This window comes from Bos taurus, unplaced genomic scaffold (assembly GCF_002263795.3).
Source record: "Bos taurus isolate L1 Dominette 01449 registration number 42190680 breed Hereford unplaced genomic scaffold, ARS-UCD2.0 Super-Scaffold_1723_ScbfJmS_2085, whole genome shotgun sequence".
In the NCBI taxonomy this organism is placed as follows: Eukaryota; Metazoa; Chordata; class Mammalia; order Artiodactyla; family Bovidae; genus Bos; species Bos taurus.
In genome coordinates, this window is record NW_020192292.1 from 4,715,274 (window position 1) to 4,859,452 (window position 144,179).

At 40.0% G+C, this 144,179-nt stretch overlaps 1 pseudogene; it reads right to left on the reverse strand.

Annotated features, from left to right (window-relative positions):
- Positions 1-65,196: 65,196 nt before the first annotated feature.
- Positions 65,197-66,611, reverse strand: LOC507017 (chromosome 25 open reading frame, human C16orf72 pseudogene; annotated as a pseudogene).
- Positions 66,612-144,179: the final 77,568 nt, after the last annotated feature.

Below are 144,179 nucleotides of genomic sequence, written 5' to 3' on the forward strand. Positions count from 1 at the left end.
ATATTCCATCTCCAAATTGTCTGGAATGATTGCTTGTATAATTAGGATGTATAATTGGATGTTCATGCCCATCACATGGAATCAACATTGGGAAAGAGTTTCAAATACCCAACATGTTCAATTTTGCTGGTGCTCATTTGTAGTGATAAATCCACTGTCACAAGCTGAGTAGAAGAGAAAATCCCCAAGCCTAGGAGAGATCTCTTTCGCCACAGCATGGATCCTATTTTTTCTAGCAAACTGCTATCAGTACAACACCATTGAAATGGTGGCATCCCAGTAGCCCAGTGCATTTCAAAATCAAACTGTGGTAGTTGACAACTTCTTATGTGTCCAAGCACTGCATAGGAAGAAATAAAACAATGTCCTGCTCTTACAGAACTCAGTCATGCCGAGGAGCCCAGAGTCACATCCGGAAAGCACTCAAAGTAATCAGTACTAGGAGGATGATGACTTAGTGCCATAATTAATGGTATAGTTCTGGACAGCAAATGCCTCAGGATGCCAGGAAGGAGAGAAGATGACAACAGTGACTTATATTGATGTTCGACACAACTTAATTGAGGTCTTCCTCTGACCCAGACCCAAGTTAAGCATGGTGGTGGTGGTGGTGGTTTAGTCGATAAGTTATGTCTGACTCTAGTGACCCCAAAGCCTGCCAGGGTCCTCTGTCCATGGAATTCTCCAGGCAAGAATACTCGAGTGGGTAGCCATTCCATTCTCCAGGGGATCTTCCTGACCCAGGGATCAAACCTGGGTCTCTTGCATTGCAGGTGGATTCTTCACCATCTGAGCCACCAGGGAAGCCCCAAGTTAGGTGCTGGGGATATAAAGATAAGTAAAAGACATAGTTGTTCTCAAGGAGCTGGCAATGCTTTGGTGGAGACAGACCTGGAAAACCGCTCATTTCAACAGACAAATAAGGGTTAAACAGAGGGCTGTACAAAATAACAGGAGGACCTGAGGAGGAAGTCAGAAGAATTCTCACAGAGAAGTGTGCATCATGCAGGGCTCTGAAATGCAATTAAGAGTTCTTCAGGGTAATAACGGGAGGCAGTAACTAGAAGAGGAGCTCAGCAGTGTGAAGCCTACTTAGGCTTCTTAGTAAAGTGAGAGACTTTGAGTTACTGAAAGTAAATGATGTTCAAAGAGATTAACTCTTAAGGTCCCACCACTGGGAAATGATAAAAAGAGGCCTCAGGTTCACATCCACCTGACTCTGCTGTGATGAGCCCTGCCTTCACAAAGATTTGGAAACAAATACAGGTCAACTCAGGACATTCATATCATCTTTGAGCAGTATAAATTGGTAATAAATTCACTTCCATGTAAGATATAAACAACCTGCAAATCCCAGAGAGAGGGAATCTACTTAAGATTTTGCATATTTAGTTGCAAGAATGCTAACTTTCAACGTTGAGGGTTTTTTGGCCACACCACGTGGCATGTGGGATCTTAGTTTCCCAACCAGGTACTGAACCACTACCCCCTCCAGTGGAAGCATGCAGTCTTAACCACTGGGACCACCAGAGAAGTCCCACTTTCAACATTTGTAAGATTACTTTAGATACCTTTGGATATGGCTAAAGGAAAAGATATATATATATATATATATAAAAGTGTTAGTCACTTAGCCATGTCCAACTCTTGTGACCCCATGGACTGTAGCCCCCCAGGCTCCTCTGTTCATGGACTTCTCCAGGCAAGAATACTGGAGTGGGTTGCCATTTCCTTCTCCTGGGGGTCTTCCTGACCCCAGGGATTGAACCTGGGTCTCCTGCATTGCTATTATACACCCACTATTCCCTGGCGGCTCAGATGGTAAAGCATCTGCCTACAATGAGGGGGACCGGGGTTCAATCCTTGAATCAGGAAGATCGTCTGGAGAAGAAATGGCAACCCACTCCAGTACTCTTGCCTGGAAAATCCCATGGACAGAGGAGCATGATAGGCTACAGTCCATGGGGTCGCAAAGAGTCAGACATGACTGAGCGACTTCACTTTCACTTTCATATCTGTATCTATATCTATATGTGACTCACTTTGCTGTACAGCAGAAACTTACACAAAATTGTAAATAAACTATACTCCAATGAACTTTTTTTTAAGTGGAGGGACTGGTCAAGATTCTCCCTGGGTTCCACTACATTCTGGCTCTCTAGTCTTCTACAGCTTTAAATAGATTTGGTTCTCATGGGGACTGTGGCCCCCAGGGGGAATTTTACCAAAAAAAAAATTGAAGAGTTGTTACAGGGACTGGGTGAGTCACTATTGGCATTTAGCAATTGGAGACCAAGAAGGTAGACATAACCTCATATGACAAAGAGCTGTCCTGCATCATATATGACATTTTCACCCCAGATTTACTGAGGTATAATTCACAATAAAGCTTCATATATTTAAAGTGTATAGTGTAGTGATTTGATATACATATATACTGTGAAATGATTAACGCAATCAAGTTAATTGATTATCCATCAGTTCACAGAGTTACTTTCTTTTTCTTTCTTTTTTTGGAAGATGGGAGTAAGAACACTTAAGATCTACTCTCTTAGCAAATTTCAATATACAATTCAATATTGTTAACTACAGTTTGCACATTGTCCATCAGATCCCCAGAACTTCATCTTATAACTGGAAGTTTGTACCCTTTAATCAAACTCTCCCCATTTCCCCCATCCCCAGCTTATAGTAACCACCACCCTAATCTCTGTTTCTAGGAATCATATATTTTAGATTTCACATATAAGTGAGATCATACAGTATTTGTTTTTCTCTGTCTGTCTTCTTTCATTTAGCAAAATGTCCTCCAGGGTCATCCATGTTCTCACAAATGATAGGATGTTCTTTTAATGGCTGAATAATATTCCATTATTTATACAGATATGAGAGATATAGAAAATCAATCATCTTCTTTATCCATTTATCCACTGACAAACACTGAGGTCCAGAGAGTTTAATGTCACTTGTGCAGCTCAGAACTGGCCACGCAGAGACTGAAAGCAGATCATTCTGTTTCCAGAGAACATGTTCCTGGCTGCCACACTCAACCCACACAGCCTGGAACTTAGGGCAGAAAGAGAAGCTAGAACCCGATTTTGAAACAAAACTTCTATTTCCAAAACCCAACCTGTTTCTCCTTTGCTGACTCTCGAAAGGGGCTGGATGACAATTTTGCAATGTGTCTATCTGAACAACCTCTTAAGGGGTTAAAGAAAAGTAGTTCCATGATATGTTTTCTATAAAATCAAACACCTGAAGTAATTTGGGGTTCTTTTTTTTATTCCCATAGAATTAGCTGATGGGCTGTTGGCACCATTTAAACTGACCCATGACTCTTGTGATTCCATGCCCATGATTCAAAATCAAAAGGAACATAAAAGAGAAGCAATTTTGAGAAAAGGTATTTCTGAGTTCAGTTAAATTAGCCATCTCTGAGTTTTGAGAAAGGACAAGAAGTAGAGTGGAAGTGAGCCATCCACTGCAGAACTCCAAGGGGCACCAGAAGTGTTGTATTGTGCTGTAGGGGTGCCAGTCATGTACAGTACATGGAAATGATGCCCACTGGAGTTAGCTGTGACATGTGACAGCCTTACATAAGCTTTAAAAATCCTGGCTCCAATGATGACCCTATTTGTGAGACAGCAAAAGAGACACAGATGTAAAGAACAGACTGTTGGACTCTGTGGGAGAAGGCGAGGGTGGGATGATTTGAGAGAATAGTATTGAAACATGTATATTACCATATGTGAAATAGATCGCCAGTCCAGTGTCGATGCATGAGACAGGGTGCTCAGGGCTGGTGCACTGGGATGACCCCGAGGGATGGGATGGGGATGGAGGTGGACGGGGTTTCAGGATAGGGAACACAAGTACACCCATGGCTGATTCATGTCAATGTATGGCAAAAACCACCACAATATTGTAAAGTAATTAGCCTCCAATTAAAACCCCCCAAAATTTTTTAATTAAAAAAAAGAAAAGGCAGAGGAACCAGAGATAAGTTAAAAAAAAAAAAAAAAAAAAGCCTGGCTCCTGGGCAGGATTGAATCCATGTATTGTGAAGCCTAGGGCCTAATCAATTGAGGGTGGCCTTCTTATAAGGGATGATATTTATAAATAAAAAACAAGGTACAGGCATGCATTCACCAAAAGATGTACTACAACATTCCTAGTATATATTTCTGATAGCCTCAAGCTAGTATCTCCTCAAATTGATCAAGGATAGTATAGTCTCAAATTGGAATACTATACAGCAGTGAAAAAATGACAAGTTACTGATATATGTGAACAATAAGGATGAACCTCGCGACTGGCGCATTAAGCGGCAGGCGGCTGCGACTGGCGCACTAAGCACGGCCGAAAGGAGATACCCCACGTCCGAGGTCAGGGGCAGAAGCCAGGAGGACCCCATGCCCGAAGGGCGGCAGCCAAGAGGAGTTACCACACGTTCGAGGTCAGGGGCAGCAGCCGAGAGTGCCAGGCTGCGACGGTGCAGGAACGGCTGAGGAGAGCTACCCCTGCGTCCGAGGTCAGGGGCGACGACGAGAGGAGTTACCCCGCATCCGAGGCCAGCGGGTGGCGGCCTGGAGGAGCAACTTCACTCACGAGGCCAGGGGCCGCGGCCAGGAGGACCAACGCGCATGCACAAGGAGTCCTGGCTGTGCGGGCATAGGAGGGCCTGGAGGAGCTATCCCACAGAAGGGCGGCGGTGAGGAGATACCCCTCGTCCAAGGTAAGGAGGCAGCGGCTGTGCTTTGGGTGCAGCAGCCGTGAAGAGATACCCACGCCCAAGGTAAGAGAAAACCCAAGTAAGACGGTAGGTGTTGCAAGAGGGCATCAGAGGGCAGACACACTGAAAACCATACTGACAGAAAACTAGTCAACCTAATCACACTAGGACCACAGCCTTGTCTAACTCAGTGAAACTAAGCCATGCCCGTCGGGCAACTCAGGATGGGCAGGTCATAGTGGAGAGATCTGACAGAATGTGGTCCACTGGAGAAGGGAACGGCAAACCACTTCAGTATTCTTGCCTTGGGAACCTCAATGAACAGTATGAAAAGGCAAAATGATAGGATACTGAAAGAGGAACTCCCCAGGTCAGTAGGTGCCCAATATGCTACTGGAGATCAGTGGAGAAATAACTCCAGAAAGAATGAAGGGATGGAGCCAAAGCAAAAACAACACCCAGTTGTAGATGGGACTGGTGATAGAAGCAAGGTTCGATGCTGTAAAGAGCAATATGGCATAGGAACGTGGAATGTTAGGTCCATGAATCAAGGCAAATTGGAAGTGGTCAAACAAGAGATGGCAAGAGTGAATGTCGACATGCTAGGAATCAGTGAACTCAAATGGACTGAAATGGGTGAATTTAACTCAGATGACTGTTATGTCTACTACTGCGGACAGGAATCCCTCATAAGAAATGGAGTAGCCATCATGGTCAACAAAAGAGTCCGAAATGCAGTACTTGGATGCAGTCTCAAAAATGACAGAGTGAGCTCTGTTCATTTCCAAGGCAAACCATTCAATATCACAGTAATCCAAGTCTATGCCCAACCAGTAACTCTGAAGAAGCTGAAGTTGAACGGTTCTATGAAGACCTACAAGACCTTTTAGAACAAACACCCAAAAAGATGTCATTTTCATTATAGGGGACTGGAATGCAAAAGTAGGAAGTCAAGAAACACCTGGAGTAACAGGCAAATTTGGCCTTGGAACACAGAATGAAGCAGGGCAAAGACTAATAGAGTTTTGCCAAGAAAATGCACTGGTCATAGCAAACACCCTCCTCCAACAACACAAGAGAAGACTCTACACATGGACATCACCAGATGGTCAACGCCAAAATCAGATTGATTATATTCTTTGCAGCCAAAGATGGAGAAGCTCTATACAGTCAACAAAAACAAGACTGGGAGCTGACTGTGGCTCAGATCATGAACTCCTTATTGCCAAATCCAGACTTAAATTGAAGAAAGTAGGGAGAACCACTAGACCATTCAGGTATGACCTAAATCAAATCCCTTATGATTATACAGTGGAAGTGAGAAATAGATTTAAGGGCCTAGATCTGATAGAGTGCCTGATGAACTATGGAATGAGGTTCATGACATTGTACAGGAGACAGGGATCAAGACCATCCCCATGGAAAAGAAATGCAAAAAAGCAAAATGGCTGTCTGGGGAGGCCTTACAAATAGCTGTGAAAAGAAGAGAAGCAAAAAGCAAAGGAGAAAAGGAAAGACATAAGCATCTGAATGCAGAGTTCCAAAGAATAGCAAGAAGAGATAAGAAAGCCTTCTTCAACGATCAATGCAAAGAAATAGAGGAAAACAACAGAATGGGAAAGACTAGAGATCTCTTCAAGAAAATTAGAGATATCAAGGGAACATTTCATGCAAAGATGGGCTCGATAAAGGACAGAAATGGTATGGACCTAATAGAAACAGAAGATATTAAGAAGAGATGGCAAGAATACACAGAACTGTACAAAAAAGATCTTCACGACCCAGATAATCACGATGGTGTGATCACTGACCTAGAGCCAGACATCCTAGAATGTGAAGTCAAGTGGGCCTTAGAAAGCATCACTACGAACAAAGCTAGTGGAGGTGATGGAATTCCAGTTGAGCTATTCCAAATCCTGAAAGATGATGCTGTGAAAGTGCTGCACTCAATATGCCAGCAAATTTGGAAAACTCAGCAGTGGCCACAGGACTGGAAAAGGTCAGTTTTCATTCCAATCCCAAAGAAAGGCAATGCCAAAGAATGCTCAAACTACTGCACAATGGCTCTCATCTCACACACTAGTAAAGTAATGCTCAAAATTCTCCAAGCCAGGCTTCAGGAATATGTGAACTGTGAACTTCCTGATGTTCAAGCTGGTTTTAGAAAAGGCAGAGGAACCAGAGATCAAATTGCCAACACCCACGGGATCATGGAAAAAGCAAGAGAGTTCCAGAAAAACATCTATTTCTGCTTTATTGACTATGCCAAAGCCTTTGACTGTGTGGATCACAATAAACTGGGGAAAATTCTGAAAGAGATGGGAATACCAAACCACCTGACCTGCCTCTTGAGAAATTTGTATGCAGGTCAGGAAGCAACATTTAGAACTGGACATGGAACAACAGACTGGTTCCAAATAGGAAAAGGAGTATGTCAAGGCTGTATATTGTCCACCCTGCTTATTGAACTTATATGCAGAGTACATCATGAGAATCCCTGGACTGGAAGAAGCACAATCTGGAATCAAGATTGCCGGGAGAAATCTCAATAACCTCAGATATGCAGATGACACCACCCTTAGGGCAGAAAGTGAAGAGGAAGTAAAAGACTCTTGATGAAGGTGAAAGAGGAGAGTGAAAAAGTTGGCTTAAAGCTCAACATTCAGAAACGAAGATCATGGCATCCGGTCCCATCACTTCATGGGAAATAGATGGGGGAAACAGTGGAACAGTGGAAACAGTGTCAGACTTCATTTTTTGGGGCTCCAAAATCACTGCAGATGGTGACTGTAGCCATGAAATTAAAAGACGCTTACTGCTTGGAAGGAAAGTTATGACCAACCTAGACAGCATATTGAAAAGCAGAGACATTACTTTTCCAACAAAAGTCCATCTAGTCAAGGCTATGGTTTTTCTGTGGTCATGTATGGATGTGAGAGTTGGACTGTGAAGAAGGCTGAGCGCAGAATTGATGCCTTTGAACTGTGGTGTTGGAGAAGACTCTTGAAAGTCCCTTGGACTACAAGGAGATCCAACCAGTCCATTCTGAAGGAGATCAGCCCTGGGATTTCTTTGGTAGGAATGATGCTAAAGCTGAAACTCCAGTACTTTGGCCACCCCATGCGAAGAGTTGACTCGTTGGAAAAGACTCTGATGCTGGGAGGGATTGGGGGCAGGAGGAGAAGGGGACGACAAAGGATGAGATGGCTTAATGGCATCACTGACTCAATGGACATGAGTCTGGGTGAACTCCAGGAGTTGGTGATGGACAGGGAGGCCTGGCGTGCTGCTATTCATGGGGTCTCAAGAGTCTGACATGACTGAGTGACTGAACTGACTGAAGGATGAACCTCACACATTTGAGTAAAAGAAGCCAGAGATGAAAGAGGACAAATTGGATGATTTCATCTGAAAACATGGGAAAACCGTCTGTGCTGTTAGAAACCAGGCTAGTGGCTATCACTGGTGCACAGTGATGGGATCAGAGCCACTGCAGGATTTCTGGGTGCTGGTTTATGATTTTTAATCTAATGCTGATTAGCCAGATAATGTTGTTGTTGTTGTTTAGTCACTCAATCATGTCCAACTCTGTGACCCCATAGACTGCACCACACCAGGCTTTCCTGCCCTCCACTATCTCCTGGAATTTGCTCAAACTCATATCCATTGAGTCCGTGATATCATCCAAGCATCTCATTCTCTGTCGCCCCGTTCTCCTGCCTTCACTCTTTCCAAGCTTCGGGGTCTTTTCTAATAAGTCAGCTCTTATCCAGACATATTAGTTTATAAAATACTTTGAGTTTATGACATGTGTACTTTTCTTCAATTTTTTCAATCTTTTTTTTTTTTTTTTTTTAAAGATAGAAGACCTTGGTTGAGGCCTATGTTCCAATTCACCACAGTCCCGGGACTATGAGTAAGATGGGGACACATCTCTTTCAGTGCCCACCATCTATATCAATCCCAGGAACAGACTCTGCTAGGTGCACACAGGCTGACCTTTGGACAAGGGCTCTGGTGAACCCTACCTGTGTCTTAGGCTCCCTGTTTCCCAAGGCTTCTAGCTGAAGCATCTCTCTTAGGCCTGCCCCTACCCAGAAAGTCCCCTTCATTCTGAGTTTTCTGAGCCTTGTCTTCATACCATCCCCCACTTGCTGAAATCAATGTTCATGTGTTCCATGGTCCCTCCCCTCAGACCTCTCCTTTCTGTCCTCGGGGATCTCTGAAGATAAAGCCAGAAGTAACAGGTAGAGCCAGTGGTGGGGACTGAGGATGCCTGGCTGACCGGGAGGAGTTTTCAATGCAAACACCAAGACCAACAAGAGCTGGCACTAACAGCTACCTATATGTCACACATTGTAATAAGTGTTTTATAAGCATTAACTCAACACTCACAATAACCCTCTGAGGCAGTTGTTATTATTATCACCATTTTCCAAATGAGGAAACTGAGTCTCAGATAAATAAAATGGTTTACTCAAGTTGACACCGTTATTGAGTACACCGGATGAATGAATACATCTGTGTGGATCTGTTTGCATCTGCGTATTTGCAGATGTTTGGAATTGGCATGTAAGTCTCTCTGTATGTGCTTGCATGTGTGTATATATCTGTGTCAGCCCAGTTAGTCAATGTGGCAGGGTTGACATTGGAATAATCATAGCCAGTATTTACTGAGTGTTTTTAATGTGCCTAGCACTATGCTAAGCACCTTGCACACAGTGCCTCATTCAATCCTACCCGTGAAGCAGATGGAGTTTCCTGTTTAAGAATACTCTCTGGAACCAGGCTGCCTGCATTAGAATCCCAGCTCTTCTGCTTACTAGCTGTGTGATGCTGGGCAAGCCACTTACCCTCTCTGAAACTTACTTTTCTCTGTAAAATGAGTGTAGCCATACCTCCTACTTCAGAAGGCTACTGGGAGGATGAAATGAGAAAGTACATAGAAAACATTATTAATAAAACAGTGCCTGGCACACCAGTAAACACCATATGAATGTTTGCTAATACTCCCAATTTAAAGATTAGTACACTGAAACTCTGAAAGGTTGAGTCTGACTTTGTAACAATAATAAAAACATAACAGCTTCCATTTATGAAGTGTTTAGTGTGTGCTAAGTAGGCCCTTTTCATACATTATAATATAGACATGCATATACATACATATTTTACATATGCTTGTACATATGTTATATAAACATACATTTTAAATTACAAAATTAAAAGGTTTAAAGGACTTGAAAAAAAGGGAATTATAACTATGAGGGGAGGGGTGATGGACATGTTAAGTAGCTTGATCGTGCTGAATAGTTCACAATGCATACATGTGTTCACAAGTTGTACACCTGAGTATATACAACTTTCAATTCTTAGCTCTACCTCCATAAATCTAACCTGCCCAGGGCTACACAGCTCTAAGTGGGCAATGGCAGGCCTGGTCTGCGTGAGGCCTGAGCTGGTAACTCAACCACCTTGCACTAATATGGGGCTGTGTTATGTCAGCACATGCTTGTGCCTGTCTTTGTCTGTGATCTACATGCAAGGAACTATAAATGCGCATAGCTCTCAGCTTCTGTAGTGTAGGTGTCTGTATGTCCCTGTGAAACATTATTCTGGTCCTTTCCTCACATGTTCTTCTCCAGTACAACCAGCAGAGGGGGCTCAGAAATTTTTTTCTCATGTTGAAGAAGTTAAGAGTATATACAATATTAAAAACAGATTCCTTTGAAAAATGCCAGTTCTTGAAGGGGATACCTATGGTCTATGACCAGCTCTTCATACTCTGAAGACAGAACATAGGCAGACACTCAGACGTGGCATCTTTCATGGTCAGGGCCATTTCTGTCTAAGAAGCAGTCACCTAGCTCCCAGAGAAGGCTAAACCACTGGAGCTGCTGAGCATCCACTTCTGTCTGTCTTGTGACACTCTCTGTGGCCACTCACTGCCTTCTGGCTACCAAGACCTACCACAGCTACTTCATGACCCACCAGGAACCCCAAGTTCTCCTTCCTTCCTCCCCACGCTCCTGTCTTCCTTTGGCTGGCTGTTCAGATGTAATGAGACTGACAGTGACAACACCCACAAGGCCAGGTTTCATCTCATTTAGACCTCCCAGCCCACCTAGGAGGCCAGAAGCATTATTTTACCCTCCTCATTTAGAAAAAGAGAAATTGAGACTCAGAGTGGAGAATGCTTTGCCTAATGTCACACTGTCAAAAGGAGCAGAAAAAGAAATCAATTTGAAATCAGTAAGAAATCAGTTTCCTGTGAATCCAAAACCTACTCTCCCTTCCACTATGCCAATCATTGGGGCTACAATTGGAACTCACATTATAACAGGCTCCTTATCTTGACTAACTCCTACACCTGAAATTCTCCAATATGAATATGCATCAAAATTACCTGAGCATATTATTTCAGAAAAAAAAACAAACAAAACCCACAAAAGTCACAGGGCCATCTGTTTCTATAGCAGGCCAGGAACTTGTCTGTGTAATAAAGACTTCATGTAACTTCTTACACAGGTGGTCCCTGGCCACACTAAAAGAAAACCAGTCCTCTTAACAAGGCCCACCACAAGTTCTTGACCAGCCAACTCAACAAAGCTTCAGAATGGTTACAAAACCGTAGTGACCATTGATGGAGTACCTGCCACATGCCAGGCACATTAGGTCTGCGATCTATTCTGAGTTCATTTTTGTGAAAGTTATAAGGTCTGTGTCCAGGTTCTTTTTTTTTTTTAAATGGATATCCAGTTATCCCAGCACCATTTGTTGAAAAGACTGCCCTTTCTCCATTGAATTGCCTTTGCTCCTTTGTCAAAGAATAGTTGACTGTCTTCAGGTGGATCTATTTCTGAGCTCTGTATTCTGTTCCATTGATCTATTTGTCTATTCTTTCATCAGTACTATACTGTCTTCATTACTGCAGCTTTATAGTAAGTCTTGAAGTCATTAATAGAAGCCTAAGTCCAACTTTGTTCTTCCTCAGTATTTAGTTGGCTATTTTAGGCCTTTTGCCTTTTCATATAAACTCTGGAATGAGTTTGTCGATATCTACAAATAACTTGCTGGAATTTTCACTGGGACTGCACTGAATCTATAGATCAAGTTGAGGAGAATTGACATCTTAATAATACTGAGTCTTTCAATCCATGAACATCAAATATCCTTCCGTTTATTTAGATCTTTTTTTTTTTATCAGAGTTTTGCAGTTTTCTACATATAGATCCTGCAAGCATTTTGTTGGATTTATATTGAAGTATCTGAATTTTTGTGCTACTGTACAATAAGTGGTATTGAATTTGAATTTTTAATTCCAATTGTTCATTACTAATATACAGGAAAGACATGACTTTTATGTATTAATGTTGCATCCTGTGACTACCTTTTAGTTTCAGAGGGTTTTTTTTTTTTTTTTGGCTGTGTTGAGTCTTTGTTGCTACACAGGGTTTTCTCTAGTTGCAGCCAGCAGGGGCTATTCTCTACTTGCAGTGTGTGCGCCTCTCATTATGGTGGCTTCTCTTGTTGCAGAACATGGGCTCTAGGGCACATGGGCTTCAGTAATCGTAGCACATGGGCTCAGTAGCTGCAATTCCTGGGCTCTAGAGCGCAGGCTCAGTAGTTAGGGCACATGGGCTTGGTTGCCCTGCAGCATATGGGATCGTCCCAGATCAGGGATTGAACCTGTGTCTCCTGCACTGGCAGGAAGCCACGAGGGAAGCCCTTCGAGAGCTTTTTTTTTGTCAATCCTTTGGGATATTCTACACAGATGATTACTCATCTACAAAGACCCAGGCACTTTCAGTTCAGTTCAGTCCCTCAGTTGTGTCCGACTCTTTGCAACCCCATGAATCGCAGCACACCAGGCCTCCCTGTCCATCACCAACTCCCAGAGTTCACTCAGACTCACGTCCATCGAGTCAGTGATGCCATCCAGCCATCTCATCCTCTGTCCTCCCCTTCTCCTCCTGACCCCAATCCCTCCCAGCATCAGAGTCTTTTCCAATGAGTCAACTCTTCGCATGAGGTGGCCAAAGAGTTTCAGCTTCAGCATCATTCCCTCCAAAGAAATCCCAGGGCTGATCTCCTTCAGAATGGACTGGTTGGACCTCCTTGCAGTCCAAGGGACTCTCAAGAGTCTTCTCCAACACCACAGTTCAGAAGCATCAATTCTTTGGCGCTCAGCTTTCTTCACATTCCAACTCTCACATCCATACATGACTACTGGAAAAACCATAGCCTTGACTAGACGGACCTTTGTTGGCAAAGTAATGTCTCTGCTTTTCAATATGCTATCTAGGTTGGTCATAACTTTCCTTCCAAGGAGTAAGCGTCTTTTAATTACTCCATAAACTTGTGCAAATTAAACATCATATTTCTAAATAATCAACAGGTCAAAGAAGAAATTCAAGGGAAACTAGAAAATACGAGATGAATGAAAATGAAAAATACAACATATCAAAACTTATGGGATGCAACAAAAGCAGGGAGATTAATCTTCCAAATGCCTACAGTACACACAAAAAAGAAAGATCTCAAATCATTAACCTAACCTGCCACACCTTAGAAAAGTAAGCTTAAAGCAAAAGAACAAAGAAAATAAAGAGAAATTTAAAAGAAAATAAACAAAATTTTAAAATAGAAAACAATAGGTAGAGAAAAATCAACAAAACCAAAAGTCGTTTTTTTAAAAAGATTAACAAAATTGACAAAACTTCAGCTAGACTGATCATGACAAAAAGAGAAAAAACTCAAATTACAAAAATCAGGAATGAAAGTGAGGATGTTGCTACTGCTCTTACAGAAATAAAAAATAATAATAAAATACTATGAACAATTGTATGTGAACAATTAGATAACCTAGATGAAATGGAAAAATCCCTAGAAACACAGAAACTATCAAAACCGACTAAAGGGCCACTCTCACCTTCTGAGATGACCCACACTCAGTCTGTGGGGAGTGTTTCTCTGTAAATAAACCCACCTCTTAACTTACAAAAATAAAATGACTCACTTAAGAAGACATAGAAAATCTGAATACACTTCAAGATAAGCAATCTCTCAAAAAATGTAAGTGTGCTCAGTTGTGTCTGACTCTTTTAACTCCGTGAACTGTAGCCTCCTCTGTCCATGGAATTTTCCAGGCAAGAATACAGGAGTGGGTTGCCATTTCCTCCCCCAGGGGATCATCCTAATAACACAAGTAACAGATTCAGTCAGTAGTCAAAAACTTCCAATAAGGAAAAGCCTAGACTAGATAAATTCACTGGTAAAATCCATTAAACATTTAAAGAATAATTAACACTAATCTTTCTTAATTTCCTTCTAAAATAGAAGAGTAGGAAACACTAACATGAAAATAATATCACCCTGGTACAGCACTAAGCAAAGAAGTCACAGGAAAACTACAGATGCAAAGTCTTCAACAAAATACTTGAACATCAAACCCAGAAGCATATAAAAAAGATTATACACCACATGATGTTGACCAATGTTGGGTCAACATATGAAAATCAATCAATGTAATACATCATATTAAAACACATATGATAAAACACATATGATAATCTCAATAGATACAAGAAAAAAAAACTTGATAAAAATCTAAAACCCTTTCATGATAAAAAACTGTTAACTGTCAACAAACTAGGAATAGAAGAAAACTTCCTCAAATTGATAAGGAGCATCTATGAAAAACCCAGAGCTAACATCATACTTAAGGGTGAATGATTGAATGTTTTCCCCCTAAGATTGGGAACAAGACAAGAATCTTTGCTCTTGTCAAACTGCACTGAAAATTCAGGGCACTTAAACAAGAAAAGGAAGGAATAAAACTATCTCTACTCACACATGACATGATGTTATATATAGTATACCCTGAAGAATCCATACCAAAGACAAAACAACTTCTGAATGCTGGCAGAAGGCATCAGGCACCCAGAAAGGCAGCCCATTGTCTTCAAAAGGAGATGGAGAAGTCTTGAGGCTACTGTAAGAATAAGACTGAAAACCAGAGGCAGGAGGCTTAAGTGCAAATCCTGAGAACACCATAGAACTCCTGACTCCAGGAAACTTTAATCAATAGGTGCTCATCAAACGCCTCCATACCTACACTGAAACCAAGCACCACCCAAGGGCCCACAAGTTCCAGAGAAAGACATACCACACAAATTCTTCAGCAACACAGAAACATAGCCTTGAGCTTAAATATACAGGCTGCCCAAAGTCACACCAAATCCATAGACATCTCACAACTCATTACTGGCCACTTCAGTGCACTCCAGAGAGAAGAAATCCAGCTCCACACACCAGAAAACCAACACAAGCTTCCCTAACCAAGAAACCTTGACAAGCCACATGTCCAACCCCACCCACAAGGAGGAAACACCACAATAAACAGGAACCACAAACTGCCAGAATACAGAAAGGCCACCCCAAACACAGCAATCTAAACAAGATGAAAAGGCAGAGAAATACCCAGCAGGTAAAGGAACAGGATAAATGCCCAGCAAATCAAACAAAAGAGGAAGAAATAGGGAATCTACCTGATAAAGAATTCCAAATAATGAGAGTGAAAATGATCCAAAATCTTGAAAACAAAATGGAGTAACAGATAAATAGCCTGGAGACAAAGAACGAGAAGATGCAAGAAATGTTTAACAAGGACCTAGAAGAAATAAAAAAGAGTCAATATATAATGAATAATGAAATAGTTGATATCAAAAGCACTCTGGAGGGAACCAACAGTAGAATAACGGAGGAAGAAGACAGGATTAGTGAGGTAGAAGATAGAATGGTAGAAATAAATGAATCAGAGAGGATAAAAGAAAAACGAATTAAAAGAAAGGAGGACAACCTCAGAGACTTCTGGGACAATGTTAAACGCCCCAACATTCGAATCATAGGAGTCCCAGAAGAAGAAGACAAAAAGAAAGGCCATGAGAAAATACTTGAGGAGATAATAGTTGAAAACTTCCCTAAAATGGGGAAGGAAATAGTCACCCAAGTCCAAGAAACCCAGAGAGTCCCAAACAAGATAAACCGAAGGCAAAACACCCCAAGACACATATTAATCAAATTAACAAAGATCAAAAACAAAGAACAAATACTAAAAGCAGCAAGGGAAAAACAACAAATAACACACAAGGGGATTCCCATAAGGATAACAGCTGATCTTTCAATAGAAACTCTTCATGCCAGAAGGGAATAGCAGGACATACTTAAAGTGATAAAAGAAAATAAGCTACAGCCCAGATTACTGTACCCAGCAAGGATCTCATTCAAATATGAAGGAGAAATCAAAAGCTTTACAGACAAGCAAAAGCTGAGAAAATTTAGCACCACCAACCAGCTCTCCAAAAAATGCTAAAGGATCTTCTCTAGACAGGAAACACAGAAAGGGTGTATAAACTCTAACCCAAAACAATAAAGTAAATGGCAATGGGATCATACTTATCAATAATTACCTTAAATGTGAAGATATTTTTTTTGTACAGTTCTTCTGTGTATTCTTGCCACCTCTTCTTAATATCTTCTGCTTCTGTTAGGTCCATATCATTTCTGTCCTTTATCGAGCCCATCTTTGCATGAAATGTTCCCTTGATATCTCTAATTTTCCTGAAGAGATCTCTAGTCTTTCCCATTCTGTTGTTTTCCTCTATTTCTTTGCATTAATTGCTGAGGAAGGCTTTCTTATCTCTTCTTGCTATTCTTTGGAACTCTGCATTCAGATGCTTATGTCTTTCCTTTTCTCCTTTGCTTTTTGCTTCTCCTCTTTTCACAGCTATTTGTAAGGCCTCCCCAGACAGCCATTTTGCTTTTTTGCATTTCTTTTCCATGGGGATGGTCTTGATCCCTGTCTCCTGTACAATGTCATGAACCTCATTCCATAGTTCATCAGGCACTCTATCAGATCTAGGCCCTTAAATCTATTTCTCACTTTCACTGTATAATCATAAGGGATTTGATTCAGGTCATCCTGGAATGTGAAGTCAAGTGGGCCTTAGAAAGCATCACTACAAACAAAGCTAGTGGAGGTGATGAAATTCCAGTTGAGCTATTTCAAATCCTGAAAGATGATGCTGTGAAAGTGCTGCACTCAATATGCCAGCAAATTTGGAAAACTCAGAAGTGGCCATAGGACTAGAAATGGTCATTTTTCATTCCAATCCCAAAGAAAGGCAATGCCAAAGAATGTTCAAACTACTGCACAATTGCACTCATCTCACATCCTAGTAAAGTAATGCTCAAAATTCTCCAAGCCAGGCTTCAGCAATACGTGAACCATGAACTTCCTGCTGTTCAAGCTGGTTTTAGAAAAGGCAGAGGAACCAGAGATCAAATTGCCAACATCCACTGGATCATGGAAAAAGCAAGAGAGTTCCAGAAAAACATCTATTTCTGCTTTATTGACTATGCCAAAGCCTTTGACTGTGTGGATTACAATAAACTGTGGAAAATTCTGAAAGAGATGGGAATACCAGACCACCTGACCTGCCTCTTGAGAAATCCGTATGCAGGTCAGGAAGCAACATTTAGAACTGGACATGGAACAACAGACTGGTTCCAAATAGGAAAAGAAGTACGTCAAGGCTGTATATTATCATCCTGCCTATTTAACTTATATGCAGAGTACATCATGAGAAACGCTGGGCTGGAAGAAGCACAAGCTGGAATCAAGATTGCCGGGAGAAATCTCAATAACCTCAGATATGCAGATGACACCACCCTTATGGCAGAAAGTGAAGAGGAACTCAAAAGCCTCTTGATGAAAGTGAAAGTGGAGAGTGAAAAAGTTGGCTTAAAGCTCAACATTCAGAAAACGAAGATCATGGTATCTGGTCCCACCCTTCATGGGAAATAGATGGGGAAACAGTGGAAACAGTGTCAGACTTTATTTTTCTGGGCTCCAAAATCACTACAGATGGTGACTGAAGCCATAAAATTAAAAGACACTTACTCCTTGGAAGGAAAGTTATGACCAACCTAGATAGCATATTCAAAAGCAGAGACATTATTTTGCCAACAAACGTTCATCTAGTCAAAGCTATGGTTTTCCCTGTGGTCATGTATGGATGTGAGAGTTGGACTGTGAAGAAGGCTGAGAGCCGAAGAATTGATGCTTTTGAACTGTGGTGTTGGAAAAGACTCTTGAGAGTCCCTTGGACTGCAAGGAGATCCAACCAGTCCATTCTGAAGGAGATCCGCCCTGGGATTTCTTTGGAAGGAATGATGGTAAAGCTGAAACTCCAGTACTTTGGCCAACTCATGTGAAGAGTTGACTCATTGGAAAAGACTCTGATGCTGGGAGGGATTGGGGGCAGGAGGAGAAGGAGACGACAGAGGATGAGATGGCTGGATGGCATCACTGACTCGATGGATGTGAGTCTCAGTGAACTCTGGGAGTTGGTGATGGACAGGGAGGCCTGGCGTGCTGCGATTCACAGGGTCGCAAAGAGTCGGACACGACTGAGCGACTGAACTGAACTGAACTGAACCTTAAATGGAAATGGGTTGAATGCCCCGACCAAAAGACAAAGACTGGCTGAATGAATACAAAAACAAGACCCTTATATATGTTGTCTACAAGAGACCCACCTCGAAACAAGGGACACATACAGACTGAAAGTGAAGGGCTAGAAAAGGATATTCCACGCAAATGGAGACCAAAAGAAAGCAGCAATAGCAATATTCATTTCAGATAAAATAGACTTTAAAACAAAGGCTGTGAAAAGAAACAAAGAAGGACACTACATAATGATCAAAGGATCAATCCAAGAAGAGGAAATAACAGTTATAAACATATATGCACCCAACATAGGAGCACCGGAATATGTAAGACAAATGCTAACAAGTATGAAAGAGGAAATTAACAATAACACAATAATAGTGGGAGACTTTAATAGCCCAATCACACCTATGGATAGATCAACTAAACAGAAAATTAACAAGGAAACACAAGCTTTAAATGATACAATAGACCAGTTAGACCTAATTGATATCTATAGGACATTTCACCCCAAAACAATGAATTTCACCTTTTTCTCAAGTGCACGCGGAACCTTCTCCAGGATAGATCATATCCTGGGCCATAAATCTAGTCTTGACATATTAAAAAAAAAAAAAAAACGGAAATCATTCCAAGCATCTTTTGTGACCACAATGCAGTAAGATTAGATGTCAATTACAGGAGAAAAACTATTAAAAATTCCAACATATGGAGGCTAAACAACATGCGGCTGAATAACCAACAAATCACAGAAGAAATAAAAAAATAAAAATATGCATAGAAATGAATGAAAATGAAAACACAACAACTCCAAAACTATGGGACACTGTAAAAGCAGTGCTAAGGGGAAGGTTCACAGTAATACAGGCTTACCTCAAGATACAAGAAAAAAGTCAAATAAATAACCAACTCTACACCTAAAGCAACTAGAAAAGGAAGAAATGAAGAACCCCAGGGTTAGTAGAAGGAAAGAAATCTTAAAAATTAGGGCAGAAATAAATGCAAAAGAAACAAAAGAGACCATAGCAAAAATCAACAAAGCCAAAAGCTGGTTCTTTGAGAGGATAAATAAAATTGACAAACCATTAGCCAGACTCATCAAGAAACAAAGGGATAAAAATCAAATCAACAAAATTATGAATGAAACTGGAGAGATCACAACAGACAACACAGAAATACAAAGGATCACAAGAGACTATTATCAGCAACTATATGCCAATAAAATGGACAACTTGGAAGAAATGGAAGAGTTCTTAGAAAAGTATAACCATCCAAAACTGAACCAGGAAGAAAGAGAAAATCTTAACAGACCCATCACAAGCATGGAAATCAAAACTGTAATCAGAAATCTTCCAGCAAACAAAAGCCCAGGACCAGACAGCTTAACAGCTGAATTCTACCAAAAATTTAGAGAAGAGCTAACACCTATCCTACTCAAACTCTTCCAGAAAATTGCAGAGGAAGGTCAACTTCCAAACTTATTCTATGAGGCCACTATCACCCTAATACCAAAACCTAACAAAGATGCCACAAAAAAAGTAAACTACAGGCCAATATCACTGATGAACATAGATGCAAAAATCCTTAACAAAATTCTAGCAAACAGAATCCAACAACATATTAAAAAGATATACATCATGTCCAAGTGGGCTTTATCCCAGGGATGCAAGGATTCTTCAATATCTGCAAATCAATCAGTGTAATATACCACTTTAACAAATTGAACAATAAAAACCATATGATTATCTCAATAGATGCAAAGAAAGCCTTTGACCAAATTCAACATCCATTTATGATAAAAAACCTTCCAAAAAGCAGGAATAGAAGGAACATACCTTAACATAATAAAAGCTATATATGACAAACCCACAGCAAACATTATCCTCAATGGTGAAATATTGAAATTATTTCCCCTAAATTCAGGAACAAGGCAAGGGTGCCCGCTCTCAGCACTAGTATTCAACATAGTTTTGGAAGTTTGGGCCACAGCAATCAGAGCAGAAAAAGAAATAAAAGGAATCCAGATTGGAAAAGAAGAAGTAAATCTCTCACTGTTTGCAAATGAAATGATCCTTTACATAGAAAACCCTAAAGACTTCACCAGAAAATTACTAGAGCTAATTAATCTATATAGGAAAGTTGCAGGATATAAAATCAACACACAGAAATCCCTTGCATTCCTATACACTAACAATGAGAAACCAGAAAGAGAAATTAAGGAAACAATTCCATTTACCATTGCAACAAAAAGAATAAAATACTTAGGAATATGTCTACCTAAAGAAACAGAAGACCTATATATAGAAAACTATAAAACACTGGTGAAAGAAATCAAAAAGGACACAAATAGATGGAGTGTTCATGGATTGTAAGAATCAATATAGTGAAAATGAACAATCTATAGATTCAATACAATCCCTATCAAGCTACCAACAGTATTTTCAGAGAACTAGAACAAATAATTTCACAATTTGTATGGAAATACAAAAAACCTCGAATAGCCAAAGTAATCTTGAGAAAGAAGAATGGAACTGGAGGAATCAACCTGCCTGACTTCAGGCTCTACTACAAAGCCACAGTCATCAAGACAGTATGGTACTGGCACAAAGACAGAAATATAGATCAATGGAACAAAATAGAAAGCCCAGAGATAAATCCATGCACCTATCATCACCTTACCTTTGACAAAAGAGGCAAGAATATACAATGGAGAGAAGACAATCTCTCTAACAAGTGGTGCTGGGAAAACTGGCCAACCACTTGTAAAATAATGAAACTAGAACACTTTCTAACACAATACACAAAAATAAACTCAAAATGGATTAAAGATCTAAACGTAAGACCAGACACTATTAAACTCCTAGTGGAAAACATAGGCAAAACACTCTCTGACATAAATCACAGCAGGATCCTCTAGGACCCACCTCCCAGAATATTGGAAATAAAAGCAAAAATAAACAAATGGGACCTAATTAAAATTAAAAGTTTCTGCACAACAAAGGAAACCACAAGCAAGGTGAAAAGACAGCCTTCAGAATGGGAGAAAATAATAGCAAATGAAGCAACTGGCAAAGAATTAATCTCAAAAATATACAAGCAACTCCTACAGCTCAATTCCAGAAAAATAAACGACCCAATCAAAAAATGGGCCAAAGAACTAAATAGACATTTCTCCAAAGAAGACATACAGATGGCTAACAAACACATGAAAAGATGCTCAACATCACTCATTATCAGAGAAATGCAAATCAAAACCACAATGAGGTACCACTTCACACCAGTCAGAATGGCTGTGATCCAAAAGTCTACAAGCAATAAATGCTGGAGAGGGTGTGGAGAAAAGGGAACCCTCTTGCACTGTTGGTGGGAATGCAAACTAGTACAGCCACTATGGAGAACAGTGTGGAGATTCCTTAAAAAACTGGAAATAGAACTGCCATACGACCCAGCAATCCCACTGCTGGGCATATACACCGAGGAAACCAGAATTAAAAGAGACACGTGTACCCCAATGTTCATCACAGCACTCTTTATAATAGCCAGGACAAGGAAGCAACCTAGATGTCCATTAGCAGATGAATAGATAAGAAAGCTGTAGTACATATACACAATGGAGTATTACTCAGCCATTAAAAAGAATACATTTGAATCAGTTCTAATGAGGTGGATGAAACTGGAGCCTATTATACAGAGTGAAGTAAGCCAGAAAGAAAAACACCAATACAGTATACTAATGCATATATATGGAATTCAGAAAGATGGTAACGATAACCCTGTATGCAAGACAGCAAAAGAGACACAGATGTATAGAACAGTCTTTTGGACTCTGTGGGAAAGGGCGAGGGTGGGATGATATGGGAGAATAACATTGAAACATGTATATTATCATATGTGAAACAGATCACCAGTCCAGGTTCAATGCATGAGACAGGGTGCTCAGGGCTGGTGCACTGGGATGACCCAGAGGGATGGGATGGGGAGGGAGGTGGGAGGGGGGTTCAGGATGGAGAACACATGTACACCCGTAGTGGATTCATGTCAATGTATGACAAAACCAATACAATATTGGAAAGTAATTAGCCTCCAAAAAATTAATTAATTAATAATTTAAAAAATACTATATCAAACACACACACACACACACACACACACAAGTATCTGTACCAAGAAAAAAAATCTAATAAATGAGTTCAGGAAAGTTACAAATACAAAACCAACATCCAAAAATGATTTGTAGGACTTCCCTGGTAGTCCAGAGGTTGGGAATGCAGGGGACATGGGTTCAGTCCCTGGTCTGGGAAGATCACACATGCTGCAGAGCCACTAGTCCTGTGTGCCACAACTACTGAAGCCCATGTGCTCTAGAGTCCATGTTCTTCAACAAGAGAAGCCACTGCAAGGAGAAGCCTGCACACCACAATGAAGAGTAGCCTCCTTCTTGCTATAACTAGAGAAAGCCCACACAAAGACCAAATTTGGCTGTACTTCTATATACTAGCAATGAATGGTCCAAAAATGAAATTAAGAAAACAATTCCATTTATAATAGCATCAAAAAACATTTAGGAATAAATTTAATGAAAGAAGTGTAAGACTTATACACTGAAAACTACAAAACCTGTTGAAAGAAATTAAAAGAGAACTAAATAAATGAAAACACAGCCCATGTCCATGGATTGGAAGACTTATTATTGTCATGATGGTAATACTCCCTAAAATGATGTATAAAGTCAACAAAATTCCTGTCAAAATCTCAGGTGCCTCTTTTAAAGAAATGAACAGCTATTCATAATATTCTTATGGAAATAAGGAATCCCAAATGGCCAAAACTATACTGAAAAAAAAAAGAACAAAGTTGAAAGACTCACATTTCCTGATCTCCAAATTTATTACAAAGCTACAGTAATAAAGATTGTGTGGTATTGGCATGAGGATAAACATAGAGATTGATGGAATTGACTGGAGAATCTAGAAATAAAGTCATATGTCTATTATCTCTTGTCAATTGATTTTTGACAGTGGTGCCAAGTAAATTCAATGAGGAAAGAATAAATGGCATTTCCAACAAAAGGCACTGGGACAACTGGATATCCACATGCGGAAAAATGAATTTAGACCCCTAATGCACACCATATATAAAAATTAACCCCTTAGTCTTTAAAGATTTAAATTTAAGAATAAAATATATAAAACTCTTAGAAGGAAACATAGGTATAAATCTTCATGACTCTGGCTTAGGTAATAGTTTTTTATATGGTATTGAAAGCACAAGCAACAAAAGAAAAACAAAGAGGACTTTATCAAAACTAAAAACTTTTGTAGGTCAAAGGATAGTATGAAGAGAGTGAAAAGACAACCCCCAGAATGGGATAAAATATCTGCATATCACATGCCTGATTTTTAAACTTGCATATAGACTATATAAACAACACAGCTCAATAATAAAAAAGAGATTAAAAACCTAACTTAAAATGGGCAATGGATTTGAATAGACATTAGTCATTTATGGATGTGAGACTATAAAGAAAGCTGAGCACCGAAGAATTGATGCTTTTGAAATGTGGAGTTGTAGAAGACTCTTGAGAGTCCCTTGGACTGCAAGGAGATCCAACCAGTCCATCCTAAAGGAAATCAGTCCTGAATATTCATTGGAAGGACTGATGCTGAAGCTGAAACTCCAACACTTTGGCCACCCGATGTGAAGAACTGACTCATTTTAAAAGACCCTGATGCTGGGAAAGTTTGAAAGTGGGAGAAGAAGGGGATGACAGTGGATGAGATGGTTGGATGGCATCACCAACTCGATGGACATGAGTCTGAGCGAGCTCTGGGAGTTTGTGAAGGACAGGGAAGCCTGGCATGCTGCAGTCCATGGGGTCGTAAAGAGTCAGACACGACTGAGTGACTTAACTGATCTAACTGAACTTCTCTAAAGAAGATCTACAAAATAGCAAATAAGCATATGAAAAGATGCTCAAGCTCATTAGTCATTAGGGAAGTGCCAATCAAGAGCACAATGAGATTCCATTTCATATCTGCCACAATGGCTATAATTAAAGAAAAAGAAAACTGAAAAACAAGTGTTGGCAAGGATATAGAGAAATTAGAACTCTCATACATTGCTAGTGGAATGTAATGTGTTACAGCTGCTTTGGAAAAAAAATTTGACAGTTTCTCAAAATGTTACACATAAAGTTATCATACAAGCTAACCATTCTATTCCTACATATGTACCGAATAGAATTGAAAATGTATGTTCACAGAAAAACTTGTATTCAAATGATCACAGCAGCACAATCCATAATAGCCATAAGTAGAAACAACTCAATATCTATCAACTTATGAACAGATAAACAAAATGTGATACATCCATAGATGTCAGTTCCAATTTACCATAATGTAATGAAGTAGTGATATATGTTACCACATGTGTGACCCTTGAAAGCATCATTGCTAAGTGAAAGAAGCCAAATATATAAGGCTGCTGCTGCTGCTGCTAAGTCACTTCAGTCATGTCCGACTTTGTGTGACCCCATAGATGCAGCCTACCAGGCTCCCCCGTCCCTGGGATTCTCCAGGCAAGAACACTGGAGTGGGTTGCCATTTCCTTCTCCAATGCATGAAAGCGAAAAGTGAAAGTGAAGTCGCTCAGTCGTGTCCGACGCTCAGCGACCTCATGGACTGCAGCCTTCCAGGCTCCTCCATCCATAGGATTTTCCAGGCAAGAGTACTGGAGTGGGGTGCCATTGCCTTCTCCGAATATATAAGGCACATATCATGCAATTCCACTTACATGAAATGTCCAGGGTAGCAAATTCACAGGGACAGAAAGTAGGTTAGGAAAGAGAGGAAGAAAAAGATAAAGATAATTTACTTGTCCAAGGTCACCAGGCTACTAAAGCAGCAAAATCAGGATTTGAAATCACATCCTTCTGACTAAGCGGCTCCTAACAACTCTACTGTCTTCATACATTCATCATTCACTCATCATTGATTATGCACCTAATATATGCTAGGCACCAAGAATAAAATCTTGACAAACCTACCTTCCAGGAACTCACAATAGAGAATGGAAGGCTGATATGAAAACAACAGAAGAAGTGGCCACTCAAGACCAAAACAAGGGCAATTGGAGAAGTACCTAAGAGTAGTTAAGTTAAGTTAAGTTAAGTCTTCTGAAAACCTGAGGCCAAGACAGGATTAAAGGAGAAGCATTTTATTAGAGGAAATGCCTATGAGAGAGAAATTAGGAAGGGAGCCAGGAAAACATTGGGAGAGTCATCAGACCGTGATGCCAGTGTGACATGAATGAAATAAAGAGGGAGACAAGGTTGGGTGGTAGCACCCTAGACAGCCATGCAGCCTAAAGGCAGTCTGACAGAGCTGTTGACAGAAACACTGCAAACCAAAGTCAAAATCAAAGAGGATCTGTATCTTTCAGGAACAGGTTTGCCTTAGCAACCCTTTGGTCTTTGGGCATTGACTAGAAGTACCCCATGAGACACATGGCTTTGATGCAAACCTGGAGGTGGATTTCCCACAATCACATAGCTGGGATCCTTGGTCAATTATATTCCCTGTAGTTGGAGCTCCTCAAGGTGCAGTCCTTGTGGTCACCACAAGGGTAAAATGTCAGGAAAGGCTTTCTGGTGACTTTTGACCTGGCTTCTAAGATTATAATCTCCCGATGGATTGGGACAGAATAAGAAAGAAAATCAAACAACATGGAGAAAAGGTGACTGGGTGAGCAATTGTGATACATGAAAGCCTGCTTATGGGTCTTAGTCCTTGGAGCTTTCAACAGAGTTCTTCTTGTTCTAGCTGTGTCCCCAGTGTCTCACACTTACAATCTAGTTCTTATTAAATGTTACAAAACACAATATAATTAGATTATCATTGAACGTCACACTGCTCAGTGTAATTCAGCTTGTCATTTAACACATGGAAAATTTTGCACATTAATATTCAATCACTCCAGAGTACTTCTGAAAGATTTGTGAGTTCATTTACATGTTTATCTGCTCTCTTCTTGAGAGTAGCACTGTTCTTCCGCCTGATGATTAAAATGAATTGGTAATTTTGAACTCATCCATCAGATCTGGAAATGATCTCTTAATTGACAAAGGTGTTTAACAGTTAATTGAACATTTCTACTGTGAACTTCCATTTTTTTAAGTACAGAAATAGCACAGCTGGGCCATGGACAAGTACACAATGTCACAAAAATATCTTTATGTGTCTCTCATGTTCTCTGAAATATCCCTACCTCCTTGCAAACTGCTACGTACACAGGGTACTCAATGAATATTTCATAATTTCACTTTCCATGAATTTCTGAAAATTTAAATATGAGAGTAAGTGTATTTTTGTTAAGTGTAGCTATTGAGAAATTTTAAAAAGGTAGAGGAACCAGAGATCAAATTGCCAACATCCATTGGATCATCAAAAAAGCAAGAGAATTCCAGAAAAACATCTACTTCTGCTTCATTGACTACACTAAAGCCTTTGACTGTGTGGATCACAAAAAGCTGTGGAAAATTCTTCAAGAGATAAGAATACCAGACCACCTTGCCTGCCTCCTGAGAAACCTGCATGCAGGTCAAGAAGCAACAGTTAGAACTGGACATGAACAACAGACTGGTTCAAAATTGGGAAAGGAGTACATCAGGGCTGTATATTGTCACCCCGCTTATTTAACTTCTATGCAGAGTACATCAAGCAAAATGCCAGGCTGAATGAAGCACAAGCTGAAATCAAGATTGCTGGCAGAAATATCAATAACCTCAAATATGTGGATGATACCCTCCACCCTTAAGGCAGAAAGTGAGGAGGAACTGAAAGAGCCTCTTGATGAAAGTGAAAGAGGAGAGTGAAAAAGCTGGCTTAAAACTCAACATTCAGAAAACTAAGATTATAGCCTCTGGTCCCATCACTTCATGGCAAATAGATGGGGAAATAATGGAAACAGTAACAGATTTTATTTTCTTGGGCTCCAAAATCACTGCAGATGGTGACTGCAGCCATGAAATTAAAAGACCCTTGCTCCTTGGAAGAAAAGTTATGACCAACCTAGACAGTGCATTAAAAGCAGAGACATTACTTTGATGACAAATATCCATCTAGCTAAAGCTATGTTTTTTTCCAATAGTGATGTATGGGTGTAAGAGTTGGACCATAAAGAAGGCTGAGCACCAAAGACTTGATGATTTTGAGCTGTGGTGTTGGAAGATTCTTGAGAGTCCCTTGGACTGCAAGGAGATCAAACCAGTCAATCCTAAAGGAAATCAACCCTGAATATTCATTGGAAGGACTAATGCTGAAGCTGAAGTTCCAATACTTTGGCTACCTGATGTGAAGAGCCAACTTACTGGAAAAGACCCTGATGCTGGGAAAGATTGAAGACAGGAGGAGAAGGGGACGACAGAGAATGAGATGGTTGGATGGCATCACCGACACAATGGAAATGAGTTTGAGCAAGTTCTGGAAGACAGTGATACACAAGGGAAGCCCAGCATGCTGCAGTCCATGTGGTCACAGAGACATGACTGAGCGACTAAACAACAATAGAGAAATTTAAGCTGATCTGCAATAAGCTTTGAAAATCTGAATGTTACCAATTCATGTAAATAGAATACTTGGTGTCTGGGTCCTATTCAAGTGCCTCATCAGACATTTACACCTTCCTTCCCTTCCCCATCTTCATCCTAACAAACCCTCACCTTACAGCTGCCTAAAAGTTATAACAATGTATAGAATCCAGTCTTAAAGTCTAAAACACAGTTACTTTCCCTAAGCCAGATTAGAGAAAACAATCTCTTTTTTTGTGTGTGGAATACCTTCAAACATGAAAAAAAGACTTCTTACATCTTTACTTAGAAAGTTATGACCTTTGCTTATTTTTATTATGTCCAGAATTGGGGCTAACCAAGAGGCTTCATGTTTCTTCCAATTTTTGCTAACAAGAGGCACTGTATTTCTTCTAATTTTCAAATAAGTGTTTTAAATGAAACTATTTGTCATGACTTGCTAATATGCATACAAAGTGCATCCTAAGTTGCTTCAGTCATGTCTGACTCTGTGACCCTATGGACTGTGGCCTCACCAGGCTCCCCTGTCCATGGGACTCTCCAGGCAAGAATACTGGATTGGGTTGCCATGCCCTCCTCCAGGGGATCTTCTGGACCCAGGTATCAGACCCACATCTTATGTCTCCTGCATTGACAAGTGAGTTCTTTACCACTAGTGCTACCTGGGAAGTCCATACTAAGTTAGTACCCGTCAGTTCAGTTCAGTTCAGTCGCTCAGTCGTGTCTGACTCTTTGCAACCCCATGAATTGCAGCACACCAGGCCTCCCTGTCCATCACCAACTCCCGGAGTTCACTCAGACTCATGTCCATCGAGTCAGTGATGCCATCCAGCCATCTCATCCTCTGTCCTCCCCTTCTCCTACTGCCCACAATCCCTCTCAGCATCAGAGTCTTTTCCAATGAGTCAACTCTTTGCATGAGGTGGCCAAAGTACTGGAGTTTCAGCTTCAGCATCATTTCTTCCAAAGAAATCCCAGGGCTGATCTCTGTCAGAATGGACTGGTTGGATCTCCTTGCAGCCCAAGGGACTCTCAAGAATCTTCTCGAATACCACAGTTCAAAAGCATCAGTTATTCGGCGCTCAGCTTTCTTCACAGTCCAACTCTCACATCCATACATGACCACTGGAAAAACCATAGCCTAGACTAAATGGACCTTTGTTGGCAAAGTAACGTCTCTGCTTTTGAATATGCTATCTAGGTTGGTCATAACTTTCCTTCCAAGCAGTCAGCGTCTTTTAATTTCATGGCTGCAGTCACCATTTGCAGTGATTTTAGAGCCGAAAAAAATAAAGTCTGACACTGTTTTCACTGTTTCACCATCTATTTCCCATGAAGTGATGAGACCAGATGCCATGATCTTCGTTTTCTGAATGTTGAGCTTTAAGCCAACTTTTTCACTCTCCTCTTTCACCTTCATCAAGAGGCTTTTTAGTTCCTCTTCACTTTCTGCCATAAGGGTGGTGTCATCTGCATATCTGAGGTTATTGAGATTTCTCCCGGCAATCTTGATTCCAGCTTGTGCTCCTTCCAGCCCAGCGTATCTCATGATGTACTCTGCATATAAGTTAAATAAGCACGGTGACAATATACAGCCTTGACATACTCCTTTTCTTATTTGGAAACAGTCTGTTGTTCCATGTCCAGTTCTAACTGTTGCTTCCTGACCTGCATACAAATTTCTCAAGAGGCAGGTCAGAGGGTGTGGTACTCCATCTCCTTGAGAATTTTCCACAGTTTATTGTGATCCACATAGTCAAAGGCTTTGGCATAATCAATAAAGCAGAAATAGATGTTTTTCGGGAACTCTCTTGCTTTTTCCATGATCCAGCAGATGTTGGCAATTTGATCTCTGGTTCCTCTGCCTTTTCTAAAACCAGCTTGAACATCTGGAAGTTCATGGTTCCTCTATTTCTGAAGCCTGGCTTGGAGAATTTTGAGCATCACTTTACTAGCGTGTAAGATGAGTGCAATTGTGCGGTAGTTTGAGCATTCTTTGGCATTGTCTTTCTTTGGGATTGCAATGAAAACTGACTTTTTCCAGTCCTGTGGCCACTGCTGAGTTTTCCAAATTGGCTGGCATATTGAGTCCAGCACTTTCACAGCATCATCTTTCAGGATTTGAAATAGCTCAACTGGAATGCCATCACCTCCACTAGCTTTGTTCGTAGTGATGCTTTCTAAGGCCCACTTGACTTCACATCCCAGGATATCTGGCTCTAGGTGAGTGATCACACCATCGTGATTATCTGGGATGTGAAGAACTTTTTTGTACAGTTCTTCTATGTATTATTGCCACCTCTTCTTAATATCCTCTGCTTCTGTTAGGTCCATAACATTTCTGTCCTTTATCGAGCCCATCTTTGCATGAATCTTGGTATCTCTAATTTTCTTGAAGAGATCTCTAGTCTTTCCCATTCTGTTGTTTTCCTCTATTTCTTTGCATTGATCGCTGAGGAAGGCTTTCTTATCTCTCCTTGCTATTCTTTGGAACTCTGCATTCAGATGCTTATATCTTTCCTTTTCTCCTTTGCTTTTTGCTTCTCTTCTTTTCACAGCTATTTGTAAGGCCTCCCCAGACAGCCATTTTGCTTTTTTGCATTTCTTTTCCATGGGGATGGTCTTGATCCCTGTCTCCTGTACAGTGTCATGAACCTCAGTCCATAGTTCATCAGGCACTCTATCTATCAGATCTAGTCCCTTAAATCTATTTCTCACTTCCACTGTATAATCATAAGGGATTTGATTTAGGTCATACCTGAATGGTCTAGTGGTTTTCCCTACTTTCTTCAATTTAAGTCTGAATTTGGCAATAAGGAGTTCATGATCTGAGCCACAGTCAGCTCCTGGTCTTGTTTTCGTTGACTGTATAGAGCTTCTCCATCTTTGGCTGCAAAGAATATAATCAATCTGATTTCGCTGTTGACCATCTGGTGATGTCCATGTGTAGAGTCTTCTCTTGTGTTGTTGGTAGAGGGGGTATTTGCTATGACCAGTGCATTTTCTTGGCAAAACTCTATTAGCCTTTGCCCTGCTTCATTCCGTATTCCAAGGCCAAATCTGCCTGTTACTCCAGGTGTTTCTTGACTTCCTACTTTTGCGTTCCAGTCCCCTATAATGAAAAGGACATCTTTTTTGGGTGTTTGTTCTAAAAGGTCTTGTAGGTCTTCATAGAACCGTTCAACTTCAGCTTCTTCAGTGTTACTGGTTGGGGCGTAGACTTGGACTACTGTGATATTGAATGGTTTGCCTTGGAAATGAACAGAGATCATTCCGTCATTTTTGAGATTGCATCCAAGTACTGCATTTCGAACTCTTTTGTTGACCATGATGGCCACTCCATTTCTTCTGAGGGATTCCTGCCCGCAGTAGTAGATATAATGGTCATCTGAGTTAAATTCACCCATTCCAGTCCATTTCAGTTCGCTGATTTCTAGAATGTCGATGTTCACTATTACCATCTCTTGTTTGACCACTTCCAATTTGCCTTGATTCATGGACCTGACATTCCAGGTTCCTATGTAATATTGTTCTTTACAGCATCGGACCTTCCTTCTATCACCAGTCACCCACAGCTGGGTATTGTTTTTGCTTTGGCTCCATCCCTTCATTCTTTCTGGAGTTATTTCTCCACTGATCTCCAGTAGCATACTGGGCACCTACTGACCTGGGGAGTTCCTCTTTCAGTATCCTATCATTTTGCCTTTTCATACTGTTCATGGGGTTCCCAAGGCAAGAATACTGAAGTGGTTTGCCATTCCCTTCTCCAGTGGACCACATTCTGTCAGACCTGTCCACCATGACCTGCCCATCTTGGGTGGCCCCATGGGCATAGCTTAGTTTCATTGAGTTAGACAAGGCTGTGGTCCTAGTGTGATTAGACTGACTAGTTTTCTGTGAGTATGGTTTCAGTGTGTCTGGTCTCTGATGCCCTCTTGCAATACCTACCGTCTTACTTGGGTTTCTCTTACCTTGGACGTGGGGTATCTCTTCATGGCTGCTCCAGCAAAGCGCAGCCACTGCTCCTTACCTTGGATGAGGGGTATCTCATTAGTACCCATAACCAATTATAATTGCACCATCATCTGGAAAAAAAAGCTATTTGAAGCATACAATAAACTTGCCATTGGCTTTTTTTGACAGTTCCATTCTGGTAGTCTCTGAATTTTCCATTAATCTGGTTTGTCTTTTCATCTTATAGATCAGAAATTATTTACCTGGGGAAGTATCCAGGAAATAGGTAATTGTTAGTCTGGGTCCTCCAAGAAGGAGAAGATACAAAGATGGAGAAAATACCTGTGAAGGAAAAGACACTATGTCTTATGGCTCAAGAGCTGTCAGACAGTAATACAGGCCTGACTCTGTGGAGGAGAGAGGGAAGGAAGGAAGGTTGGTTGTGAAGTCTTACACTGCAATGCAATTCTAAAAAAATGGCAACAAGACCGACAGGGGATCCTTGAGCCAAAGTCTGTAACTCCCAGGAGTGGGTCTCCTTTAATATTTTTGATGGACTCAGTCACTGGTTGGGCAGAATCTATGGAGAAATTGGTCTCAGGCAAATGCAGTGGAGGATTTAGAGCTCAGTAACTGAGATCATTGTTCAATCAGGTTCCTTGAAGTCAGAGATCTGAGAGGTGCCTTTCATGGCCACCATAGTGGTGGTGGTGGTTTGATCACTAAGTTGTGTCCGACTCTTGTGACCCCTTGACTGTAGCCCACCAGGCTCCTCTGTCCATGGGATTTCCCAAGCAAGAATACTGGAGTGGAGTGGGTTGCCATGTATCTCAAATTTCACACTCCTTTCTAAAAGCACACAAATTGAAAGTAAAGTATCATTTAGGGTAGAGGTGACTTGCCTTAGGCCAGAAATTCACTGATTCATTCAAATCATACTTGAGGAATGTAATTAAGCACGTGGCCTTTGGCTTACACAGTAAAATAAAGTAAATGTCGCTCAGTTGTGTCCGACTCTTTGCGACCCCATGGACTGTAGCCTACCAGGTTCCTCCATCCATGGGATTTTCCAGGCAAGAATACTGGAGTGGGTTGCCATTTCCTTCTCCAGGAGATCTTCCCAACCCAGGGATCAAACGCAGGTCTCCTGCGTTGTAGGCAGACACTTTACCGTCTAAGCCACCGGGGAAGTCTTACACAGAGCTGGGTTCAAATCCTATCTCCCCCATCTAGTCGTTGTTCAGTCGCTCAGTCATGTCAGATTCTTTGTGACCCCATGGATTGCAGCACAGCAGGCTTCCCTGTTCTTCACTATCTCCCAGAATTTGCTAAAACTCATGTCCATTGAGTCTGTGATGCCATCCAGCTATCTCATCCTCTGTCGCCCCCTTCTCCTCCTGCCCTCAATATTTCCCAGCATCAGTGTCTTTTTCAATGAGTCGTCTCTTCGCATTAGGTGGCCAAAGAATTAGAGCTTCAGCTTCAGTATCTTCAACCTCTATGGAGGCTTCATTATATAGGCATGGTTGATTAAATGGTTGATTAAATCACTAGCCACTGGTGATTGAGCCAACATTCAGCCACTCTCCTTTCTAATCATTTGGTTGGTTCCACTGATAACTAGCCTCCATCCTTAGGTGTTCTCCAAAAGTTATCTTATTAACATAAGAAAAGACATCTTTATATTCTCTTCACTTGGGAAATTCCAAGGATTTTAGGAGCTCTGTGCCAGAAATGGTGAAAAGACCAAATATATATTTGGTGTGTGTGTATATATATATAGATAGATAGATAGATGGGGAAACAGTGGAAACAGTGTCAGACTTTATTTTTCTGGGCTCCAAAATCACTGCAGATGGTGACTGCAGCCATGAAATTAAAAGACACTTACTCCTTGAAAGGAAAGTTATGTCCAACCTAGATAGCATATTCAAAAGCAGAGACATTACTTTTGCCAACAAAGGTCCATTTAGTCAAGGCTATGGTTTTTCCAGTGGTCATGTATGGATGTGAGAGTTGGACTGTGAAGAAGGCTGAGCACTGAAGAATTGATGCTTTTGAACTGTGGTATTGGAGAAGACTCTTGAGAGTCCCTTGGACTGCAAGGAGATCCAACCAGTCCATTCTGAAGGAGATCAGCCCTGAGATTTCTTTGGAAGGAATGATGCTAAAGCTGAAACTCCAGTACTTTGGTCACCTCATGCAAAGAGTTGACTCATTGGAAAAGACTCTGATGCTGGGAGGGATTGGGGTCAGGAGGAGAAGGGGATGACAGAGGATGAGATGGCTGGATGGCATCACTGACTCGATGGACATGAGTCTGAGTGAACTCCGGGAGTTGGTGATGGACAGGGAGGCCTGGCCTGCTGCGATTCATGGGGTTGCAAAGAGTCGGACACGACTGAAGGACTGAACTGAACTGATATATATATATAGATAGATAGATAGATAGATAAGGCAATGGCACCCCACTCCAGTACTCTTACCTGGCAAATCTCATGGACGGAGTAGCCTGGTGGGCTGCAGTCCATGGGGTCGCAAAGAGTCAGACATGACTGAGTGACTTCACTTTCACTTTTCACTTTCACGCATTGGAGAAGGAAATGGCAACCCACTCCAGTGTTCTTGCCTGGAGAATCCCAGGGACTGTAGAGCCTGGTGGGCTGCCGTCTATGGAGTCACACAGAGTTGGACACGACTGAAGCGACTTAGCAGCAGCAGCAGCAGCAACATACACATATATATATCTCACATTTCGGGGAGAGGGGGGAGGTGGAGAGATAGCATGTCTGTCCTAGAATAGAAGAGATTTAAGAGCAACATTCACCAAATGGCACTCGATTGGAATCTGGTTTGAATAAATCAGCTATAAAGACATTTTTGGTATTAACATAATCAGGGAAATTTAAATGAAGATTGGATATTAAAGAATACTAGAGAATTACTGTAAATTATGTTAGATATAATAATGGTACTGTGGTTATGTAGGAAAATGTCCTTTTTGTTAGTGATGAGTATAAAAGTTATGTAGGGGTGAAATATGATGTGTATAATTTATTTTAAAATATTTCAAAAATATATTAATATAGCAAAATTATTATAGTCATTAAATCCAGATGATGATATATGGCTGCTCAGTGAACTGTCCTACTTCTCTATATGGCAGACATTTTTCAAAAAAAATGTTTTAAGTTTTTTTCATACATACAAAAGCTGAGGGAATTCATTACCAACAGAACGGCAATACAGGAAATGTTAACAGAAGTCTTTTAGGCAGAAAGAAAATGTTACCAGATGGAAATCTGGATATACACAAAGGAATAAAGGATACCTGAAATAAAAAGTACATGAATAAATACAGAACTTTGAACTTATTTTCAAATCACTTTAAAAGACAACTGAGTCTTTTCTACTTGGACCCAGACTAGAGATTAAACATGGTCTCCAGCAGATTGGAAAATTAAAATGTGTCAACAATTATAAATAAAAATAGTTATTCTCACTTCTCTTAGAAATTTGGAGGTTCCAGAAAGTCTGGTCCTTGCATTTTCTCACAACAATAATTGTCCTGAGTTGAATGATGGCTGGCCTTGAACTCTTTTTATAAAGGGGAAAGCTGCAGAATAATGAAACTCGTATTCACCTTCTTACACAAAGAGAATGACAATTTTATAGTTAAGGAAAAATCAGATGAAGGAAGATAGGTTTTAGAAGTATAAGAAAATAAGACCAGAGGGAGGCAGCAGGGGCTGTTTCACCTACAAGCTCATAGCTAATCTGCTAGGACATCAGGCTTGAGAAGCAACATGGCTTCTGATGGTGCAAGCCCTTTCAGGAAAATGAAAGTTTTTTTATTTTATCTGGGAGCTGTTTGCCTGCACTAAATGTTCAGTATGATGTATTGGAAAGTGTAAGACTTAGCAGTTTAATTTTTTTTTAAATAGATTTCTCCTGGATTGGGATAGCTGGTACAGGTTCACCAGCTAAAGGTTTGCTATTTTTGTGAAGGTCAGCGTTGCATGCTAAGTTGGTTCAGTAGTATCCGACTGTGATGCCATGGACTGTAGCCTGCCAGGCTCCTCCATCCATGGAATTCTCCAGGCAAGAATACTAGAGTGGGTTGCCATGCCCTTCTCCAGGAGATCTTCCCAACCCAGGGATCAAACCTGGGTCTCCTGCATTGCAGGCAGATTCTTTACCATCTGAACCACCAGGAAAGGTCAGTGTTAGCACTTTCAAAAGAGGGTGGTGATTTTTCAAAAAAAAAGCCATTTTGGAAGACTGTACAGAGATGAAGAAAGCATGTAAGACAATTATTTTCCTCCCTATCTTTCTCAAATTTGGAAATTCTTTCCTTTGTGACATGGCCACAAAAATTGCGACACTCCTTAATGCCAAAGTTAAGGGAAAAATCAAACCTTGCAGAGTTCAGAAAACCTACTTTCTGGCCTCATTATATACACAAGTGAGTGATATAGACCAGGGGTCCCCAACCTCCAGGATCTAATGCCTGATTATCTGAGGTGGAGCTTATGTAATAAGAAAAATAAAGTACACAATAAATGTAATGTAATGATAATAATAATAAATGTAATCATTCCAAAACCATCCCCCCCACCCCATCTGTGGAAAAACTGTCTTTCCCAAAACCAGTCCCTGGTGATGAAAAGACTGGGGACCGCTGGTCTAGAGAAAGCATCACACGGTTGGCTGGCATCTCCAGAGTCTTGTGCTTTGTCCTTCACTGCACTGCTTGCAATCTTATCATGAAAGTGCAAGCAGTCACACAGTTGAAAGTGTTTCCCACACTTAGTGGTCTGTACCTGCATATGCAAAGTAGAGAAAAAGAGAATTTTTCATACTTTACTCAAGATAAATTTTTAAATGAAGGGAAAATACCCACAGTTAACATCATACTTAATGGTGAAGGACTGAATACTTTCCCCCTAAGATCTGACACAAGATAAGGTGGTCTGTTCTCATCAATCTATTCAGCATTGTACTGGAATTCTAGATGAGGCAATTAGACAAGAAAAAGACACAAAAGGCATCAAAGATGGAAAAGAATAGGTAAACTATCTCTATTAGCAGATGACACAATGTTAAATAATCCACAAAAAATAAACTACTTAAACTAATAAATGAATTTAGAAATCTCACAAAATACAGATCAATATACTTACTGAATTTCTATATATTTGCAATAAACAGTCCAAAAATGAAATTAACAACTCCAATGACAATAAAATCAAAAGGAATAAAATAGGAATACACATAACAAAAGAAGTTCAACACCTGCACACTGAAAACTACGAAACATTATTATGAAAAAAGGAGACCAAAATAGGGGGAGTGACCAAGATGGCAGAGTAGGAAGGTCCTGAGCTCACCTCTTACTACAGGAATACCAAAATTACAACTCACAGAGCAACTACTGATGACAAAAACCTGAAGATTAGCAAAAAAAGCTCTTCTACAACTAAAGATATAAAGAACAAACCATGCAACATCTCTGGTGGCTCAGGGGTAAAGAATCCACCTGCCAATGCAAGAGACATGAATTCAATCCCTAACCCAGGAAGATCCCACATGCCATGGAGCAACTCAGCCCATGCGCCACAACTACTGAGCCTGTGCTCTGGAGCCCAGGAGCCACAACTACTGAGCACAACTGCTGCAACTACTGAAGCCCGTGCCCTACAGCCCATGCTCTGCAACAAGAGAAGCCACCGCAATGAGAGAAGACCGTGAAACGCAATCAAGAGTAGCCTCTGCTCACCGCAACTAGAGAAAGCCCGCACACAGCATGGAAGACAGCAGAACTAAAAACAAATAAACAAATAAAAGAAATCTACCTGAGAAAGTGTTCAAGGCAATGATTACAAAGATTCAAAGTACTTGGGAGAAGAGTCAATGAATAGAGAGAGTTAGAAGCTGGAAGTTTTTTATGAAGATTAGAAAATACAGATAAGAATCAAATAGAAGTAGAGGAACACCCAAGTAATTTGATATAAAAAGGTTAGTCATAAAAATATGGGCAATGATATACTAGGGAAATTCAAATAAAATGAAAACAGGAAGGCCATGTTAATCTCAAAGTTGACTATAAAGCCAAAAGCATTAAATTAGATGCAAAGGGATATTTTATAATAACTAAAAGTAAAATTACAAAGAAGATAATACTATCATTAACCTTTATGGAACTACATAGTACCATAATTTATTCTTTTAAGAAAACTTAGAAATACCTAGATAATTCATAAACCTATAGTTATATAGGAAATTTTAACACACCTCTCTCTGAATTTTATAAGACCAAGTAAATCTGTAAGAAGGGTTTAAATAATGATAAGCTTTTAAAAATCTATAATATAGGAAGAATTTATATCCTGAATACAACATGTTTTCTTGAATGTTCTAAGAACACCTCTGAAAATTGATTGGCCTCCAAGAAAGTCTAAAATCTTTTAAAATCTTATGTGCTATATTTGTTGTTGTTTAGTTGCTAAGCTGTGTCCAACTCTTCTGTGACCCCATGAACTATAGCCCTCCAGGCTCCTCTGCCCATGGATTTTCCAGGCAAGAATACTGAAATGGGTTGCCATTTCCTTTTCCAGGGGATCTTCTTGACCCAGGGATTGAACCTAGGTCTCCTGCATTAGAAGGCAGATTCTTCACCACTGAGCCACCAGGGACTGCCAATTACAATTTTTAAAGTAACACAAGAAATTAACAATTAAAAGGTAGGTGTGAATTTTAATCATCCAGAGGAAATCAAAAACTGTATTACAGACAATCTGAAGGCTATAGAACCTATAAGATGATCAAAACCTATAAGATGCAATGAAAATCATACTCAAGGGAATCCCCTGGTGATCCAGTGGTTAGGGCTCTGATGTCCACTGCAGGGAGCACAGGTTTAATCCCTGGTTGTGGAACTAAGATCCTGTCAATTAATTAATTAATAAGAATCACACTCAAACTATCTTATTATTAAAGAAGAAAGACTGAGACTTTCTGGATGTCCAGTGGTGAGGAGTCCACCTGCCAATGCAGGGGATGGGACATGTGCTCAGTCCCTGGTTCAGGAAGATTCCATATGCCTCAGGGCAATTAGGCCCATGCACTACAACTACTGAGCTTACATGTCCTAAAATCCATGCTCTGCAACAAGAGAAGCCACCGAACTCAGAAGCTTATGCACCACAACTAGAGAGTAGCCCAGGAAGACCCAGCACAGCCAAAAAAAGAGAAAGTCAGAAAGTACGTAAGCAAGAAATTCAACTAAAAATGAACTAGAAAAAAAAGTGGAAGCCAAAAGAAATTATGATGAAGAAATCAATTTAAATGAAAGAGAAATTGATATATTAACTAGATATTATGTAGATATGATTAGTAAAATCACTGGCTTCCTTTTTTAAAAAAGCAACTATATAAAAACCTTGCAAAACTGACAAAAAACAAACAAAACAAAACCATGCAACATAAGTAATGATAAAGTGGATGCAAAAGAGACTTTACAAGGTATAAGAAAGTAGTATGCACATTCTTGTTTCCTAGGTGGCACAGTGGCAAAGAATCTGCTTGTCAATGCAGAAGACACAAGAGATGTGGGTTTGATCCCTAGGTCAGGAAGATCCCCTGGAGTAGGAAAACAAACAAACAAACATATATACACACACTCTGGAAATATATATGTATATACATGGTAAAATCATATAGAAAGGACATGATGAATGTAAAATTCAGAGTTAGAGGAGGAGCCTCAGGCTTCAGAAGTTTTAATGATATTTATTACTTAAGCTGCAAGGTATACATTCAAGTGGGGCTTCCCAGGTGGTGCTAGTGCTAAAGAACCCACCTGCAAATGCAGGAGACATAAGAGATGCAAGTTCGATCCCTGGGTCAAGAAGATCCCCTAGAGAAGGGAATGGCAACCCACTCCAGTATTCTTGCCTGGAGAATCCCAATAGACAGAGAAGCCTGGCAGACTATAGCCCATAGGGTTGAAAAGAGTTGGACATGACTAAAGCAACTTATCATGTATTTACACATACACTCAAGTGTGGGCTTCCCAGATGGCTCAATAGTAAAGAATCTGCCTGTAATGCATCAACTGTAGGTTCAATCCCTGGGTCAGGAAGATCCCTAGAAAAGGAAATGGCAACCCACTCCAGTATTCTTGCTTGGAAAATTCCATGGACAGAGGAGCCCAGCACACTACAGTACATGGGGTCTCAAAGAGTTGGACATGACTGAGCGACTGGGCATGCAGGCATGCACAATTTTTATGCCATTGAAGATTAGATTAAATGAACCATTTTCTGGGAGACTATAAATATGAAAACTTGACTCAAAGAGCAACAAAGACTATAAATAAAACAATAGTCATAGAAGAATTTAAAAAGTGTACAAAAAGATCAATCACCAAAAAATTTTGTTAAAGCTTGCAACCTCTCAAATGTTGAGGAAATGTGTAACTACTGTGCTATTTAAATTATTCTGGACTACAGGCAAAAACAATTTATCAGAAAAATTTGGAAGACTTTGGTAACACTTGTACAAAAACCTGATGAAGATAATTCAAATTCAATCTCAGTTATGAATTTAGAAACAGATATTCTAATTATTAGCAAACCAAAGCCAGTGTTACAGAAGTTCAATATATTAACTGGTTACATAAGATTTTTTAAAAATAATTAAAATGTCATCCCATTAGGTGCCAAAAAGGCATTTGATAAACTTCAACAGTAATCCTTGATTGTAAACCCTGGCAAACTTAAGAATAGGAACATCTTTATCAATAAAAAAGCCAGTATCAGAAACCAATGCAATATCATGATAGAGATCACGCCCTATAAACATTCAAGTCAAAACCAAGACAAGACTGTCACTGCCTCTGTATTGTTCTCAACATTTTGCCTGATACAATGAAACAATAAAAAGAAATGAATAATACATGTTAAAAAGAGAACAGATGATATAACAGTCTCCAAGAAAATAAACTATTAGAATTAATAGAGGGTTCAGTGAGGTGGCTCCTTACAAACTATGCATAAAACCAATTCATCACTTTCCTTTATATAAACAATAACCTATTAGTAAATGTAATGAAAAATCTCATTCACCATAACATTAAAAATTACTCTCATTCTCAATAGCAATAAGAGTTATAAAGTACTCAGGAATAAATAAGAAATAACAAGAAAAGTGTTAAGACTCATACTAAGAAAATTCCAATGAAGGACATTTAAAAAGACCTAAATCTTACATGTGAGATTCAATTTGGTAGAGATGTTAGTCTCCAGAGAACCTGTATAAACAATGTAATTTCACTCAGAAGTCTATTTTTTCCAAGTTATAGGCAAAATAAATTATAAATTTATCACAGATTTAAATAAGAAGAATGGCTATAATTTGTTGTGAACTTACTATGTGCCAAGCATTGGGCTACATTCCTTAAAATCATTCACCTTAATTTGTTTAATCCTTGGAATGACTCTATACCTATTTTACAGATGGGGAAATCAAGGCACTGAGAGGAAAAGTGGTTTGCCCAAGGTCACACGGCTAGTTAGTTGAGCAATGACTCAAACATAAGCTTGCCTACTTCAATGTCCATGCTATTGAGCCTTTTTCTTTTTTTTGGCTGCACCGGGTATCATGTGGGATCTTAGTTCCCCAATTGGAGATCGAACCCACACCCTCGGTGGAAGTGAGGATTCTTAACCACTGGACTATTAGGGAAGTCCCTAAATTGGCTTTTGAGAAATAAATATTATATATATTTAAGGTATACAACATGACATTTTGATATGTGTATACACTGTAAAATGATTACCACAATCAAATAATTAACATATCCATCACCTCCACAGTTACTTTGGTGTGTGTGTGTACATGAGCAGACCCATGTATGGGCAAGGAGAACACTCGATCTACCAGTAGTCACTATATGCTTTGCCTATCTAAGTGTGTAAAAAATTAAAACCATAAAAGTATCAGAAAAAATATATACATAAGGGAATTCCCTGGGGGTCCAATGGTTAGGACTCAGCACTCTCACTGCCCAGGCCCAGGGTTCAACTCCTGATTAGGGAGTTAAGATCCCACAAGCCTTGAAGCATGGCCAAAAATATACATATATGTATATACATATATTGGGCTTCCCTGGTGGCTCAGATGGTAAAGAAACAGCCTGTCAATGCAGTAGACATGGATTGGATCACTGGGTTGGGTAGATCCCCTGGAGGAGGGCATGGCAACCCACTCCAGTTTTCTTGCCTGGGAAATCTCATGGACAGAGGAGCCTGGCAGGCTAGAGTGCATAGGGTCACAAAGAGTCTGACACGACCGAGCAACTAAGCACATACATACATATATATAGAGAGAGAGACACACACATATAGAGATAAGAGGGATTTTGTATTTTGTTTTAATCATGGGGTAGAAAGCCTTTCTTTGCTTGACATTAGGACCAGGAAATAACAAGAAAACCTAGTATCTCTGCTTGCAGAAAAATCTAAAACTTTTATATAAGAATTAAAAAGATGCCAGAAACAAAGGTGAAAAAAAATGACAAACAAGAGGAAATATTTGCAATATTTATGACAAATAGTTATTGCCCATACAATGCAGAAAGTTTCTACATATCAACTTTTAAATAACCAAAAAAAAAAAAGAAAAACACACAGGGACTTCGTAGAAGAAATTTACAAAAATATCAAGAAACAAAAAGATATTCAATTTTATCAAAGTCAATACAATTCAATTTTATGGACCCTTTAAAAAAGTTTGGGGTAGATTTATTTGTACTCACATAAAAAATGTTTACAAGATGGATATTGAGTAAAAACAATAAAGTTACAGATTACTATGCAAAGTATGATCCCAATCTATAATAAATAAAAAATGTGTCCATGCTATGTTTAGAAAGAGTTTGCTAGTGGGAATTTAGGGGTGTAGAATTATAAGGTAGGAGAAAGTAGACGGAGTTTCAAAACCCTGCATGTGATTTTGCAGGGTCTTTTGTTTTTTGTTTTTGCAATGTGGACATACTTTGATAATTCATCTGTATTAATTTTTATAAGAATATTGCTTAAAAGTAGTTTGCATTGTAAAAAGTACAGAATTACATGGAGCAGATTATATGTTATACACATTAGGTATTATATGTGTGTACATATATATAAAACAAGCAAGAAAATGTGAAAAATACAAGGTAAAAATAATAATGCTTATTTTTATATTGAGGGTAGGGGATCTTAAAAGAAACACTCTTAGTTAGCCATGAACAGTTATCTCTGGGGTTTGGGGTTGCAGAGGCCTTTAATTTTTATTTAATATGTTCTATTTCAGCATCATTTGACACTAAGCAGAGGAAAACTGAACCTATTAGTCCTATGGGAATCAATGAGAAGTTCACTGGCCCTGGGAATAAGAACTGGGTTCTGATACCAAGTCTGGCCCCTTGAGCTTCCAGTTTTTGTATCTGTAAGACTGTTAACTCTAGCCAATTTCTAAAATTCTCCCAGTTCTAACAAGCTATCATTTTATGATGCCACATAACTCAATTTCATTCATTACAAAATAACATTATCAGCATTTGAAAATTGTCTGAAAATGATAACACTTCATAGGGAAAACTTAGAAGCATTTGCTATTGCCATCCTCAGTTCCTACTGCACACCAATTTAAAGTCTTTCTCTGAACAATTATCTATATTCTGACAGAAACAGCCAGCAAATAGACACGGCGGTCTGGCACAATAGCATTGACCTCTGGTGGTGTCATATCTAAAAAAGCACAGGTCAAATGAGAAGGTTGTTTTTTGTTATTTTGTTGGTTTGTTTTGTAAATACACAGAAGCTAGATATTCAATTTTCACTCTGACATGGTTCTCTGTGTTTAGCACCCCCAAATGCCCCACCTCCACCCCATTCCAACCTCCTGCCTCATAGGTTCCCTTGTTAGCAGCATTCACTTTCAGAGAGATTGTAACGTTACTGAAAGAACACCAAAATACTATTCTACTCGCCATTAATCCTTGTCTTCTGCAGTCCTCCACAGTACAATCGCCTCTCTCTTTCATTCATGGCTCCCCCATCTACAACCTGCACATATTTGCAGTTGATCCGAGAAGTAATTACTTTTGTACTGGTAACACCACAAGCCAACTCTTATTTCCACTGGGCACAAATATCAAGTAAGCATAATGTTCAGTTAAAGACTGAAGTGCTGCAGAACCTCCCACCAAAAAAAGGAAAAAAGCTTGTCTTATTCTTTTACAAGATTTCAGGTTTCATTTGTTAAAGAGAGGGGGAAAGCAGGAATTCCTTCAAACAGTTTAAATTGTCCAATTTTTTAGTTGTCCAGTTGATCATTTTTGGAGCCATTTTCTTGGTTTAAAATCAGATATACATCTGCAAAAATATATGTAGGAAATATAGAAAATAATGTTGCACATTTTTCAGTAGCCCAACAGATATTCTGTTTAAATCAGATTAAAATTACCATTTGAAGACTATTGCTTGGATAATAATGGCAGAAACATATTCAAAGTAAATAATGGTTGGTAAGAATTAAATCTGTAAAAATAAACTTTGTTCTTGAGAGTGAATTTACTGGGGCCTGCAATCATTTGAAATGTATATGCTAATAGAAATCAAATATTGCAAAAAAAGTGAGCATCATATTTCATTACATAAATAATCAAATAATTTATCCTATATTATTATTGTGTTTCAACTACTTAAAATTTAACAAATGCCCCTATTATGGCAAATACGAGAGAAGTCTCCTAAACTAATACTGCATGAGGATATTCTGTCTTGGGAAATGGTCCTCCCCTAACTGTTCCAACTTGTATTATTCTCTTAATGACTTGTGTTTCATTTGAAGTTAGGTGTGTGTGTGTGTTGTGTGTGTGTGTGTGTGTGCGTACATCCACCCATACAAAGACAAATGCCCACATACCTGATACAAACAAGAGGGCTGGTCCTTGACTAGTCTGTCTTCCTTCTCTTATTAATATAATTTCTAATCACACACCAGAGCCTATAATCTTGAACTCTGAAAAACAAAATACATTCATCAATGTTTGAAAAGTAACCCCCAAGAAATGCATTCCTAAATCCTTTAAAATAAACAAATTAAAAGTCGAAGAATAGAAATTCAAGGAGATTTAAATTTGAATTAGCTTAACTACTTTTGACAAGTTTACACATGAAAGACATCAAGATTGTATGTACTACTTGCTGCTTTAAGAAGTTTCATTCTGTCTGTCTATATAAAAAGTTTCAGCCAAAGTTAAATCAATCTCCTCTACTGATTTTCAACATTAGACAAATACCCAGCCTTTTTTTTTTTTTTTTTGAACCCTGCTTTCAGCCTGACTTTTTCCTCAATTGAAATTCAGGCCCTCAATGGTTGGTTTTTCTTGGTTCAAAATGTTGATAAAAAAGGGTTTTCTCCACTCCCTCAATTTGATGTGACAGGCTTCTGACATGAATAATGGAAGCATTTCTTTCTCAGGCAAATCAACTTAATTTAGCAAGCCTTTATACTCTCAGTGGGCAAGCCACAATCCCCGAGATTCCATGAGAGCCTTTAAGTTAGACGAAATCTTTAGAATTTGCAGAAAATGTATAAAGTAAACAACACTTATTTTGTCACAATACTTGAATAACTTTTATGCAGGAGTTACAGATGAATATATTACTTCCTAATCAGATCTTGATTTACAAGCAATTTACAAGCTCAAGTGAAACTAGCCCTCAGTAAGAAAAATAAGAGAAGCCTTTACACAAATAAATTTTAAAGCCTGAAGACTGAAAACAAAACACAACAAAAGCTGAGAAAACAAAAAACCAACATCCTCTCTTCCCGAAAACACAGATACATAAAAATCAAGGTCCATATATACCTTGTAAGGCTGAGTACAGTTTATAACAGCATTAGAAAAGAATTATTCTGAACAATCCTTTTAAGCCGAATCTGGGAGAACTGAAAGGGTAGCAGCACTTCCTTGCCATCAGATTAAAAGGAATAGATCCTTACAGTCATTTCCACTTCCAAATTCAGGACACAGTTTATTCCCCTGAGAACATTTCAGAACAGAAAGAAGACATGTTAATAATGCATTAGTGAAAGAGGAACGAGGCTCATAAGAATAAAACTAAGACATATGCTTTCTGAGTTGGCCATTGAAGAATGATCAAAAAATGAAGGCAATCAGACTTGGAGTGCAACAGATTTTTGCATTGAAACAGTCTCTAACAGAATATGGCAGTTGGCATTTGCCCCCTGGCCTTTGGTATCATTTATATAAGGGGAAGTTGGGAAGAAAGGAAAGAACACAGGACTGGCAATCTGGAGACCTGCTCCCAGCTCAGCCAGAAAATTTCCTGTGACTTTAGACAAGTCCTTTCTCCTTTCTGGGTTTCTGATTCCTCTTTGGTTCAATGAGAAGGTAGAACTAAGTGATCTCCAAGTTTCCTTCGAAATCTAAAATGTTCTATTTCATAGCCTGGTGACAAAAGTCTAGATGAGTGGTGATGAAAGTACTGAAGTACTACATGTACTAAATAAACCTTAGAGGATGCTTTACAACTCTGGGAGCTTAACCAGGTTTGCAGATCCACCTTGTGTTCCTCTGACAGTTTTCCATCACTTACTGTTACCAAATATATTTTTCTAAACACATGCATGCATCTACAAAGGAGAACTCCAGCAACTGAGTTTCTTGGAGCAAACACCATTCTTTTTACTCTAAACTTCTTCTTATTATCAACATCTGAGAGTATTTATAAAATGGTAAATCATAATTGAGAAGAAAATTTCACCTACAGGCACACTTTTTCCAGTCCTCAATGTATTATAATTTTCAGCATACAAATAAAAATATAATTCTGTCCCAATAATAGATTCTTTTAATAAGGAGAGCTTCTGTTTTACTGTGGCTTAAAATTTTTATGAAGCTATGTTCAAGTAAAAAAATAACTGGCTTCCTTAATTGTCAGACTTTTCACATTATATTTCAATCTCAATTTATCAATATGTTTAAGGTTGTGGGATTCATAAATTAGGAGGTAACTATTCCAGTAAAAAAAAAAAAAAAAAAAAGATGCTCTAAATTTCAAATAGAAATACACCCTTAACTGCAGTGAACTATTTTCACATAAATATTGTTTCAGAGAATAAAAAACTTAAAAAAAATACATACTACACATCTTTAAGCCTCTCCTCCTCCCTCTCTCAATTAGCTTATCAACCAATTAGAGGTTCCAACAATTACAAATGTCAGGGACGGGAGAAAGAAAAGAAAAACGGGAACCTAGTCAAGGTAGAAGAAAATCCTTTATGTTAAAGGGTGTCCACCATTAACCTCTGAAGCATTTTACTCCACCTTGATGGATTGTTATTCCCAGTCTCGACCCCTCCCACCTTCTTTCCCTATTATAATTGTTAGGTCAGTTAATTGGCTGATTAAGGATACCCTGGATTTTTATTAACTGGCAATTAGATTCAGACCTGAGGCATATAGGATCCTTTCTTCTTGGGAGTGTCCCTTGAGTTACAAAGATTAATAAAGTCAAATGGGTTTTAAAGTTTGGTTTAGTTGATTTAGCCTTCTTGTATGGAGATTTTAGCATCATCCACAGCTTTAATATCATCTCAGTTGCTTTCAAAGCAAACTGCATACACTGGAGAGCGGCAGTCTAGGAATACGGTCAAATCACAAGCCCTAGAGGTGTTTCCATGTGCTGTAATAACAATTCTTATATTTTATTCACAACACTCTTATTTTCTTCTGTCCAGGTCCATTCTAATAGCAAACCCAATTTCTCCATTCAAAAAGCCCACAGGAGTATGATATATGACATCCTTAATCCCCTTGGCCTAGTTAAATCCTCTCAGAGTCTCTTTCTATAACTTCTCTAAGACAAGGTAGCACTTGTGAAGATCCATTACACTAGATGCCCTGTTATGGACAAGGCAAATGTTCCCTTACAATCCAAAAACGATTTGTGTTATCATAAGAAAATGGTGCACTTGTATTAAAATTATGGCCCAGTGATGCAGAATTTGGCATATCAAATAAACAAGGGCAAGCCGCTGCAGAATGTATTGGGTGGGTTGTCCAGGAAAATGCTGAAAGCAAGATAAAGAAATAACTAAACCCAAGACCTTTGGATCATATATGGCTCAAGTAAAATTATGGCTCTACCAGGTACTTAAAAGTGTGACCTTGGGGGACTTCCCTGGAGATCCAGTGGTTAAAACTCTGAGCTTCCAATGCCATGCAGGGAGCGTGGGTTCGATCCCTGGTAGGGAACTAAAATCCCACATGCACAAAAAAAAAAAGTGTGACCTTGGGTTTGTAACTGAGCATTGCTTTTTCCCTCGGTAACATATACATAATAACAGATGCCATCTCACAGGTGTGATGGGAGGATTACGAGATAATGCCCACAAAGACTTTGTCTCAGTGCATGGCATGTAGTATGAGTTCAATAAACAACAGCTCATCTTTCCTCATTTGATTTACTGGCTGGTTGAGTAAACCAAATGTTTAAGGGAATGTTTGGTATTCTGTAGATACAGTCACAGAACTTGGGAAACCTATAGGACAGAGGTCAGAGAGCACACAATCACGGTGTGTGGAGGGTAGAAAGAGTTTGCCCAGGATAGACCCAGGATTGGGGAAATGTAACATTCCTGGGATCTGTTTCTGTCAGGCCAACAGAAGCGGGGAGCCATGGGACCTGTCCAACTGCTGAAGCCTGACACTTATTCACAGAAACTGCCGCACCTTTGGGGTAAGAGATATACAGAATTATACCAGGCAACTCAGAATCCCGAGCACATAAAGGTTAAAAACATGGACTGTGGGGGACTTCCCTGGTGGTCCAGTGGCTAAGACTCACGCTACCAATGCAAGGAGCCCAGGTTCAATCACTGGTCAGGGAACTAGATCTCACTTGCCACAAGTAAGAGTTAACATGTCACAACTAAAGATCCTGAGTGCCACAACTAAGACCCCATGCAGCCAAATAAATAATTAAAAAAGAAAAAAAAAAAAAAAAAAACTCATGGACTGTGGAACTAGACTTTTGGGGTTTTAATCTCTGTGGTTACTAAGCTGTTTCACTTTAGACAATGTAGTTAACCTCTCTGTGGCCTCAATTTCTTCCTCTGTAATAGGGGACAGTAACAGGTCCAATTTATAATCCATGTTATAAAATTAAATGAGTTAATATTTGTAAAATTTTTAGAAGAGTCCCTGGAAAATTTCTGTTTTACATAAGCTTTTACAGGCTTCCCTGTTGGCTCAGCAGTAAAGAATTGGCCTGCAATGCAGGAGATGCAGGTTTGATCCCTGAGTTGGGAAGACCCCTGGAGGAGGGCATGGCAACTCACTCCAGTATTCTTGCCTGGGAGAATTCCATGGACAGAGGAGCCCGGTGGGCTACAGTCCATGGGGTCACAAAGAGTTGGACTCGACAGTGACTAAAGGGGCTTCCGTGATAGCTCAATTGGTAAAGATTCTGCCTGCAATGCAAGAGACCCTGGTTCAATTCCTGGGTCAGGAAGATCCCCCAGAGAAGGGATAGGCTACCCACTCCAGTATTCTTGGGCTTCCCTTGCGGCTCAGCTAGTAAAGAATCAGCCTACAATGCAGTAGACTGGGTTTGATCCCTGGGCTGGGAAGATCCCCTGGAGAAGGGAAAGGCTACCCATTCCAGTATTCTGGCCTGGAGAATTCCATGGACTGTATAGCCCATGGGGTCACAGAGAGTTGGACACAACTGAGCGACTTTCACTAGCAACTAAACAGCAAGTTTTTTTTTTTTTTTATCAAATTTAATAAATAAAATCTGTAGCAGTATTCACTTCACCCTCATGTCACTGGCATCCTGCCCTCCAAACAGAAAGTGCCTAGGAGACACGATGATGTATTTGATTCTTGTACCAGTTTTGCAAGATGGCACTGAGGTGACCAGAGGCCAGAAAGGGAAGAGAGTGATGGAGTGAGGAATTGAAAAGCCAGTACAAGTTTCCCCATGTTGGAAAGCAGAACATTCCTATGAAACCATCTATAAGCCAAAATGGCATAAAGTGAAGAAGCAATTACCTTAGGATACATCTTGCTAAGAGAGGCACAAGATAAATGGGAAGAAAGCACAGATGCTCACAGACATAGCTCAAAGCTACAGCGGCTGGGTGCTGCAATGCTGACTGTAGAAGGGAAAGGAGCTTGGCCATGACACTCTCATGGCTCTAGGTGCACTGCATGCTGCTGCCATAACTGCTTGTTGCAAAATAAACACTATTTTTGTTTTTCATCTTATTTTGTAAAAGCAGAAATCCTCTTCAGATTTCTTTGGGTTAGCAAAAACAGGTACCAATGTAAGTTGAAAAAGCAAAGTGGCAAAAAGCAAACTTTTGAAAAGCAGGGATACTCATACTCCTTTTTCTCATTTACTGGCTTAATACCCCTCTGACATAAAGTGACATACAGTATCCACCACCTTCATCAGTCCTTTAACCTGAGAGAAAAAGGACATGGAGCAGGTCTAGCACTGGACAAAACTGTAAAGGCAGTGAAGTCTATGTTTGAACCTTAATTCTCTCAAAGCTCCTCCTCATCTTAGAAGTTGCTTTCTCCTTTCCCTTCAACATGCAAATGTTAAATCCAGTTCTTTAAAGAAAAATCCAAATGGAAACACAGACTGTCAAGAGTTGGACAAGTTGGACAAAACTATGCCCAAGTTTTATGCTCTCATTTTATAGATGTCACTGGTGCCCACAGAAAGGAAGTGACTTTAAATGATCAAATTCATATTTTTTCCAATCTCCTCAGATTTGTATCAAGTTGCATTTAGAGAAGAACAATGGCCCGCTGTCATTCCAACATTGCCGTTTGGATTCTTTGTAGACTGGCAAGCCCTCCAAGAGTTCAAGCCAAATGCCACTTGGAGAGTTCTGATGTACTGTTCCCATGAGGCATTCCAATGCAAATCGAGTGTCTTGGTCATAACATCTTGGTCTTGTTCTTCTTCCAGATTTGCATCACTAATATATTCAAGTGCTGCATAGTCCAAGGGCATCTGGGGGGTAAAACTACATAGGAAATGTTGCCCTTTCACGGTTCTGTTTTCTCAAAGGAAATTTAGTTACTATGGCAAGTTTCTCTAAAGTAGCATTTTACTCCAATTGTGAACCTGAAGGACTGTTAATCACGTGACCAATGAATAAGTGATGTGGATTATGTGTAGCAGTATGGAAGCAAAGAAGAGGAAGAATTTAGAGATTTTAAAATGAGATTATACATGCTGACTATGGTTGATAACATCATATTGTGTAATTGAGACTTGCTAAGAAAATAAACAATTGTTCACACACACAGGTAAATATGTCAAGTGATAGACATGTTAATTAACTCAGTGGGGAGGGGGAATCCTTTCACAGTGTGTACATATATCAAATCATCGGGTTGTACACTTTAAATATTTTACAATTATGCCAGTTATACTTCAATAAAGCTGGTGGAGGGGAGTGGAGAAAGATATTGCTGTCTAATCTTCCCCTCATTTTATCTATGAGGAAACTAAAAGAGTTAGTTAGGGCCAAAACAAAGTTGAGAACCCAGTCTCCTAAATCCTGGTCCAGGTTCTTCTCCTACATGATTCTGTACAAAGTTTCAGTTTATGTGGAATTCCTTCAACAATAAGTAAAAGACTTGACACAGATATGAACCTTGTTATCACAGGGCAGGTTATTAGGACTTAGTCTAACAAAGTCACAGTCCCTTCTGTGTTAAACATTGCTTTCTTTTTGCAGGCAGAAAAAATATTATAATTTCAGTTACAATTTTTCCAGAAGCTCTGAGTCTTAGAGATGAATGTTGCTAGGGAATACTAATAATAGGTCAAAATAGCACTCAAAGCTTCTCTGTGTCAGAACAGAAACCCCCGCGAAATATTTACTCAGCACTGTATCTTTCATCATTTGAAAACGCTTGATTGTACTCAATTAAGGGGAGGGCTTTTTTTTTTTTTTTTTAGATAACCACACTGCATTTAGAGAAATCCAATCATATAGCATTTTAATAGCACATTTCTTCCCCTAATTTTCTTAGTCATCTGCTGATCTTTATTTGCCAATGGAAACCATACATTAATGCTGCAGTTTGGATGAAAATGAATAACATTTCTTATAGGTCAACAGTTAACACAGCAGAAGTTTCATTTCTCTCCCATTAAAATTGTTTATTTGCCTCATCTTGATGTATATCAAATGAGATTCCGTGGTAGCTCAGTTGGTAAACAATCCACCTGCAATGCAGGAGACCCTGGTTAGATCCTGGGTTGGGAAGATCCCCTAGAGAAGGGAAAGGCTACCCACTCCAGTATTATGGCCTGGAAAATTCCATGGACTGTATAGTCCATGCGGTCACAAAGAGTTGGACACAACTGAGTGACTTTCAATTTCATTTTCAATAAGAAATGAAATATACAAGGTTGTGACCTATGCCAGTAGATTTTGGTGTTTCTAGGGTTTTATTGTTAATTGGCTGCATTGTATGTCAGATCTGATTCTTCCACGCCACTGTTAAGGTTGATGATTCTTCAGAACACCACTGAAAAGAGAAATAGAAGGAATTTCACCAAAACAAGAAACTAGCTCCTATCTATAAAAGATAGTGATTCAGGAGCCTATCAGCATCATTTCATAGAAACACACTTAACTTGGTACGCAAGAGCCACAGCCAGCTTCTCTGGGAACCTCCAATTAAAAAGCTGAGACCTATTGAAAAAACAAGGAACCAGGCACAAAAGTTCCTAAGGACAGACCCATGGTTTTTACTTTTATGGTTAGGAAAATAAAATGTATTCCATCCTGAGAAACTCCGTGAGTATGAAAAATGGTTTTTACCGGGAAGAAAGAAAAAAAAAAAACTACTCAATTTGAAATTCTGCACTGATTTCAGAGGTTTCAGGTTAGAATACATTTCTGGAAATAGAAAACTGATTAATATGAAGAAATTATTCTTGCCAACATCAAGTAAGGACCTGTCCCATGGAGTTGTGTATTTTACTTTGCCTAATAAATGCCCTCTTTAGTGGTTGGGTGTAAGATTATTTTTTGGTAAAATTATATGCTAATCTCTCCAGTGGAGCTCACTGTTTGAACTAATGGAATATTGTTTTACAATCTGAAAACTCCCTCTCTAATGTATCTATTGTTAGTCTGGGGATTTATGTTCATTAAATTGCTAAACAGAGAGCTAGCCTGCATATCCTTATCTCTGAGAACTTGAAGGACAGGACTTGGGGGAAGCAGACAAGCAGGGCAGGAGCATGGTAAGGACACTGGCCAGGAAGTCAAAAGGTCTTGCTTGAATCCAGTTTCACCAGTTACTAGCCAAAGGTCTGGAGCTAAGTCAGCATATCTTTCTGAGCCTCAATTTCCTTACCTGTAATAATGTCACATAAAGAAACTACACGCATCAAAATGTAATCATCCATGCAAAAACACCTGGTAAACTGTTACATGCTAGACAAAGTTGATAATAATCAGTCAGCTCAGTTGCTCAGTCATGTCCGACTCTTTGCGACCCTATGGACTGTAGCAAGCCAGGCTTCCCTGTCCATCACCAACTCCCAGAGCCTACTCAAGCTCATGTCTGTCATGTTGGTGATGACATCGAAGTATCTCATCCTCTGTCATCCCCTTCTCCTCCTGCCTTCGATCTTTCCCAGCATCAGGGTCTTTTCCAATGAATCAGTTCTTTGCATCAGGTGGCCAAAGCATTGGAGTTTCAGCTTTATATTCCAATGAATATTCAGGACTGATTTCCTTTAGGATGGACTGGTTGGATCTCCTTGCAGTCCAAAGGACTCTCAAGAGTCTTCTCTAACACCATAGTTCAAAAGCATCAGTTCTTCAACGCTCAGCTTTCTTTACAGTCCAACTCTCACATCCATACATGATTACTGGAAAAACCATAGCTTTGATTAGATGGACCTTTGTTGGTAATAATAACTATATGTAAAACAGATAGCCAGTGGGAGTCTGATGTATGATGCAGGGCACCCAAAGTTGGTGCTCTGTGACAACCTGGAGGGGTTGGGTGGGGAGGAGTGGTGGGATGGGGGTTCAGGAGGGAGGGGACACATGTATGCTGCTGCTGCTGCTGCTAAGTCGCTTCAGTCGTGTCCAACTCTGTGCGACCCCATAGACAGCAGCCCACAAGGCTCCCCCATCCCTGGAATTCTCCAGGCAAGAACACTGGAATGGGTTGCCATTGCCTTCTCCAATGCAAGAAAGTGAAAAGTGAAAGTGAAGTCGCTGAGTCTTCTCCGACTCTTAGCAATCCCATGGACTGCGGCCCACCAGGCTCCTACATCCATGGGATTTTCCAGGCAAGAGTACTGGAGTGGGGTGCCATTGCCTTCTCCAGGACACATGTATATGTATGGTCAATTTATACTGATGTATGGCAAAAGCCATCACAATACTGTAAAGTAATTATCCTCTAAATAAAATAAACTTTTAAATGATACAAGAAACAATACCAATTAATTAAATACCCTCTACTCCTGCTTCCGAAGCCAACAATGGACATGATATAATCAGTAGCTAACGGGAAAATACCACATCAAAAAACATAACTTTTTAGATTTGGGAGAATGACATTGAAACACATAAAATATCATGTAAGAAACGAGATGCCAGTCCAGGTTTGATGCACGATACTGGATGCTTGGGGCTAGTGCACTGGGACGACCCAGAGGGATGGTATGGGGAGGGAGGAGGGAGGAGGGTCCAGGATGGGGAACACATGTATACCTGTGGCGGATTCATTTTGATATTTGGCAAAACTAATACAATTATATAAAGTTTAAAAATAAAATAAAATTTAAAAAAAAAAACCTAACTTTTTATTGAAGTATGGTTGATTTACAATATTGTTCTAGTTTCAAAGTGATTCTGTTGTTCATATTTTTCAGATTATTTTCCATTACAGATTATGAGATACTGAATATAGTTCCTGTGCTATATAGTAAGTCCTTCTTGCTTATCTGTTTTATGTATAGTAGCTCATATCTGTTAATCCCAAACTCCTAATTTATTCTTCCCCTCACCTTTCCCCTTTGGTAACCATAAATTTGTTTTCTATGTCTGTGAGTCTGTTTCTGTTTTGTAAATAAGTTCATTTGTATTATTTTTTTCAATTCCACATATGAGTAATATCATATAGGATTGGTCTTTCTCCAACTTACTTCACTTAGTATGATCATCTCTAGGTCCATCAAAGAACATAATTTTAATCAAATAGCCTATGTTTGGAGCCCTGGCTTGAAAAGGAAAAGCCTGCAGTCACAGCAAACATCAGAAAAGGCATGCCAGGTTGGAGCTAACTTGGCCTCTGTGGAGTCTCTGGCACCAAGGATACATTATGGGAATAAAACAAAGCTTCACCCCAGAATGACTCTGTTCAGAAAATGCATGCAGAAAGCCTCAGGGAGTCAGCGAACTTCACCCTGTTAGGATCTATCTCAAATTTGATCCTGTAGAACATGTTGAGAGTAACTCATTAAATTAACTGACCTGAAAATACTGATCCTTTAAGGCCCAGTTTCATTACGTCTTCAATAACCAGCCTCTGAATTTCTTCAAATGGAATTAATCTCTCCCCTAGTCTGTGCCCCAAATAAAAGCGGTACCCCTCTAGTAATGGCACTCAGGCACATTGTGTTTACCTTAGAATTTGTGTGTGTATGTGTATTTCTGTACACACATGTGTGCCTACATACTTGTGTACTGCATCACTTCTAAGAATCTGCTTGCAATGCAGGACACCCAGGTTCAATCCCTGGGTTGGGAAGATCCCCTGGAGAAGGAAATGGCAACCCACTCCAGTATTCTTCCCTGGAGAATCCCATGGACAGAGGAGCCTGGCGGGCTACAGTCCATGGGGTCGCAAAGAGTCGGACACAGATGAGCGACTAACACTTTCACTTCACTGTCTCACTCACAAGAGTATAATCTAAGCTCATGTCAGGAATCATATAATCCTTCATAGCATCAAGCACACTGCCTTACACATAGTAGTTGCTCAACAAGCACTGCTGACTGTTAAAGGGAATAAAAATTATGCATTTACTATTAAGTATTTTCTTTTTTTCTGTGCCCTATCTACTTCAGGCTTTAAGGTCTTCCCCTCCTTATTGAATCCTGTGATTAAGGGAAAAAGTCCATAGAATTACAGCTGACTATAGGCATATTTTTAGAAAAATAGAAAAATCAGTATATATCATAAGAATCATAATCACTGTTCCTGAATAAAAATGGTCAATGATCTCGGATCTGAGAGCAGGGATTCTCATTCTGGATGGAGCTGAGTATAGCCGTACTATTAAACCCCTCAAGGGAGGTCAGTGTCCTTGAATTATCGTAAGTCCCCATCCCAACTGGAGCTTAAGTCCATCTAGGATGGCACTGTCCACTACTGGAGCCACTAGCCACATGTGCCTATCCCACGTGATGTATGGAGACTGAATTGAGGTATACTGTAGATATAAAACACACAACGGATTTCAAAGACTTAGCACAAGATTCTAAAAATAAGATATCTCATTAGTAATTTTTATATTGATTACATGTTGAAATGAAAATATTTTCAATATATTAGGTTAAATAAAATATATCATTAATTTACCTTTTTAAATGTGGCTACTAGAAAATTGAGAATTACGTATGTGGCTTGCATTATATTTCCATTGAACAGCACTAAAATTGGACCCCCTCAAAAAGAATCTATCCTTGAAACAATCCAAATGCTAATAACTAGCATTTCCACCATCTCCTCTTGAAACTAACATGACCCTCCAAACCAAAGGACTATGACACAAAGGCTACATTTAATACAAGACTACATTTTCATCTTCAAAGTATCTGAGTCTGTATCCAAGCTAGTAGTAGTAGTTCCAGATAAATGCCTTCCAAGCAGAGAAGAGACTTATACAATTTTTCAAGAGTTACAAGTAATAAGAAAAGGCATTCTTGAACTTCCTAAACAATGAAACCTCAATATTTACCAACTCATGCTGACATGATGCGACAGCAAAGCAGAAAGGTAAGATAAAATCCAAAAGCTTTGCAGGAGGTAGCACGGGGCTTGTATCCTACCAATTGTTTGTTGAATTGAACTGAATTTGGAAGAGGCTGTCTAATTGGATTTGATCTTTTTTTAAACTGAATTCAATGAACCAGGGTATGTCCATACACAACCCTAAAGCTCTCCAGTGAGTCTATTAACATATATTCAGGGTGGATACTGTGCTTTCTTGGCCCTTTATATAGCAACTACTGGATGCCTTCTAGAGCACTAGCTGCTTTAGGGCAGAATTAGGCATAAGCGTAACCTTCATTGGAATAAGTACCTTCTTATCCTCATGTTTCACCTAAGGTAGGCGAGCACCTGTGGCATGGGCCCTGGGGACAGCATCATAAATGAGCCTCCAACTACTGCACACACCTGTGGTAGTTAAATTTTATCATCCATAAAGATTTGGGCTCCGTGTATCAGGCACAGATAGCACCTGGAATTGGAGTATTAAAAAGAGACTTTAAGAACTAGGAAGAACTCATTAACTAGGTGGGAGGAACCCTTTCACAATGTACGCATACCTCAAATCATCACACTGTACATTTTAAATTATCTTACAATTTTATTTGTCAATTATACCTCAATAAAAAGGAGAGAAATGGGAAAAACCGATTTTCAAGCAAAGGGAATGTAAATACTGACAGAATAACCCTGTTAAATTGCACATAATTCCACTTAAAACATGAAAAGCCCAAAGCAATATCAACAGGTCTATTCAGTTAATTCAGTGAAATACAAAGAGAAAAACATTCAACCCAGGCATTTGGCACTGTGAAAACAGACTATATGTAGTTGATGGGTCAATCTGTTTTCAATAGGTTGTGTTCACCCTGTGGGCACAGACTTAGTCTGTGACTATTGCCTTTGAAAAGGCAACAGTCTGATCAGATATAGTAAAGTGAAGATGGTCACAGTGGTCCAGGAACCCCTGGTCAAACTTTACCCATATTAGGGCACTCTCACACTAGGCTGTTTTGAATGAAACCCAAATCTATTTATGTATTTTCCTAGCCTTCTTGATCATCTCCTTGTGTACCATTGAGCAGTTTTTGAGGAGACAAGCCACTATTACAATGTTGTCAAGGCCCTTCTTGTTTTCTAGTTCAAATCCTTGTTCATGCTGTTTGCTAAGTACTTGTTCCCTGTGACAGCTTTCAGCCAAACAGAACACACTGAATGCTGCATTCCAAACCACTCTGTCCTGCTGGGCTCTGAGTGAAACAAGCTCTTCAAACTTCATCATGTGAACTTTTCACAAGGAACAATCTCCCTCAGACAATTCCATTCAGAGATACTATCCGTGAAACTGGGACTCGGAGAAGGGGTGACATCACAGGCTTCCCTCTCCGACCAGGGTCATGACCACCAAGGTTGTATTCGAGAGGCTCCCACGTGGTGTGGCACATGACTTTCTTAATCATCTAACATTTCTCCCAACTTTCCCAGAAGCTTCCAATTTAAAATAGCTACACTTAAACACAAAATTGGGTACTGATGTCAAGAAAGCCTGGGATTTCAAGAAGGGAAGAATAAGAAATTTGCAGCCAGGGTCTCTACTAGGGATACGAGAGGAAATGCAAGACACACTATATAATATGTGCCATATGTAGGGGTTTGGGGCAGTGTACTAGGAATCCTAGAAACACAAAGGATTCTATCCAACAAAGAGGCTGGGGAAAAAAAAAACAAAAACAAAACAAGAAAAAGGTGAGAAAATGGTAGTTGAAATGTCCAAAGCCCAGGTTTAGAGATGAAAGCTTTGACCATGGCAGAAGGCTTATTGCACTGATGTGGTGAGCCAGCTTGCCAGCAGTTAGACAGGAGGGCAACACACGGCTGTAGTCAGTGGAATGTGGGGTTGTTTTCAGAAAGGCCTGCCTGGCAGCTCCTGAAGATGAGGAGAGCAGCTCATGCATTCAGGATGGTTTCTATTTCTGTTCTTGCCAGAGTTGGGCCATGTGGACTCAATGGACTTCCAGGTGCCCCTTTATTAATAGTCCAATGAGTCTATGAACTCATCTCTCTTTGAAACATCCTCCTGCTTGACCTGCTATTTTTGAGAAAGGAAACTGCCCAACTAAGGGGGCATTTGACTCTAATATACCCCTTAAACATTCAATATTGTTTTAACTTCTTGACCTTCTAAGGAAGATGGAACAAAAAGAGAGAGAGGTAAGCTGCTACATTCCCATCTTACAAGTAGCCAGGCCATTGTAAGTGAGTGAAGCTTGGAATTGTGTCAACATGGCAGTCCTGATTTTAAGGAACTCACAGAGCTCAGCTGTTCAGACACGAGATCATTGAAATGAGACTATCACAGAAAGAAGGTCATCACTACCACTGCCAATTAAATCAGAGACCAGAAAGTGCCAGAGTTTGCGTAAACCTTAAAGATTATCTAATAAAACCAACTTCTTTATTTCATATCAAGCAAAAAAAAAGGGCTGACTTGTTCAAGGTCAGTTATTAGGAAGGTCAAGACCTAAGCCAGGATCTTGTGTGCTTGCCACTGAAGCCTGAGACAGTACAATCATATTTACAAGCAAGAAAGAACACTGGTAACTTTTTATATGCTACACTTCTTCGGGAAAGCACATTTAATACCTGATTAAAACCACTCCTCCAAAGTTTTGCTTTGAGCTGTTCTTCCCACAATGTAATTCTATGACAAAAGTAATTCGTTTGTTTAAAAAAGAAAAGTTTGGTGTAATGCTGAATATGCCTTTTCAGTGTACATGTGCAGTAATGCAGATTCTTACCCACCTCCTATAAGAGACCCTCTTGCGGTGAACATTTTAAATTCTTTTTAACTTTCTGCATATTAAAAAGCAGAGATATAACTTTGCTGAGAAAGGTCCATCTAGTTAAAGCTACGGTTTTTCCAGTAGTCACATATGGCTGTGAGAGTTGAACCATAAAGAAAGCTGAGTGCCAAAGAATTGATGCTTTTGAACTGTGGTGTTGAAGAAGACTCCTAAGAGTCCCTTGGACTGCAAGGAGATCAAACCAGCCAATCCTGAAGGAAATTAACCCTGAATATTCATTGGAAGGACTGATGCTGAAGCTGAAACTCCAATACTTTGGCCACCTGATGTGAAGAACTGACTCATTAGAAAAGACCCTGATGCTGGGAAAGACTGAAGGCAGGAGGAGAAGGGGATGACAGAGGATGAGATGGTTGGATGGCATCACCAACTCAATGGACATGAGTTTGAGCAAGCTCCAGGAATTGGTGATGGACAGGGAAGCCTGGTGTGCTGCAGTCCATGGAGTCACAGAGTCAGACACGACTGTGCAACTGAACTGGGAATGAACTTGGTGTTTTATAGTCTCCTGGGGCAAAGGCAAACTAACAAACACAGTGTTAAGTCCTAAGTGGGAACTCTGGGATGAGGCATTTAATCATAACTTGGAAGGGCAAGGAAGATATCCGAAAAAGTAAAAAGGTAAATCATGAGGTGAGCTTTGAAGACTGAGCTGGAGTGAAGTAGACAAAAAGGAATTTAGGGCAGAGCATCAGAGGCCAAAGAAGCAATAAGGTAAAATGGCCCAGAGTCCAAAGATTATAAAAAGTTTAGGAAACTTTAAGTGGTCCAGGTTGGCTGGTGGCTAGAGTGCAGTGGTAGTGGCAAGGGGTGACTTATATTCCCTGAATGCATAACTCCAACAGCTTCCCCTAAACAAACACAACAGAGAAAAGAAAGTATGCTTGCCAGGCCAGAGAGGCTTCACAACAGCGCAAGTTTCCTAGTGCCACCTGATCATCAACATATTAATTAAAAGGCCAAACACAATATAACTGAGGAAGGTCCAGTGAAGCGAGCAACGGACTGGAACCAGCTAGGGGGTAGCAGTCTTACCAGTAAGTCACTGGGCCCTCCCTGGTGAGGTCAGTTGTCCCATTTGTAAACTGAATTGTTAACCCTGCCCGAGATGATCTTTAAGGTCCCTCTTGATCTAAATTTGGGGAGAATTCCAGAGTCCAGAGATGATAAAAAGTTTAGGAAACTTTAAGTGCTCCAGGTTGGCTGGTGGCTAGAGTGCAGTGGTGGTGGCAAGGGATGACTTATATTCCCTGAATGCATAACTCCAACAGCTGCCCCCAAACAAACACAACAGAGAAAAGAACGTATGCATATACTATTGGAAGAGGTTGGTAAACCTCCTGATTAACTAACAACAAATCCTCCCCTGACCTCTACTCCATCATCAGTTCACAAAAGGCAAAGTGATCTAAGTGCAATGTTCCCTGTTTTAATTTTGATTAGAAAGCAGTGGTCTAATGAATAATATCTCTGCTAGAGGTTAGGAAATCAGAGCCTTCTCTCAGTCTCCTATGAAAGGACCAAATGAGGAAACATCAGTTAATAACGTTTTTCCTCCGTCTTCTCAACTGTGCTCCTAGAAGAAAAATGTGTGCAATATGCAAAGTCATGATGAAGATAATACATACAAATGGGGAGATTCACTTTAAGCTGGCACACAGGTTCACCAGCAATGATAATTTAAAACGAGCCCCTTGAATCAATCACAAATCTCACAATGGGGTCACTGGAGTTTCAGACTTCACTGTGCACCATGACCACTGACACCTCCTCCTGAAAGGAGGTCACTTCCGGGACCCTCCCACTGAGACTGTAATTCACCTGGAGGGGGCTTCTGAAGCGGCCAGCTTCAGAAGCAACTCAGTGGATTCTCAAGGGAGGTGGTCATGGAACTGACCACACTTTGCAAAATGCTGAATCAAATAGTCAGGAAAAGGCTGCAGGGGAGAATCATCTAGAAATTAGAGAATGAGCTTCAGGTGCCTTTCCTGGGCAGTAGCTACACAGAGAAAGAGAGCAGAATAGCTACAACTGGGCCTGGATGAGGGCTTACTCATCCACCAATTAAATGAATATTTATTGTGTGCCCATGGATCAGGCAGTTAGGCTCTGGGGGTTACAGAAGGAAACAAGACAAATGAGGTCCCCGCCCTTGTACTGACATGCCCTCTTGCAACTCTCTAAACCTACCTGTTAAAACTGCTGTGGTGGCTCAGCCAGCCTTGTGGCCCCAAATGCCCCAGCGATTTCCTGCAGGAGGGCTCTCCAACACAAAAAGCAGAAGAATGATAAAAGGCAGGGTTGTTTTGTTTCTTTAAGACTAGCCCATCAAGAGATTCTGCAGCTGGAACTGAACCTTTCTCAGCCTAGAAGCAGTGCAGAACACACAGGAAGGTGCCTCCTACCTGCTATGGTCTGAAGTGTGGGAGGTTCTAAGTGAGCAAAGGTTTCCCAGAGAAAGCCCTGTCAAGTCAAACATCTCCACAATCCTGGTTAACCAAATGGTAATTTCCGCAGGAAAAAGCATCCCACGGGAATAGCCTGGTTACCACCAGCTCCAGTGTCTCACTGCTGGACCAATCTTCCTAAAGCACAGATTGAGTGGTATCACCCTGCCTCAGGACAGAACCTAAAGCACTGGGCCAGGCATTTGAGACCCTCTGTACTTTGGCCCCTACCTCCCCCTGCCTCTACATACCCAGCACCTATGATCCCCTGAACACAGTTTACTGTTTTTCTCTTTCCCAAACTTTGTTATATTCTTCACCTGCTAGGATTGCCTGGGCCCTCCCTTCCTACCTGTTCTGGGAACCTGTTCAAAGGCCACCTCCTCCACAAGCTGTGACCCTCTGGGCAAGGAAGGCCTCTGTTTTTATGCACAGCCCTTTGGTGCTTTGCATACAATTAGAAATGCTTTCTGGACTGTATTTTGGCTTCCCAGATGGCACTAGTGATAAAGAACCCACCTGCCAATGCAGGAGATGTAAGAGACGTGGGTTCAAACCCTGGGTCAGGAAGAATCCCATGGATAGAGGAGCCTGGCAGGCTACAGTCCATAGGGTTGCACAGGGTCAGACACGACTGAAGTGACTTAGCACGCTGGACTATATTATCTTTCAAGCCAGGATGTGCTTTTTGAGGATTAGGATATTTTTTATGTTTTTTAAACATCCCTTCTCAGGGCCTAGCATGGTGCCTCAGTCTGTATTTGCAAAGTGCCTCAATAGCAAGTTTTTAATTCTACTAGGGAATTCATTTTATTTTGTTGTATTATTTCAATGCACTAGTCAATAACAAATCTATTTCAAAGGCCACACTAATGAAACAAAAAATTTGATATCAACCTAAAGGCAAGGATGGAGAAGGCTATGGCACCCCACTCCAGCACTCTTGCCTGGAAAATCCCATGGATGCAGGAGCCTGGTGGGCTGCAGTCCATGGGGTCGCTAGGAGTCGGACACGACTGAGCGACTTCCTTTCACTTTTCACTTTCATGCGTTGGAGAAGGCAATGGCAACCCACTCCAGTGTTCTTGCCTGGAGAATCCCAGGGACGGGGGAGACTGGTGGACTGCCGTCTATGGGGTCACACAGAGTTGGACACGACTGAAGTGACTTAGTAGTAGTAGTAGTAGTAGTAGTAGTAAAGGCAAGGTATTACACATCTATATATACTGTTTTGTGCACTGGTTTGGGGAGAGCCTGGGGAAGATTTGGATATTTTATCTTTCCCCCACCCCTTCATAACCTCACTCCCAACTCCTCCACCCCCATCCCACCCAGTCTACCCTTTCATCACCTCTACTCCACCTCACCCTCATTCAGAACTACTTTGGCCTTTTATGTATCACTAGGACTTTCACTTTCAAATCCTTTCCATCTTTACCCACCTTCTCATAGTCTTCCAGGCCAGAGGAAGTAGATCTTTGACTACTGTACCAGTTGCAAGGTGCATCTCTCAGGCAATTTTAGGAACTATAAGCCAGCCCTAACCTCCAGAGTGATGACCCTGAGTACTCACAAGTTAAACACACTTATAATTAATACAAGATCAGGGATATTTAGGTACATTTTAACTATGAAACAGTAGTTTCCATCTCAAACACAGAGATTCTGTTTTTTCCTGATTTCTAAACCAATCTATTTTTTTGCCTTTTGCAAAATATAGTGGATTTTGACGTTTTACTGATTTGTATTTATGGAGAAGGGAGAACATTAATGATTTAGGTACCAAGAACTGTGCTAGATACTTGAAATATGGGCTTTATCTTACCATCACAGTGACTTTAGGAGACACATAGTTCCATTTTACAGATGAAAAACTGAGGCCAAAAGACATTAAGTGATTTGCCCAAAATCACACAGTGTATCTGTGGGACTACCATTCTACTGTTGATAGTTTTGACACAAAGTGCATGCTCTTTTAATTAGATCACGCTATACCCTTAAATGGGGCTTCCCTGGTGGCTCAGTGGAGAAGAATCTACCTGCCATACAGGAGGCCTGGGTTCAATCCTTGGGTCAAACAGATCTCCTGGAAAAGGAAATGGCTACCCACTCCAGTATTCCTCCCTGGGAAATCCCATGGACAGGCTCCCAGAGGAGTCCGGCAGGCCATGGAGTCACAAAGAGTCAGACATGACTTAGCGACAAAACAACAACAATATAACCTTAAATGGTGCTTTCCCGGTGGCTTAGCAGTAAAGAATCTGCCTGCAATGCAGGAGATGCAGGTTCTATCCCTGGGTCAGGAAGATGCCCTGGAGGAAAGCATGGCAACTCACTCCAGTATTCTTGCCTGGAGAATCCCATGGACAGAGAAGCCTGGTGGGTTATAGTCCATAGTGTGGCACAGAGTTGGACACCACTGAAGAAACTTAGTACACACACACATACCCTTAAATAAAACCCAGAAACTCATTCTACTTTGTCTTCCACTTCAAAACAGAGATCACCAAAAAGATTTAACTTCAGAACAAGGGACATTTTATATCCCTAAGAAAAAGGAATACCACCAAGCCACCAGGAATGCCATCTTTGACCTCAGGCTCTCAATTGTTGGCTTAACTTTCCTAAAAAGGGCATTAAATTGACTCAATAGCAACTTATTACCTGTCCAACCATCATAGCACTTTACCTCATCACATAATCACCAAAATGACTATTTTAAGAAAGAAAACTCACAGCCTCATAGATACACCTTGCACAGTTTCTATCTAGAAATCAGGTTCATGGTAGGTGGAGCCAAAACGGAATGTTCCAGATTTCACAAAGATGTCAAGTTTTGCATTCTGATAAAAGGTAACTGAACTAGAAGGAAAAAAACAAAAATGGTTAAAGCAAACAATCAACCAAACAGTAAAGGATAAGACTATCCCATACCCAAGCAAACACCTGTTAGTCCTTCTAAGACTTTTAAATAAAGTCACATTTATTCATTCAACAAACATTTATTAAGCACCAGCAATTGCGCTAGATGCTACGGAATATTACTGTGAACAAGATAAACCAGGCTCCCGTTTGACCGGATACTTCTGCATTAAATGGTCTTGCTAACTACTACATGGTACTTGTACTCTGCTAGTATTATAATTCTGGGAAAGTCAGAGTCATAGGAAGCCTCTTCTGGAATACTTTTAAAGTTTTTGTTGTTGTTGTTTGTTTTTGTTTTTTGGTTTTTTTTTTTTTTTTTTTTTTGTGGCAAACTGATAGAAATCTTTGTTTAACTTAGAGAAGAGATCATATGAGGACCCTTTTGACGAGCAAATTGATGGCCCGGCAAAATGGCAGCTGGCGACCCACCAGGCAGTTCAGACCAGTTTAGGCCATTCGGTTGCGCTTGTGGGTTGGGGAGTCCGTGTCGCCATCACCGCACTCGGCCGAGGTGCGCTTGCGGGACCCCCCACTGTCCAGGCAGAGCGCCAGTTCTTCACAGTCGATCGGGCTCAAGTCATCCTCGAGGAAGCTACTTCTTCGGCGGCCAGCGCCGGCGACCTCGCTGGCTTGAGGCGGGGAGCCAGGCGCGCCGGACTGCACGCTAATGCTGGCCATGGCGCCACTGAGGCCGTGAAGGGCGATGGCCTCGTGGAACGGCTGCAGGTCGACGTCCACCGACGAGCCCGATCCGGTGGCAGCGGCCTGGTTGGGGGCCTCAGAGGCCGGTTTCGCGGGCATCCTCGAGATGCGAGACGGCGGCGGGGGCGCCGGGGGCACCTTGCCACACAGGAAACTGATCAGATCTTCGCGAAGGATGATGCTCCGGCCCTTCTTCACCCATTCCAGCACATCTTTGATGCGACGCTGGTGGCCCACCTGGATGCCCAGGTCAAAACTTCGTTGGTGGGCATGCCCGCTCTCTTTGTAGAGGCTGGTCACGGCCATGGCTGCATTCTGGAAGGGGTCCCACATGGAGAGTCCTGGCTGTTGGCACCCGGCATCCTTGTAGAGCTGGGCCACGGCGGTGGCTGAGGTCTGGAAGAGGTGCCACAGCTTCTGCTGCTCGCTCTTGAGCCCCGCCGTCTCGGGGGCTGCCTCCTCCTGCAGATCCGGGGGCAGCTCCTCTTCCTGCTCCACCTCGGCCAGGCACTGGCGTTCCCACTTAGAGAACCAATGCTCCGCGACCTCGGCCTCGCCCTCCTTCGGCTGCTCCTCCATCCTCCTCCTTCTGGCCGCTCCTCTCCTCCACCTCCACCTCCTCCTCCGCCTCCTCTGGCTTCTCCACCTCACCTCCGGCTCCGAGCTCCCCTCCTCCTTCTGCGACCACCGCCGCCGCCACCGCCTCCGCCGCCGCCGCTGCTGCTGCCGCCGCCGCCGCCGCCGCCTCAGCCACCGGGAACACCGCCGCCGCCTCCTCCGCGTGCGCCGGCGGGCGGGAGCGCGGGCGGCGGGGCCCTGAGGCCAACGGTTCCGGCGCGCCGCCCGCGGCCCCGGTGCACGCCCCGCCCCGCCCCGCCCGGCCGAGTCCTCCCTACAGCATGGAGATAACTCCGCAGCCGCCGGCGCCGCCTCGCTGCCCCCTTCCGGCCCCGCGGTGCGCTCCTGCGCCCCCCCCCCACCCCCGCCCAGGGCGCCGCGGCCTCCCCGCCGCCGCCGCCGCGGCCCCGCAGCCCGGTCCCAACCCCCGCTCCGCCGCGGCAGCCGCACCGGGAACTCGGAGGGGGGCCGGCTGGAGCGCTACCTCAACGCGGCGCTTGCCTACTGCTTGGCCCCCTTTTCACACATTTTTGAGACTTGTCGGCTTCATCCAATGAGCTGATCAAATTTTACATCCTATGTTGCCAGAGAGGATTATGGGGCAACTTCATGGTGTCGATCACATCCAGGGCGCCGATCCGGGAAGGCCGGGGGTTAGAGTGGAAAGAGCACGGCCCTCATGAAGTCGGCATCTCGGCAGTGCCCTCCACACAGGAGGTGCCCAGGAGAAGTGTTTTCCATGGATCGAAGCAGTCATTTTATGAAGGGGAAAAAAAAAATCAGTTCAGGCATTTGCCGTCCCGCCCCTCCCGGCTTTTCCAGCCTCAGTTTCCCCAAGTGCCCAACCAAGCTGTTGGATTTGGTCTCTGGAAAGCACCTGCAGTCGTGATTTAGAACTTTATTGCTGGCCCTGTAAAGCACCTCTTCCAGGCTGGTTGGGTACTTATCAAATTATAAGAGTTACAGTCAGAAATGGCATTGATTCACCCCCCCCCCCATATTCTTTCAAGGTTTTTGTTTGTTTGTTTGTTTTGACATTTAAAAAAATCGGTTGGGGCGTTTTCTGTGTGGTCTACATTCAACTACTGACAATTCCAGGATGAAGAAGTGAGAGGAAAGAAAATAGGCAAATTAAATCCCAAACGCGGGATTTTATGCTCTAGTGTAAAATTTAGTACCTTTAAGGAGGTGGGGTGGGGGGAGTTTATCTAATTTGCAACGCTCCAAAAATTCTAGCTAGTTAAAACACCATAATAATACCCAAATTGAGCTAAAATGGTATGCGATACTGAAGTTTTTTCCTTGGGTTCGGTAACAACCTCTTATAGTGATGCAGTTCTTTTTTCAGTGCAGACAATTCCAGATCAAACTGCGTTTTAAAAAAAAATTATCATGAGCTAAGAATAACGTCAAAAATGGAAGGAACTAATGTAATACTTTTTTTTTAATTTAAGGAAAAAAGAGTTTTGCAATTGTTCTTGTAGAATATCTGCTGTCTCCAGAAAGCCTTCCAAAGATAATTCTAGCAAAATATACTTAATAATTCCCAAGTATGAAGATTAGTATATAAAATAAAATGATATAATCATTAAGCTTTATCATCTTCTTTAAAAGAAATACATGTTTCTAAGTTTAATATAAAAGAGAAGAAGACGAGAGGATTGTGCCCTTTCTCTGCAAACCGGGCTTTTTCACGATTCATTAAACCCTTTTTCCATATGTGTAATTGGACTCTTCTCATTTACATAAACGAGGGATGAGGCAAAAGACCTAAGATCAGCCCAAAAGGAGAAATACATTTCTCATTCTCCTATGTTAAGAAAATATTGTAAAAGAAAACTCCAAGAAGGCAGAGCCTCCTCTCCCCTCCACACCCACATATACTAGCCCTGAAATAGTTCATGGCCAAGGAGATAGCCCTTTGCCAGAGCTTTAGGACTACCCTGAATATGGTGCCTCAGAGTTATTATCAGAGGCACATGTTTTTATTTTCTCTAAGTAAAAAAACTTGGACCGAAATGACCGACAGTAGGTCAGCATATCCTATTTTCTCCCCTCATTTTTGATTGGGTTAAAAAGCAAGAAGAAAGACTGCAGTGTCTTTGAAAGAGCACAACCCTCTGCTTGGGCTTGAGTTGTCTGGCTGGTATCCTCCATTCAGTTGGTTTCAGCACCTGATTAATTAGTTAATTAGTACTTAGAGCTGACTAGCCCCGGTCGGCAATTTTCCTGCCCTGCATGGTGAAATGTTGAATCCAGCATTGAAATTTCTGTGTCGCACGCCCTAATTATTATCACCCCACTACTTTTTAAACCATTGCACCAAATTATTATAGACAGAGCCAGACGACTGTGTGGGAATATGTTCTTTCTGAGAAATAATGGTAGACTTAATCAATATTTTTCACTGTTGCCCTTAACACATATAAATAAAACAATTGAACGGGAAAAATTCTAATTCAATTAGCCTTCCATAGTGAAAATGACTTTATATGAGAGACAATTCAGAAAAATCACACCAAAAATTTTTTTAATGTTTTATCAGTTCCTCATATTGCAAAGAGTATGTTTACAAGAATCCTATCTGAGGTTAGTTTTGTCCCTATATAAGCCTAAAATGCCAGAATATTTACGAAAAGAATAGAAAAATGGAAAGCAAACCAAAAAACCCAAGATCATTTAAACTAGCTGTAAGGAAGTGATGTTATCTGTGTGTGCTTGGGGTGGAGGTACTTTTGATGTTTAAAATACTGACATGGTTTAGGAGTGAGTTTTCTATAGGAAAAATATTCCTTGGCTGCTGCCCCTTTCTTCCATAATTTTAATGTCGTGGCTAAGGTTAAATATCAACTAGGGAAAATTAGTTTTAGGAAATGTTAGGACACAAACCTAACAGTCTAATTTTTGGCAGTTCTCAATGTACCATTACTAAAAAGGGACCCAGTGTGTCAATGACTTTCAATATTACTCATAGCTATTTTCACCTGAAACAATCCTTATATATCAGTAGTGGGTTGCCTGTAATTGTAAGAGCTAAATGGTACACAAAACTGGATACACAACCACACAGATCAGTAAATGGGTCAGACTGAAAGCAAAAGTAAACACCAACCTTAGGAAATGAAAGAAGTTAAAAGATAAGTGTTAAGGACCTTATTCTTTTTGGAGAATAAAACAAGATTTAGTAGCTTTCCACTTAATTTAAATGAAAAGAATCACTACCTTACATATTGCAGTGATAATGTAATGGGGAAAGAAAACAAAAAAGTCTTTGTACAAATGACACCTCCTATAGTTGTTGTGAAGAAACTTTTCCCCTTGGTATCTGCTAACAAATTCTAATTAATGCTGCACATTCCTTTACTGAAATCATTTAATGCGTAACAAGGGGGGTAAAAAGAAATGCTGAATGCTCGTGATTGCCCTGTTAGAATTATGGGAGTGAAAGCCTGGGGCCCCAAACTTACTGTCTATTAAAGCCAAGCTTTGAAAAAGAAATGCAACCTACAAAAGCTGTCAATCTCCCTTGCCCCTAAAGCCTGGGTTCACATGGATTCAAGTGACAGCCCTCCTCCCCCATGCACAATACATCAATCTGTCTCTCCCACAAGCACCCACAGCCCATTGTGCTGGCCGCAGGTGCCTATTATGGCACCCATGGCTGCCTCCCACAGCTCCGCCCCTGAGAAACAGGAACTGCAGACAATGGAGCCCTGTGGGAAGACAGAGGTGGGTGTTGGGAAGGATAACAGACAGATGGTAAAGGGTATAGGGTAGTAAGGTAGTTTCAAAACAAATGTCAAACATTCAAAATTATTGCTTTTGCGTGTCTCCCCTTTTGAATTGCCTTTGCTTCAATCACCATCTGCCATAATTATAAAAACACTTACCTGTTATAATGAATATTTGTTCCCCTTTTTGGGTATCTGTGGAGGGGGTGACCTTCAGTGCTCTACTTCTGTTTAGCCCTCTAGGTTTCTGAAGGTCACAGACGGAGGAGTTATAGTTAAGTGACACCACTGGACCACAGAGGGGAAAGAAAGGATATTTCCAATTTTTTGGCAGGTTTGTCATTTCCCTTCGAGCTCAGTTTTAGGCTCCTTAAGGGGTAAGGGTTATAAAAACTTATTACTTGGGGTAATATATTTGTGAAATGAAAGTACTGTAAGACTTCTTACAAATGTCAAATCAGGCAGGTGGCAATTCTTAGGCCATTTCTTTTCTGGTAAGAAGTCACATAAAAGGAGATGAGGTGGATTTAACAATGAAAGTACGGAAGGTTTCTGATTCAATCTCTTTTCCTATTTCCAAGCATGTTAACAAAGATAAATAAAATTATTTTTAAAATTACTGAATACTATTCACATTGAGCAGCACTATCAAAAAAAGCGCATTTGAAAGATTTCATTTCATAAAATGTCACCTGTCTTTGGTGTTTTTAACCTTCTGAGTTATGGACTAATTAAGAAGCAATAAATGGAAGAATTAAAATATATTCCCTAAACACATATAGTCATTCAAGTAATCTGATTTAGTTGCTTTTACCCTTAATTTATCATCCTAATATACCACCTTATTCCTGCTTCCAAAATAATTTGTCAGAAATCAAAACCAAGCTAACAGTAACTTTATCATTACTACTACTATCTGTCTCATACAAAAAGCAACCAAGAAAAATCTGGCACAGTTGTAAATCATGGTCAAGCGGATTGGTGACTTGTTGGAATGAGGGTACCACCAAAATAATACCAGGAACTAAAACCAGCCAGTTTTCCTGAAGCAAACAAGAGGGTCTTAGTTTGCTGTCAAAAACTACAAACTAGGCTTTAACTAGGGACTGTCAGGGATCCAAATGAGCTCCTGGCCAGGGAGAGCTTAATTAGAAGAGTTGGTTTGGGTTTTTAAATCACACAAGAAAAACAACCAATGCAGTATGAAAGCATGCAGCAGTCTAATGTAGCACAAAATTCACTATTCCATTATATGTGTGTGTAGTGATTGTGCACATTTCATTAACAATTTAGAGTTAGATTTTAAACATTATTTTTGTGCCCATTACTAGGACATGTTTCTTTTGTTTTCTTCTTATGCGTCCTTTTAGAGATTTTAATGTATTTATTGCCAAATTTGCATGCCCTCTCTTTTTATGCAAGTAGCAATATACTACATGTTTTTTTTTTTTAAACCTGAGGTATCTTGGGGATCAGTCCATATCAGAACATCAAGAGCTTCTAGGGCATACTTCTTAAATGGGAATAGTTCTGAGTCATCTTTGGTATTTGTAAAAGTTAAGACTCTAGTTCAACGATGGCATGGTATGTCATTCCAAATATTTAACCACTAAAGTGAACAAGTCATTTAGAGGCTACTTTTAAGTTTCCTAACTACAACTGAATTAAGCATATCATTTCAAAAGCTCAGAAATTAGTACAGCTCACTCCAATTATCCATCAAAATGGAAGCCAGAGAAAATATGGAGCAGGCAGTTACAGATAGCCATAGATACCACCTTTCTTTGAGATGCTTCCATGGAAAAACTTTTAAGATATTTACTGGTAGGATTTGTGAATAATTTTTATTGTGTCCAAAATATTCAGAGTTCAAAAGTAATTGTGAAGGTTTCCCACTTGACCCACAGTCCATTAGTCATACTTCTGGTATCTCACAAAAATAACCTTGCTTAGTTGATTTAACTGATTAAAAGATGCCAGGTTTTAGCTGTAAAACTAGTTGATAGTACACAGTCCTTTTATCTGTGATCCAACACCAAGTTCTTTTACTTCTCGAGATTTTCCGTGAGGCCCTTGGGTCTATCCATGTAAAAATTAACAGTTTGTTGGTTAAATCCTAGATTTGTTGTCAGACAAAACTCAGTTCTGATCTTGTTTCTGGATCTTGAAAGTGGTGTGATTGAACTTTTCTGAACTAAATTTTCTGTAAATAGGGATAATAATAGTATCTACCTCACAGGTTTGTTGTAAAGGTTAAATGAGACCATGCATTCACTATTAAAACAATGCCTGGAAACATAATGAATCCCCAAACAACAGTACTTATTATTACTCTTAATAATAATAACATCAGTTATAGGACTCTAAGGATAAGCTACATGGGTTCTCAAATATGACTGATGAGCAAAAATTCACCTGGGAGAAACAACAAGGTCCTACAGGTATAGCACAGAGAGCTATATTCAAAATCCTGTGATAAACCATAGTGGAAAAGAATATGAAAAATAATATATACATATATACACAAATATGTACACTGTATTGGAGAAGGCAATGGCAACCCACTCCGGTGCTCTTGCCTGGAAAATCCCATGGACGGAGGAGCCTGGTAGGTTGCAGTCCACGGGGTTGCTAAGAGTCGGACACTACTGAGCGACTTCACTTTCACTTTTCACTTTCATGCATTGGAGAAGGAAATGGCAACCCACTCCAGTGTTCTCACCTGGAGAATCCCAGGGACGGGGTAGCCTGGTGGACTGCCGTCTATGGGGTTGCACAGAGTCGGACACGACTGAAGCGACTTAGCAGCAGCAGCAGTACACTATATATATGTACAAATATAATATATGTACATATATATGTACAAGTGATTCACTTTGCTGTATAGCAGAAATTAATACAACATTGTAAATCAACTATACTTCAATAATTTTTTTTAAATCACCTGGGGGAGTTTTTAAAAAATGCATATACCCCAGCCACACCTACTCCAAGAAACTCCAACTGAACAGGTCTGTGGGAATGCCTAAAAATCTGTATTTTAAAGTACTCCAGGGACTTCCCTGGTGGTCCAGTGGTTAAGATTCAGCTCCCAATGTAGGGGCCGGGGTTCGGTTGCTGGTCAGGGAACTAGATCCCATATGCTGTAACTGAAAATTCCATATGCTGCAACGAAAATCAAAGATCCTGCATGCTGCAAGACCCAGAACAGCCAAATAAATAAATATTTTTGAAAAAGTACTCCAGAGGTGTGCAATTGAAGAAATCCCAAGATGAGAACTGCTAAGCTGACCAAGAAAGCAATAGGTAATAATTAGAATAGGAAGTCAAAGGGCTTGGTAAAGAATATCCCTAAGATGGGCACAAATTCCATAATCAACTTATATAAGAAACCAGAAGCTATTTATATGTGCTTTTGGTTGACAATAAAAATGATATACAATCAGGAACTCTGAGGAAAACAGAAAGCTGTATGATGATTCTAGTTCTAATAGGAAGCATACTAAGTGTGGCATTGTTGTGAGCCATTGAAGGAGTGTAAGAAAAGATAATCCATTTGGTTTTGACATTTGAAACATTCTCCCATTAGCATCATTTTTTTTGTTGTTTTACTGCCACATGATTACGTCTTTTTTATCTGTAAGTACAACCACACTGTTTGGTCTTGGTTATTTGTTGTTGTTGTTCAGTCACACAGTCATGTCAGACTCTTTGCAAACCCATGGACTGCAGCCAGAGAGGCTTCCCTGTCCTTCACTGTTTCCCGGAGTTTGCTCAAACTCAAATCCATAGAGTCAGTGATGCCATCCAACCATCTCATCCTCTATCTCCCCCTTCTCCTCCCGCATTCAATCTTTCCCAGCACCAGGGTCTTTTCCTGATGCTCTTCCCATCAGGTGGCCAAAGTATTGGAGCTTCTGCTTCAGCATCAGTCCTTCTGATGAATATTCAGGGTTGATTTCCTTTAGGATTGACTGGTTTGATCTTGTTGTCCAAGGAACTCTATAAAGAGTCTTCTCCAACACCACAATTCAAAAGCATCAATTATTTGGTGTTCAGCCTTCTCTATAGTCCAACTCTCATATCTGAACACAACTGCTGGAAAAAGCATAGCTTTTACTATATGGGCCTTTGTCAGCATAGTGATATCTCTATCTCTGCTTTTTAATACACTGTCTAGGTTTGTGATAGCTTTCTTTCCAAGGAGCAAGCATCTTCTAATCTCATGGCTGCATTCACCGTTCCACTGGGAGAATGATGTTTATTTGTTAAATTCTTTAATTGAGCTTCTTATTATGGGGTAATTATATGCAGTTGTAAGAAATACTATGGAGAAATCCAGTGTATCCTATATTCAGTTTCCCCCAACAGCAACATCTTGCAAAGGTAGAAAACAATAGCAAAACCAAAATATTGGCGCTGATAGAGCTGAGATGCAGAACAATTCTATCAGCACAAGGACCCCTCACATTTCCTCTTCACAGCCATACCTTCTTCCCTTCCACCCCTCTCCTCCCTAATGCATGGTAAACAGTAAACTGCTCTCCATTTCTATAATTTTATTCCAAGAATGTATATAAATAATATAAATACAATAAGACAGCATGTGACCTTTGGGGATTGACTTTTTCCACTCAGCACAGTTCTTTGGAGATTCATCCAGATAGTTACCTGTATCAATAGTTCCTTCCTTTTTATTGCTGAGCAATAGATTTACCTATAGATTTACCACAGTTTTTTTAACCATTCACCAGTTGAAAGACAACAGGGCTATTTCCAGTTTGTGAATAAAGCTATTACTAATAAAGCTGCTCTGAACATTTGTGTACAGGTTTTTATGTGAACAGAAATCTTCATTTCTCTGGGATAAGTGCCCAGGAGTACAATGGCTAGGTGGTATAGTGCTTGCACATTTAGCTTTCAATAGAAATTGCCAAACTCCTTCCAGAGTGTCTGTCCCATTTTATATTTCCACCAGCAATGTGTGAATGATCCACTTTCATTACATCTTCCTCATATGTGTTATTCTCATTAATTTTAGATCCCCTGATAGATGCATGGTGATAGGTCACCATGGTTTTAATTTGTGTATCCCTAATAACTAATAATATTGAACATATTTTATGTGCCTATTTGCCATCTATAAATCCTCCTTGGTGAAATGTCTCTTCACATCTTTTGCATTTTTTTTCCTTTTTAAAATTAAGCTATAGATAAAGCACACTGAGGATTTAATTAGAGTTTGTAAAACACATTTCATTTTACTTTTAATTTTGCTATTTTATTTTTTAGGTTGACACTTGAGAAGCACTTACTATGTATCAAATTCACAAAGGCTAACCTAACTTGAACAAGGAGTTCTGCCAGCAGTTGGCCTTCAGACTTGAATGACAACACTGGCTTTTCCCTGGATCTCCATGCTATTGCCCCAACCAGCCTCCATAATCATATGAACCCACTCCTTAAAATAAATCTCTCTATTTTTTATTTTTATTTTTCGACTGCACCTTGCAGCTTGCACAATCTTAGTTCCTTGAACAGGGATTGAACCTGGACTCTAGCACCAAGTCCTAACCAAAGGACCACCAGGAAATTCCCTCTGTTTATATATACACATTCTATTGGTTTGTTTCTCTGGAGTACCCTGATTAATACACACACACACACACACACATGCTCATTCAGAACCAGTCAAATTCACCTTCATCCTTAACCTATTTTCTGCAAAATATTGTAAACTATTGACTATCCAATCATAGGGGACTGTTTCAATAAATAATACATTTAGTGGTCATATAATGGAGTATTATGCAGACATCCAATAGATAGAGATAATATAAAAAGATATATATATATGTATGTATGTATATATTAAATGCTTGTATGTATCTCTGAATCTATTCTACTGAAATAAAAGCAGATGTAAAACTTTTTGTACAAGGGTGGTCACTATGGTATTACTTGTAAAGATAAATATAAAAATATAGTAATAAATGGGAGACTAGTTAAATAAACATAGTATACCTATACAAGAGGATATCATACTGTTTTATAAAAGAATAAAGTAGATCTATATGTGAAGTTTGGAACAATCGCCAAAAAATATTAATATGTGGAAAAAAGAAGTAGTAAGGAGCAAGATAACATGAAGGGTATATTACCAGTTGTATGTATGTATATATATATGTGTGTGTGTATATCATCTGAATGGAAACATCCAGAATAATGCTTGACCAGCATTATTTGGCACCATGATCCAGCCAAGTTGATACACATAAAATTAACCATCACAATGTGTGTGCATATACAGAGAAGCATATTTAAGGTCAATGATTACTTAAGAATTTAGAAATTAGACTAATATACACTGGATAATACCCAAAGTATTTGAAAATGTACCAAATTCACCATCACTTTTCAACACCAAACTCTAGTCCTTTTTTCCAAATCACAAATAGACATTATACTCCCTTAGAAAAATTAAAGCACCAAAAAAATATCTTTTATCTGTTCCCTCAGAGAAACTTAAATTCCAAATTATGCATAAAGCTTTTTTCTGTTCTGCTCCATCCAGCTACAGGGGCTTCACTCAAGTATGGGCTTGGAGTCTGGGACTTTGTTCCCTGGAACTGACATTGCTATGGCTAAGTCACTTCAGTCGTGTCCGACTCTGTGCGACCCCATAGACGGCAGCCCACCACGCTCCCCCATCCCTGGGATTCTCCAGGCAAGAACACTAGAGTGGGTTGCCATTTCCTTCTCCAATGCATGAAAGTGAAAAGTGAAAGGGAAGTCGCTCAGTCGTGTCCGACCCTCAGCGACCCCATGGACTGCAGCCTTCCAGGCTCCTCCATCCATGGGATTTTCCAGGCAAGAGTACTGGAGTGGGGTGCCATTACCTTCTCCATGTAACTGACATAGATTCTTCAAATTTTTCCGATTTCTATTACTTTAACCCCAGATTTTTCCATCTTTCCAAAGTTCCAAGGAGCTAACAAACCACAGAGAATGCGGTGCCATAAGTTCTGCATCCACAAAGCTCTGACCAAATGCCATGGTTGAATATGCTTGCTGATATTCCTTACAATTAGGCAACGTTTCTCAACAGCAGCAGTATTTCCACTTCCAATCTGGGTCCACAGAGTTGTTAACAGATGAAGATGGCAGAACTTCACCTCAGTAAAGTACAAGTGTAGACAGAAAACAGAAGAATTACAAACAAACAAAAAGAAAGAAGACAGTTATTGAAAGAAATGATGCTGAACAACTCAATAGCCACAGGAGAAAATTTTGAGACTTTGCAGTAGACAAAGATTTCTGAATATGCAAAAAGCATAAACCATAAAAGAAAAAAATGATAAATTAGACTTCATCAAAATTTAAAACATCTGCTATTAAAAAATTATGATTGGGACTTCCCTGGTGGTCCAGTGGCTAAGACTCCATGGTCCCTATGCAGGCGGCCCAGGATCAATCCTTGGTTGGGGAACTAGATCTCATATGCCATACCTAAGAAGTCAAACACAAAAGAATACACTGGAAGAAAGCAAATCAATGGATGCTTGAGGCCAGGGGTCTTGGAAGAGTATAAAAGGATATCTTTTAGGATCATGGAACTGTCCTGTAACTAGATTATGGTGATGTTTGAATGACTTTATACAATTACTAAAATTCATCCAATTATACATTTAAAATGGGTGAATCTTATTGTAAGTAAATTGCACCTCAACAAGTTGGAAATTTTCTTAAAAAGGAAGATTGTATTATTTCCTCTTCACCAAAGGGCCAATCAATCCATGCTAGTGGTCCAGAGTCCACCTGGGAGAAATCTGTCAAGTAGGCAATCACACTAGAAGGCCACTGTGTTTGGGGTGCTGTGAATTCACAACCCATGAAGACTACTTCCTTCGGAGAGGATGGTATGTGGGACTTTCTTTTCTTCTAAACCTTAGCCATCTGAGATGGTGCTGCCTCCAGTCTCTAGGTCTTTTCTGGAGCTTCCTTCCCTTTCAGAATCTGAGCTATGTATTTTTAAGCTCCCAATATCTCTTTCCCTTTTCTCTTGCATCTCTGTGTTTCTCACATCTCAGTCACAAACCTTTTATAGGCTCTACCCAGGGATGTAGCTTCCATTTTCACTTGTTAACATGGTCCTCTACACTTACAACATTTATATATATCCCTCCAACCTCATGCTTTCTAATACCTTTGTCCTCTCCTATTCCTATCACTGTTCAAATATTTCTCTCTACCACCTCTTTGAGGAGGTGGAAGGAGAGAGACAAAAGGAGGATAGCATATGCTTAACCCCCATACAAGTTGTTCTCCCAGATAACCTAACAAGCTTAAACATTAAACAGTCCTATGAGGCCACCATTACCCTGATACGAAAGCCAGATGAAAATACCACAAAAAAGAAAATTACAAGCTAATACAACTAATGAACATAGATACAAAAATCTTCCACAAAATACTAGCAAACCTAATGCAACAATTCTTTAAAAGGGTCATACACCATGTTCCGGAGAAGGCAATGGCACCCCACTCCAGTACTCTTGCCTGGAAAATCCCATGGATGGAGGAGCCTGGTAGGCTGTAGTCCATGGGGTCGCTGAGGGTTGGACATGACTGAGCGACTTCCCTTTCACTTTTCACTTTCATGCATTGGAGAAGGAAATGGCAACCCACTCCAGTGTTCTTGCCTGGAGAATCCCAGGGACGGTGGAGCCTGGTGGGCTTCCGTCAATGGGGTCGCACAGAGTCGGACACGACTGAAGCAACTTAGCAGCAGCAGCACACCATGTTCAAGTGGCATTAATCCAAAGGATACCAGGATTTTCAATATCTACAAATCAACGTGATATACCACATCAACAAACTGAAGAATAAAAACCCCATGTGGTGATCTCAATAGACGCAGAAAAAAGCTTTTGATAAAATTCAACATCCATTTATGATAAAACTCTCCAGAAAATGGGTATAGAGAGAACATACCACAACATAATAAAGGTCATATATGACAAACCCACAGATAATATATTCAATGGTGAAAAGCTGAAATCATTTCCTCTAAGATTAGGAACAAGATATGAATGTCCATTCTCACTACTTTTATTCAACATAGTTTTGGAAGTCCTAGCCACAGCCATCAGAGAAGAAAATAAACAAATAAAAGGAATTCAAACTGGAAAGGAAGGGGTAAAACTGTCACTGTTTGCAGATAACACATTATACATAGAAAATCCTAAAAATGCTACCAGAAAACTACTAGAGCTCATCAATGAATTTGGTAAAATTTCAGGATACAAAATTAATATACAGAAATATGCTGCATTTCTATACACTAACAAATATCAATAGAGAAATTAAGGAAACAATCCTATTTACCATTGCATCAAAAAGAATAAAATACCTAGGAATAAACTTATCTAAGGAAGCAAAAGACCTGTACCCCCAAAACGGTAAGACACTGATGAAAGAAACTTAAGATGACATAAACAGATAGATACGTAGTGTTCCTAGATTGGAAGAGTTAATACTGTTAAAATGACCATACAACCCAAGGCAATCTACAGTTTCAATGAAACTCCATATCAAATATACCAAAAACATTTTTCACAGAATGAGAAGAAATATTTTTTAAAATTTGTGGTGGTTTAGCTGCTAAGTTGTGCCTGACTCTTGTGACCCCATGGACTGTAGCCTGCCAGGCTCCTCAGTCCACGGGATTCTCCAGGCAAGAATACTGGAGTGGGTTGCCATTTCCTTCTCCAGGGGATCTTCCCATCCTAGGAATCAAATCTGGGTCTCCTGCATTGCAGGCAGGTTCTTAACAACTGAGCTAAAATTCGGTATAGAAGCACAAAAGACTCTGAATACCCAAAACAATCTTGAGAAAGAAGAACTAGCTGGAGGAATAATCATGTTCCCCTGACATACAGATTATACTACAAAACTATAGCATCAACACAGTATGGTACTGGCACAAAAATAAACACATAGGGACTTCCCAGGTGATCCAGGGGCTAAGACTCCAATGCTCCTACTGCTGGGGGCCTGGGTTCAATCCCTGGTCAGGGAACTAGATCCCACATGTCATAACTAAAGATCCCCAAGGTGTACAACTAAGACCCAGCATAGTCAAATAAATAAACATTTTAATAAACAGACACACAGATCAATGGAATAGGATAGACAGCCAAGACATAAACCTATACACTTATGGTCAATTAATCTATGACAAAGGAGGTAAGAATATACAATGTAGAAGAGACAGTCTCCTCAATAAGTGGTGCTGAGAAAATTGGACAGCTACATGTAAAAGAACAAGAACATTCTCTAACAACATATACAAAATAAACTCAAAATGGATTAAAGACCCAAAAGTATTACTAGATACTATAAAACTCCTAGAGGAAAACATAGGCAGAACACACTTTGATGAAAATTGCAGGAATATTATTTTGGACCCATTTCCTAGAGTAATGGAAACAAAAACAAAAATAAACAAAAGGAACCTAATTAATCATAAAAGCTTTTGCACAGCAAAGGAAATCATAAACAAAATAAAAAGACAACCTATGGAATGGGAGAAAATACTTGCAAACAATGTGACTGACAAGGGCTTAATATCCAAAATATGCAACTAGCTCATATAACTAAATAGCAAAAAAACAAACAACTCAGTCAAATAGGCAGAAGATCTAAACAGACATTTCTCCAAAGAAGACATACAGATGTCCAACAGGCACATGAAAAGATGTTCAACATAGCTAATTATTAAATAAATGCAAATAAAAAATCTACAGTGAGGTATCACCTCACATCCATCAGAATGATCATCATCAAAAAATCTACAAACAATAAATGCTGGAGAGAGGAGGGGGAAGTAAACCCCCATACAATCTTGGTAGCAATGTAGATTGTTGCAGCCATTATGGAGAATAGTGTGGAGGTTCCTTAAAAACTGAAAATACAATTACCTCATGATCCAGCCACCCCACTCCTGGGCATGTAACTGGAAAAGATGAAAACACATCTGATCATTATGAAATTTGAAAAGATACATGCACCCCAATGTTCATAGTAGCACTATTTACAATAGCCAAGACATAGAAGCAATCCAAGTGCCCATCAACAGATGACTGGCTTAAGAAGATGTTGTATGGAACATAGATATATAGATGTAGACATAAATATAGATAAAGCTATAGATATTCAATGAAATATTACTTGGCCATAAAAAGAATGAAATATCATTTGTAACAACATGGATGGACCCAGAGATTATCATACTTAGTGAAGTAAGTCAGACACAGGGAGACAAATGCTGTATGCTATCACATATGTGGAATTGAAAAAAATAATGTAAATGAATTTATTTACAAAATAGAAACAGGCTTACAGACATAGAAAACAAACTTACAGTTACCAAAGGGGAAAGGAAGGGAGGGATAAATTTTGAGAATTAGGGGTTAATAGATATACACTACTATATATAAAATAAACAAGAAGGATCTACCGTATAGCACAGGGAACTATATTCAATATCTTTTAATATCTTTAAAAATCTGAAATATATATATATATATGTATGTATGTATAACTGAATCACTTTGCTGTACACCTGAATCATTGTAAATCAACTATACTTCAACTGAAAAAAAAGAAAACAGTCTGGCACCAAGAGTGTGATTGCAACTTGGAGGAAGGAGATGTCATTGGAGGTTTAGAGAAGTCCAGCAAACTTCAGAGTGACCTCTCCAATTCTGGTGTCCATTTGGGACCAGTTAAATGGGACATTCATCCTAACAAGGCTTTAATAACATACGTATCCTTGATGGTGCCTCTAGAAGCGTCTGAATAGCATTGGGACTTTACTTCAATGAAGTTCACATTAAATCAAGAGAGATCCATTCAATTTTCTGTCTCAAATTACACTCAACTCTGCAGTGCAACAGAGCACACTAAACAGGTCAGATGATGTGCACCTGAAGATATAAGGACTGTTTATCAGATTGGCAAAGATTAGACAGATTCATAAGGCCCTTTTGCTGGTTTTATGGGTAGAACAAATACAGTTGGTCCTCTCTACCCATGAATTCAAACAATGGTGGATCTAAAATATTCATAAAAAAGAATCCAAAAATTCCAGAAAATCAAACTTGAATTTTCTGCATGTCAGCAACTCTTTCCATAGTGTTTGCCTTGTATATATAACTATTTACACAGTATTTACATCAAACTAGATATTAGCAGTTAGAGATGCTTTGAAGTATATGCGAGGACATGCATAGGTTATATGCAAATACTGTGCAAGTTACACACAGGACCACAGGGAACCAATACCTTTGCAAATATGTATAACTATATATGACTGTATCTCTATATATTGTTGTCATATTCATATATTTATTATTGTGTATATATATTTAACATACTGGAATATATGTATATATGTATTTATGTATACTGATATATATATATATATATTTTATACACTGTTGCACATATATTTATTGTTGTAATATATATACTGTTATATAGATGTATATATGTATTTATATATACTGTTATAATGTATATTTATTTATACATATATTTTACATATATTGCCATATGTACACTTATTTTTGTCATATATATATATATTTATATATGTAATATACACTAATAGTGTATAAAAATATATGTTATGCCTCTGGGACAAGAATTCAGCAATAGACTTAGAAAGTTTTCACATTCATGCTCTTTGACTAGCAATTCTGCTTCCAGGAATTTGTTAAGAGCATAGAATCTGGAGTGAAACGGACCCAGATGTGAATCCTGACACTGCCACCTTCTTCCTGACTGTATAACCTCTCTCTGTTGTTTCTCCATCTGTAAAATCAGGACAAATCATTGCACCCTGGTACCACTGGAAAAAACATGGGCTTGTGTTGTCCTTGACGCTGTCTGGGACTAAGTGGGTTTCCAGGAAGTGGTACTTTCAGTGCTAAATCCAGGGAGGTCCTGGACAAACTGGAACAAATCCAGGTCCATACTGGCTCCTTCAGTTCAGTTCAGTTCAGTCACTCAATCATGTCAGACTCTTTGAGACCCCATGAATCGCAGCATGCCAGGCCTCCCTGTCCATCACCAACTCCCTGAGTTCACTGAAACTCACGTCCATCAAGTCAGTGATGCCATCCAGCCATCTCATCCTCTGTCATCCCCTTCTCCTCCTGCCCCCAATCCCTCTCGGCATCAGAGTCTTTTCCAATGAGTCAACTCTTCACATGAGGTGGCCAAAGTACTGGAGTTTCAGCTTTAGCATCAGTCCTTCCAAAGAAATCCCAGGACTGATCTCCTTCAGAATGGACTGGTTGGATCTCCTTGCAGTCCAAGGGACTCTCAAGAGTCTTCTCCAGCACCACAGTTCAAAAGCATCAATTCTTTGGTGCTCAGCTTTCTTCACAGTCCAATCTCATATCCATACATGACCACTGGAAACCATAGCCTTGACTAGACGGACCTTGTTTGGCAAAGTAATGTCTCTGCTTTTCAATATGTGTCTAGATTGGTCATAACTTTTCCTCCAAGGAGTAAGTGTCTTTTAATTTCATGGCTGCAATATCACCATCTGCAGTGATTTTGGAGCCCCCAAAAAATAAAGTCTGGCCCTGTTTCCACTGTTTCCCATTCTTTTGCCATGAAGTGATGGGACCAGATGGCATGATCTTAGTTTTCTGAATGTTGAGCTTTAAGCCAACTTTTTCACTCTCCTTTTCACGTTCATCAAGAGGCTCTTTAGTTCCTCTTCACTTTCTGCCATAAGGGTGGTGTCATCTGCATATCTGAGGTTAATGATAGTTTCTCCCAGCAATCTTGATTCCAGCTTGTGCTTCTTCCAGCCTCCTTCAAGAGGCTCTTCTCCTCTCAGTCAATTTCTTGACTCCTCAGTTCTCCAAAGTATCAGAACCATTCCAAATAACCACCTTGGCCATTTATGAAGCACCAGTTACATCCCAAGTCTTTGATATAAATCAGTGGTTGTCAAACTTGAGGGTGCATCAGAATGCCTTGGAGCACTTGTTAAACACACCACCACCACCGCCACACCAAGAGTGATTCAGTAGGTTGTAGAAACACATACAAGGCATGGTGAGGACTGCAACCAGAGGCAAGAAGATGGGAATAAGTGGGACTCACAAGATGGAAACAGCAGGTACAAACCATGAAGTTCACAACAGTTACAGCCTCCCCCACAACACTGCTTCCCAAAACATGGGATCTTATCTCATCTATCCTTGATATGTACCCCCAAGCACATCCAGTCCAGTACTTAGTACTCAGTAGATGCTCTACAGACATCAACAATTTTTTCCTTAATGTCTTCTTTGAGAAGATGGGTCTTTTAAGTACAAGCTAGGGGCATGCCCATTACCCCACTTGACTAGTTTGCTACTTCGTTTCAGGACACTTAGGTTGGAGTCTTCTTTGCACTTCTGAGTGAATTTCATTCATTCCTCACATATTTACTGAACACCTATCTGGGATCTAGACAGATTCCTGAAAGTGATCATGGGCTGTTGCATCATATGCATGCGTGCAAGCTCATATGCATTCCACAATAAACTGTGGAAAATTCTGAAAGAGATTGGAATATCAGATCACCTGACGTGCCTCCTGAGAAACCTGTATGCAGGTCAGGAAGCAACAGTTAGAACTGGACGTGGAACAACAGACTGGTTCCAAATAGGAAAAGGAGAATGTCAAGGTTGTATATTGCCACCCTGCTTATTTAACTTACATGCAGAGTACATCATGAGAAAGGCTGGGCTGGAGGAAGCACAAGCTGAAATCAAGATTGCCGGGAGAAATATCAATAACCTCAGATATGCAGATATGCAGTCATGTCTGACTCTTTGAGACCCAATGGACTATAGCCTGCCAGGCTCCTCTGTCCATGGGGATTCTCCAGGAAAGAATACTGGAGTGGGTTGCCTTTCCCTTCTCCAGGGGATCTTCCCAGCCCAGGGATCAAAGCCACATCTGCTGCATTGGCAGGAGGATTCTTTACTACTGATCCCCCTGGGAAGCCGATGCATCAGCTAGACCTGGGTTCAAACACCTGCTCTCCACAGACGAGCTCTTTGTACATGGGCAACTTTACTTTGACCTCTTTATCAGGAAAAAGGGGATAGAAATCCTATCAATTTCACAGGATGCTGGTGGAGATGAGAGGAGAAGAGCGGCAGTCTAATGTGACTGAGCACAGTGTCTGGCACCTAGTAAATGCTCCATGGATGTCAGCCATCGTTACCCAAGATACCTGCTCTCCAGCACTGCTGTGTGAAGGAGGAAGTCCAGGCTTTCTTCAGAGTCACACTTGGCCACTTCTTGACTGGCCAGCAATCAGGGCCATAGGTGGGAGAAGCTTGAGGGGAGGGGATACTCAAAACCCCATCCTCAGGACCTCTCACTGCTCTAGAAAGAACTAGGTATCAGCCAAGGACCTGGTGGGCAAGCAGAACACCTATTAGGCCAGGGTTGAAACACCTGGGCACCAGAAAGCCTGGTTTTTGAAGGTAAGTAATGGGTTTGCCATGAGGATTCAGTAAATTAATTTATGTAAGGCACTTACCACAAGGCCTGGCCACTGGGAAATGTTCAATGGACATTAGCTACTGTTAGAAGACACATGGTTCTCATCCCTTTAGGAGCCAGCTGGTATACAAGCCTGCTCACAAATGGGTCCCTGCCTGGACTTACAGGGAGTGGCCTACAGTGGTGGGATTTGTTGCCAAAGCCTTTGACTGTGTGGATCACAATAAACTGTGGAAAAATCTGAAAGAGATGGGAATATCAGATCACCTGACCTGCCTCTTGAGAAACCTGTATGCAGGTCAGAAAGCAACAGTTAGAACTGGACATGGAACAACAGACTGGTTCCAAATAGGAAAAGGAGAATGTCAAGGTTGTATATTGCCACCCTGCTTATTTAACTTACATGCAGAGTACATCATGAGAAAGGCTGGGCTGGAGGAAGCACAAGCTGGAATCAAGATTGCCAGGAGAAATAGCAATAACCTCAGATATGCAGATGACACCACCCTTATGGCAGAAAGTGAAGAGGAACGAAAGAGCCTCTTGATGAAAGTGAAAGAGGAGAGTGAAAAAGTTAGCTCAAAGCTGAACATTCAGAAAACTAAGATCATGGCATCTGGTCCCATCACTTCATGGCAAAGAGATGGGGAAACAGTGGCCCTGGATGTCACAATGCCACGCCATCATTGAATAGATGGCAAACATGTAGCACTTGTTCTGAGGACTCCTCCTCCTGCATGTAGGACAGACATCACTGATGAGGCACTCTGTTCCACCAGCCCACACAAGCATTCTCTACATCATACACAGGGCAGATATTGCCAAAACACCTAAGGTGGCCTGGGAATCCTACCACTTGCCTCTCTGACTTAGAGGTTCTCTCCCATTTGCCTTTTTTAAAAAAATTTTTTTCAGATTTTGTTTTATAATTATCTGTTAATAATATATTTTATTGAAATCTTTATTGAGTAATTGTAGATTTACATGCAAATGTGAGAAATTATTCAAATCAATTTTATGTATCTGATACCCAGACTCCCCCAAGGGTAAGATCTTGGTAACTATAGTACAACCAACATGTTGACATTAGTACAATCTATTTCTCTTAAGACTCTAAGGCCTATGGTGCCCCCAGTCAGTCCCTCCCCCGTGTGTCTCAGAAAGGTCCATCACCAGCTCAGGTGATCACAGGGATAGCTGTCTTCCCAATGTGTCTCCTCCTTTCCTTTACTTCTGACCTGTGAGTTTGGGTCAAGAAGCTCATTTTAGAGTCAGGCTCCCAAGCTGAGGATCTTCACATTTCTTTGTTTTTGATGCACATATTTTGAGTACTTTGCACAAAGAGCTAGCCTACTTCTATGACATTGAATCTCACATCTTTCTCTTCTTCAAAAGCTTATCTATTCTGAACACCATGGCCCAAATCTCTTTTTACGATTTTTTCTTAAAACCTATTTGTCTCATTTATTCATATATTTGAATTTTTATCTTGAGACCCTATTTTTTGCTAAGTACCACACTAGGCCCTGGGGAATAAAGCATAGAATAAGACAGACACAGATCCTGATGTCCTAATGCTTGCATTCTATCTGGAAGAAATTAATAATTAAAGTAATTCTTAAAGAAATCATTATCCAGCTCCAGTTTTGTACCCCTGGAATTTTTCTCCTACTTCCATACTCAAACCTGATGCTTTAATGAAACTGAATTCAATCACCTTTTCCTAAACAGGCATTGGGCTTTCCCTCCTCCCAGCCTTTTTCCATGCTTATCACTCTGGCAATAATTTGCGACCCCATTTCTAGTAATCCTCACCCAGTACAATGTTTATACTGTCCTCAAGGCCCAAGTGAAATCTCACATGGGTTTCTCCACAATTCCTGCTATGTGTCTTCCTCCTCTGTATTTGGAAAGCCACTGGGCACCACTCGTGACACTACGTATACACACACAGCTTTATGTTCTAGCTATTTTCATATCTATATTGCCTCACATGAAAGACAGTAAGAAGCTGAGGGTAGGGGTTGACTTCTAACATGTCTTCATGCTCTTTGTACATGTGACCATGCCCTTGAACACAACAGGCATGAAGTGTTTGCTCAATGGAGGAATGGCTTACTCAGAGCTGTTTGTTTAACAAACACCAGGGTAGCAGTTACTACACACCAGGAATTGCTCACTTAAGTGGTATTTACCAAGTGTCAGACACTACTTCAACATTTTGACAGACATCAATGCCCCTGGATGCTGACAAGAACCCTAGGAGGTAAGTACCATTTAGCGCCACTTTGACAGATAAGCAAAGTGAGAATCAGGGCAGGTCAACATCTTGCCCCAAGGCCAAGGTATCCCACCTGGTATGTGTCAGAGTCAGAGCTCCAGCCTGACCTTCTAATAAGGCCCTGGCATGCTTTGCCCAGTGTGAACTATAGCTGCAGGCCAGCAAATATGGAATTTGTTTTTGGAACTCAAGGTGACTCCATGGGACCCAGCCTGTGATTCACAGACATGAGGGAGCACAGTTAGAGGCAGTAGTCATCCATTAGGTCATTCCATTTAGTTGAGTATATATCTAGCATCCCATAAGTTGTGCTGTCCGTAACACTGTCCTGGCTTCTTTATGGTCTTTGGCCCTCACCTGTCTCAAGTCCCACAATATGACCTTCTTATGAAAAACTTCAGTCCTCTATTTCATGCCACTTTTCTGCCAACCATGATGCTGGTACCTCTGCCAAATCTTACCTCATGTAACAGTCTGAAGTCAAGAGTCCTAAGCCAACCCCTAGTTTCTTTTTTTTTTTTTTCTTTTTGTGATTTATTTATTTGGCTGTGCCAGGTCTTAGCTGCCACATGTGGGATCTTCCCTGACCAGGGATGAAACTTGGTCCCCTGCATTGGGAGCATAGAGCCATAGGCACTGGACCACCAGGGAAGTCCCAACCCCCAGTTTCTGATGAAGTGTTTTCAGATAGGAAAGGGGCAGCAGCACTTCCTCATCTCCACTGTGGTTGTGCCATAGATCTGGGACCAACATGGCCTTGACTTACCAAGCAAGTTCGTTCCCACTCCAATGTGTAGTGAGGATTTCTCAATTACCCTTTGGGGTAGCTTGCTGCTTCCATTGAGCCTCAACCTCTTGGACCAATTCTGGGATAATCCAGGTCCTTACACAATTAGACCGCAGAGACCCATCAATCTCATCCTTCACAGCAGGTAGTTGAAAGCACATGCTTCCAGGTCTCGGAGTCATCAGCTATAACGACCTTCAGACATCCCAAGCTCCTTCCCACCGCCTGGAGCCTTGGCACTTGCTATCCCTTGATCTGAAATGCTCCATCTTCACGTGGATGGCTCCTTCTTATCATTCGAGCCTCTGCTCAGAAGAGCCTCCTTTAAAGATCTTCCCTAATACAGCTCCTCACACCTCACCATCACTGTCTTTGCACTTACCCCACTGGAACTTCTATTCTTAACACTTGTAGCTCCTCAACCTTATATACTTCTTCCTTTTTGTTCTTTGCCCATGGACAGACTATCTAACAGACTAAGTTCTGTGAGTTCAGGAACTTTGTCATGTTCCTGGCACCTAAAACACTGCCTGGCAAATAGTAGGTGTTCAGTCAGATCAGAGAAGATCAGTCGCTCAGTCGTGTCCAACTCTTTGCGACCCCATGAATCGCAGCACACCAGGCCTCCCTGTTCCATCACCAACTCCTGGAGTTCACTGAGACTCACGTCCATCGAGCCAGTGGATGCCATCCATCCAGCCATCTCATCCTCTGTCGTCCCCTTCTCCTCTTGCCCCAATCCCTCCCAGCATCAGAGTCTTTTCCAATGAGTCAACTCTTCACATGAGGTGGCCAAAGGACTGGAGTTTCAGCTTTAACATCATTCCTTCCAAAGAAATCCCAGGGCTGATCTCCTTCAGAATGGACTTGTTGGATCTCCTTGCAGTCCAAGGGACTCTCAAGAGTCTTCTCCAACACCACAGTTCAAAAGCATCAATTCTTCGGTGCTCAGCCTTCTTCACAGTCCAACTCTCACATCCATACATGACCACTGGAAAAACCATAGCCTTGACTAGATGAAACTTTGTTGGCAAAGTAATGTCTCTGCTTTTGAATACACTATCTAGGTTGGTCATAACTTTCCTTCCAAGGAGTAAGCATCTTTTAATTTCATGGCTGCAGTCACGATCTGCAGTGATTTTTGGAGCCCAGAAAATAAAGTCTGACACTGTTTCCACTGTTTCCCCATCTATTTCCCATGAAGTGATGGGACCGGATGCCATGATCTTCGTTTTCTGAATGTTGAGCTTTAAGCCAACTTTTTCACTCTCCACTTTCACTTTCATCAAGAGGCTTTTGAGTTCCTCTTCACTTTCTGCCATAAGGGTGGTGTCATCTGCATATCTGAGGTTATTGAGATTTCTCCCGGCAGTCTTGATTCCAGCTTGTGCTTCTTCCAGTCCAGCGTTTCTCATGATGTACTCTGCATATAGGTTAAATAAGCAGGGTGATAATATACAGCCTTGACATACTCCTTTTCCTATTTGGAACCAGTCTGTTGTTCATGTCCAGTTCTAAATGTTGCTTCCTGACGTGCATACAAATTTCTCAAGAGGCAGATCAGGTGGTCTGGTATTCCCATCTCTTTCAGAATTGTCCACAGTTTATTGTGATCCACAGTATCAAAGGCTTTGGCATAGTCAATAAAACAGAAATAGATGTTTTTCTGGAACTCTCTTCCTTTTTGATGATCCAGCAGATGTTGGCAATTTGATCTCTGATTCCTCTGCCTATTCTAAAACCAGCTTGAACATCAGGAAGTTCATGGTTCACATATTTCTGAAGCCTGGCTTGGAGAATTTTGAGCATTACTTTATTTGCATGTGAGATGAGTGCAATTGTGCAGTAGTTTGAGCATTCTTTGGCATTGCCTTTCTTTGGGATTGGAATGAAAACTGACCTTTTCCAGTCCTGTGGCCGCTGCTGAGTTTCCAAATTTGCTGACATATTGAGTGCAGCACTTTCACAGCATCATCTTTCAGGATTTGGAATAGCTCAACTGGAATTCCATCACCTCCACTAGCTTTGTTCATAGTGATGCTTTCTAAGGCCCACTTGACTTCACATTCCAGGATGTCTGGCTCTAGGTGAGTGATCACACCATCGTGATTATCTGGGTCGACAAGATCTTTTTGTACAGTTCTTCTGTGTATTCTTGCCATCTCTTCCTAATATCTTCTGCTTCTGTTAGGTCCATGCCATTTCTGTCCTTTATCGAGCCCATCTGTGCATGAAATATTCCTTTGGTATCTCTGATTTTCTTTAAGAGATCTCTAGTCTTTCCCATTCTGTTGTTTTCCTCTATTTATTTGCATTGATCGCTGAAGAAGGTTTTCTTATCTCTCCTGCTATTCTTTGGAACTCTGCATTCAGATGTTTATATCTTTCCTTTTCTCCTTTGCTTTTCACTTCTCTTCTTTTCAGAGTTATTTTAAGGCCTCCCCAGACAGCCATTTTGCTTTTTTGGCATTTCTTCTCCATGGGGATGGTCTTGATCCCTGTCTCTTGTACAATGTCACGAACCTCATTCCATAGTTCATTCATGCACTCCATCTATCAGATCTAGTCCCTTAAATCTATTTCTCACTTCCACTCTATGGTATTTTCTAAATTTAAAATTTGTTGTTGTTGTTGTTGTTCAGTAGCTAAGCTGTGTCCAGCTCTTTGTGACCTCATGGACTGTAGCATGCTAGGCTCCTCTGTCCTTCACTATCTCTTGGTGGTCACTCAAACTTCATGTCCATCGAGTCCGTGATGCCATCCAACCATCTCATCGTCTGTCGTCCTGTTCTCCTCCTGCTCTCAGTCTTTCCCAGCATCAGGGTCCTTTCCAATGAGTCGCCTCTTCCCATCAGGTGGCCAAAGTATTTGGAGTTTCAGCATCAGTCTGTCCAGTGATTATTCAGGGTTGCTTTCCTTTAGGATTGACTGGTTTTCATTCCAGTCCTAAAGAGGGGCAATGCCAAGGAATGTTCGACCTACTGTACAATTGCACTCATTTTACATGCTAGCAAGGTTACACTCAAAATCCTTCAAGCTAGGCTTTATCAGTATGTGAATCAAGAACTTCAGATGTACAAGCTGGGTTTAGAAAAGGCAGAGGAACCAGAGGTCAAATTGCCAACATTCGTTGGATCGTGGAGAAATTTACAAATTAGTATTACTATTTTATTTTTGTTATCCACTGGGCTGAAAAAAAGATATGAAGGTAATGGAAGTCATAATCAGGTTTCCCCTGTCATCTCTGATTGCTATTTTATCCCTAAAGATCATGAGAAAAAAATAAAATAAAACTTAAGCCCCCATGTGGTAGTTTTCAGGTGCCCGCCATCCTTTCTGGGACCCGTTGTGACTTACTCTCTCCTCAAGCCCATGAGTCAGCTAATTATGCCACGCTTCAGTACACCCCCTGCAATCCTCTGGAACTCACATGGCTTGTTTAACAAGTTCACTTCATGACCTAACCTTAAGTGAGACCTGGCTCTTTCAGCGAAGAGAATATAACCCTAGTTGCTGCTTGAGCTGATTGCAGGGCATGTACCCACACTTCTTCGTACAGCAAGGCCAGTTTCTTCTTCATTCTCCAAAGCCACTTTCAACCTACTTCCTCTCCACTCTCTTTGTCAACAAAAACAACAAACAAGAAAACAAACACCGCCCCCCCCCCAAATCCCAGCTCCTTTTGAGACATTCAAGAATCAGGGAACACCAATCAGTGTAACTTTAACCTTCCTGTCGCTGTCATCTCTTGGTCTCCTAGATATTCCTCTGTATTCACCAGGGACTCTGGCAGTAGGCCCATTTTTCCATTCTATCCCAACTCTCAACAGACATTCTGTCTGAAGCCAACAGATATATGGGCAACTCATTCAACACCCTTGATCTTGAAGTTCCTTGACCTCTACTCAGTCCCCCGTATCTTCTGTCTCACATTGAATATTTTGGGACCCAGATTTGCTCTACTCTAAGACCACAACTTGAGACATCCCTTCCTAACTACAACTCCATTGCTTATCTATTTACTCAGTCAGTTTCCCCCAGTGGCTTCTTCCCTCTACTGTTTCCCATTTTTAGTTTCCTCTCCATCCATCTTACATGATAGGTTCCACCACTGTAACTACTCTCTTGTCAATATTCTTTGGCTTCCCAGGTGGCACAGTGGTAAAGAACCTGCCTGCAATGCAGGAGACGTGGTTTTGATCCTGGTCAGGAAGATCTCCTGGAGCAGAAAATGGCAACCCACTCCAATAGTCTTGCCTGGGAAATCCCATAGACAGAGGAGCCTGGTAGGCTACAGTCCATGGCAATCACAAAGAGTCAGACATGACTAGCAACTAAACAACAACAATATTCTTCAGGACCATACTGCCAATATACCAAACTTATTTGTGCAGGGCCCTGGCTACAGTAAAGGTAAGACTATCCCCCACCTCTACTTCCCCACCCTCAAAACATAAGGAGCCACTCACTGTCAGGTGCCAAGCCTACATTTCCATGATGTGAGAATGAGCACCTCCTTAAATTTTGTGCCTGAAAGAAGGGTGTGGGGAAAGTTCACTCACCTCACCCACTTACTATCTAAGAAACTTCCAAACTTGAGTGGATTCAATAAAATTATCTACTATTTTTATACCTTTCCTGGTTTGGCTGAGCAACTACCCGAAAATATCACGCAGCAAGGTAAATTCATTTGCATTGTAGATTCATAATTATTCACCTCCAGTGGTCCTTTAAACCTAGTCTAGAAATTCACTGATTGCCCACTCTGAACAATAACTAGATCAAATCTCTTCCACTTTCTGCAAACCATTGATCATAATACTTGCCTCTATCTCTACTCTCAGGTAATAACTTTTATCTCTCTTCTCATGGAAAATAGGAATCATCAGATATAGCTTTCTTCAGATCTCTACCACCACATTTGTAATCTTGGCTGCATCTTAATTCCTAAGTTAGGATGAGTGGTCACTTCCTGTTAGGATCTACCTTTTTTGTTGTTGTTGTCTACTTGCTCAGTCTTTGTCTGACTCTTTGTGATCGCATGGACTGTAGCCTGCCAGGCTCCCTGTCCATGGGAATTCTCCAGGCAAGAATACTGGAGTGGATTGCCATGCCGTCCTCCTCCTTCCCGACCCAGAGATCAAACCCGTCTGTCCTTTAAGGTGGGTTCTTTACCACTGAGCCACTGGGGAAGTTCCATCTTTCCTCCCTGCTTTTTCTGGCATCTTCCCAATGACTGCCCTCTCTTCTTCTGTCTAAAATCTCTTCCTCTCCATCAACTTCTCCCATCAGCATTTAAACATGCACACATTTTTTAAAAATATTGCTCTTTGGTCACATATCTCTTTGCCAGACCACTGCCCTGTCTCTCTTGACCTTCACTGCCAAACTTCTTTTAAAGCATTTCCCACAGTTTGTCATTAACACCCACTTCTCCACAACCACAGTCTTGTTTCTGCCCTCACCACCAACCACCACCAAGAAACCACTTTCACAAGTGATCTTTTGGTTCTAAGGCTAATGGAAACTTCCAATCCTTCAATTACCCTTCTTTTCAGCATCATTAAATGTGACTGAACCGTGTTTCTCTTTCTAAAATTTTCTTTCCTTGTCTTCCACAACAAACATGCAATTTTGATTTTCTCACATTTCTTTTGGATGTTCCTTTGTGGTCTTTGTGTCAACCTGCCCATCAACAGTTTCCAACCTGTGTGTGTGTGTGTGTGTGTGTGTATACAGCCATTAAAAAAGAAGGAAATCCTGCCATTTGGGACAAGTTAGATGTACTGAGGGCATTATACGAAGTGAAATAAGCCAGATACAGAAAGACAAGAGAAAAAAAAAAAGTAACTGTGTGAGGTGACGGATGTCTTTACTAACCTTTGGCAATCAATTTCACAATATATACATATATGAAATCATCACCTTCTACACCTTCAGTTCAGTTCAGTCACTCAGTCATTGTCCGACTCTTTGCAACCCCATAAATTGCAGCACGCCAGGCCTCCCTGTCCATCACCAACTCCCGGAGTTCACACAAACTCACGTCCATTGAGTCGGTGATGACATCCAGTCCATCTCATCCTCGTGTCATCCCCTTCTCCTCCTGCCCCAATCCCTCCCAGCATCAGAGTCTTTTCCAGTGAGTCAACTCTCTTCACATGAGGTGGCCAAAGTACTGGAGTTTCAGCTTTAGCATCATTCCTTCCAAAGAACACCAAGGACTGATCTCCTTAGAATGGACTGGTTTGGATCTCCTTGCAGTCCAAGGGACTCTCAAGAGTCTTCTCCAACACCACAGTTCAAAAGCATCAATTCTTTTGGCACTCAGCCTTCTTCACAGTCCAACTCTCACATCCATACATGACCACTAGAAAACGATAGCCTTGACTAGACGGACCTTTGTTGGCAAAGTAATGTCTTTGCTTTTCAATATGCTATCTAGGTTGTTCATAACTTTCTTTCCAAGGAGTAAGCGTCTTTTAATTTCATGGCTGCAATCACCATCTGCAGTGATTTGGAGCCAAGAAAATAAAGTCTGACACTGTTTCCACTGTTTCCCCATCTCTTTGCCATGAAGTGATGGGACAAGATGCCATGATCTTCGTTTTCTGAATGTTGAGCTTTAAGCCAACTTTTTCACTCTCCTCTTTCACTTTCATCAAGAGGCTCTTTAGTTCCTCTTCACTTTCTGCCATAAGGGTGGTGTCATCTGCATATCTGAGGTTATTGATATTTCTCCTGGCAATCTTGATTCCAGTTTGTGCTCCTTCCAGCCCAGCATTTCTCATGATGTACTCTGTATATAAGTTCAATAAGCAGGGTGACAATATACAGCCTTGACGTACTCCTTTTCCTATTTGGAACTAGTCTGTTGTTCCATGTCCAGTTCTAAATGTTGCTTCCTGACCTGCATACAAATTTCTCAAGAGGCAGGTCAGGTGGTCTGGTATTCCCATCTCTTTCAGAATTTTCCCCAGTTTATTGTGATCCACAGCGTCAAAGTCTTTGGCATAGTCAATAAAGCAGAAATAGATGTTTTTCCTTACATAATATCATATGTCAATTCTATATCAATAAAGCTATAAAAAAGATTTTAAAGTTATTTTTATTCACATTAAAGTCTTGGAAGTTAGCACTTCTTAACTTTGCTGGCACACTGAAATACCCGAGGAGCTTTTAAAATCTCTAGCACCCAGACCAGTATAGTCCAAATCTCCAGGAGTGGGACCCACACATTCATATTTTTTAAGCCCCTGAGACTGGAACTGAATTAATTGTCCTTTCTTCCCAGCATCCATCATGAAATCGTTATCTGGGGATGTTATCATAGCTATTATTAGCTCGAAGCACTGTTGCAAATGTGCATTACTTCACTGAAGTGATCCTGAAAGTTTTGCCTCCACAGGGTCAAATAAGGGTGAGAATCCTCACTTACCTTCTCCTCTTAGTCACTAGAAGGGTTTCAGTGTTCACCCACATGTAGCATGCACTGACAACAAGGCAACATTGTCCCCAAAGAGAGGAGAACATTGGTTCTTGGATGATGAAAAAAATTTTCACTCTATTTATTGCCTGTGTGCTCAGTCGCTTCAATTGTGTGTGACTCTTTGGGACCCCATGGACTATAGCTCACCAAGTTCTCTGTCCATGGGATTCTCCAGGCAAGAATACTGGAGTGGGTTGTCGTTCCCTTCTCCAGGGGATCTTCCCAACCCAGGATCGAACCCACATCTCTGCATCTCCTGCATTGGGAGGCAGGCTCTTTACCACCAGCACCACCTGGGAAGTTCCATTTTATGTATAAGGCACAGATATACATACAGTCCATAAAACATATGAAGTGTATCTGTAATATTAAAATTTCATGAGGAAAAAATATGTCTGAAAGACTGCTGGAGGCAGGAGGGCAATAATGAGAATAAAGTTTGAACCTAACATAGAGAGCTGGAGGAGTTTTGGCCCTTCAGAAGGGATCCAGAAGGATTCAGTTTAACTCAAGCACTTTCTGTAATTTAATGCCCCAGGACCCTTTGAAGTCTACTTCTTATGAAGAACACAAGTGGAGAACTACGGACTGCCAAAAGACTGAAATCTAAATTCCCATATTTGTGGACTTCCTTGCAGTCCAGTGGCTAGGACTCCAAACTTTCAGTGCAGAAGGGCCCAAGTTCAGTCTGTGGTCAGGGAATTAAGATCCCAAGCTCCTCTTTAGGTCTCTTCCTCAAGGCTAACTCTAATTCTAGACTGGCCATTATTTTTATTCTTCTGTCAAGGTTCTTCTGTAACTTCTTACTTAAGCAGGGGTAACTATTCTTAACTTTTTTTTAACTTGGAAACATTGAAAAGAAAGTTAGTGAATATGCATACAACATTCTGAATTGAGACCAGCCCTGAAGAGAAATAGTGTTTCAGTCATGTTCACTTCCATGATCCCAGCTTCCCTCTTTCATTTTTTTCTTCCTACCTTCTATAACCTGCTCCTTCACCACTGTGTCCAAGGTGTCAGCTCTTGTGTGTACTCTTTTGATAGCATTATCTAAGTCAAGAGCATTTTCACTCTGAAATGCTGTGGGTAGCGGACACAGGAAAAAAATCCAAGAATCAAAATGGTCTCCAAATAGTGTGCTTTGAAAACTCAGGGTGAAAAACAAAACAAACTCAGGGACACCCCTGCTGTGATCTTATCTCAGGGGTTACTCCAAAGTATTTCCCCCACCCTGGATCCCCACCCCAGCTGAGCTGAGGTTGAACCTATTTTCAAAACCACAAATTTTGATGCAAGGTTCGTAGGAGGAGTTCTTGTGCCAATTCCAGGTGTAAACAAACAATCTGGGAGACAGTGTTTGGACACAGATATTTGGGGCTATGCAAACATTTATATGTTTTATGGTGACTGGGGAAAATTTATCTTCAGACTTTAAAATGATCTGAAAACATCAGGAATAGAGACAACTTAGTAGTATGATTCTATTGCCCAAATGTGAGGTTTCATAGGGGAGCAGAGAAAACCTTTGGCCTTCCTGTTCAGAAGGTTCTAGAAAGTGGCTCCTTAAATCCTCATTTCACCAAGTGTTGTCTTTTGAGGAGCAACAGACAGTTATTGTTATTATTACATAATTTTAATTGTTCAGTATACACCAGAATTCTTATAATAATGCTATGAGGTAAGCACTATTATTACCCCCCCTCCCCTTTTATGCATGAGCAGACCAAGGCTCAGAGATGTCACCTCCCCAAGTCAAAGCCTCATTTCAATGCCAAGGTTTGTTTGGCTCCAACCAGGTTCATAGGTGTTCCACCAACCTGGGTGCTCTCACAAAGCACCTCACAAAGGTTCCTCCTCTGTGATTGTCTCCTTCCCGACATGGCAACCCCATCAATAGGCCTCTTACTCTCTCAGTATCTCTTCTACCCATTTGGCAGACAATCCCACACCCTTCAGCTCAGAGGTCTTCCTGGTATTCGCCCCAACACTGGGTTCGCCTGGCTCACGGACAAGCTAACTCTCTGCTGCCCCCCTCCTGGCCAAAACAAGGACCCGTCCCAGTGGCAGCTGCACTGAAAGACACCTGCTCTTAATTTGCTCTGGATCCCACTCACCCAGCTCACCCACTAACCAGCAGGTCAAGGAGTAAGAATTATTGATCTGACTATCTTATGTTCGACCTTGTCAAAGATTTTCTGGACTCCGACACTGACACCTGTTTCAGAAGTTACACATTCCTACAATGCATCTTAAGAGCACCTGTTCTCTGTCTGCATTCATTGATAATTAAGGGTCAAGGTGACAAAGTGACTGCGTAAAGTATTTTGTTCCATAGGACACTGGAAGCACTGAAAAAATCAAATGATTTTGTGGTAAATTTTGAGACTCACTGAAAAACTGAATAGAATATCAAGGAGATTTGTCTTGTTTAGATGCCTTGCTGAGAATAACTGAGAGAACGCACTTTTTGACCAGCACATCTAGAAAAGACATGGAGGACTGCTCTCACACAGTTTCTTGTCCCCAGTACAGCGGATGACGCTAGGATGACCACTGGATTGCAGGAACACGAACTAGGATGCAGCAGGTCCCGCCTAGGAAGTGCTCTGAGGATTTTGTCCTTTGTACTCAAAATGAAGTCCTCAGTACAGTCAGTCTTCTTGACAAGGTCAGGGCGTTCAACAAGATCTAAGGCAGCAAACATGGCTGAAAGAGATTTCTATGTAAAAGGACCTCTAAAGAGTACTGGAGCAAGTGTCAGAGGATCTGGATTCTAATTCTGGCTTTGCAACTGATTCAGAATTAAAGTTTTCCAAGTGAGAGAAGAGTTACGAGTATGACAGGGGTCTGCCTAACTATGGAAGCTACAGGGACACTGATTCCTAGTTCAACGTGAAAAAAAGGAACATACTAACAAGTTAGAATTGTTCGACAAAGGAAAGGAATCTTTCAGGAAGCAGCAAGGTCCCAGTTGCTAGAAGGGTTATAGCACTAGCTGAGTCACTTATGGAGTAGGTGGCAGAAAGAATTCTTGCATAACTAGAAAAATTAGAATCAATGATTTCTAAGGTTTTGTCTGCACTCTGCACTTACATAGTGGCTAGCACTTAGTAAAGAACCAGGAAAATCTTGTGATGGGGAAGAAAGAAGAATGAGAGGGAGGGAAGAAGAGAGGAATGAATCTGTTTAACTGGCTGTAACTAAAAAAAAAGCAAGCACACATAAATACTAACTTTTAAAAATTTTACCACAAAGCAGCCATGATTCTAGCGCAGGTACTGTGAAAAGAGTAACAGATGTTAGGGACAATTGTATCAGATAAGACTGTTTTAGTAGGATGTAAACTAGTAATGCTCAGCAATGTTTATTGAGCACATACCATACATTAGAAGTCATGCTGAAACCTATTTCTGTCCTCCTATCAAGCCCATGAGGCAGGTTCTCTTAGTTCAGAAAAGGTAAGCAATTTGCTCATGGCTTGTTAACTAGAAAGAGGCAGAATTGGAAGATGAACCTGTATGTTTATAACATGTAGGGTAGGTGTGTGTGTGTGTGTGTGTGTGTGTGTCTGACTGTAACTCTTTAGAGGCTACCTCTCCACTTTAAAATATGGTAATGAGTTGCTGCTGCTGCTGCTAAGTCACTCCAGTAATGTCTGACTCTGTGGGACCCCATAGATGGCAGCCCACCAGGCTCCCTCGTCCCTGGGATTCTCCAGGCAAGAACACTGGAGTGGGTCGCCATTTCCTTCTCCAATGCGTGAAAGTGAAGTCACTCAGTCATATCCAACTCGTAGCGGTCACTCAGTCGTATTCAACTCGTAGCGACCCCAGGGACGGCAGCCCACCAGGCTCCTCTGTCCACGGATTCTCCAGGCAAGAGTACCAGAGAGGGCAGCCACTGCCTTCTCTGAATGAGTTGCTATTGTTATTTATAATAAAATTATTTACCAATAGGTAACACACGCATATCTGTTTCCCAGGTGGCCCAGTGATAAAGAACCCACTTGCCAGTGCAAGAGACACAAGTTCGATCCCTCGGTTGAGAAGATCCCCTGGAGAAGCAAATGGCAACCACTCTAGTATTCTTGCCTGGAAAATTCCATGGACAGAGAGGCCTGGTGGGCTACAGCCTGTGGGGTCGCAGAGTCAGACATGACTTAGCAACTTAACACCAACACATGCATATGGTATACAGTATGCAAAAAGTTAAAAAAAAAAATACAGACAGTGAAAAGTAAGTTTAAAATAAATAATCTCCTTTGCACTCCTATCTCCCAGCCACCCAGCAAACCACCCAGGAGACCCACAATTACTTTTCAAATTTAAATTTTTTTTTAGTTTTTACAAAACCATGGTTTGACACTGCATCATTTCATAAGTCCATATAACCCTGAACCATGTTATTATGGATTTCTACTCTAATTTTAAAAAATTTTTCTTTGTGAAACATTCTTCAAAACTGATCCCATAGAAAACATGATAAAAACAGCTCGTAGTATATAGCAAATGGTAATGATTTCAGACATTAATTGTTCAATTTTGCTAACCAAGCTTAGTGTTATGGTATATTCTAATTCTTTTACATTTTCTGTTTTAATGACGTAACTTCTTTACACAATAAGATGGAACATCTGTCTGATGAAAAATGGGCCATTATTATTCATCTTAAGCCATGAAGCATCGTTCAACAGCTCTGAACTAATGGTCATTACATCAAATAGTTTTTACTCTAATCATTATTTCTAATACATGTGAAATTAATACACAGTGTTTGTCATTACTGAACACTAGAATATAATTCTAGAAGAAGCAATTAATGTCCATCAGAAGTTTTTTCTGAAGTATGATTATCAAATCCTCGACTAATGAATCATTTGCATATCTGAAATTATCCCCTAAACCTTAAGCACTCCTGTGATAGGACACATTACATTTAACAATGAAAATAAGAGAATGAGAGAGAGATTTTTCATATTAAGTTATACCCACTGTCCACTTCCCCACCAGCTCAGAATTTTTTCTGAGGAGAATTCTTTTTCAAAAGAACAGTTAAACAGTTTCAGGGGAAGGCACTTCTGGGGCTTTTCCAGGAATTACAATTTTCATTTCTCTTATTTATTTACATGTTTTAAAAGGAGAGTAGTTTAGAAGACCTGAACCTTTCAATAAAAAAAAAAATCATGGTTAACTGTCAAATTCAATCTCTATATAGAAAAATGCCATCCATTTCCAAATGTTGCTTGTAAACTCTCTCAGCAAAGGGGCAAAGAATAATGCACTGTATTTCCCCTGCAGAGCGATATTGCACGTTCACCTTTAGGAGCATATGCTGCTCTTTTGAAATATGCAGACTCCCCTCTCATTGTACAGAGCCTCTGTGAAAGGACTGAGGGCTCTACAGAATTAACATATGAATGGGCCAACATACCTCCCAAGAAGCCCCTGAGCAAGGGGGGTGGGCATAAAAGGAGGAGGTCCTTTTATTTATTTGGTAGTTAATAAAGAGTAAGAGGACCCTCTCGGACCAATTTTCTTGAGGAGTCAGAGTTTAAACTCAAAATGTTGAGTATTAATAGAAAATACCCATTTTAACATTTACTCTATTCTTTCCACCTTCATGACCAACCCATCATGCCGGAAAAAGCAAATGTGTGATGTCTGAAAAGAGTAATTGCTCCTATCAGTATTAATAAATGAAAGCTGATAAAGTTGATCATCACCATTCTTGCCAATTGGCTGCTCAATTGTCATCACTTCAGCAAAAAAAATTGCTTTACCTGGAAGAACCAGACCTTCAGATGAGGTTAGGGTCAGTGTTCTAGGTGTGAGCTGTGGCCAGGGGCCTGTTTAGACTGTTTCTGGAGAATGGAGCCTAGAAAATAGGACTGAAACCAGACACTCAGTCCAAAGGTGTAAGGCTGCAGGCACGATTACTGTTAGCAAAGGTCTAAGCAGAGCTCAAGACCCACCAGCTAAGAAGATTAGGGTCCCTGATACTGGGATTGGCTCTACTACTGGGATCCACGTAGAGTTAGGTGTCAGTTCCTCTGGGCACCACCTCCCATGACCTCCATGATTCAGTCAGGTGCCCTGCTCTGTTCTCCCACAAATACCATGCAATTCGTGCAATATGACATAGAAATCCTTCCATGTCTGTCTCCCTTATTATCTTGTGGAAGTTCTGTGAAGACCACAACCATGGCCATGATGGTTTTTTGCTGTGCCCATAATCTGTAGTACAATACCAAATATATAATTGATGCTCAGTAAGTACTTGAGGAATGCAATCAATGCAAAGAAATAGAGGAAAACAACAGAATGGGAAAGACTAGAGATCTCTTCAAGAAAATTAGATACCAAGGGAAGGTTTCACGCAAAGATGAGCACAATAAAGAACAGAAACAGTATGGACTTAACAGAAGCAGAAATATTAAGAAGAGGTGGCAAGAATACACAGAAGAACTATACAAAAAAGATCTTCATGACCAAGATAATCACAATGGTGTGATCACTCACCTAGAGCCAGACATCCTGGAATGTAAAGTCAAGTGGGCCTTAGGAAGCATCACACGAACAAAACTAGTGGATGTGATGGAATTCCAGCTGAGCTATTTCAAATCCTAAAAGATGATGCTGTGAAAGTGCTGCACTCAAGATACTAGAAAATTTGGAAAATTCAGCAGTGGCTATAGGACTGGAAAAGGTCAGTTTTCATTCCAATCCCAAAGAAAGGCAATGCCAAAGAGTTCTCAAACTACCGCACAATTGCACTCATCTCACATGCTAGCAAAGTAATACTCAAAATTCTCCAATCTAGGCTTCAACAGTACGTGAACTGAGAACTTCCAGATGTTCAAACTGGATTTAGAAAAGGCAGAAGAAGCAGAGATCAAATTGTCAACATCTGTTGGATCATAGAAAAAGCAAGAGAATTCCAAAAAAACATCTACTTCTGCTTCATTGACTATGCTAAAGCCTTTGACTGTGTAAATCACAGCAAACTGTGGAAAATTCTTCAAGAGATGGGAATACCAGACCACCTTACCTGTCTCCTGAGAAATCTGTATGCAGGTCAAGAAGCAAGAGTTAAAACTGGACATGGAACAATGGACTGGTTCAAAAATGGAAAAGGAGTACGTCAAGGCTGTATATTGTCACCCTGCTTATTTAACTTATAGGCAGAGTACATCATTAGAAACACAAAGCTGGATGATGCACAAGGTAAAATTGCGATTGCCAGGAGAAACATCAACAACCTCAGATATTCAGATGATACCACCCTTATGGCAGAAAGCGAAGAGGAACTAAAGAGCCTCCTGATGAAAGTGAAAGAGGAGAGAGAAAAAGCAGGGTTAAAACTCAACATTCAGAAAATGAAGATAATGGCATCCAGTGCCATCACTTCATGGCAAATAGATGGGGAAGTAATGGAAACAGTGAGAGACTGTATTTTGGGGGGCTCCAAAATCACTGCAGATGGTGACTGCAGCCATGAAATTAAAAGACTCTTGCTCCTCGAAAGAAAAGCTATGACCAACCTAGACAGCATATTAAAAAGCAGAGACATTATTTTGTCAAAAAATATCCATCTAGTCAAAGCTATGGTTTTTCCAGTAGTCATGGATGGATGTGAGAGTTGGGCCATAAAGAAAGCTGAGCACCAAAAAATTGATGCTTCTGAACTGTGGTGTTGGAGAAGACTCTTGAGAGTCCCTTGGACTGCAAGGACATCAAACCAGTCAATCCTAAAGGAAATCAGTCCTGAATATTCATTTGAAGGACTGATGCTGAAGCTGAAGTTCCAATACTTTGGCCACCTGATGTGAAGAACTGACTCACTGAAAAAGACCCTGATGCTGGGAAAGATTGAAGGTAGGAAGAGAAGGGATGACAGAGGATGAGATGGTTGGATGGCATCACTGACTCGATGGACATGAGTTTGAGCAAGGTCCAGAAGTTGGTGAAGGACAGTGAAGCCTGGCATGCTGCAGTCCATGGGTTTGCAGTCAGACATGACTGAGCCACTGAGCTGAACTGAGCTGAAGTCCATGCCATTGCCATGATTAGGGACCTGGGCTCAGGAAACCTGGCAAATTGTTTCACGGGACAGATATGTTGAGGAGTCCCTGTCTCTGGAGCAGTCAATCTGTTGGACTAGATCGGCACCATTTTGGTTCAGTGGTGATGCTTTCTGCTGGAACATCACCTGAGTGTCTCCAGTTATCTCAGAGAGGTTTCACCAAATTCTCAAAACAAATTTTAAACATAATCCTTTGCTTTTCCCCCCAGTGGTTCAGATAGTAAAGAATCTGCCTCCAGTGCAGGAGAGTGAAGTTTGATCCCTGGGTCGGGAAAATCTCTGGAGGAGGGCATAGCAACCCACTCCATTATTCTTGCCTTGAGAACCCCTTGGGCAGAGGAGCCTGGTGGGCTACAGTCCACAGAGTCAGACATGACTGAGCAACTAATACTTTCACTTTAACTTGTCATGCTTTTCCAAAACCTTTAGGAGGTTTTGCAAAGCATATGTTTTGTAAAGCACTGGTAGCCAGGGTGTGATTGGTATTACAAAGAAGGAAATTAGATGGGAAGCAGGGAAGGTGCAGAACCAGATGAGAGTAGAGACTGGGGTGAGAAATGACCTGGGCCCTGAGTGCAGTGGGATGTGGTGGAAATGGAGAGATTCTATGAAACCAAACCAGTAGATACAGGAGGCTGAAAATTCAATTTAAGGTGAAGGTCAGTAAACTATGCCCTGCAGCCCACATCTAATCCTCAGTCTATTTTTTACACTCTGGGATTTAAGAATGGTCTTTCTGTTATTAAATAGTTGGAACAAGGAGAAAGAGGAGAATGAGAAGCAGCAACAGCAACAGAGGTGGTATGGGACCCACAGTGCCTAAAATGTTTGCTATCTGATCCTTTACAGAAAGTTTGCCAATCACTGATTTAAGTGAATACAATCAAGAGAACAAAAGCACGAACTCCCTGGTGGTCCAATGGGGCATCCCCGGTAGCTCAGCAGTAAAGAATCCACCTTCAGTGCAGGAGATGTAAGAGACACAGGTTGGGTCCCTGGGTTGGGAAGATTCCCCTGGAGGAGGGCATGGCAACACACTCCAGTATTCTTGCCTGGAGAATCCCATGGACAGAGGAGCCTGGTGGGCTACAGTCCATAAGGTCACATAGAGTTGGACACGACTGAAGCGACTGAGCACCGGTGGTTAGGACTCCAAGCTCCCACTGTGGAGTGGGGGTTGAGGGGAGAGGTTTGATCCCTGGTTGGGAAACTAAGATCCCATAAGCCAACCAGTGTGGCCAAAAGAGAGAGAGAGTGAAGAGAAAGGGAGGGAGGGAATACAAAAGCAGACTAATCGCCAAGCACAGATATGCTGATATGAAAAATTGTACCTGCCTGTGCATGCTGTGTGCGTGTGTGCACACACACACAGAGGAATAATGCAATACCATTTTGTTATAACTTGAAAATATCAAAGGCATTTTGATGTCACATGAAATCTGTAGAAATGGAAATGAACTATTTGTATTCTTTGACAATTAAACTACCCATGAATATAATATTTTGCAAGGGACTATTTCTATACATTTTTTGAGGACTGATTTTTCTCTACTACAGTCTCTCATAGACGGGTGTCTTATCCAGCTTCTGCTGTAATCATTCTGTTGGCTCTTGGAACTTTACCTAATTATGAGAATTTTTCACCTCTGGAGAAGAAACTACATAATGTGAATATATTTGAAAGATAATAACATTGATTTGATCTCATTCAGTAATGTTCTTTGAAATACAGTCATAGAATGTTTCAGAGCTGGAAGATATTTTACAGATCATGTGGTCCCCAACCGTTGTTTTATCAAGAGGAAGATGGAGATTAAGTAATTTATCTGAGCTTTAAAATAAATCAGGGTCACATAGAGATCCAAAAATTCTGGTTCCAAGCTCTGTCACTGCTGCCTCCCCAGGGGATACCTTGCCTAAACTCCTACAGGGCAGGAACGTATCTGTTAACTCTCCCCAGTGCAGACCCCCCTGCCTAGCACACAGTTAGTATTCCAAAACAAAAGAATGAATGACAATCACACTAACATTGACTTCACACTTACCCTGCGCCAGGCACTATGCCAAACACTTCTACACGCATTATCTCATTTGACTCTCACAACAACCCTAGGAATAGATTTTGTTTTTACTATCTCTATTTTGCAAATGATGAAAGTAAGGCACAGAGAGGTGAAGTGACTTGCCCAAAGTCACACAGCTAAGAAATTATGAAATTAGGTTTGGAAATTAGGTCTTTATAACTCCAAAGCCAGTGTTTTTAATCACCACCCTAAATGTGTGGTGAAGACCAATGAAAAGATCAGTTCTGAAATTATACTGAAATGCTAAGCCCAAGCACTCACACATCAAAATACAATTTACTCAGCAAAGGAAGACCAGTGAACAGGTCCCTTGGCTTGTTTTTCCTGGCTCTGCCTCAACTCCCTGTGTGGCCCCACACAATCAGCTAATCTCTCAAGTTCTCTAGTTCCCCAAACCCATAACTAGTCCTGCTTTCTGTGACAGCCCAGGGTGTCTCCAGTTATCTCAGAGGGGCTGCACAAAATTCTCAAAACAAATTTTAAACGTAATCCTTTAAAAAAAAAAAAAAAAGACTTCCCTGGTGGCCCAGATAGCAAAGCATCTGCTTACAATGCGGGAGACCTGGGTTCGATCCGTGGGTTGGGAAGATCCTCTGGAGAAGGAAATGGCAACCCACTCCGATACTCTTGCCTGGAAAATCCCACGGATTCAGGAGCCTGGTAGGCTACAGTCCATGGGGTAGCAAAGAGTCAGACACAACTGAGCGACTTCACTTTACTTATTTTTTTTTTTAAAAAAAGAACATGTGCTTCACAACACCTTTAGGAGGATAGACAGGATTTTCTTCAAACAAAACACAACAGATGAAAATGTGGCCATAGTTTTTAAGTCTGTGTTTGTGCTGAATGTTAAGGGATGCAGCTCCATCTGCTGGACATCAAACACACTAATAATAATACTGGTTAAACATTGATAATGGCATATTTACAGTATGTAGCATTTTTCAGTCTGCTCTAAACATCCATTTTTCTAAATAGCAAAAAATACATGCCTATTGTCAAAAGTTGTAAACAGAAAATTTACCATGTATAATATAAGCATAACCAACCTAGATAGCATATTAAAAAGCTGAGACAGTACTTTGCTGACAGAGGTCCGTCTAGTCAAAGCTAGGGTTTTCCAGTAGTCATGTATGGATGTGAAAGTTGGACCATAAAGAAAGCTAAGTGCCGAAGAATTGATAGTTTTAAACTGTGGTTTGACGAAGACTCTTGAGAGTCCCTTGGACTACAAGGAGATCAAACCAGTCTATCCTAAAGGAAATCAGTCCTGCATAGTCATTGGAAGGACTGATGCTGAAGCTGAAACTCCAATACTTGGGCCACCTGATGCGAAGAACTGACTCATTTGAAAAGACCCTGATGCTGGTAAAGATTGAAGGTGGGAGGAGAAGGGGACAACAGAGGATGAGATGGTTGGATGGCATCAGCAACTCGATGGGCATGAGCTTGAGCAAGCTCCAGAAGTTGGTGATGGACAGGGAAGCCTGGCGTGTTACAGTCCATGGGGTCGCCAAGAGTCAGACACGACTGAGCGACTGAACTGAACTGAACTGAGTATAAGCATAGTCTTGCCCCTCTGGGATACTTACCACATTAACAGTTGTTCCTTCTACTTCTACTCATCTGCATAACTTTTAGATAGGTGAGTATATGTACTGTCATATGTAATCTTTATATTTCTAGACATTATATAATACGTGTTTCCTGTGTTATTACTAGTCACCATAGGTACAATTTTTAATAACTTAGACAATATTCTGTCAAGATTATACAATAATTTATTTCTCTGCACATCCATTGTTGGACATTTAGGTTGACTGACAATTTGGTAATTATAAACGAGCACCTCTTTGCATAAAATTTTGTCCAGACTTTAGCTTACTTCCTGGGGAGTGACTGTTATTAGCAGTGGAACTACAGGTCAAAGGATAGGACTATATTTTAGCTTCTGAAACATGTTGCTAAATTGCCTTCCAAAAAGACTGCATCAGTTTCCCCTCCCATTATCAGTGGATGAATGCCCTTCTTACAGCACCCTATCTAACACAGAGTATTGTCTTTTTTCATCTTTGCTAATTAATAGGTGAAAATTGGTCTCTTGTTGTTCCATTAGCATTTTTGATTACTAGTGCAGGTGAACATTTATTCATATGTTTATTAGCCATTCACATGTCCTCTTTTGTGATTTGTTCGTTAATGTCATTTTCCCATTGAGAGCCTTTGTATTTTCTTATTATTTAGCATGTGCTCTTCAAATATTAAAGAATTCTTTTCTTTCCTCTCATATCTATGGCAAATATTTTTCCAAGCATTGTCTTTTATTATATTTGACATAGCTTTTCATTTTATATTGTCAAATATTTTAAGAGCTTCTTTTATGACTTTTCTCCAACTGTTTTAAAGCTTAACTCCTCATTCTCTATAAAGAAGTATTATATTCATATTTTTATGGTTTCAATTTTTGATCTGCTTTTTATAGTTCCATTTTTTTATTCACTTGGAAGTAATTTTGATGTGAAATATGAACTATGAGGATGTATTTTTAAATATCACCATTTATTAAATTGCTCTTCCCTACTTTACTGAATTGTTAAATTATCACCAGCATATGTTTCACACAGTATTACCTTTAGGGTCTGCAGAGAGCTGCAAAGTTTCGAATTTGGCAGCAAACTATATGCTTTGGGCTGACAAAAAGATTCTGGAATGTTGATAGATTGTAGGGAACCATTTAACAGTTTTGAGCAAGTAATAACAAGATCCTGTTAAAACATGATACATGATTAAAACAAGGTGAATAGTGGGACTTCCCCAGTGGTCCAGTGGCTTAAATCATGTTTTCCTGATGCAGGGAGCCAGGATTCAATCCCTGGTTGGGGAACTAGATCTCACATGCTGCCCTAAAAGATCACAAGTGCTGCAACTAAATACATACATAATAAATATTTTTTTTAATCACAAACAACAGCAACAACAAAAAAACCCAAGATGACTATCATAAACAGAGAACAGAGCAGAGGGAAAATTGGAGACAGTCATGCCAGACAGTTGACAGTTCTCTGGATGATTTCTGTCCTTCCCTGAATCTTACAGGAATCCTCCTTCTTGCTTTTTAAAATAATTTTGGCATATACTAGGCACAGAGTTAAGCATTTATTATACATTATCTTATTAACTCTCTTCAAACTCCAGTTAGGTAGGTATCATCACCCCCTTTTCACAGATGAAGAAACTGAGGTCTAGAGGTGTCATGTCAGTTGCTCCAGGTCCCTGAGCTCATGAGTTGGAGGAGGCAGGACTCAAAACTAAGGATTTGGGAAAATGTAAATGAATATAAAACACCTAAAAGTGCATCTGGCTTGATAAATGGCAGCTTCTCATCCTTGCACCACTCATCAGTTCTGAAATTCTCATCTCACCCCTCGTCTGAAATTCTGTATTAAAATTATGCTAGCATCACATTAACAACATATCCCAGCAATTATAGGAGGCTTATTCAAGCTTAATTGGGAACTATTTCATCCCTCTGACACTTGTATAAAATTAGACCCAGCATAGCAGTAAAGAAAGCCTGGTTTTCTACTCAGTCTTCTAGTGCTAGGTGGTTATATGACCTTGGGCAAGTCACTTGACCACAAAATTTCCTTGAATGCATAACAACACCAAAAAGTAATCATATCACTCATTAGGTTTTTGTATAAAATAAAAGCAAATCTGAAATGGTTGGAAATTTTCAAAATTCTGCATGATTTTATATATTTCCCAATTAACCTATCAAAATTCTTAGACCATGAAAATGCTTATGAAAACAAACTGCAACAAACCATGAATCCAGTCTCTTTCTTTTCATTTTTTAAAAATGTATTTGGCTGCTCCGGATCTTAGTTTTCCATGTGGGATTCAGTTCTCCAACCAGGGATCGAACCCGAGCCCCCACACTGGGAACTCAGAGTCCCAGCCACTGGACCACCAGGGAAGTCCCTCTCTTTGCTTCAATTAACTGTGTTCTCATTTTTAATTATGTCAGCTTTCAAACACACACAAAAGTAGACAGAATAGTATAATGAATCTCCATGACTGGCTTCAATGATTATCATTGCTGATGCGCTTATTTTATATAGCCTCAAATAGCCTCCCCGTATCTTATTTTTCTATTTGAAAGCAAAACCTAAGACATCATATGAGTATGGTTCTTTTATGATTACAAAAATACTGAGGGAATTTTATTTCATTTTATCAAATCCTGAGGAGAAAGTTAATTTTAAAATCTGGCAAAATCCAAGCTGATATTGATTTTACTTGGTCTTTCTGCTTTCTTTTTTTTTACTTGGTCTTTCTTTTCTGTTCAGAAAATGAACCTCCCATCTAAATAATAAATCAATTTGGCAGACCAGGCCAAGGGCTAGTGAATCCAATTGCCTATAGTAGACAAGCAAGTGGGGGGTCCAGCTTGTCTATGCAGAGGGCAGCATTTTCATTTCTGTAATAACAGGATTTATAACAGCACGGTTTAGTACATAAGAGCTGGTTTAGTACATGAAACCAGTTTGGCTCACAGGGAATTCTGACCAGAGAGTCAACTATTCTTGACAAAGTGAGTGAAGTCAAGAAGACTAAACAAAATTAAGCTCTTTGAGAAGAAAAAAATTTTAAAAGAAAGAAAAACAAGCTGAACCACCCACTTAATAAAAAAGGTAGGAGTCAATTTCTCCCTAAATCTGAGTACTTGCAATTTTTCTAATGCGTCTTGTTTACAAAGCTCAGTGACATTCGTGATCCACAGTCTAATGACATATGTAGGGTGGGCATTTGTGTGGAAGACCTGGGTTCGATCCCTGTGTTGGGAAGATCCCCTGGAGAAGGGAAAGGCTACCCACTCCAGTGTTGTGGCCTGGAGAATTCCATGGACTATACAGTCCATGGGGCCGCAAAAAGTCGGACACAACTGACCAACTTTCACTTTCACTTTGTACAAATGAGAAAATGAGGCTTCAGTGGATCACTCAAGCTAGAGTGTGATGGAGTGAGGAACTAGGGCCCAATTCTATTTCCTATGTCAGGGCTGGCACTGTATGTAAATAAGTTTACCCCCTCTAAAAAAAAGAATTTCTTCACCTTCTATTTCCTATTTCCCTGGGACTTAACAAAGTACCTGTGCTTTCTAGCAGCTCAGTAAATACTTCTTGCCTGTCTGACTACTTGTCAAATAATGGAAAGAAAAAAGCATAATTATAGGTAGAAAGAAAAAGGAGAAATTAGATGAATGACTAAAAGAAGAGGAAACAACATTAATAAGCTCAGCCAATAAAGCGTAATCTAGGAAAAAATTGAAATATGGAGAAAAACATGTTAAATGGCAATCAAGGTTCATGAAATATATGTAAGCAAAAAAAAAAAAACAAAAAACTGAAGGCCATATACCGAAAAAGTTGAGGGTGATGGTAATAACAACTGTAACCACTACCACTTAAATGCCCTAGGCTCTGTGGTAAGACTATTAACCCTCTGAGGTAGGGAAGTAATATTATTATCCCCATTTAATGAGTGAAGAAAGTGGGGCTCAGAGAGGTTAAGCAACTTGCCCAATGCTATAGAGCTAATAAGAACAGAGCTAGGATTCCAACCCAGACAGTCTGACTCAATTTTAATTTTTTAAGACTTTCTCTCCTTTGCAAATTTCCTACAATGAGCACGTATTACCTTTATTTTTTAATCCTGTAGCATTCATCATGTATAGAAATAATTTTGTCATTACATCATTAACTATAGTTAATTACTATTTCTATTCATCATTTGTATGTCACCTCAATTAGACTGTTAAGAGCCTGTGTCTCAGGGAGTGTCATGTTTTAATGCATATTATAGCTGCTCGATGAATACTTCTTAAATGAATGGACAATGGAGAGAAAAATGTGGGAGTGTGAGGCAAAATAACCATCACCACACACACAAAAAAAAGATTTACGGAGGTGATGAAAAATTCAGATGAGGAACAGAAAAAGAGGCACAGAAACATAATGATCAAGAACAGGGGAGGTATGTAGGACATAGGTAGAAAGACAAACATCACAATAAAGCAGGGTAAATAAGAAAGGAACTTGCTACATAGAACCCTGTTTTGGTGAACTTGTAAACTAAAATTGGAGCTAAAATGCATTAACAAAGCGAAGCCAGTCACAGGCGAGAAAGGAGACATTTAAGATATGGCACTTTAAAAAAATTAAATAGAAAAATTGTTTCGAAGTACCTTATGAGAGGGAGAAGTACTAAAATTGCTTTCCTGGCAAAGCCTGTCCCTTCATCCAACAATTATCCTAAGATACTTGAGATCTCATCTCCATAAATTCAATAGGCAATTGGGGCCACTTTCTCTTTTGAGGCCAGATGCAGAAACAGAAATTACAGTCATTTCCTATATTGCAGAAATTAGCTGGCCAGTTGAAAGCCACCTGCACGCATAATTCACAGCATCAGAGGTTGGCATCTAGAAGGCTCAGAGCCTGTCCTCTTTGCCACATACTTCACCCATGTAGAGGCCAAGCTTAGACAACCAAAGGTGGTGGTTAAGTTTGCCGTTAGCTCCTGTTATGAGGTGGTGATCTCTTTCTGGTCCCCTCTTGGGAATTAAAAAAATAACAAATTTTTTTCTCATAGTAATACATACTCATAGTTAAACATAAAGCAAAATGAGACATGGCTGATTGCAAACAACAGCAGTTTTCTGCTCCACCATCCCCCATTATCCTCTAAAGAGGCAACACTTTTGTCGCTTTAGCTGTTTCTTCTGGTTTATCCATTATATAACCTAAACAGCATGCCTAAACTTTTATTTAACAAATTTAGATGTTATTTATTGCCAGTCTTTAATAATAGTGAAGAACTTAGCTTTCTTATACTCCCCACCTTCCCCTCATGTCTTCAATGTTCCCCAATCCCTCTATCACAATTCTTAGTTAAATCAGTAATCAAGTTTAGATGATTATGACTATATAATGATTATGACTATATAATTTGTTCACTGCTAAGCAAAGTATATTATCGTTAGTGTTTTAATTAAACTAGTCTTAGCACATTATTGTTAGGCCTTTGATTTTTTTCTCAACTTAATAACTGCTTCAGTATTTCATTGAGATTTCTATATTTCTAATGCTATTTTTATCTAGGTGTTCTAACAGTTCTGTAACATATCAAACCCTCCAACCCTTCTAAAATCTGCTGGCTCCATATTCCCCCTGAAGATTGCCCTCCCACAGCTCCCTGTTCCTCTGCTACAAACTAGGCCAGTAATCTCATGGTCTGCAGCATGACTGTCCTCCTAGGACTCCTACTCACAGTTTCCTGGATTTGGGTTCTTTGTTACCTGGATCTTATATTGTGATATTCCTCTTTCTTGGTTTACTCCCTCATTTTAGTATAGTACAACTTCCAAGACTTCCAGAGAAAGCGCTGCTAGGAGGAATTTTTTTGAGACCTTATATACTCTAATATTTAACATGAGCATGATTGGATTGCTATATAATTTTAAGATGAAAATCATTTTCCATTAAAAAAATTAGTTATCTTTGGTCAAATGATTTTCAAAAAGGGTGCCAAGAGCCTTCAATGGGAAAGCATTTTTTCAACAGTACTCGGACAACCCGATATGCACAAGCAGAATAATGAAGTATGACCCTTAACTCATACCATACACATAAACTCAACATGGATCAAAGACCTGAATGTAAGAGCTAAAACTATAAAACTATTAGAGAAAAAAACATAAGTATAAATCTTCACAACCTTGGATCAGGCAATGGTTTCATTTGCCTACATGACCAAAGAACAAATACATAAATGGCACTTTATCAAAATTAAGAACTTTTCTGCTTTTAGGAACACTATCAAGAAAGTGAAAGACAACCCACAAAATGGGAAACTATCTGCAAATATACCTCATATAAGACTTGCATCTAGAATACATAAAAATGTTTATAATTCAATAATAAGATAACACAATTTTTAAAAAATGGGTAAATGATTTGAATAGACATTTATCCAAAGAATTTATACAAATGGCCAATAAGTAGATGAAGAGAAGCTCAACATCATGAGTTATCATGGGAATTAAGATCAATACCACAAGGAGACACTACTTCACACTCACTAAGATGGCTATAATCAAAAAAAGAAGAAAAATAACAAGTGTTAGCAAAGATGTGAAGAAATTAGAACTCTCTTACATTGCCAGTGGCAAAGGAAAACAGTGCAGCTGCTGTAGAAACCATTTGGAATTTTTTCAATAAGTCAAAGATAGAGTCATTATGTGACCCAGCAATTTCACTCCTAGGTATATACCCAAGAGAATAAAAGACATATGTCAACACAAAAACATGTACATGAATGTCCATACATAACAGCATTATTCATAATAACCAAAGAGTGGAACAACCCAAATATCCACTGATGAAAGGATAAAGCAAGGCATATCCATACAGTGGGGTATTATTCAGCCATAAAAAGAAATGAAGCACTAAGACATGCTACAATATGCATTAACCTCAAAAGCATTATGCTGAGAGAACGAAGCCAGAAAAAGAAGGCCACACATTGTACGATGCCATTTACAGGAAATGTTCAGAACAGACAGACCAGGAGAGACAGAAAACAGGTGATTATTTTCTAGGGGACTGGTGGGGGGATACAGAGAAAAGGGAAGTAACTGCAAATGAGTTCACAGAATGGAAGAAAATATTTGAAAATCATACATCTGACAAGTTATTTATATCCAAAATAAGAACTGTTGGGCTTCCCTGGTGCTCCAGTGGTTAAGAGTCTGCTTTGCAACACAGAGGACACTGGTTTGATCCCTGGTTCAGTCTCTGGTTTCACTTGCCGTGGAGCAACTAAGCCACTGCATAACAACTACTGAAGCCCTTGCTCTAGAGCCTGTGAGCCGTAACTACTGATCTCATGCACCACAACTACTGAAACTTGCTCTAGAGCCTGTGCTCTGCAACAAGAGAAGCCACCGCAATGAGAAGTCTATGCACCACAACTGGAGAGTAGCCCATCCACTGCAACTAGAGAAAGCCTGTACTCAGCAACAAAGAACCAGCAAAGCCAAAAATAAGTAAGTATTTTTAAAAAAGAACTCCTAAAACTCAATAATAAAAAGACAATCTGATTGAAAAATGAGCAAAAGATTTGAGTAAACATTTCTCCAAACGAGACACACAAATGGCCAATATATACGTGAAAAGATGCTCAATATTATTAGTTACTAGGGAAATGCAAGTCAAAATCCCAATGAGATAACAGTTAACATCCACTAGAATGCCTGTAATCAAAAAAAGAAAATAGATAGTAACAAGTGTTGGTGAAGATGTGGAGAAATTGAAACACTCATACATTGCTAGTGGGAAAGTAAAATGATGCAGCCACTTCAGAAAAAAAAAAGAAAACTGGCAGTTCCTCAAAAAGTTAGAGATATCGTATGATCCAGAAATTCAACTCCTAAATATATACCCAAAAGAATTCAAATCATATATGCATACAAAAACCTGTACACAAATATTCCTAGCAGCATTATTCATAATAGCCAAAGCTGAAAGCAACCCAGTTCGTTGTTGCTGCTTAGTCACTAAGTCATGTCCAACTCTTTTGCAACCCCATGTAGCCTGCCAGCCTCCTTTGTCGACGGGTTTCTTCAGGCAAGAATACTGGAGTGGGTTGCCATTTCCTTTTCCAGGGGATCTTCCTGACCCAGGGATCGAATCCCTGTCTCCTGAATCTCCTGAATTGGTAAGAGGGTTCTTTACCACTGGGCCATTCAGCCATAAAAAGGAATGAGGTACTGATCAGCTCAGTTCAGTCACTCAGTAGTGTCTGACTCTTGTGACCCCATGGACTGCAGCACTCCAGGCTTCCCTGTCCATCACCAACTCCTGGATCCTACTCAAACTCATGTCCATTGAGTTGGTGATGCCATCCAACCATCTCATCCTCTGTCATCCCCTTCTCCTCCCACCTTCAATCTTTTCCAGAATCAGGGTCTTTCCAAATGAGTCAGCTCTTCGCATCAGGTGGTCCAAGTATTGGAGTTTCAGCTTCAGCATCAGCCCTTCCAATGAATATTCAGGATTGATTTCCTTTAGGATGGACTGGTTTGATCTCCTTGCAGTCCAAGGGACTCTCAAGAGTCTGCTCCAACACCACAGTTCAAAAGCATCAATTCTTCGGCACTCAGCTTTCTTTATAGTCCAACTCTCACATCCACACATGACTACTGGAAAAACCATAGCTTTGACTAGATGGACCTTTGTTGACAAAGTAATGTCCCTGCTTTTTAATATGCTGTCTAGGTTGCTGATACAGGTACTGATATATGCTACAACACGGGTAAACCTGAAAAACATTATGCTAAGCAAAAGAAGGTAGACACAAAGGACCACATATTTTAGGGTTCCATTTAAATGAAATGTCCAGAATAAGCAAATCCATAGAGAAAGAATGTAGATTAATCACTGTCAAGGTGGTAGAAGGGGGAATAAGGATATGGAGAATGACTGCTTATGAGCACATAAGATTTCTTTTCAGGGTGATGAAAATGGTCTGGAATTAGATAATGGTCATGGTTGCACAACTGTGCAAATATACTAAAAACCACTGAATTTTACACTAAAGCTTTCAAAAATAAACTTTAAAAATCTACTAGGGGTATTCACATTAGACTGTTTCTGTTCCATTGACCTGTGTCTGTTCCTACCACATTCTCTTGCTTACTGTACCTATGTAGTATGTCTTAAAAATAGGAATAATTTTTAAAGTGATTCCTCCCACTTTATTCTTTTTAGCCATTCTGATTCCTTTGCCTTTTCATACAGTTTTTAGAATAAGCTTGATTGTATCTATAAAAATATTGTTGTGATTTTGGTCCTATGGATCAATTTGAGAAGAACTAATATTTGTACTATTGAATCTTCCAATCCATAAGCACAGTATGTCTCTCCATTTATTTAGTTCTTTGATTTCCTTTTTTAAATTTTTTCTTCTTTTTTGCCACAAGGCACCTGGGATCTTAGTTCCTCAACCAGGGATTGAACCTACGCCCCTTGCAGTGGAAGTGTGGAGTCTTAACCACTGGACCTCTGGGGAAGTCCCCGGTCCTTTCATTTGTGTTTTGAAATTTTCAGCATACAGCATAGTCTATAATTGCTTTACTATATATATCTAAGTATTCCAGTTTTTGGAGTGATTGTAAATGGTATTTATCTTTAATTTTTGTTTCCACATGTTCTTTGGTAGTAATACAGCAATATAATTGACTTGTGTGTGTTGATCAGTATACTGTGACTTTGCTGAACTCATTACTTATACAAAAATTTTTATAATTCCTTTTCTACACACATAATCATGTAATCTGAAAATAGAGACACATTTATTTCTTCCTTTCCAACACGTTTGCATTATATTTCTTTTTTTTGCTTTACTGAGTCGGCTAGGACTGCCATGACAGTGATAAATAGAGTATGGAGAGCAGACATCCTTGCCTTGTTCTGATCGTAGAGAGAAAGTACTCAATTTTTTGTTATTGAGTATCATAGCAGCTGCCTAGTGGCTTCCTTAATGGCTCAGATGGTGAAGAATCTTCGCACAATGCAGGAGACCCAGGTTCGATCCCTGGGTTGGGAAGATTCCCTGGAGAAGGGAATGACAACCCACTCTGGTATTCTTGCCTGAAGAATTCCGTGGAGTGAGAAGCCTGGTGGGCTACAGTCCATGGTGTCGTTAAGACTCAGACACAACTGAGCAACTAACACTTTCACTTTTATCATGATAGCTGCAGGATTTTTATAGATGCTCTTTATCAAGTTGAGATAATTCCTGTCTGTATCTAATTTTCTTGGAGCTCTTTTTTTAAATCATAAATGGGTATTGAACTTTGTCAAAGCATTTTTCTTCATCAATGGATATACATGCAATTTTTCTCCTTTAACCTGTTGGTGAGGTACTTACTTTCATTTTCTAATATTGACTCAGCCTTATATTCCTGGAATAAACCCCCACTTAATCATGATGTATAATTCTTTCTTATATAAGAATTGCAAGAATTTTTGTCCAGAAATTTTGCATCTAAGATCATGAGATATCCTGGCCTGTGGTTTTCCCTTTTTCGTATTGCTTTTATCTGGTTTTGTTATTTTTTTTTTTTTCATTTTACTTTGTTTTTATTTCAACATAACATGCAGTAAAAAAATTAACAGGATTTATTAGCATTTACAATGCTTACAAAGAAAAAGGACTCTAAAAGCAATTTAGTTCAGATTTAAGAAATCACTCTAATTAAACACTTATAATAAATCTATTTCCAAATGATCAGTTTGGACCAAAATTTAAGACAGCATTTGGTAGATATTTATGTCTGCTGTCTATCTGCAGTATTTTTATATAACCTCTGATTCTTGGGATATCCAGCCCCCATTTTCCTAACACAGCAGGGAAAGACATATACAGGTGGCCATTTAAATTAAAGGAAGAAATGGAGTAAGGGAGATCCCAGGGTGCAAAAATATATACAAGCATTTACCTGGTTTTGTTATTAAGGTAATATTGGCCTTGTATAGTGAGTTGGGAAGTGTAGTATCCTCTTCCATTTTGTGGAAAAGTTTATGGAGGAGTGGTGCTAATTTTTCTCAAATGTTTGTTAGAATTCTCCAGTTAAATGATCAGGGTCAGGATATTTCTTTTATAAATGCTTTTAAATTCTGAATTGAATTTCTTTAATAGTTATGAGACTATTCATATTACCTCTTTTGTATTGCGTAAGTTTTGGTGGTTTGTGTGTTTCAAGGAATCGGTCCAGTTTATCTGTGTTTTAGAATTTATGTCAGTAGAGTTGTTCATAGTATTGCCTTACTGTTCCTTAGTGGCTGAAGGATCTGTAGTAATATCCCCTGTTTCACTCCTGCTATTGGTAACTTATACCGCCTCTCTTTTTACCTGTTTCAGTCTTGCTAGAGGTTTATCAATTTTATGATAAATTCAAAGAATTTGCTTTTTGTTTCATTGATTTTCTCTATTTTTATCCTATTTCCAATTTCATTTATTTCTACTCTTTATTATTTCCTTTCTTCTACTTACCTTGGATTATCTTACTGTTCTTTCTCTAGTTTTTTTTTTTAAGGTGGTCACTTACATTATTGATTTAAGGTCCTTTCTCTTTCCAATTTTAAGTATTTAGTGCTATAAATTTCTCTCTCAGCAATAATTCTGTAGAGATTTGTTAATCTTTTTGTTGTTCATTTGTTATAGTGTTCTTTTTTAGGAGATTCCTATTTTAATGGCGCCCTCTTCTGTCAGTTTAGCAAAGTCCAGATATTTAATAAATTTGTGTTTCCGTTTTTGTGATAGAGGAGAGTTACTGTGTTCTCTGATTTTTTGACTCTCTTTTGTCATGTTGGCCCTAAATCTTATCCCTTTTATTCTTTTACCCTTCACTACTCAGTTGACAAAGGGCTCTTTTTTGTTGCTTTTTATTTGTTTTTTTCCCCCAGAAGCTATGTGTTTTAATTGTTGGGCTTCCCAAGTAGCTCAGCTGGTAAAGAATCCACCTGCAATGCAGAAGACTCCGGTTCAATTCCTGGGTTGGGAAGTTCCCCTGGAGAAGGGATAGGCTACTCACTCCAGTATTCTTGGGCTTTCCTGATGGCTCAGATGGTAAAGAATCCTCCTGTAATGCGGGAGACCTGGGATTCATCCCTGGGTCAGGAAGATCTCCTGGAGAAGTCATGGTCACCCACTCCAGTATTCTTACCTGGAGAATTCCATGGACAGAGGAGCCTGGCAGGCTACAGTCCATGGGGTCACAAAGAGTTGGACATGACGGAGTGACTAAGTACATGTATTTTAAAGACTTCAAATCACACATAAGTCTCTTGCCTATAGTTTATACTCTGTGCCACTTAGATGTTTTATTAAAAATGTGGTCTGAACTTGGTCTTTCTGGTGGTATTTATATAAATTTAGGCCTTTTAGCTATCTACCTTCTTCCCCTTTCCCCTCAGGTTTTCTCAGTCAGCCTTGCTCACCACTGAGCCTTGTAGGAGGGCAGGTGGAAGGACAGGGAATGTGAGATATAATAGGCTGTAATTTGGTGTTATTTCTTCTTTTACTTAGTTATTCTGAAGTTTAGCTATTCTTTCTCTAAGTTATGGTGAGGGCATGATTTGTGTACTGTTTTTCCCCTCCCCTGCCCTGTGTAGTTGTTTTTTTTTTAATCTTTTCTTGTTGTTCTGTATTGCTTTAGGAGAAAATGTTGGGCGATTGGGATCTGGATGGCTACCACTATTGTCAGCTACCCAGAAGTTGTCCATCTTACAAAATTCTAATAATAGAATCATGCTATTTATGGTCGGGCTTCCCTGGCAGCTCAGTCGGTAAAGAATCTGCCTGCAGTACAGGAGACCTGGGTTCAATCCCTGGGTCAGGAAGATCCCCTGGAGAAGGAAATGGCAACCTGCTCCAGTATTCTTGCCTGGAAAATCCTGTGGACAGAGCCTGGCAGTCTACAGTCTATGGGGTTGCAAGAGTTGGACGTGACTTAGAGACTAAACCACCACCACCCAAAAGTTCTCCATTCTACAAAATTCTAATAATAGAAACATGCTATTTATGGTGACTGCAAGTGTTTCTTGGTATAGAGATATTTTAATTTGTATAAAGCTCGACAGCATAGTAGGGATGATATGGAAAATCAAGTATAATTTTCCCAGGTTTAAACTAATATTTCTCTTTTATCTTGTTTTCAATCTCAATGTTCTGTTTGGAACACAAACCCATCTTCTTCTCTCAAACAGCAGCACTAAATATGAAATGCCAAGATTCTAATACGTAAAGTATTTCAATTTTTACCTCCAGAATAACATGAATTTCGAGAGGTAAGAAATCCAACAACTGATTCAAAGATTCATCTATTTATATTCCAACCCTTCATCTTCCATGACCACCTTTAAGGAGACCTTGCTTGCTAGAACCATGATGGATAAAAATAGATTTCCTTATGGTATCTGTTTTTAGGTGTGGCTCTTTTAAGACACAGTGCTTTCAAAATAAATGTTTACTGATAACATTTCTAATTAAAGTTTAGTGGCCAAGTTCTCTCATGAACCTTTTCCAGAAAGTATGACATTAGAATCAATATAGCAGAGTAGTTAAGGTGGTGATTCTCAGAGCTAGAATGCCTGGATGAATATTTAAGTTCTTCCATTTTCAAAATGTGTGACTAAACTAGTGAAAACCTTGGTACCTCTGTTTTCTAGAGGTAATAATAATACCAACCTCATAGTGCAGTTTGGGGAATTAAGTGAGTTAATACCTGTAAAGCACTTAGAAAAGTACATGACATAAAGTTTATGTAAGTGTTTACAATATTCTTCATGTAAGTTCCTTTTAACAGTATCTTTAATGTCTATGTAAATTATCTATCACTGCACAACAAATTGCCACAATTTCACAGCTTAAAACAATACCCATTTATTATGTCACCATTCCTGTAGGTCAGGAATATGAACACTGCTTAACCGGGTCCTCTGCCTCAAACTTTCACTCAAGGCTATAATGCAGGTGTTGAGCTGGGCTTAGTTTTCTTCTGAAGGCTGGCTGGGGAAAGATTTGCTCCCAAGCTCATATGGTTGTTAACAAGATTCATTTCCCTGTGGTCTATGAGACTGAGGGTCTCAGTTTTTAGCTGGTTATTGGCCAGAGGTCACCCTAATTTCCTTGCTATGTGGGCCTCCTCAACATGGCAACTTGCTGTATCAAAGACAGCAAGGTAGAGAGTGAGCTAGAAAGTCAGGTTATAATCTATTGTAAGCTAATCACAGAAGGTATCTCATCATCTGGGTCATATTCTTTAAGCTACAAGTAAGTCACTCATGTCAGCCCACACTACCTGGACACAGGGATTGCGTGTGTGTGTGAGCTAAGTTGTGTCTGACTCTGTGCAACCCTAAGGATTGTAGCCTGCCAGGCTCCTCTCTCCACGGAATTCTCCAGGCAAGAGTATTGGAGTGGATTGCCATTTCCTTCTCCGGGGGATCTTCCCAAACCAGGGATCAAACCCACGTCTCTTATATTTCCTGCATTGGCAGGCAGGTTCTTTACCACTAGCTCCACCTGGAAATGCTGGAGGCCATCTTAGAGTCTGTCAACCACAATGTCTTAAAAAGAAAACGCAATATAGCAGAGATGTTTCAGAATAGTGATTCTGTAATCAGCTTCACTTCAGTTCAGTTCAGTCACTCAGTCATGTCCGACTCTTTGTGACCCCATGGACTGCAGCATGCCGGGCCTCCCTGTCCATCACCAACTCCGGGAGTTTACCCAAACTCATGTCCATTGAGTTGGTGATGCCATCAAACCATCTCATCCTCTGTCGTCCCCTTCTCCTCTTGCTCTCAATCTTTCCCAGCATCAGGGTCTTTTCAAATGAGTCAGCTCTTCGCATCAGGTGGCCAAAGTATTGGAGTTTCAGCTTCAACATCAGCCCTTCCAATGAATATTCAAGACTGATTTCCTTTAGGATGGACTGGTTTGATCTCCTTGCAGCCCAAGGGACTCTCAAGAGTCTTATCCAACACCACAGTTCAAAAGCATCAATTCTTTGGCACTCAGCTTTCTTTATAGTCCAACTCTCCCATCCATACCTGACTACTGGAAAAACCATAGCCTTGACTAGACAGACATTTGTTAGCAAAGTAATGTCTCTGCTTTTTAATATGCTGTCTAGGTTGTTCATAACTTTTCTTCCAAGGAGCAAGTGTCTTTTGATTTCATGGCTGCAGTCACCATCTGCAGTGATCTTGGAGCCCCCAAAAATAAAGTCTGTGACTGTTTCCCTATCTATTTGTCATGAAGTGATGCCATGATCTTAGTTTTCTGAATGTTGAGCTTTAAGCCAACTTTTTCATTCTCCTCTTTCATTTTCATCAAGAGGTTCTTTAGTTCTTCTTCGTTTTCTGCCATAAGGGTGGTGTCATCTGCATATATGAGGTTATTGATATTTCTCCCGGCAATCTTGATTCCAACTTGTGCTTCATTCAGCCCAGCATTTCTCATGATGTACTCTGTATATAAGTTAAATAAGCAAGGTGACAATATACAGCCTTGACGTATTCCTTTTCCTACTTGGAACCAGTCTGTTGTTCCATGTCCAGTTCTAACTGTTTCTTCCTGACCTGCATACAGATTTCTCAAGAGGCAAGTCAGGTGATCTGGTATTCCCATCTCTTTCAGAATTTTCCACAGTTTGTTGTGATCCACACAGTCAAAGGCTTTGGCATAGTCAATAAGGCAGAAATAGATGTTTTTCTGGAACTCTCTTGCTTTTTCAATGATCTAGCAGATGTTGGCAATTTGATCTCTGGTTCCTCTGCCTTTTCTAAAACCAGCTTGAACATCTGGAAGTTCACAGTAAACATATTGTTGAAGCCGGGCTTGGAGAATTTTGAGCATTACTTTACTAGCGTGTGAGACGAGTGTAATTGTGTAATTGTGTAATTAATCACCTTACCCAGATTTAAGTGCTGATTGACTTTGGGCAGGTTACTTAACCCCAGTGAGTCTCGGTTTCTTCATCTTTAACATGAAGTGATAATAGTACTTGGGAGATATTTTGGGAGGGATGAAATGTGAATATCTTTATATCTTTCTTTCTTCAAAGTCAGTGAGTGTTCAATAAATATTAACTAACATTATTCCAAAGCTAACAGAAGTTTAACCAGCTAATGTTTTCTACACATTACCACTAAACAGGTGATCAGACACGGCTTGAGAATAATGAACATAAAGAAAAGATCATCACAAAACCATTACTCTCCCCTGTTAACTACAATAATTTTGAAAAGTATCTCTTCTGTATAGACTCTTAGCTGGGTTCTGGTGCTTTTACAGTGCATTGATACTCAGAAACAAATTAATAATGACAGTTATAATTCAACTCCATACATAGTATATCTCTATATATGACTGGAGCTATACCTCAACTCCATCTAGCTAGGGTATTTGCTACACACATATAAATTAAGACTTTCAGTATATTTTCTTGATTTAATTAAATACAATTCAATATGCCATTATTGAGATCCTTCTATGAACTAGTCATTTTTCTGGACACTTGAGGACATAGAGCCTGATACCTCAAGGAGCTCAGAGTCTCTATGGAGAGAAAAATAAACATAGAATAATAATACAGAGTGATGCACACCATGGCAGAAGCTGGCTAGGGTACTATGGAAACACAGAGGAGGAGGATTAAGTCAGATGAGGTGAGTCAGGAAGGGCCTCCCGGACAAGGTGAACCTGACCTGAGGCTTCAAGTGTAGATAAGAAAGGTTATTCTCAGCACGAGATGCAAGAGATGAAATAGAAATGGTCTTTGCTTTCAGTCTCACCGTCCAGTGTCAGAGACAAACTCAAAAAAACAAAAGAACACCACGTGTGATGAAACGCTGCAGGAGCACAGGAAAGCAAGTTTAAAGTGAGGTGGGGGACTTCATGGAAAGGTTCACAGAGGAGGAGATGGCTGAGCCAGACTTTAAGGATGGGAAATTGTACTGGTGTGTGTTTGGTCTTCTCCAGGTTTCCTCCAGCATCAGCTGGAATTGTCCATGTTGGGACCATTTTATTTTTGTTAATCATCCTTCCTTATCCACACCTAAGTGGAAATGAGAACATTAGAACTATCTACCTGCATTACACCCTAAACATCTTTTCACTATATGTTCATATATTAACTGAATAATGGTAGTATTGCTACGAATAATCATAATATCCTAATAGTTATATAATGCATTTCAGTTTAAGAAACACATCTGATAGTCATTACATTTACAAACTACCTATATTTCAGACATATCGAAAAATAAAGAAAATGACAAAATAATCCACCTATAATCACACTATCCAATTAACTGGATGTTACTGTTTTGCCTTATTTCCTTTGGCTGTCTCTTTTTCTCTAAGAAATAATGCATTATTTAACAGAAATACAGCAAAAACTCATACAACCCATCACTTCTTTACTCATATCTCTCCTTGAGTAACCAGTTACATTGCCATGCATCATTTTTGTCCATATTTTTGTACTTTTCATAATACAAATATAAACACTATATTGTTTCATGTATTCTTAAAATTTTTTATTGCATAGTGCATATTTACCCTTTTTGTCTCATTTTTCCATGCAACATTGTTTTTAAATTTATTCCTGTTGATTGATGTTGCCCTGGTAGCTGCTCTAGTTCATTTTAACAACTATATAGCTTTCCACTATGTGAATAAATCATAGCTTATCTACACATTCCACAAGTCAGGGACAATTAGATTGTTTCTACTTTTTAATTTTATTTTCTATTTTGTACTGAAGAAAATGCTTTCGTACATATGTCTTTATGCCCATGTCTGAGAGTTTCACTAGAGAGGTGATTAGGAATTGTACCTGTCTAGTACAATTTCAATATCCAGAATTGCTGGGTCATAGGATATATGCATTTTCAAGTTTACTATGCTATCTGTGCTATGCTAAGTCACTTCAGTCATGTCCGACTCTGTGTGACCCCATAGACGGTAGCCTACCAGGCTCCCCCATCCCTCGGATTCTCCAGGCAAGAACACTGGAGTGGGTTGCCATTTCCTTCTCCAGTGCATAAAGTGAAAAGTGAAAGTGAAGTCACTCAGTCGTGTCCGACTCCTAGCGACCCCATGGACTGCAGCCAACCAGGCTCCTCCATCCATGGGATTTTCCAGGCAAGAGTACTGGAGTGGGGTGCCATTGCCTTCTCAAGTTTACTAGATTTTGCCAAATCATTCTCCAAAGCACTTGCTCTATTCTAAGCACTTTTCATGTATTAAATCATTGTATCATTACAACAACCATAGGAAGCAAATACTGTTATACTCCTTTCTCTTTTTTTAACTTTTTTAAATATAAATTTATTCATTTTAATTGGAGGCTAATTACTTTACAATATTGTATTGGTTTTGCCATACATCAACATGAATCCGCCACAGGTGTTATACTCCTTTCTAGGGATGAGGAAATTGAAGCTAAGAAAAGTTAAGTAACTTGCCCAAGGCCATACAGCTAGCAAGATATAAAGCTTGTATTCAGATAGAAGCAGTCTAGTTCCAATGCCCATGCCTTTAACCACTACACTGTTCCGTTTCCTATTCCAACCCACTATTGTGTTCATTTGCATTTCTCCCATTACTAGTGAGGTTGAACATCATTTATACCTTTTTGATCAGGAACACTAAGTACTATGGAAGTAGTAAGTAGGAAAAAAAGAAGACATGGCCCACCCACAAAGGCAATGAGCTCTCACAGAAGCCAGGCCAGTCCCATGGCCTCCATGATGACATGAGATTTAGGAGAGTACTACAACTCAACTTTCCCCACTAGGCTCCTCTGTCCATGGAATTCTCCAGGCAAGAATACTGGAGTGGGTTGCCATTCCCTTCTCCAGGGGAATCTTCCCAACCCAAGGATCGAACCCAGGTCTCCCACATTGCATGCAGATTCTTTACCATCTGAGCTACCAGGGAAGACCTTCCAAATGATTAGATCAACAAGAATAACAAAAGAATAATAAAAGTGTGACTGCATCCTTGTTCGTTTTTCATATCAGGGGATACATGATGCCAGATCATCTCAATATTGCTGCTGTTAATTTTGCTCACTTGGTGTAGGTAGTGTTATGGTCTTTATGTTTGTGCTCCCTCCAAATTCATATTTTGAAATTCTGAACCCTGAAGTGATGGTATTAAGAAGTGGGGCCTTTAGAAAGTGATTAGGTCATGAAGGTAAAGCCCTCATGTTAGGCCTTTTAAAAGAGGCCCTAGAGAACTCCTCTGCCATGTGAATTGACAGTGAGAAGAAGGCCACCTGTGAGCAAGCAGGTCTTGAGTTCAGTTCAGTTGCTCAGTCGTGTCCGACTCTTTGCGACCCCATGGACTGCAGCCTCCCTGTCCATTACCAACTCCCAGAGTTTACCCAAACTCATGTCCATTGAGTTGGTGATGCCATCAAACCATCTCATCCTCTGTCATCCCCTTCTCCTCTTGCCCTCAATCTTTCCCAGCATCAGGGTCTTTTCAAATGAGTCAGCTCTTCGCATCAGGTGGCCAAAGTATTTGAGTTTCAGCCTCAGCATCAGCCCTTCCAATGAATATTCAGGACTGATTTCCTTTAGGATGGACTGGTTTAATCTCCTTGCAGTCCAAGGGACTCTAAAGAGTCTTATCCAACACCACAGTTCAAAAGCATCAATTCTTCGGCGCTCAGCTTTCTTCACAGTCCAACTCTCTCATCCATACATGACCACTGGAAAAACCATAGCCTTGACTAGATGGACCTTTGTTGGCAAAGTAATGCCTCTGCTTTTTAATATGCTGTTTAGGTTGGTCATAACTTTCCTTCCAAGGAGCAAGCGTCTTTTGATTTCATGGCTTTAATCACCATCTGCAATGATTTTGGAGCCCCCCCAAAATAAAGTCAGCCACTGTTTCCACTGTTTCCCCATCCAGACACCAAATCTGCTAGAGCTGTGATCTCAGACTTTTGAGTCCCCAGAACTGTGAGAAATAAATGTTTACTGTTTATCAACTACCCAGTCTATGGTATTTTGTTCTAGCAGCCCAAATAGACAAAGACAAGTAGTAACCACCAGTTTCCTTTAGTGTGAAGTTGCTATTTCCCCTTTGTAATTAATAAGTCATTGTGGGTAAGTGCTTTGATGTTACATGCATATTCTCCTCATAAAATTTCACCCACTAGTTCTACCAGCTATCAATGATTTTTTAACTTCATGATTCCTTCTAGATTTATTAGGTTGCATTTTACTTTAAGGAAGAAAATCTCTCAACTAATAATTAACTAAATAATTATTTAATATCAGTATGGACCCATGAGTTCTTATTTAATGCATTGTTCTTTTTAAATTGAAGTGTAGTTGATTTACGGTGTTGGTTACTGCTTACAGCAAAGTGATTCAGTTATACATATATATATATACACTATATATATGTTATTATAATATATTTTATTATAATATTAACTAAAATATTAATGTTATAATATATTGTTTATATATTATATAAAATATATATAATGTTATTAAACTATATTCTTTTCCATTATGGTTTATCATAGGATATTGAATATAGTTCTCTGTGCTATACAATAAGATATTTAATGCATTGTGATATGTTGCTATCATTATCTATTTTGATGAACAAATTATTGCACATTTCACCTTTGGGGGCCCACTGGCTTCTTTGTTCTTTTGTGATGTTCGTGTCATTTGTTTATACTTCTTTATTTTCTGACACCACAAGACGCCTAGGGGAAAGGATTGTCCATGGGGTCACAAAGAGTCAGACACAATTAAGCACAAGCACAAGGATCCAACTATTTGGAAATAGCAAAAAAAAAAAATGCATTTAGAGGCAAGGTACAAAATGATTGGCCTACAGCATTCAAAAAAAGATGAAAGGAAACTGAAGAACTGTTCCAGATTAAAAGAGATTAAAGAAACATGGTAACTAAATGCAACGCATATCCTAGATTGGATCCAGGACCCAGGAAAAAGAAGCTCTAAAGAATTGGATCAGTTGTTCAACCTGAATGTTAATTGTGGTTTAGATAATAGTATTATTTTAATGCTACATTTTCTGGTTTTGATAATCATACTGTGGTTATGTATAGAATGTCTTTTTTCCTAGAGTATTTAGGAGTAAATGGACATGATGCCTTTGCTACTTTCAGATGGATCATGGCAAGGAGGCAGAATAATAAAGGCACTGTGCTTCACAGGTTGCCTACAATAGGGAGTATATCTTACCAAGCAGTGTACTTCGTTAACCAACTAGCCTAGAGAGAGAAGTGGCCTGAGGTGAAACTGCGTACAGTTTATTGGGCAGTAGTCAATGGCTGGCCATCTGTCAGGGGCCTGGAAGGAAAAGTGCTAGAGGATCAAGTGTAGAGGCACATGGAAAAGTAAATTGTAACCCAAGGGGTAGATGGTGGCAATCATAAGAAAACACCTCACAGACCCCCTACTACAGGGAGCAGAAGTGACCAAGGGCCTCGGGTGCTGTTTTCTGAAATCTATGGGAAACTGTTTGTGCCAAGGCCACACCTCAGAAGATGCAGGATTCCTTGTCACTGAACTTTGGCTCAAAAGACCCGCTGAGGACTGAAGACAGGGAACTCTTCAGATGAGATGGCAATCCACAATACTTCCCCCCGAGCCTTATTCTTTATCTCCTTCATCCAGAGTCAGGATCACATTGTGGTCTGACAGCACCCTCAAACTCTCCCAGCTCCCTCATTTACTCTGAGACAGGCATTTTCTCAAATACAGTTCTTGTGCACTTAATCCTTTATTGGCATATGCTTTTCAGAGGATCTGGACTAACATAGAGGAAAAAAAGTAGATAACTGGTGAATCTTAGGGAAATATACAAGGAAATTCTTTTACTATTATTGCAATCCTTCTTTAAGTTCAAAATAATATAAAAATAAAAAGTTAAAAACAACTGAATTTATTGTGCAGAAAAGGGAAGCTTCTTACACTGTTGGTGGGGATGTAAATTGGTGCAGCCACTATGGAGAAGACCACGGAAGTTCATACTCAAAAAACTAAAAATAGAGTTGCTATGATCCAGCAATCCCACTCCTGGGCATATACCCAGACAAAACTCTAATTCAAAAACATACATGCACCCGTATGTTCATAGCAGCACTCTCTACAATAGCCAAGACATGGAAACAACCTAAATGTCCATCGACAGAGGAATGGATAAAGAAAATGTGGTACATAGATATTTGTGTGTGTGTTAGTCACTCAGTTGTGTCTGACTCTTTGCAATCCCATGAACTGCAGCCTACCAGGGTCCATGGGATTCTCAAAGCAAGAATACTGGACTGGGTGCCATGCCCTTCTCCAGGGGACCTTCCCAACCCAGGGATTGAACCTGGGTCTCCTACATTGCAGGCAGATTCTTTACCATCTGAGCCACCATGGAAGCCCATATAGATAGATAGATAATGGAATATTTCTCAGCCATAAAAAACATAAAATAATGCCATTTGCAACAACATGGATTGACCCAGAGATTATCATACTAAGCAAAGTAAGTCAGGATAAAGGCAAATACTATATGATATCACTTATATGTGGAATTTAAAATACAACACAAATCAACTTATCTACAAAACAAAAAACTCACAGACAGAAACAGACTTGTGGTTGCCAAGGGGGAGGGTGGGTGGGGGAGGAAAGGATTGGGAATTTGGGATTAACAGATGTAAACTATTATGTATAGAATAAATAAACAAGGTCCTATTGTATAGGAAAGGGAACTATATTCAATATCCTATGACAAACTATAATGAAAAGAATATATATGTATGTCTATTACTGAGTTACTTTGCTGTACAGAAGAAATTAATACAACACTGTAAATCAACTATACCTCAATAAATTTTTTTTAAAAACTGACCTTATATGTTAAAGGCACTTACAATGAAAAATGCCAATAAAATATGGACCCTTTTTGTCCATAGATGAGTTCAAGTGAAAGTGAAGTAGCTCAGTCGAGTCTGACTCTTTGCGACCCCATGGACTGTAGCCTACCAGACTTCTCCATCCATGGGATTTCCAGGCAAGAATACTGGAGTGGGTTTGCCATTTCCTTCTCCAGGAGATCTTCCGACCCAGGGATTGAACCCAGATCTCCTGCACTGTAGGCAGTCACTTTACCGTCTGAGCCACCAGGGAAGATGAGATCAAACATGACCATAATACTTAGATCACAGAAGCATACTTTGTCATTTTATGCACCTGAATTTTAGAATTTGACTTCAGAGTACCAACCTTAATATCATTATCCTTAAATGAAAAGATTTCTACCTTCCTGCAGTTAAACCCAGATAGCACAGTTTCTTAATGTCAGTACTGGGACTGAAAGCCCACACCCTCTTTAATACTATTAACAAAGAAGGCAGCTTTCATTCATCTCATGCCCAGATCCATGTTTCTCTTCTTACTTCTATGAGCTTGCTGATGTTTATACACAGATTCTCTTTTCCCTTTTGCTGGTCTATTTCTGCAGTGTTACCATTTTCAGTGGGGCTGTGGAATAAACAAAAAGCCCTTTTGTTTATCAAATGTTGCCCTTCCACTATCGTTTTTGCCTGCTATTAGAGCTGCTTTAGGATGGCTGCACTGGCCACAAGAAAAATAGGGTTTATTTTTCTGCTCTGAGTCTAACAAACAAAATTCTGGTAGATACAGACTTTAAACTTAAATGGACCTTTTAAAATCTGAAGTACTTTGAGCTTGAATTGAATAATCATTAAACACATGTTGACCAAGAATAGTCAAAGGATTGATGGCTGAAAAAGGACCTTAGAGACCATCTTGTCCATCCTCTTCATTTTACCTGTGGGAAATCCAAGGCCGGAAATCACTTGACCATGGTGGCAGAAATGAGGTTAAAATCTGGAGTCCCAGATTTCTCAAACTAGTCCTCATTCAACTGAATTATAAATGCCTTCCTACTGACAGCTTTTAAAACTGTAATTTGCAAAAACAGTATCACTAGATTCTTATGAATCAAGGTAGGGTGTACATATATACATGCTGCTAAGTCACTTCAGTCGTGTGTGACCCCATAGACGGCAGCCCACCAGGCTCCCATCCCTTGGATTGTCCCAGCAAGAATACTGGAGTGGGTTGCCATTTTCTTCTCCAGTGCATGAAAGTGAAAAGTGAAAGTGAAGTTGCTCAGTCGTGTCCGACTCTAAGCGACCCCATGGACTGTAACCTACCAGGCTCCTCTGTCCATGGGATTTCCCAAGCAAGAGTACTGGAGTGGGGGTGCCATTGCCTTCTCCGACATATATACATGCACATATACAAACATAGTTACTAACAAAAACATTGTAAGAGCATTAAAAAGAAACTTGGAAAGCAGAAAAGAAACATAAAACCACAATGCTGTTGTCCTAATACAGCATCTTGGTAAGGGTTTACAAATTTCAACTACTGAAAGCCCCTCATTGACACATTCACTATTCTTATATTCTGTTCTTCTTAAAGTGGTTCAGTCTACTTGTCCACACTACTAGTCTATCTGCAATGGCAGACATTTTGAATATACCTAGTCTGTAACTCATTATAGTTTTTAAATTTTTTTAAAAAACCTTTTTATTTTGTATTGGGTATAGCTGATTAACAATGTTGTGATAGTTTCAAGAGAACAGCAGAGGGACTCAGCCATACATATATAGCGTGTTACAAAACAGAGACATTACTTTGCCAAACAAAGGTCCATCTAATCAAAGCTATGGTTTTTCCAATGGTCATGTATGGATGTGAGAGTTGGACCATAGAGAAGGCTGAACACCAAAGAATTGATGTTTTGAACTGTGGTGTTGGAGAAGACTCTTGAGAGTACCTTGGACTCCAAGGATCAAATCAGTCAATCCTAAAGGAAATCAGTCCTGAATATTCATTGGAAGGACTGATGCTGAAGCTGAAACTCCAATATTTTGGCCACCTGAGGCAAAGAGCCAACTCATTAGAAAAGATCCTGATGCTGGGAAAGACTAAAAGCAAGAAGTGAAGGGGATGACAGAGGACGAGACGGTTGGATGGCATCACCGACTCAATGGACATGAGTTTGAGCAAGCTCTGGAGATAGTGAAGGACAGGGAAGCCTGGTGTGCTGCAGTCCATGGGTTTGCAAAGAGTCAGACATGACTGAGCAACTGAACAACAAATTCTCCCCCAAACTCCCTTCCATCCAGGCTGCCACATAGCACTGAGCAGAGTTCCTTGTGTTATACAGTAGGTCCTTTTTGGTTATCCATTTTAAATATAGCAGTGTGTACATGTCTATCCCAAACCCCCTAACTATCTCTTCCCCCCTGTAATTCATTTTATTTTTAAATGGATCACTTAAAATCCATTCCTTTCATATTTTAAGAAAACATCAAAGCCAGGTGAAGACAGATAAGGAAGGACATACACTATTCAACCATTGTTACAAAGGACCACAGGTCACATCCTAACCCTATAGACTGTGATGTTGATCAATGTTCTCTCTATTGTAGTTGAAGCTTTGGACATTGTTAGCATTGCTATAAGGATAGATTTTGTTCTGATGCTTTGAGGATTCAGGAGTGCAATTTAAATCTTTTGAGATATGCGCCATTCAGATAGGGATGAAATTATTTTCTTTTACTAAATAAAATGTGTTCATTTTGAAATAGTAAGATCTCACTTGAAAGCAAACTCAAATCAAAATAAAAAAACTGAACTAATGGAGCAGTACATTTGAACAGTTTTTTTTACTTTTTTTATTTTTTAACTTTTATTTTGTATTGGCATATAGCCGATTAACAATGTTGTGACAAGGCATAGAGTTTTTATATAGGCACTTTGAGATGGATTAAACCAAGTGAACCACTATTGGGGAAAAAAGTGACTTATTTTAGAAGTGAACTGCATTTAGAAGGAAAATAAACTTTAGACAAAAGCCTCTACACCTTTGTCTCCAGGGACCTGGACCGGACCTCAAGAGACCACCTAGTGAAACCACCTGCTCTTCATAGCAATTGCTCCCTTCTCAGTCCCCACACCTAAGCTCCCAAAACTAATCCCCACTAAGACAGTCATTTAGTCATTTGGCTCCAGTCTATAATGAAAGAATTTTAAGCACTTGACATGTGATGGGAAAGAGCTTTTTGGCAAGAAAGCCTTCAAGGTGCCCTTAAACCACCCAGTTCTAGTCTTCCCTGATTTCTCTGTTATTATTCATCAATGTATTTCTTCAGTTCTTGCTAAACATCGTCAGAATTTGGAAAAGCACTTTGAGATGTTTGACATTATTTACAGGCTACCTGAAATCATTTATAGGCCACTTGAAACTATTTCAAATAGCTATCTCAATCAGGCTTGTGCAAAGCTTCAAGGTTATCTCAAATTGCATTAGACTGTGGTTAGGAAACCAGGCAGGCAGCAATCAACTTCCAGTGTTTCTCACTGCCTAACAATCAGCTTTGGTTGTTTGTTTATTGATTTGCATGTAGGGTAACTGGCCTTTGTTCAACATTAAATTAAAAACATGTTAGAGAGCAATTAGAACTATTTCATTCACTAGTACCCTGTCTCACCTGCGGATTCACTTTTCTAATACTAGTAACAACAACAAAAAGTTGAGCCACAAAAAAATATAACTAATCAGGTTCTCAAAAGCTACTTTGAATGAATGGATGACATTAATGTGTTAACCAAATCCTCTCTCCCCCTATTTTCTAGCCAATTTCTCTTAAGCATAGTTGGCAGGAAAAGGGAAGGACATTTTAAGGACAGAAGTATTCTATTAAACACTGAAATTAGCGGAGCTCCAATGATGGGCAGCATGGTGGAGGAAGAGAAAAGCTCTCTAGACCATGCAGCAGAAGTGTGCAGTGTCAGCGCTGGCCCTGCCTTAATCAAAACTCATTTCCAATCTCTGGGTCTGTTTTCCCTTGAAATCCCTTTGAACTTTAAAATTCTCTGTGCTGATTAATGTTAAAGGGAAAGCTATTCTTTATTTTCAAATTTCTAGAACATCACTTATAATATTAAAAGTATATAAAAATGATTTTTAAAAAACCGGGATGGATATGAATGGTAAATGTTAATTTGAGAATCTCTAAGTGGTATGTTTCTGAGCAATATATTTGCTTTTCCAATTTTTAAAATGTTGTTGTTCAGTGCCTCAGTCATGTCCAACTCTTTGTGACCTCATGGACTGCAGTACACCAGGCTTCCCTGTTCTTCACCATCTCCCAGAGTTTGCTCAAACTCATGTCCATTGAGTCAGTGATGCCATCCAACCATCTCATCTTCTGCCACCCTTTTCTCCTCCTGCCTCATCTTTCCCATCACTGGGGTCTTTCCAGTGAGTCAGCCCTTCGCATTAGGTGGCCAAAGTATTGGAGTTTCAGCTTCAGCATCAGTCCTTCCAATGAATATTCAGGGTTGATTTCCTTTGGGATTGACTGGCTTGATCTCCTTGCAGTCCAAGGAACTCTCAAGAGTCTTCTCCCAGCACCACAATTTAAAAGCATCAATTCTTCAGTGCTCAGCCTTCTCCATGGTCCAACTCTCACATCCATACATGACTACTAGTTTTTTTAAAAAACTGTATGAAATGGCAATTTTTAAAGCAGAGAATATATATTCTTTATTTTTAAAAAAAATTAACATTTTTAAAGTTTCATTCTAATCATAATGAATCAGAAACTCAGTATACTTTAGAATATAGTATTAAGTTTGCTTCTCATGAGAGTTCAACATATTTTATCTAGATAATGTTCAAGCATCCTGTGAGGTATGTAGATAGTGTCTCATTTCCATAAATCAGCATTTTGAAGCTGCGGTGCTACAGGAGGTTCAGCCTTGATTCTCAAAGACATCCACCTATATAGTGACATTAAATTTCCTCTATGCACTAGAAGTGTACTTAGTCATGTTCTTCTTGGGAGAATTTGAGAAAATAATCACTCACTATTTCAGTGTTCTGTGGTTCCGCTGAGGAGCCAACAGTTGAAAACCGGTACCACAGAAGGCAAACAACCCACACACTGGATCATTTGATTAAGAGTATCTTAAATTACACTGAGTCATAGGTTAGGCAAATGTTTGAGTGAGTTTTAATTACCACTCGAAATTCTAAGGAAGTACACAGGATGTTTGTTTAAACTCTTTCTCCTTGGGTACTCGTAATTGTTGAAATTTCCAGTTATTTACAGGAACAAATCCCTTTTATTGCACAATGTATTGAGAGTGAATTAGTCAGTACTTTTATGCACAAGGCCCTGGTAACGTACTCTCTAGGTGAGCAAGATACATTTTCTTAAATAAGAAAGTTAAAGGGGATCCCCCAGCCACTTACACTTCCAGGAACAGGAATTCCACTCCCTAGTCAAGGGATTAAGGGAATTAAATCCCCAAAAGCTGCACGGCGAGGCCAAATAAATCAATCAAAAGTTAAGATTAAATAAGATCAGAGTTCAAAAGAGGTATAGTTACCAAATCGACGAGCTCCTAAGTAGATGGTTGTGGATCACTGGTTTCTTCCCAGGTCCCATTCAGATCCTCATTTGCTGTGCAAGTCTGAATTCCAGATGTTGAGGGGAGGAAAATAAATAATAGTCACAGCTAAGACCTTCACATGTATTTATTCCTCACAACAATCCTAAAATTACAGACAAAGAAACTGAGACCCAGGAGGAGAAATGTTAGTTAACTTCTTGAAGGCTTCAATCTAATAACTGGTGAACCTTTGGTCATTTTTGTTGTTCCTAAGTTGTCAAATATATGGGCATACAAACAGTGATAGACTTTATTTTCCTGGCTCCAAAATCACTGCAGATGGTGACGGCAGCCATGAAATAAAAGACATTTGCTCCTTGGAAGAAAAGCTATGACACTCTAGACAGATATATAAAAAGAAAGAGATAACTTTGCCAACAAAAGTCCATCTTGTTTTGGCTTTTCCCAGTAGTCAGGTTATGGATGAGAGAGTTGGACCATAAAGAAGGCTGAGCGCCAGAGAATTGATGGTTTTGAACGTGATGTTTGGAGAAGATTCTGAGCATCCTAGGACTGCAAGAAATCCCAACTAGTCCATCCTAAAGAAAATCAGTCCGGAATATTCATTGTAAAGACTAATGCTGAAGCTGAAGCTCCAATACTTTGGCCACCTGATGCGAAAACTGACTCATTAGAAAAGACCCTGATGCTGGGAAAGATCGAAGCAGGAGAGAGGAATGACAGAGGATGAGATGCTGGGATGCATCACCGACTCCATGCAAGTGAGTTTAGCAACTCAAGAGATGGTGAAGGACAGGAAGCCTGGTTGCGCTGTCCATGAGGTCGCAAAGAGTCAGACACACTCAGATGACCAAACAACAACATTTGTATATACATTTTTTTTGACCCTGCAGTGTGGCTTGGTGGATCTTAGTTCCCCAGTCAGGGATGGAACAGTGAAAGCACTGAGTCTTAACCTATGGACTGACAGGAATTTCCCATTTGTTTATACTATTTGTTTATTGTCTTTTTTAGTATATGTGGAATTTGTAGTGATATGATTTTGCTCATCCATTTGTGTCTTCTCTCCTTTTATTGATAAGTCTGGCCAGAGGTCTACCCGTTTTATTGATCTTCACCAGCAGCATTGGTTTTCATTGACTTTTCTTCCTGTTTTGTTTTTCCCTTTATTGTCTACTCCAATCTTTATCATTTTGTTTCCTCTCCTGTGCTGAGTTTAATTTCTTCTTTTTCTAGTTTCTTAAGATGGGAGCAGGAGGTTACTAACTTGAGATCATTCTCCTTTTCAAACTTAGCATTTAGTGCTATAAAATTTCCCCCAACCCTGCTTTAGAGCATCCCATTAATTCTGTATGCTGTGTCTTCATTTTCATTCATTTCAAATACTTTCCAAATTATCTTCTGATATTTTTGTTGACCCATGGGCCTATCTGAAACATGTCATTTAGTTCCCAAATATACAGGGGTTTTCAAGTGATTTATTTGTTATGATCTTTAATTTATTCCATTATTGCCAGACTGTGGTTTACATTACTTTAATATCACATGACATCAGCCATGTTTGACAGAAGCACCAAATTCTATAAAGCAATTATCCTTCAATAGAAAATAATAAATAAATCTTTAAAAAATGCAAGTGAAAAAGTTTAAAAAATATTTTGTATATTGAGACATCTTATGGCACAGCATATGTTCTATGTGAGTAAATGTTCATAGACACTTGAAAGAAATGTATATTCTAGGGTGAGAGGTGGGACGGAGGCTCAAGAGGGAGGGACATATGTATACCTGTGGCTGATTCATGTTGATGTATGGCAGAAACCAACAGAGCATTGTAAAATTATCCTCAATTAAAAATAAACAAATTTTTAAAAAATATATTCTTCTGTGGTGCATAGAGTCTTCTACAAATGCCAATTAGGTCAAATTGGTTCATTGTGTTGACGTTGTTTAGTTGCTGATCATGTCCGAATGTTTTGTGACCCCATGACTCTGTACCCACCAGGCGCCTCTGTCCATGGGATTTCCCTGGCAAGAATACTGGAGTGGGTTGCTATTTCCTTCTCCACAGATCTTCACGACCTAGGATCAAAACCCAAGTCTCCTGCATTAGCAGGCAGATTCTTTACCACTGAGCCACCAGGGAAGCCCAATTGGTTCAACCATCTTTAATTCTTCTACATGCTTCCAGATTTTCCACCCAACTGTTCCATCAATATCAATACCGAGAGATAAGTGTTGAAATTACCCACCATATTTATTCTCCTTGCCATTCCTTTGGTTTTCTACATACATTTAGAGCTGTGTTTTTTAGCACATAAATGTTTAGTTATTATTCTCTTGATAAATTGCCCTTTATTATAACAAAACAACTATATTTAACTGTAGTACAATTATTTGCTCTGAAATCTACTTTGATATTAATATAAGCATCCCAGCTTTCATTTGACTAGTGTTATCATGGCATATTTTATTCCATTGTTATACTTTCAATCTATTTGTGGCTGTCATTATACTTTAAGTTGGTTTCTTGTGTGCACAATGCAACTGGCCTTGCCTTTTTTCATCCAATATGACAATCTCTGCCTTTAATTGAGCATTTAGGCCATTTAAATTTAACGTGACACTGGTATGGTTAAGTTTAATTGTATCATCTTTTCTTAGATTTTTTATTTCCCATTTGTACTTTTTTTGTCTTTTTAATCTTATTTCTGGCTTATTTTGGATTAACTGAGTATTTTGTATGATTATAGTTTATCTCCTCTGTTAGCTTATTACCTATAACTCTTCATTCCACTGTTCAGGGATTGTCTCAGGATTTATACTTTAACTTATCACAGTCTACTATAAATATATTATACTACTTCACATATAGTATAAGAATCATGCAACAGCATACTTGATTTCTCCTCTCCTGGCCTTTGCTATGCTTGCCAGATAGCAATGCTTCTACATATATTATAACTCCACAGAAACTCTGCCTGACTCTACTGGGTTCCTTTGTGCACTGCCACCTGGAAACTTCCTCAAGGTAATAAGCTGGGACATTGCAGTGTTGTCCTTGTTTTCCCAACTCAGAATCACTGTTCTTTGTTTTCAGACATCTTGAGAATACTGTTGCAATATTTTTTCATTGTTTCATGTTGGGAGTGTAAAATCTGGCCCAGATTGCTCCATCTTGATTGGAAGCTAAAGTCCAGAAGGAGCTTTGTGAGTCTAGTTGAGGAATCTGCTTTGGACTCAGAACAAGAGTGCAATCAAGGAGTTAAATGAAGATTGACAGATATCTAAAAATATTGTCTCAGCTAGAGACAGATGAGTAACCAGGTATATGAAAAACTTGAAGGCAATGGCTTAGAACTGAACATGAAGCAGATCCCCAAAATGAGAGGCAGTGTCTGAAAGACACTGGCAAGGATATGGATCAAAGACTGTGGGAGAGAGACAGGTCAATAACAGTTAATGCAAGTGAATGATGACTCCTCGGACCATAACCTGACTGTCATGGATGGGCCACAGTTAGTCAACTTTCTTGCAGATGTAAACCGGGATTCAGAGAGAGGGCAGGTTGACTAACTTGCAGCCTTCAAGACCATAGTTTGGCTAAGTGCTGATTATTTAATAAAAATAAATTCCTATAGCTTTTTTGTTAATATCATTTATTCCTATAGCTTTAAAGTAATAGGGATGTTTATGGCTATTTTGTCCTCATAACAAATCTGAAAGAAGAGACAAACATCATTTCCCACTGATAAAGGAAATTTTCATATTGGGACTCACAAAATGGAGGCAGCCCAAGTGGTCCACATGCAAAAATAAACCCATGTCAGCCCACACTCACAGGAAACACCTCACTGTCTAGGAAACCTAACATACATTAATCACTCAACTTTAGCTAGCTTATCTTAGGCTAGAAAATAGACCTATTAGCCTTACCAGGAAATCCTTGATCTCCTAGCCAATCATGCCTTGTTTCTACATTGCCTCTTCTAATGCTCTATAACACCCATTCTTGCTGAAATCCCTCCGGAAGAGTGCTCCACTGCTTGTGAGGCACTGGGCACCCCTAACTCATGGGTTGTTTACTCCCAAATAAAGGACACTGCATTAGTTACTAAATTGTACTGTTTTTGTCATTTGATACCCCATTTGACAGATTAACAAACTAAGGTTACAAAATGCTGAAATGACCTACCCATGTTTACAGTTAAGCAGGAATTTGATGTGAGGGCCATCTGACTCCACAGCCAAGATTTGAATGACAATCTGTGCCACTGCCAAAGCATTTTTTAAATTTAATGTCTTAACATTTTAAAATGTAAGTGTATTTGTATATTTAATTTTTTCCCTTAAAATATATTTACAATTTTATATCTACTTTTTTCTTGTATTTCATGGGGGGGGGGTGTTTTGGTCACACCACACAGCTTGTGGGATCTTAAGTTCCCAGACCAGGGAGTGGACCCTGTCCCACAGTAGTGAAAGCAGTGAGAGTTAACCACTGGACCCTGGACTACCAGGGAATTTCCTATTTTTTTTTATTTATAGCTGTGGGTCTTGGATGTATATAGGTCAGCATGAGGTCTTTTTGTTTACAAAAGTAGATGAACAATTATTTGTTCTAGATTTGTGAAAAAATGCCATTGGTAATTTGATATGGATTGCATTGAGAAAATCTCTAGATTGTCCTAGGCAGTCTGGTCATTTTAATGATAGTAATTCTTTCAATTCAGGAGCACAGTATATCTTTCCATCTGTTTCTGTCATCATCAGTTTCTTCAATCAGTGTCTTATAGTTTTCCAAGATCACTTCATTTCAGTTCAGTTACTCAGTTGTGTCCCACTCTATATGACCCTATAGACTGCAGCATGCCAGGCTTCCCTGTCCATCACCAACTTCCGGAGCTTGCTCAAACTCATGTCCATTGAGTCGGTGATGCCATCCAAGTATCTCATCCTCTGTCGTTCCCTTCTCCTCCTGAATTCAATCTTTCCTACCATCAGGTTCCTTCTAAGTGAGTCAATTTGTGCATCAGGTGGCCAAAGTACTGGAGCCTCAGCTTCAGCATCAATCCTTCCAGTGAATATTCAGGGTTGATTTCCTTTAGGATTGACTGGTTTGATTTCCTTGCAGAAACAAACTCTCAAGAGTCTTCTCCAACACCACAGTTAAAAAGCATCAAATCTTTGGCACTTAGCTTTCTTTATGGTCCAACTCTCACGTCAATACATGACTACTGGAAAACCATAGCTTTCAGACCTTTGTTGGCAAAGTAACACCTCTGCTTTTTAATATGCTGTCTACGTTTGTCATAGTTTTTCTCCCAAAGAGCAAGAGTCTTTCAATTTCATGGTAGCAGTCACCATCTTCGGTGATTTAAGAGTCCAAGAAAATACAGCCTGTCACTATTTCCATTGCTTCCCCATCTATTTGCCATGGAGTGATGGGACAGAAAAAGACCCTGATATCAGCTGGAACAGACTGAAGGCAGGAGAAGAAGGGGATAACAGAGGATGAGATGGTTGGATGGCATCACCAACTCGATGGACACAAGTTTGAGCAAGATCCAGGAATTGGTGATGGACAGGAAAGCCGGGTGTGCAGCAGTTGATGGGGTTGAAGAGTCAGACATGACCGAGCAACTGAACTGAAATGAATTGATGGGACCAGATGCCATAATCTTCATTTTTTGAATGTTTAGTTTGAAGCTTTTTCACTCTGCTCTTTCATTTTCATCAAGAGGGTCTTTAGTATCATGTGCATATCTGAGGTTATTGATATTTCCCCCGGCAGTCTTGATTCCAGCTTGTGCTTCATCCAGCCTGGCATTTCACATGATGTATTCTGCATGGAAGTTAAATAAGCAGGGTGACAATATACAGCCTTGACGTACTCCTTTTCCAATTTGGAACCAGTCCGTTGATCCATGTTCTGTTCTAACTGTTGTTTCTTGACCTGCATACAGATTTCTCAGGAGGCAGGTAGGGTGGTCTGATATTCCCATTTCTTGAAGAATTTTCCAGTTTGTTGTGATCCATGCAGTCATAGGGTTTAGCATAGTCAATGAAGCAGAAGTAGATGTTTTTCTGGAATTGTCTTGCTTTTTCTATGATCCAACAGATGTTGGCAATTTGATATCTGGTTCCTCCGCCTTTTCTAAATCTAGCTTGAACATCTGGAAGTTCTTGGTTCACATACTATTGAGTTGAAGCCTAGCTTGGAGTATTTTCAGCATTACTTTCAACTGTGTGAGATGAGAACAACTGTGTGGTAGTTTGAACATTCTTTGGCATTGCCTTTCATTGGGACTGCAATGAAAACTGACCTTTTCCAGTCCTGTGGCCACCACTGAGTTTTCCAAATTAGCTGGAATATTGAGTGCAGCACTTTCACAGCATCATCTTTTAGGGTTTGAATCACCTCCACTAGCTTTGTTCATAGTGATGCTTCCTAAGGCCCACTTGACTTCCCATTCCAGGATGTCTGGCTCTAGGTGAGTGATCACACCATCGTGATTATCTGGGTCATTAAGATTTCTTCTGTATAGTTCTGGGTATTCTTGCCATGTCTTCTTAATATTTCCTGCTTCTCTTAGGTCCATACCATTTCTGTCCTTTAAAGAGCCTCTTGATGAAAGTGAAAGAGGAGAGTGAAAAAGCTGGCTTAAACTCAACATTCAGAAAATGAAGATCGTGGCATCTGGTCCCATCATTTCATGGCAAATAGATGGGGAAACAATAGAAATGGTGAGAGACTCTATTTTGGGGGGCTCCAAAATCACTGCAGATAGTGACTTCAGCCATGGCATTAAAAGATGCTTGCTCCTAGGAAGAAAAGCTATGAGCAACCTAGACAGCAGATTAAAAAGCAGAGACATTACTTTGCCAACAAAGGTCCATCTAGTCAAAGCTATGGTTTATCCAGTAGTCATGTATGGATGTGAGAATTGGACTATTAAAAAAGCTGAGCGCGGAAAAATTGATGCTTGAACTGTGGTGTTGGAGAAGACTGCAAGGAGATCAAACCAGTCCATCCAAAAGAAAATCAATCCTGAATATTCATTGGAAGGGCTGATGCTGAAGCTGAAACTCCAATATTTTGGCCACCTGATGCAAAGAACTGACTCCTCGGAAAAGACCCTGATACTGGGAAAGATTAAGGCAGAAGGGTACAACTGAGGATGAGATGGTTGGATGAAATCACCAACTCGATGGACATGAGTTTGAGCAATCTCCGGGATTTGGTGATGGACAGGGAAGCCTGGCATGGTGTGGTCCATGGGGTCGCAAAGAGTCAGACACAACTGAGTGACTGAACTGAACTGAACTTACATGAAATGTTCCTTTGGTATCTCTGATTTTCTTGAAGAGATCTCTAGTCTTTCTCATTCTATTGTCTTCCTCTTTCTTTGCATTGGTCACTTAGGATGGCTTTCTTATCTCTCCTTGCTATTCTTTGCAACGCTGCATTCAAATGGATATATATTTCCATTTCTCCTTCACCTT